Raw genomic sequence first — 144,179 nt, 5'->3', positions numbered from 1 at the left:
TGAAAAACTGAAAGAAAAAGAGTGGGAAGTGGGAGACCAAAAGATAGAGTGGACAGCATTAGCAGAGGAGGAAAGGGCTCGAGCTCCAGGTTCAGGGCTCGGGGATAAAGTTAAACTGTTACCAGGTTTACTAGTACAGGTACTACCACGTTTATTAACTACTAAAAAGGAAGATTGGGGTGCAATCACAGCCTGTAAACAAAAGCAAGATGAAGACACAAGCGATTATTATGCACGATTTGAAAAATGTTTTGGTATAAACAGTGGTATAAAAGCAAGCAGTGACTCATATCCACATTTGTTTGTGACTAAATTGGTGGAAAATGCATTACCTCCAGTGAAGAATAGAATATTGAAATTCGAGAGTACCTGGCAAAGTAACACTCCGTCACAAATGCTACAAATGTTACAGTATCATCACAATAGAATTAGGGATGAACAAGAACACGAGCATAGACGCATGAAAGATACTAAAATGAAAATGCTAGTTTCTCAGACAGTACCAGCGGATGGTCACAAAAAGGGTGCGACACATTCAGGAGAATCTGCAGTTCCTGTAAAAGGAACCTGCAATTACTGTAAACAACCAGGCCATTATGTACACGATTGTCAAGTCCTGAAACGTAATATAGCCTCAGGTATTGCAAAAGAGAGACCACGATTAGTTAGACAAGATCAGAATGAACAAGGAGCTATGCAGCATGGACAGTCCATGCCAGTTCAGCAACAGTCTATGCCAGCCGCACAACAGCCCATACAGTTTGTGCCAGCTGCACCACCGTTGCCTGCTGCTGCCACACAAGTAACTTCACGACAAATGTATCAGACCGCACAGTACGAATATCCTGAGTATCAACGTTATGCATGAACCAGCCTAGAGAGGGAAGTTGACTTACCCCTTATCGAGATTCCAGTGGATCAAGAAGGACCTTATGTCCATAGTGAATTATTAGGTCATGACAGAAAATTTTTACTCGATACAGGGGCAAGTCGAACGACCATAAAAAGTAGTGAAGTTCCAGGGGCACCCCTCTCAGGCTCTCAAAATGTTTCCCTTGGTTTTTCAGGAAAGCCTATTGTTAATGAAGTAACACAGCCACTTCCGCTTACGATTGGTCCCTTGACACGAACTACTGATTTATTGCTTACCAAATCATGTCCAGAAAACTTGTTAGGTATAAAGACATTGAAAGCCCTAGGGGCTATTATTTGTTGTTCTCCAGAAGGAGTAAGATTATTTTTACGTGATTTTAAAGGTCACTATGTATCCAGAGACATGGATTCCCGTTTACAGAACTTACCAGCGCATCTATGGGCACAAGGCCCTACTGATGTTGGTTGCATGAACATTACACCATATCGAGTCACACTGAAGGCAGGAGTAGTATTGCCACGAATGCGACAATACAAGTTACCACCGGATGCTGTAGCGGCTTTACTGAAAATCATTGACGAGCTAGTTGCGCAAGGAGTGGTTGTAGAAACCAACTCCAATGTGTGCAATTCACCGATAATTCCGATTCTTAAACGAACTGATCCTATGGCCCCGCCAGTATATCGATTAGTTATTGATTTGCGTGAATTAAACAAATGCATTGTGCCACAATTCCCTGTGGTCCCCGATATCTCATCATTACTGACAGCTATTGATTCTCAAGCTACATTCTTTACCGTAATTGATCTCAAGAATGCCTTTTTCAGCGTCCCAATAGATCCGGAAAGCCAATATTTATTCGGATTTAGTTTGAATGGACGAAGCTTTAAATTCACACGCGCTCCTCAAGGATTTACAGAAAGTCCCAGCATCTATAGCCAAGCACTGAAACGAGAACTTGACAGTATACACATGCCCGTTAACACCGCATTGCTTCAATACGTCGATGATCTGCTGATCACCGCACGAAGCGAACCCGAATGTGAAAAAGCATCACTGACAGTTTTACATTTTCTAGCCGATAAAGGACACAAGGCGTCCCCTTCTAAGCTGCAATTCTGTGTCCAGCGAGTTATTTATCTTGGTCACTCGCTGTCCAAGGAGGGAAGGCAGCTTACACCTGACCGCATTCAGTTAATTGCAAACATGCCAATACCACAGACACAAAAGGAAGTGCGGGCTTTCATAGGCCTCACTTCATACTGTAGGCAGTGGATCCCTCAATATGCATTTCTAGCGAAGCCACTCATTCAGTTGACAACACAGGAGGCAGCCACATCGACTGTCCTCCCTTGGACTCAGGAACACACACTAGCTTTTGAAAGCTTGAAGAAAGCTCTATGTCAAGCACCTGTTCTAGCGACACCATGTTACAGCAAACATTTTACACTTTTTGTTACAGAACGTGCAGGTACTGCCTTGTCAGTACTCACTCAGGAACAAGCAGGAGCATGTAAGCCATGTGCTTATTTCTCCAGTACATTAGACCCCGTAGCTCAGGCTTTGCCTGCGTGTCTGAAATCAGTAGCAGCAACAGCTTTAGCAATCAGACAAAGCGATGCCATAGTGTTAGGGCATCCATTGACAGTACAAGTACCACATGCAGTAGAGGTTCTTGTGAACCGAACGCAAACACAACACTTGACCATAGCAAGACTCACTGGTTACGAGCTGACATTGTTTCAACCACACATAGAAATCAGACGTTGCAATACACTGAATCCTGCTACACTTTTACCAGTAATTGGAACCGACCCACTAGCTCATGATTGTGTTGAAGTTATTGAAATAAAGACAAAACCCAGACAAGACTTAACAGACGTTCCATTGTTAGATCCAGACCTGACGTTGTATGTAGATGGTTCGTGCATGAGAACAAGTACAGGAAATTTAGTTGCTGCATACGCAGTCACTACAGACACCGAAGTCATTGAAACAAACTGTATAGATACTTTGTCAGCCCAAGCAGCAGAACTTGTTGCTCTAACACAAGCCTGTATTCAAGCCACAGACAAGAAAGTCAACATATATACTGATTCACGTTATGCATTTGGAGTCGTACATGACTTCGGAGTGCTTTGGCGGGAGAGGGGTTATTTAACTTCTCATGGAACCCATATTCAACACGGGTCCCTCATTCATGCTTTGTTAGACGCAATTCATTTACCGACTGCAATATCGATTATGAAATGCAAAGCACACACGAAGGTTACTAATATCATTTCTCAAGGCAATGATTTAGCTGACAGAACAGCTAAGCAGACTGCTCAGACTCGTACATCCGACATGACAAAGCCAATAGTTCAGACACCAACACAGTGTATGACAATTAAGGATCCCGCACTGGACGTAATTGACATACAGACACATGCCACAGAGGGAGAAATAAAGAAGTGGACTGAACTAGGAGGGATCCAGACAGATCAAGGATGGATGACGAAGGAGAAATCTGTGTGGTTTCTCCCTGATTCCATGGTTCAAGCCATTATAGCTACAGTTCACAGTCCAGCACATTTAGGAGAAAAGGCTATGTTAGACAGCATTCAGCACATTTGGTTTAACAAACATTTACGAGCAGCAGCTAAGCAGAAAGTCCGTACCTGTATGATATGTTGTCAGTTTAATCCAGGAAAGAGTGTCCCCGTAGAGCAGGGTGGATTTCAGCCTCCTGATCATCCTTTTGAAGTCCTCCAGATGGATTATATTCAGATGGAACGTTGTCGAGGATTCAAATATGTTCTCGTAGTTGTCTGCGCTCTCTCCCGTTGGACAGAGGCGTACCCTGTATCAGATTACACTGCCCCGACTACTGCCAAACAGCTAGTTCGAGAATTCTTCCCACGGTACGGTTTACCACGTGTTGTATATTCAGATAACGGCCAACCCTTCTCATCTGAATTAATGAAACATGTTTCACTTCTGCTGGGATATCAGTGGAAGTTCCATTGTGTTCGACACCCCGAGGCAGCAGGTCTCGTGGAACGACATAATCAACTTTTGAAAATCAGATTGTCTAAAATATGTCAGGAAAAAGGTGTCGACTGGATAGTAGCCTTACCAGTTGCACTATTTTACATGAGAATGGTAGCACACTCACGAACAGGGCTATCCCCTTATGAGGTGATCTTTGGCAGACCACCGAATATGTGGGGGACGCCTATACCACGTAAAATAACTGATGTTGACTGTAATATGCTGACAGATTACCTGGCTTCCTTGATGTCTGCACTACAATCTTGTCGTTCACAGGTGGTCGCAGCCTTTCCTGACAACACTGAGGTGAAACCCCATGACGTGGTTCCCGGTGATTTTGTCCTCGTCAGGAATTTCGATAGGAAAAGCCAATTGGACCCCAGGTGGAAGCTTCCTAAGCTGGTCCTGCTGACAACAAGAACAGCCGTGAAGATCGAAGGGAGAAAGGGCTGGGTTCATTCCAGCCACATCAAAAAATTCCATGGACTTCCTCCTGATCTGAACAGTTCTCCCCGTGTGTCTTCCCCCATTGACTCAAAGCTACCTTTGGCTGAGGCCAGTAGCACCGAACTCTATAAGCAAAAACTTAGGTCCAGGCCTAAACTGTCGGACGATTTGATTGTTTAAGTCCTCTCCAAGGTGAAGCGGTTGAATCTGTCCCGACATGTATCCCTTAGGTCTGAATCATGTAGAGTCCAGAATCATAATGAAAAGACATGCATACTGTAAATTACTGCGTAGCCACTGTATTGTGACTTTATTAATTTTGTTTTTCTTAAGTTTTATAATAGTTACTGCAAGTATATTATTGCATATGTATTATCCTGTTTCTAGACGTGCTATTAATATAACTGATGAACATTCTTTTAGTGACCTACCCCCACATGAGTTGTCCTACAGACTTGCGCTGCGTAATAACACTTTCATTAGTATGTTACATCATTCCCATCAGACTAGTAATGCCACTAATTGTTGGGTGTGTGGTCGACTCCCTCCCTATCAGAACAACAAAGGAGTTCTGCCTTTCTTTCCACATCCGTTCACATATAATGGTACTTGTGGAGCATGGTTTAGTTTATTGAATTCCATAGATTCAAACACAGCAGTTTATGAACACCATTGGATATGGGGAAATCTGAATATAGTGTTATACAAAGTCTGTCACCCTGACAAGGAGGGTCACCCCAGTAGAACAGGAACTGACCTAGAAAACGAAGTGTATAGATTAGGTAATTTCACACCTAATCTCATGATTCTGAATGTAAAATCCGAAGTTGAGCTAATTTTGCCCACTATGTCCGTATTCCCAGTTAAAGGTGAATTATGTGTAAGAAAAGTTGGTTCCATACCTATGGGCCATAGCAAATGTGTTACTACAGTAGAATATAGTGACCAAGGAAAATCTTCATTTAGAGCTTCCCGCCATTCCTACTTTATATGTGGTCAGACGGCATATATGCGTCTACCTCTAGATTGGGATGGTACCTGTTACATTGCATTCCTTTTGCCACCTGTTTTCTTAGCTCCTCCTGATTATTATCGAAATACTCGTTTAGCACACAATAGAGAGCGAAGAGATCTCCCAGTTGTCGATTATACTGAGACGGCATGGGACAAGTATGTAGATTTTAATAAAGGTATTTTTCCATATATAGGTACAATTTCAAATAGTAAGTTGATACGTAGACTAACAAAGACTCTAGAAGCCGTAGTGAATGAGACTATAGCTGCCCTAGGCAATCTGACAGAGGAACAATCAGTGATGAGGATCGTTGTCCTTCAAAATCGGCTTGTCCTTGACGTCATCCTGGCCGATAGGGGCGGAGCTTGTAGGGTCATCGGATCCAGCTGCTGCGTATTCATACCAGAAAATTCGCCATCTGTATATAAAGCTATAACACGCCTTCATAAGATTGTGAGCCAGATACACGAGGATCCAGGCACTTGGACTTGGTCCGGGTGGTTTTGGAGTCTGATATCAGCCTGGGGATGGAGAGTTCTATCCTTCCTAGGTATTGGCCTTCTTATACTATTCAGTTGCTGCCTATGTCTGCAATGTGGACCAGCGATTTGTGGTCTGTGTGCCACATCGTGTATTCCACATCAAGGTTTTCGCTCAAGATCCCGGAAGAAGAAAGAAGAAGAAATGATGCTCCATGAGCAGATCGATGGATTAATGAAGATTGATGTTTCTTGACGGGCAAGTAAGGGGACAAGGAGGGAATGTGGAAAAGTGGATTTCCCTGATCAGTTATGTCCCCTATCTTGGACCCCAACGGTTCTATATGCATGTTGCAAGTACATGTATGTTCTCTCCAGTTCCAGTTTCGAAGACGCAAACACATGTGCGTCCACCGTCAACATGTTCTCTGTCAGATCCGCCATCAATGGGCTGGATATTCGCTTCCTAAGTAGGAAAGGCCACCGATTTTATATGGTTCAGTTACTCCATTTTTACAGTTCAGGCGAAGTAGGCCCGATTCTGTCCTCAAAGCCTTTCCCTGCTCTCTGTCTCTGACAAGCGTCAGCTTGAGCTTGCCTTTGTATCCATGAACTTTGTCCTATTTCCTGTGCAGCTAACGGTGCCTGCCTCGGCCAGTTTAGCCTGTCTGCCAAGAAGCTGTATTTCACCTTCGAATTATCTACTTTGCTCTTCAGCCGATGCATTCCTGTCTAGTGATTTAGGTAAACATTTCCTTTAGCTCTCGTGCAAAGGGCTGTCCCCCTGCAAGTAATTCATGGCCCAGTTGCCATGGAAAGTTTTCTGCCTCTCGCATCACACATAGACACTTAGGCTTTTGTGCACGCACACACAGTCAGTATAGACTAGATTCTGCCCGAGAGTCCTTCCTTGTGGATAACATAGTTCTTTAAACATAGGATGTTAGATATGATTTGGGATTAGGTTGACTTGACCCCCCAGACTTTTCGTCTCCACATGTAGAGTTAATGTCAAGCCCCCTTCACCCCCTAGTTATACGTCAATTACACGTCATGCTGCTGCGCGCGCATCTATGTCAAGTATTATCTTATAGATCCACCCATATGTGATAACTTCAACCAATTATGTTTCTTTTTATTCCTTATTACGCCTAGTTTCGTTTATGTAATTACTATGTCACTTTTCTTATCAAATGTTACGCCTTCTACATTCATTTCACTGTAAATGTACTTGTTATAAAAATGCATGTCTGTCAATAAAATATCGTACTTCACTTCCTGAACCTTTACGGTGACGGAACCTGAAGGCCGCCACTCGAGTCGGCCATTTTGGAATAAAAGCCCATTCAGAAACCTCTTATACCACGGATTCTGTCTCTTATTATTCTGAGCTATTTGTTTAAAGTTCCAGTATGAAATTCAGATCGGTAAAGTAATATTTTATTTACCACACCTGAGATCTGATTGGCTGTCAGCACTTCATCCAAGAAGTGTTGGCAGCCATCTTGGGACCAATATACATGATAGCACCTCATTAAAAAGCATTGCAGTTAATAGAAGGTTTTAAGACTTTAGTTACATTATGAATCATTTGTTGATGGTACCATACTCATTTTAGGAATTGTGGTATGTTCTAAGGTGATTTCACCATGTGAAAAAGCCTTCTGCTGGGATATCATGATTGAGAGAAAAATATTTTCTCATGCTTTTCCCACAGAGGTTTGGAAGGTGATCTATAAGCTAAACTGAGAGCTTATTTTCTGTAAAATCACATTATCTTTCTCAGTCATGTGAGAATGAAGTCTGACATTCTCAGTAAAACATGTACATCCAACAAGGGCAGAGACTGTCAGTTGATTCCTTTGTGTTCTACTGCAGCTTCCCAGAGTTTTCCAAAGAACAACTAGAGCGCTAACAGTCCTACTTATGATAAACGTATGGCACACCTGAAGCCATCTTGCTTGGATTAAAGTGGTAACTCTTAAAACATTTAATTTAAAAAGGAACAAAATGAGGGGGTACATTTTTCCATAAAAAGTATGATTAGTGCTGCAGATAGAAAAATTAGGGCACATTTTGAGTGTCTTCTCAAATCCTCTTCTATTTCATTAAAAAATTCTGACATGCAGACTGAAACATGCACTTTCAATACAAGCAGCAGTTTTCCCTGGTGAGCAGTAGCTTTACTACAGTGATCTAATGAGCAAAAAGAGTGCTAACATTCTGAATTTTTGGCAAATGTGTGGAACATCTGAATGCCTTTGGAATCAAAGTAAAAAACTGAAAGTATTTCCTACTGAGGAGACTGCAGTAAATGAGGAAATTAGGAAACTTCATAACAAATAAGTCTGCCAAGATGGCCACCAAAGACAAAAGAGCCCAAATGTAGCCCAAATATCACCCAGATGTAGCCCAAGTATAGCCCAATGACAGAATGTCCCAGAGTGTTCTTAAAAACAACTAGAGCGCTTACTGTCTTCATTATGACAAAAGTATGGCACACCTGAAGCCATCTTGATTGGAATAAACTGGTAACACTTAAAACATTTAATTTAAAAAGGAATACAATGAGGGGGTTCATTTTGCCATAGAAATTATGATTAATGCTGAAGAAAGAAAATGAGGGCACATTTTGAGTGACTTCTCAAATCCTCTTCTATTTCATTAAAAAATTCTGACATGCAGACTGAAACATGCACTTTTAATACCAGGAGCAGACTTCCATGGTGAACAGTAGTTTTACTACAGTGATCTAATGAGCAACTAGAGTGCTAACATTCAGAATTTATGGCTAATGTGTGACATATCTGAATACCTTCATGATGGAATCAAAGTAAAAAACTGAAAGCATTTCCTACTGAGGAGACTGCAGTACATGAGGAAATTAGGAAACTTCATAACAAATAAATCTCCCAAGATGGCCACCGGAGACAAAAGAGCCCAAATGTAGCCCAAAATCACCCAGATGTAGCCCAAATATAGCCCAATGACAGAAGTGTGCAAAACACTTATTATTTTGTGTTTTTGCAGTGTTATATAGTGCAGACTTGTCAGGTATTGGAGTGCTTTACATGAGCATTGGTTACATCACACAAGAACAAATTCATTTTGGTTGTAGACATGGGGAGACTAAGTGATTTGACCAGAATCACAGAATGTCGAGCTGAAGCAGAAACTCCAACCTGGTTCCCCAGTTGCAAAGTCTGCAGTTCTGGAAGTAACACCACATCCTCTCCCCTAAGTGCAACATTTAATCAAGTGGTCAACTGGATAAAAAAACATAAAGGTAACAAATAATTTAAAAGTGCTTTCTCGCTATTTGAAAACTCAGAAAATATGTCCTTATTTTAGTCTTTTAGAGCACTAACCATAATTTTGATGCCAATAAGACCCTCTCATATATGTAATTTCTAAAGGAAATGCTCTAGGTATTACAGTTTTGATTACATCAAGATGACGTCAGGCGTTCCACACTTTTGTAATAAATATAGAATGTTAGCAATCTATTTGTTCATTAGGATACTGTTGAGAGGCAGAGGCCAGGGGCACGGACTCTGAAAATTGAAGGCAGGTAGGAGGGTGCAAAGGCAACAATTTAACCACACTGAGCAGGCAGGAAGTGCCGTGGCAGCACAACAGACTATGGAGGGAAGTGGAAAGGGGGGCAGGGGCAACAAACCAACAATACAGGACTTGCAAGAGAGGCTGTGGAAATGTAATAGACCATTGTGGGCAGAAGGAAGAGGCAATGGTAGTACAACCATACATGCCAACAGACCCGATTCAGCCAGGAAACCTCCAATGTTTTTAAGCTCAAATGGGCTTTATTTTATCTGTCTCCTGTCTACAATCTCCTCTTTTTCAATGTAACTCAAAGGGGAAAATCAATACCCCAGTTTTTTTTCAAAATCTCCCTCTTACCAAGTTCAAAATGTTCGCAAGTATGGTACATTGGATCATGGAAGGAAATGGGATAGGGACATGGACTTGGATAACAGAGGACAGGAGGGACATGGAGAGGTGCACCAAACTGACCCTGCAGGGCAGGCATCAGGGTTTGCAGCAGCACAATACACCACACAGGGCATGCGGGACGGGAGTGCAGCACAACAATCCATAGAAAGCAAGAGGGAGGGGACAGGACCATGCACATGGACAACAGAGAACAGAGGGGCAAGAGGCAGGACCATAATGGACAGACAGGAGACAAAGATGCAGCATAACAGACCATAAAGGGCAGGAGGGATGGATCAGGGGCATTACAATGGAACAGACGAGCCAGGAGGGAGGGAGTAGGGGTCTGCACATGTAAACAGAGGGCTGGGGGCAAGGGGGCAGGGCAGGAGCAGCAAGATAGCCATGGAGGTCAGGCAGGATGGGCACTAGAAGCAAGACACACCATGAAGAGTAACAGTGAGACTGTGATGGCATACACACAGACCATGGAGGGAAGGTGGGAGGGGTTCAGGGGCAGCTAACTGACCACACAGGGAAGGTGGGAGGGGCCATGGCAGCACAGAAGACCATGCATGGCAAGTGGGAGGGTTAGTGGCAGCACAATGGCTATGATGGGCAAGCAGGAGGGTGCAGGGGCATGCACAAAGGACGATGGAGGTTAGAAGGGAGGGTCAGGACCTGTGCACAGACAAGAAAGTTAAGGGGAAGGGGCCTCACAACAGACCGCACGGGGCAGGCAGGAGGATCAGTTGTAGCACAACAGACCAGGGAGGGTAGAAGGGTGTGGCAGTACAGTGGACCATGTGGGACAGGAGGAAGAGGATAGGGGCATGGCATGTGGACAGGCAGGGTGGAGGTGGCAGGGACAGGTTACAGTCATCTGACAATGCTAGGCAGGTGGGAGGGGAGTGGCAGCTCAACAGGACACTCAGAGTAGATAGGAGTGGCAGGTCCATGGAACATGGTGGGCAAAAAAAATGGAGCAGGGGCATACACAAAGACATCGGAGGGCAGGGGGAAGGAGAATAGGGGCAGCAAGCTAAGCACAGAGTTTAAGCAGGAGGTCAATGATGGGGCATAGAATTGGGCAATGGAGGGCAGGAGGAGTGGACTGGTACATCATACTAAATTGAGGGCAGTGGCAGCACATCAGACCATGCATGGCAGGAGGGAGGAGGCTAGTCCATGGATTCACACAACAGAAGATAGGGAGGAGGGGGATGGGGCAGCAAGCTAACTGTTCAGAGAAGGCGGGTATTAGGAACTTTATTGTTTTTAAAACGTGTGTCTGTGCGAACTACTTAAAATATGAACAAGTACGCAGCATAATCTCACTTTTATTCAGGAAGAGGAGGACGTTTGTGACTGTGACTCCGGGCTCACTTGGCAGAAACACCCCCTGACCCTCCACCCCCTATCGCAAAATTTAATGCCCGTGAAAAGGCTAGGTGAACACAGGTTTATATAGAACATAGTCCTGAGAGCACGATTGAAAATGAAACCTAGATATAGTGTATGGTATAAACTATGCACCAAAAAGTGTGATAGAAGATGAACCGGGCGTGAAATATAATATGCAATACATTGTGCGCAATGACAGATTCATTGGAGAGCGCGAGATAGCACAGGCACTAGCGCGTGCTATGCGATATGCGCCTTGGAGTGTAATATGCACAGGGCAGTGTTGTGTAACCTAACTAGTCTCTAAAGTTGTAATATAAAATATGTGCTGGGGAGTGTAACGTTGCATATGCACTGTGACAAAGATATGGATCCCAGATTGTAATATGTATGGCATAGCACTGTGCGTTATAACATAGGCATCGAGGAAGGCACGTTAGATGGGGCAATATAACCCGTGCGAAGACAAGTGTGGCATGACATATTCACGGAGTGGTGTTACAGTGCACATGGGCTAGAGAGTGCCATAGCATATGCACTAGCTAGTGGAATACAACACAGAGGTGTGTGGCACTCAGCAGGCAATGGTGGGTGTAACACAGCATTGGGCTCTGCCAGGAGCGAGCTGTGACTCTCAAGTGATGTTCGTCCCCTTTCCAGAGAGTAAAATAAAAAGTATTACACATCCGGCAGTGGATGTGTGTTTTATTAACCGTGAGGGGGGTTTCTTGCATAGTTTTGGTTGAATTTTTTGTTGAATCCCCTTTGAATGGCTTGGTGTGCATGTGTATTAAATGTGCCCATCAATAGCTACCCATGTTTGTATAAATAAACGACAAGGGTGTCTACCGGGATTAGGCACGGTAGAGCATCAGACATGTCAGAGCTTCACTAGTGGTGTAAATACATTCCACGTGGATTCATTGTATGCATAGTCGCCTTTTAATGAATATCACGCAAATCGTCATGGTGATAGGTACGTACGGTTTGGCCAGCATGTCCTAGGTGTGTCTATAAATATATTTTTTTTTTAAATAATAAAAAACAGTGGCCGGCCCTGGGGATTGGGATCAAAAATATATAATTAGGAGACAGGCCCTGGGGGATGGGGTCATCAGGGCCAATAAATTAGAATAAGAAGGGGAACCACACAGCCCCCCTTCTTAAAAAATTAAAATAAATAAAAGACTGGCATCATGCTGGAGGCCACCCCCCTCCTTGCAGCACTCTGCAAACGCACCCCCTGGCGAGTTGTAAGTTGGGGAATTAATTCCTCTTCAATACTGAGGGTCCCTGAGGGCCAACTAGCCCAACAGGCATCTCCAGTATGCACCAGGGAGCTGCGCTGCAGACAGGTGTTCTGAGGCCAAGCCCCTTTTTACACCTCTCTGCAACGCAGCTCTGTGGCGCTTACTGGTGGTACCTAGTGGTCTAGTTTGACCCTAGGGACCCTTAGGATTCAAGGAGACTTAATCTCTCAATTTAGAACAGCCACAGGGCGCGTTTACACAGTGGTGAAGGGAGGGGATGGGGCCTGAGGTGACGTGTGCAAACACGCACTATGGCACGTTTTCAATTGGGGATATAATTTTCCGTCAATACTGAGGGCCCCTGGGGGCTAACTAGCCCACCAAGTGCTTCCAGTAAGCGCCACTGAGCTGCATTGCAGAGAGGTGGTCCAGGACGTGCCACTTTTTACACCTCTCTGCAACGCAGCTCTGTGGCACTTACTGGATGTACCTAGTGGGCTAGTTGGACCCTAGGGACCCTCAGGATTCAAATGAACTTAATCTCCCAGCTAAAAACGGACACAGGGCGTGTTTACACAGTGGTGAAGTGAGGGGACGGGGCCTGAGTTAACGTGTGCAAAAACGCCCTATGGCCTGTTTTAAGAGGTAGTTTTAATCCCCCTGCCCTATTATATACTAGGGGCTTACAGAGGAGGTCATGCTAATCACAGGGGGACCCCAACGCATAATGTTCCCTAGTGTATGTAGGTGTTTTCACTGTATTCTAAGTGTCTTTTAACATAGCACTGGCTTTAGGACTGGTTAGTCAGACTCAGTTACCACCAGTATCCGTCTGAAAAAGTTGAGGGTACAGGATGATTTTGCAACAAGGCTTCTTTCTGCTCTTCTTTTTGTTCTATCTGCACGTTATCCTTCTTCCTGCACTTTTCTTCGTCTTTGAGGACTTCTGTTGCTTCTTTCTGCACTTCTTTTTTTTCTTTCTGTGCATTTTTTTTTCTTTCTTCACATGTCCTATATCTGTAGGCATAGTTAGAAATTAGCATTTAAAAACCCTTTGAAATTCACAGAAAAAACCATAGGTTTCAGGCACGTTATAGTTAGGAATTATCATTTAAAAAACCTAAGAAATTCACTGAAAAAACCATAGGTTTCAGGGGTGTTATAGTTAGCTGGACTTTTCACTTGTACAAAACCATTGAAATTCCCCCATTATAGTTAGTTCAGCTAACTATAACTCGCACGCCCGCAATGCACTGCTGATGACGTCACATATTACATCACTCATGACATGGTCAGTGACATCACTCATGACATCACTGATGACATCTCAAATGACATCACTGATGACATCACTGATGACATCATCCTTGTGATAGAGTGGCAGACCTCCTCTCACCCTAATATAACCTTTGATACACACATTCAAAAATAGAGACTAAACTTTTCAAAACAATGGACATACCAATACCAGTTACAACAACCTCTTCAGTAATTTTAAGATCCACATACACATCCACTCATTCACCAACAGTCCTATTCAGTCACTCATACATGTATTCACTCATCATATGTACTCATACACCTATACATCCTGTTACACAATGCCACTCATCCATAGAGTTACTCACACACATAGTCACTCATGCTAATAAAGAATCAAACATACATTTATTTGCTTTTACAGTTATACACACACCACCACACTTACTTCTACAGAAACTTACACATACTTAGTCTTTTAAACAATCACTTATAGAAACACATACTTATTCATACAGGAACTCTTTCAATCTCTCACTCTCACATATACTCACTTATATACACCATTAGTCACATATACTAGTTGAAAACATATGTAGTTACTCATAAAGACACTATTGAGACAGTTATTCACTCACTAACACACCCATACACACACTCATCCACCCATACAGTCCTGCACACATGCTGTCTTCAACACATACAAAGAGTGAGTCACTCATTCATGCACCTATGCACTACATAATACCCCCCACCGAACCATGCAGACACTCAGACTGATACTCAAAAAACCAACTAATAACCTATATAGACACCCATGTAGCTACTCACCAACCCATGCAACCACTTATACACAAAGTGAGAGACTGATACAGATATTTACATATTTAAACATTACTCACTAAGCCATGTATTCACTATGATACACTTAATCAGTCAGTTACACAATCAATTTTTCAAAAACAAATCATCCATTTAGACACTTATATACCCATTTATTCTTCCATCGACCTTGAGATATACATATATAAAACATATTTAATTTTCAGAAAAACACACATTCACTGGATGATGTCATCAGTGATGTCATTTGAGATGTCATCAGTGATGTCATGAGTGATGTCACTGACCATGTCATGAGTGATGTAATATGCGACGTCATCAGCAGTGCATTGCGGGCGCGCGAGTTATAGTTAGCTGAACTAACTATAACGGGGGAATTTCAATGGTTTTGTACAAGTGAAAAGTCCAGCTAACTATAACACCCCTGAAACCTATGGTTTTTTCAGTGAATATATATATATATATATATATATATATATATATATATATATATATATTACCTACTGGCGGTCGCCAGTAGGTAGTTATAGTTAGGACCACGTTTCCATAGGAAATCCGCAACATTCTATTTTGAATAACTTTGGCGCCGGTCGACGAATCCTCGCGAATTTTTTAAAATAGGTGGGGCGCTACGCTCCGCTCCTACCCTGAAAGTCTCGGGGAGATTCGTCAAGCGTGGGCTGAGATAAAAGGGGGGTCCCAAAACGCGTTTTTCCCATGCATTTTTCCATAGGACCTTTAGACAGGGCTACAGCCCGAACGGCTGAACAGAGTTACTTGAAATTTGGCAGAGAGGTAGTCTACAGGTCAAGGAAGTGCCTTTTGTAGGTTTGGTGTAAATCTCTTCAGTAGATCCTGAGAAAATAGCCTTTAAATCAATATATATATCTGTGGCAGCTTACGGTGCGCTTACCGTGCGCTTACGGTAAGCTTACCGTACGCGTACCGTGCCGTGCGCGAGCGTGATTCTGATTGGCTGTTAGATCTTAGTAAACATTCAAATCGGTCGAAACCAGGAAGCGGTGGCCGCCATTTTCTCTCTCGCACTGAGAGTGATTTTTAAAATATAAAGCCCAAAAACATGTAAAGGGGCTGTTTAGACAACTCCCACACACATAGCCATGTTGAGGGAGTCCCCAAAGATCCCCCAAGGCCAAAAACGGAATTTTTACTTTTTCAGTAATTTCGCCGATTACGCTTACCGTACGCGTACGGTAAAAATATATAAAAAAAAAAAAGTATCCACACTCTCTCCGCCCCGTGTGCAATTGGTGCCCGAAGGGCACCATTTGTGCATGGCTTATAAAATATGCGAAAAATTAAAATATTACCTTTCAAAACGAAGTGCATCATATGTTCTCCATGTGCGCACGGTGCGCGAAGCGCATCGTGCGTACATGGCCCATCTAGCGTAACGTGGGCACGCGGTGCGCGTAGCGCACCGCGTGCCCACTGTGCGTGCACGGCACTAACTGCGTAAAGTGGGCGCGCGGTGCGTGACGCGCACCGCGTGCTCACTGTGCGCGCACGGTGCGCGAAGCGCACCGTGCGCGAACGGAACGAACTGCGTTAAGTGGGCGCGCACGCCACGAATGGCGTAAAGTAACTTAGCATTTAAAAAACCGTACAAATTCACTGAAAAAACCATAGGTTTCACACATGTTATAGTTAGCTGGACATTTTACTGATAAAAAACCAATGAAATTCCTCCGTTATAGTTACTGTAGGCAACTATAACTCACGCGACCGTAATCCTCTGCTGATGACATATGTGTCTTTATGAAAAAAAATAATTTGTAATATATGTATAGCTAAAATTTAATGGAAGAAGACATGGGCAAATAAGTGTCTAAATACAGTATTAGCATCAGCAGAGGATTGCGGTCGCGTGAGTTATAGTTGCCTACAGTAACTATAACGGGGGAATTTCATTGGTTTTTTATCAGTAAAATGTCCAGCTAACTATAACATGTGTGAAACCTATGGTTTTTTCAGTGAATATATATATACATATATATATATATATATATATATATATTAACTTAAAAAACCATAGGTTTCACACATGTTATAGTTAGCTGGACATTTCCCTCGTAAAAAACCAATGAAATTCCCCCGTTATAGTTAGTGCAGGCAACTATAACTCACGCGACCGCAATCCTCAGCTGATGACGTCAGATATTACATCACTGATTACATATGTCTTTCTGAAAAATAAATATTTGTAATATATGTATAGCTAAAGATTAATGGAAGAAGACATGGGTAAATAGGTGTCTAAATACAGTGATGTAATATCTGACGTCATCAGCAGAGGATTGCAGTCGCGTGAGTTATAGTTGCCTGCACTAACTAAAACGGGGGAATTTCATTGGTGTTTTACGAGGGAAATGTCCAGCTAACTATAACATGTGTGAAACCTATGGTTTTTTAAGTGAATATATATATATATATATATATATGCCACAAAGATCGCTCCTGCTGGATTGCTCGACCCTAGAGAGGTGGCGCAAATGCCGGCGGAGCACGCCGGCTCGTAAATGTCCCCACAAAGTTCAATGTTACGCTCTCAGTCACCAGTAAATACCAGAATCCAAAATAATATCCAAAGAGGTGTTTATTCCTCACACAACGCGTTTCAACTCTATGCAGAGTCTTGATCACGTAAGGAAACAAAGTGAGTGAGCAAATGATAACGTTTTTTTGGGAGGGGTAAACAGTAACAAAGGACAACAGATTTGTGTTTCTTAGTTAGTACCGTCAACATGGCAGACATCTTGTAATGGTAATTCAAAACATAAATCATGTGTGCTGGTAAAATACCCAACTGTTATGAGCTGTATACAGTGTGTACATATGTGTCTTATTCAGTACATGAAAAGTGTACACAACAACAGCATGCTGTTGTTGTGTACACTTTTCATGTTCACCTGACCTGAACCGTAGTACAAAATAAATGAACTGATTGGCAAAGAAATTGTAGGGATATGGACTGACTCCACTGATGGAGAAGATTTGTACTACGGTTACCAGCATGCACTCACTGGAGAGAGCACGCAATTAATGGATAATGATGGCTGTGGTGGTTCCGCCATCTCCTGTTTGTCACCCCATGAGGAAGGAGCCTGCGGCTTCCCAACGCGTAGGGGACAATACTTTAAAAAGCCGTAATGTGCATCTTTTTGTTAATAAAGGGTTTGTCAACTCACCTTTCTGCGGAGTGCGTCCTTTATCCAGAGGCAACCTCGAGAAGTATATATATATATATATATATATATATATATATATATATATATATATATATATATATATATATATATATATATATATATATATATATATATATATATATATATATATATATATATATATATATATATATATATATATATCCAGGCTCCAAAGTCCCACCTTATTGCTGAACTCTTCAGGCGGGTGCTGTCATTCGCGAGGTGGGGATCGCGATTAAATGTTCCAGCTCAGTCACAAATTAATGTGAAGCACTCACGGGGCAACAGGTAGGTTGTCAGGCATTTCTTTATTGAAAGACGCGTTTCGGCGGGATGCCTCATCAGTTTCACGAAATGCTCAATATTCCCGGTCTGCTCGTTGGTATAAATATACTGTCCTCGGTTCAAGCTATTCTTGCTTGAACCGCTGCTGCAATGCGTGCACCGTCGACCATCCAGGTCGTAAGCTATACAAGCTTGAAGACGCCGAGCCATTCGACCGACGCCTGCGGCTACATCGCAGATGCACCAGCTGGCGAGGGGGACATGGTGTTTAATTCCAGGGGCCAAGAGGGCAACGCACAGAAAGATCGCTGCATTGGTGGAAGATAATGAGAGCAGCTTTGCCATTGGCCCGTGAATATCCAATGAGAACTGAGGACAGTATATTTATACCAACGAGCAGACCGGGAATATTGAGCATTTCGTGAAACTGATGAGGCATCCCGCCGAAACGCGTCTTTCAATAAAGAAATGCCTGACAACCTACCTGTTGCCCCGTGAGTGCTTCACATTAATTTGTGACTGAGCTGGAACATTTAATCGCGATCCCCACCTCGCGAATGACAGCACCCGCCTGAAGAGTTCAGCAATAAGGTGGGACTTTGGAGCCTGGATTTATTCTTGCTTGAACCGCTGCTGCAATGCGTGCACCGTCGACCATCCAGGTCGTAAGCTATACAAGCTTGAAGACGCCGAGCCATTCGACCGACGCCTGCGGCTACATCGCAGATGCACCAGCTGGCGAGGGGGACATGGTGTTTAATTCCAGGGGCCAAGAGGGCAACGCACAGAAAGATCGCTGCATTGGTGGAAGATAATGAGAGCAGCTTTGCCATTGGCCCGTGAATATCCAATGAGAACTGAGGACAGTATATTTATACCAACGAGCAGACCGGGAATATTGAGCATTTCGTGAAACTGATGAGGCATCCCGCCGAAACGCGTCTTTCAATAAAGAAATGCCTGACAACCTACCTGTTGCCCCGTGAGTGCTTCACATTAATTTGTGACTGAGCTGGAACATTTAATCGCGATCCCCACCTCGCGAATGACAGCACCCGCCTGAAGAGTTCAGCAATAAGGTGGGACTTTGGAGCCTGGATTTATTCTTGCTTGAACCGCTGCTGCAATGCGTGCACCGTCGACCATCCAGGTCGTAAGCTATACAAGCTTGAAGACGCCGAGCCATTCGACCGACGCCTGCGGCTACATCGCAGATGCACCAGCTGGCGAGGGGGACATGGTGTTTAATTCCAGGGGCCAAGAGGGCAACGCACAGAAAGATCGCTGCATTGGTGGAAGATAATGAGAGCAGCTTTGCCATTGGCCCGTGAATATCCAATGAGAACTGAGGACAGTATATTTATACCAACGAGCAGACCGGGAATATTGAGCATTTCGTGAAACTGATGAGGCATCCCGCCGAAACGCGTCTTTCAATAAAGAAATGCCTGACAACCTACCTGTTGCCCCGTGAGTGCTTCACATTAATTTGTGACTGAGCTGGAATATATATATATATATATATATATGCACTGAAAAAACCATAGGTTTCACACATGTTATAGTTAGCGGAAATTTTACTGATAAAAAACCAATGAAATTGCCCCGTTATAGTTAGTGCTGGCAACTATAACTCACGCGACCGCAATCCTCTGCTGATGCTAATACTGTATTTAGACACTTATTTGCCCATGTCTTCTTCCATACATTTTTAGCTATACATATATTACAAATATTTTTTTTTATAAAGACACATATGTCATCAGCAGAAGATTGCGGTCGCGTGAGTTATAGTTGCCAGCACTAACTATAACGGGGCAATTTCATTGGTTTTTTATCAGTAAAACTTTAGCTAACTATAACATGTGTGAAACCTATGGTTTTTTCAGTGAATTTGCAAGGTTTTTTAAATGCTAATTCCTAACTATAACGTGTGTGAAACCTATGGTTTTTTCAGTGAATTTGTACGGTTTTTTAAATGCTAAGTTACTTTACGCCATTCGAGGCGTGCGCGCCCACTTAACGCAGTTCGTTCCGTGCACGGTTTTTATTAACTTTAATAAGCCCTGTACATTTGGTGGCCTTCGGCCACCAAAAGCACAGGGGGTGGGGTCAATGTGGATAGTGTTTTTTTTATTTCAATTTTATAATTTCATGTTGCCAAAATTGAGTTTTTTTTCACAAGCAATAAGCCCTGCTCATTTGGTGGCCGTCGGCAACCAAAAGCACAGGGGGTGGGGTAAGTGTGGATAGTGGTTTTTTTTTTTTATATTTTTTTACCGTACGCTTACGGTAAGCGTACGGTAAGCGTACTCGGCGAAATTGCCGAAAAAAAATAAAACCGTTTTTGCTCTTGGGGGATGTTTGGGGACTCCCTCAACATGACTATGTGGGAGGGAGTTGTCAAAACAGCCCCGTAACATGTTTTTGGCCATCATGTTTGATAAATAACACTCAGTGCGAGAGACAAAATGGCGGACGCCGCTTCCTGGTTTCAGCCGATTCGAATGTTTACTAAGATCTAAGAGCCAATGAGAATCGCGCTCGCGCACGCCACCGTACGCTTACGGTAAGCGTACGGTAAGCGTACCGTAAGCGGGCTCAGATATATATATTGATTTAAAGGCTATTTTCTCAGAATCTACTGAACAGATTTACACCAAACCTACAAAAGGCACTTCCTTGACCTAGGGACTACCTCTCTGCCAAATTTCTAGTAATTCTGTTCAGCCGTTCGGGCTGTAGCTCGTTCTAAAGGTCCTATGGAAAAATGCATGGGAAAAACGCGTTTTGGGACCCCCCTTTTATCTCAGCCCCCGCTTGACGAATCCCCCCGAGACTTTCAGGGTAGGAGCGGAGCGTAGCGCCCCACCTATTTTGAGAAATTCGCGAGGATTCATCGACCGGCGCCAAAGTTATTCAAAATAGAATGTTGCGGATTTCCTATGGAAAAGGGGTCCTAACTATAACTACCTACTGTCGACCGCCAGTAGGTAATATATATATATATATATAGTTGCTCCAAAGGTTGCCCTCATATTGGGAGTCACTCTGACACTGATCAAGGTACAAGTCGTTTAATGGTACGAGAACCGCAGAGACATTGATTGCTTTAGCAGTTCAACAGCATACTCAAGCCTGACGCGTTTCGAAGCGTAGAGAGCTTCTTCCACAGAGGCAAAGACGTGTTGAAAGGTGCGCTCCGTGGGTCTACCTTTAACTGACTGGTCCGCCCTGGATGGGCCTCTCCCCCCACATGGAGCAAGGGTGATGGGTCATGAATACGCCCAAAGTCCCGGCCTAAATAGACCGCTCCCCGTGAAGGAGTGAGGAATGCTGGGCCATGTAGTCCCCGTTGATGTAGATCAGTCCCCGCATAATTAACTGCCGCCAATTTACAGCCCCCAGATGGGCCTTGATGTCCGTGCAGTGCTCTTAATCCGCTACAGTGTCCCCAGTGAAGATCCGATTTTCAACAGATCTTCTGGCCCCCAGCTCAGGGGTGGTGCTCTCCCGACGGCTAGGCTCGCCGCCAATGTATCGTTGCTCCAAAGGTTGCCCTCGTATTGGGAGTCACTCTGACACTGATCAAGGTACAAGTCCTTTAATAGTACGAGAACCGCAGAGACATTGATTGCTTTAGCAGTTCAACAGCATACTCAAGCCTGACGCGTTTCGAACCGTAGAGAGCTTCTTCCTCAGAGGCAAAGACGTGTTGAAAGATGCGCTCCGTGGGTCTACCTTTAACTGACTGGTCCGCCCTGGATGGGCCACTCCCCCCACATGGAGCAAGGGTGATGGGTCATGAATACGCCCAAAGTCCCGGCCTAAATAGACCGCTCCCCGTGAAGGAGTGAGGAATGCTGGGCCATGTAGTCCCCGTTGATGTAGATCAGTCCCCGCATAATTAACTGCCACCAATTTACAGCCCCCAGATGGGCCTCGATGTCCGTGCAGTGCTCTCAATCCGCCACAGTGTCCCCAGTGAAGATCCGATTTTCAACAGATCTTCTGGCCCCCAGCTCAGGGGTGGTGCTCTCCCGACGGCTAGGCTCGCCGCCAATGTATCGTTGCTCCAAAGGTTGCCCTCGTATTGGGAGTCACTCTGACACTGATCAAGGTACAAGTCCTTTAATGGTACGAGAACCGCAGAGACATTGATTGCTTTAGCAGTTCAACAGCATACTCAAGCCTGACGCGTTTCGAAGCGTAGAGAGCTTCTTCCTCAGAGGCAAAGACGTGTTGAAAGGTGCGCTCCGTGGGTCTACCTTTAACTGACTGGTCCGCCCTGGATGGGCCACTCCCCCCACATGGAGCAAGGGTGATGGGTCATGAATACGCCCAAAGTCCCGGCCTAAATAGACCGCTCCCCGTGAAGGAGTGAGGAATGCTGGGCCATGTAGTCCCCGTTGATGTAGATCAGTCCCCGCATAATTAACTGCCGCCAATTTACAGCCCCAGATGGGCCTCGATGTCCGTGCAGTGCTCTCAACACTGATCAAGGTACAAATCATCATTGATGTCATTTGAGATGTCATCAGTGATGTCATCAGTGATGTCACTGACCATGTCATGAGTGATGTAATATGTGGCGTCATCAGCAGTGCATTGCGGGGGCGCGAGTTATAGTTAGCTGAACTAACTATAACAGGGGAATTTCTAGGGTTTTGTACGAGGGAAATGTCCAGCTAACTATAACGCCCCTGAAACCTATGGTTTTTTCAGTGAATTTCTAAGGGTTTTTAAATGCTAATTCCTAACTATAACGTGCCTGAAACCTATGTTTTCTTCAGTGAATTACAAAGGTTTTTTAAATGCTAATTCCTATCTATAACTTATCTCTAAAGATATCATGAAAAGCATTCTTTTTTAAAAGTAGGGTGCACATTAGTTTTGTGGAAAAGCATCTTTGTGATTGGTTAAGAAAAAGCAGTTTCAACGTGGAGTACATATCATAGGATAAAATTTGCTCAGCTCAACCACACCTGCTACTTGCATTTGGAAGGCACTGTTGGAACTTAAAACAATCGTGAACTTTTAACCTGCACGTGTTGTTAAATGTTCAAGAAAATGTTGCAAAAAAATTATCGTTAAGTTTAAAAAAATTGATTAACTTTTAACCTGCACGTGTTGTAGAATGTTCTAGAAAGTGTGTTGATAGAATACGTTGCACTTCTGACTTCTATGTGAATATTAAAAAAACGGTTCATATGGAAAATTAAAAAGAAACCAATAGAGAAGTTTTGAAACCTAAAAGAATCAAGGAACTATTCTAATTTATTCTTTACATGTATTTATGTGTGCAGCAACAAAATTATAGAAAAAGCAGCACTAGGAAGAGGAAGAAGTATGGAGTGGGGGAAGGGGGGAGATGGGCAGAATTGCACACATGCACAATTAAGTACAACACACATATAGACTAACAATGGCCAAAATGAAACACACCAACAAGGAGCACAAGCCACACACCCCACCAACATCACACCACTAAACGAGCATAGAAGTGAAAACCACGCTGCATTCATACAGGATGTGTACAAAGGCCAGTCCTTGGTGTTGTGGGATGTCTGCGACCGTGGTCATCATGGATGAGATGCCCAGCATGTGGCACATGGTCGAGTTCACTGTGTGTTATGTTGCCAAACGGCTGCTCCTCCCTCCCATGAGCCCCCACACTTTTGTACGGTGCGCTGTTGTATCTTGAGCACTCGTACGGCACACCATTGTAATGCCTATTTGCGTATGTCCTGCTACATTCCAACTACACCATCACAGTGCGGTTTGGAGGTGGTGCATGCCACTTTACAACATCGACTGCTGCGGCTCTTGTAGCAGGCCACACCAGAACACAGAGACTCACTTACCGCACTTCCTGTACACGGACATGTCTGAGACACCCTGTTCCCCTTGCCTGCACTGACCTGTGAACCCCAGACCAGCACACGCCAGTTGTGCATGCAGGAGGATGCATGCGTAGCTACACGTCCAGGCTCACTGCCAATGCTGAGGTGACAGCATGATAGGCACGAGCCCTGCAACATCACAGTGTGCTAAAACAATGACCACAGGGACACACTTACTAAGATGTGGGGTTGGGGGGCATTGGCGGTCCTGGAGTTTTTGAGATGAGTCTTCTGGCCCTCATGGGTATCCCTGTATCTTGCTCATTGACTCTATGGCACCTGTGGGTGTTCTGGTGTGGCTCTTGGCTGTGTTCCCTTTCATGGTGCAGGTAGTTGTCCTGCTTAACACCAGCAGAAAGCAGGTGTAAAATCCCTGGTGCTAACGTGTCTTATCGCCAGAATTTGTTTCGCAGTGCAATTGGTGTGAAAGTTGTGATGTGATTTTTTTCGTGTGCAGAACAATATACGAACTGAGCAGTGTATCTCGTCAAGATCCAGCACCTGACGCACTATTCCCAATCAATATAAATACAATGAGATTTCTTAATAGATTTTGTGTGTACACTGTAAGTGCAGCCAATACCTCAGTGCAATTCAATACAGGATTTTAGTATTTAGAATAAATTGGAAAGGTGCACCTCGTGTCTTTTTGCACGAGAACGGCTAGTCTCCATTTCATTATCAGCACTTTAACGGATTTAAAGTTGAGATAAATCTAACACACTATTCAGAAGTTGGTGCAAACTGCAGATATCACCAGTATTCCAGCGATAAGTGCCCCAAAATTTAACACCATGGTGGACTCCATCAAATAACAGTAATAAGAACAAGAAAGAGTCACACAGCAGTTAAGAGAACAACCCAAAACGTTATTAATTTATTTTTCAAACTTTATTTTTTATAATCATAAACATGTAAACGATAAACTATTTTCAAACTTTATTTTTTTATTAACATATATATGAACGATAAACTAATAAACAAAATGTAACAACAATAATACAAAACAACAAGGCGGAACACTCCTGTGGAGACCATGGATGTCGACGACAGACCTGGAAAATCAGAAAGATTGTTAAAAAAAATCCAACATGGTATTCTCAACAAAATCCCACAAGAAACAAATCACAGATATTTAAAATGCATACAGCTAACAAAATGTTATAAGTTTAACTTACAAAAACTGTAAATGTTGCCGCTTTAAAATATTTACTGAATCTGAGGACATTTTTTTGCAGAAGGCACCACGCCCACAACGTTTTTCTTCAGTGGTGAGGAAATGTTTTACTTTTCCCAAGGGGCAAACAAAGACCAATGCCACCTTGATCACGTGCAAGATTTGCAAAAGAGTTCTCCCACAAGGGGATCCTAACAAGAAATACTTGTGCGGCACGGCAAGTATGATGAAACACCTAAGGACCCTTCATCCGAACAATCTTGCACGAGAAGTGTGCAAACAGATGAGAAACACTCCTATTCTGTATCTGTAAAAAAAAATCACAAATAAATGTATATTAATAACTTTCAAAATTATACTATTCCATTAATGTACAAACACATTTTATATAAATACTGACTAAGAAACTATGTCCCTGAAGCACAAGTGTGATGGTCGTTAAAACACTACATGCATAGTGCATACTACTTTGAAGCAGTTTATGCCCTAAAGCCTACCTCACTAAAACTCTACATGCTAACTGACTAAATGATTACAGTACTATAAGGAGACACACTGGGTCAGTGACAGGGTGTTTGCTAGATGAGTATGAATACGAACTAGGGAATTGAAGGTGTAAAACACAACTGTGTAGGTGATTAGAGGACTGCATCCATACCGCATAGGCATTTACAGCAGTCCATATGCTAAGGCCTGGCTCACTGCATGACTACTTGGGTACTGACTGAATGATTAGAGTACAGCAAGGAGAGTGCCTAGGTGAATTTATAAGTGCTAGGCTTTTCGCACAGGGAATGGATTAGTACTTGGTACTGAATGGGTCACTAGAGGAGTGCAAAGGCAGTGACAAGTGCTGGACTGTATGGATACTGACTAGGAACGTGAATGTGTGAAAGACAAGTGTCTAGGTGGTTAGAAGACTGCATGCATAGTGCATAGGGGTTTGAAGCAGTCCATGTGCTAAGGCCTGGCTCAGTGCGTGAATACTTAGGCACTGAGTGAATGATTAGAGTACTGCAAAGATAGTATCTTGGTGAATTTATAAGTGTTTGGGTTTTAGCACAGTGAATGGATTAGTACATGGTGCTGAATGGGTCACTAGAGGACTGCAAAAGGAGTGTCAGGGTGTTTCCTGGAAGTGTATGGATACTGACTAGGGAATTGAAGGTGTGAAAGACAATTGTGTAGGTGGTTAGAGGACTGCATGCATAGTGGATAGGGGTTTGAAGCAGTCCATATACTAAGGCCAGGGTCACTGGCTCAGTACTTGGGTACTGACTGAATGATTAGAGTACTGCAAGGAGTGTGCCTGGGTGAATTTATAAGTGGTTGGGTTTTGGCGCAGTGAATGGATAAGTACACGATGCTGAATGGGTCACTAGAGGAGTGCAACAGGAGTGACAGGGTGTTTGCTGGAAGTGAATGGATACTGACTGGGGAATTGAAGGTGTGAAAGACAAGTGTGTAGGTGGTTAGAGGACTGCATGCATAGTGGATAGGGGTTTGAAGAAGTCCATGTGCTAAGACCTGGCTCAGTGCATGAATACTTAGGCAGTGACTGAATCATTAGAGTACTGGACAGAGAGTGTCGTTGTGAATTTATAAGTGTTTGGGTTTTGGCACAGTGAATGGATTAGTACATGCTGTTGAATGGGTCTCTAGAGGACTGCAAAGGAAGTGACAGGGTATTTCCTGGAAGTGTATGGATACTGACTAGGGAATTGAAGGTGTAAAAGACAAGTATATAGTATGTTAGAACACTACATGCAGACTGCATAGACATTTGAAGCAATCTATTTGGTACTTAGAAACTGACAAAATAATCAGACTACTTCTAGGACAGTGCTTAGGTAAAACTTTTACATTTCTGCCACAGTGAACAGAATAGTATATGGTACTGCACCTTAGTGTCAAACCCTGACTCATTTTATCAATGCATAAGCAAAGACTACCTTCTAATGCTACTAAAACTTGACAACATGACAGGTTTTAAAGGGTTATCTGCTAAAAAATACACGATGTTACCAAATGCTTCTCTCACAGTGCTTCCCAAATGCACACAGACTCACAGTGTGATTCTAGACAACAGCCACTATACTTAGGGGTTTACCAAAAATCATTCACTACTGTGGAAGTGGTAAGGGAACTGCACACAATCTTCATATTTCAGGACTGCACTTTTATGTCAAAGCCTGACTCATTTAATCAAAGCATAAGCAAAGACTGGCTTCTAATGCTACTAAAACTTGACAAAATGACCGGTTTTAAAACAGTTATCTGTCAGCAAATACACAATGTTACCAAATGCTTCTCTCACAATCCTTACCCAAAAGCACCCAGACTCACAGTGTGATTTTAGACAAGCAACACTATCCTAGGAGTTTACCAAAACTCATTCACTAGTCTGGAAGAGTTAATGGTACTGCACACAATCTACATATTTAAGTACAGCACATCAGTGTCAAAGCATCACTCATTTAATCAACGCTTCGCTGTTGGGGGCGCTTGACACCTGGTGCCCTGGTACTGCGGGAGAGGCTGATCGTGGATTCCTAAGAGGGTGAGAGGCCGCGGAACGGACTACGGCTCCCAAGAGCCTGTGTATTCCTCCCTGACTGCACGCACCTGAGCCGAGGACCGCCCCAAGTTCAAATCCTTCATAACTGCCCGCGGAACCCGCTGGCGCGGGTCCCGCTTCGCTGTTGGGGGCGCTTGACACCTGGTGCCCTGGTACTGCGGGAGAGGCTGATCGTGGATTCCTAAGAGGGTGAGAGGCCGCGGAACGGACTACGGCTCCCAAGAGCCTGTGTATTCCTCCCTGACTGCACGCACCTGAGCCGAGGACCGCCCCAAGTTCAAATCCTTCATAACTGCTCGCGGAACCCGCTGGCGCGGGTCCCGCTTCGCTGTTGGGGGCGCTTGACACCTGGTGCCCTGGTACTGCGGGAGAGGCTGACCGTGGATTCCTAAGAGGGTGAGAGGCCGCGGAACGGACTACGGCTCCCAAGAGCCTGTGTATTCCTCCCTGACTGCACGCACCTGAGCCGAGGACCGCCTCTACGCCCATTGGTCCGCGTTTCTACTCTTATTGCGTTGGGAGCTGCTGCGCGGGATGCGCCGAGGGACGCCCAGGACGAAGCCCGGACAAAGGGCGGACAGTCTGAGACAGTCCGGGACAGGAGGGGGCAGGTGGGGGCAGTAGATTGGGTTACTGTTGTTGGTGTTATAATACTCAGTGATTGGGGGTGGCCTGGATGGACTACCGGTGGGTTGTTGAATCAATCTATCGGGGTGCTTGTGGACTGTACGTACTTGTCTAAACGAGATAGATTGTTACATTGTTCCCTGTCTGTGTTAGCAAAGCCTGTAGAGGGGTGTAGATCCCGGCTGAAGTTATTATGCCTAAGGCTAAGCCGGCAGTCCCGACCGCAACCATGGACAATTATTTGGTTAAGATGGTCGATAAAATTAATCAGGAACGAAGGAGATCTTTAGGACGGCCAGGGTCGCAAAGTCTTGTGCCCCTTTTGTCTGACCCGCCGTCACTAGAGTCTCCTTCTGATCTGGACCCTAACACATCTCTGTTACTCACTGAATGCATTAATGAGGGAACCTTAACGGATAACTCTAGTTCAGAAAGTGGTATTCCTGAGCCCATAAACGACCCTGAATCAGGCCTAGTTATCAGTACAACAACCCCTAGTCAGCCGGTACCCAGAAGCCAAAGACTAACCCGCACTTGCAGGAACACTAGCAAAAATACCCAGCCTAAGCGAGGAGGGAATCGCCATGTTAAGAAAAACGATCCCGCTCTGCAGAAAAAGTTACCATCCCAATCTGTGCCAATGGAGGGAGCTAAGGTCATCCTTGATAAAGAGCAGCTGGATCTTATAACTAGTGCTATAGATGCCAAGTTTGATATTCTGTTTAAACCCTTATTGACTAAACTTACTACTCTCACTGATGAAGTAGTCAGGTTGGGTGGCATCTTGGACTCTCTCACCAAGGTTAGACCTGCTGCGAACATTGCTACGAGTATCGTGGCGTCTGATGAGATTCCCCCTATTCCCCCTAACACAGTTCCATTGCTAGGTGGGAGTGGTAACTCCGATTGCAGATCAGGAAATGACACTGGAAAGTCTTCTGTAGTCCCCAAATCATCTTCTCAGCCGCTGGACTCGACTAAACCACCCTATAGCTCAGTTTCAGGGGATTCTATGGGTCGCACTGCTAACACCCCCAGACTTAGTAATCCTCAACCGGACCTGCCACCTACGTGTGCTCCTTTTGTAGCTGTCCTGATGAATGTCCCTCCTGTTAAGAGGCAAGGTGGCAACCCTGTAAACGGTGAATCTCACTCGTCACTAAAGAATAAGACTGTGGACTGGCTCCACCGACAGTGTGATTTCCCTGTAGCCCTATCTAGGGATATATTAAGTACCAGGAGAACCAATTGGGTTGGCAAATCACGCAAGACCTGTGAAGGCGACTGTATAGTCATTAACTTCCGCAACCCCCAACTTACCTCTACAGTTTTGATTAAAGCCGCATCTCTCCCTGTGAGTGATCAATGTATTTCTTTGCGGCCCCTTGGGTATTTCTATAGGGACTATGCTACTCAACCCGTTATTCAGTCCGCTGATGAGCACCAATGGTGTAGACCTAGAGCCCAGAACCTGTGCGCTGCCCCTGTTATCCCTACGTTTAATAGATTCCAACCTTTAAGTGGGCTCGACTCTAATGATTGACTGGAGCCCGCCACAGATGATGCAGGGAACGAGGACTTGAACTTGGCTAAAAAGAGCTCTAATATGGACCCTAAGTCACTAACTAGTATTACAATTGATACTGGTGTAAGCCATTTAGACCCTATTGTGGCTTGTGATCACGATAGCCTTGTCAGTGCCGGAAGGGATAGGTCTGTATTGAATGCCCCAGTCCGCTCAGCTAATTACGGCTCATGTTCTATAGCCTGCTGGAATGTCGCGGGCCTATCACACAAGGATGAATGCTTAGGCTGGTTCTATTTTATCAACCTTTTTAAAATTTTATGTCGTCAGGAAACCTGGAGTCTGGACCCCATCAACTATAATGGCTTTGTTTCATATCAATTACCTGCTGTGGCTTCCATCTCGGGAAGAGCCAAGGGTGGCCTCCTGATATTGATTTCGGTTGATGTGCCACTTACTGTCAAGAAACATGTTCTGGTGGGGGTCCATTCCCAGATATTATGGCTTTGCAAGGAGCAGGATAGAAATATCCTTTTAATTAACTTTTATAACAATGTTTTCGATAATACTAGGCAACAGGTAGCTTATGCCTTGGAGGCTGCTTTGGCTAAAATTGTAACAGGTAATAATATTGCTTTTGACTTTATATGGATGGGGGATTTTAACATTTCTGCCTGTTTATTCTCTGCCCATAGGGTCTGTGGTTTTATAAATGGTCGAGGAGATGGTGCCGCCCATTTCCCACATAACCCATACGGGGACTCATTAAACAAAATCTTGATGACATACGATATGGAGATTTTGGGGAATGGGAGGGGTGTTTTTGGTGAAGTTCTACCCACTTTTAAGGGCAGAAACGCAAACACTGTTATTGATTTCATTTGTACCTCCTCCAGCCTTAACCCACGGTGTTCAGTCCCTATGGTAGTGGATAACTTAATTAGTGACCACAATTGTTTGACCATGGAGATGGTTCTCTGGAAGGCCAACTCAGACCCTAAACCATGTACCGTTGAGAACATTGAACCCCACAGATTCAACGGAACCAGAATCAGGCGGAAGGGGGAGAAGGCAGATCTTTCGTCCAATTCAATTATTGCCAATTGTTTAGAGGAAATTGATGCTATTCTAGCAAGCAATGAGTTAACAGATATAATCCTATATAAATTTGTTGATATTAATCATTGTATCGAAGCCAAATTTACTAAGCAACACAAGGGCAATTCAAATCAGCAAAAAGGGTGGTTTGATCACGCAAGTACTGTCGCCCTTAAGAGCCTTAAGGTGGCACTGGCTGCTAAACAGAGGGATACAAACCTTATCAGGCATTTAAGGGTTACTTACCGGGCAGCAGTATCAAAAAGAAAGGCAGAACTGAAGCGTGAGGCCTGGGATAAGCTAGACCAGGCCGCTGAAACCTCTGATTCCGCTCTATTTTGGGCTACTGTCAATAGTCCTTTTCTAAGGAACGAGGATACACCTGTCCTGTCGGCAAATGTCAGTAAGGAAAGTTGGGTCTCTCACTTTTCTTTGATTTTTGATTCTGATAAACATACGGAAATTGGAGGTGGGACCTGGCCCATAATTCCCCTTGATATTTCCCCTACCGAGGTTATGAAATGTATCAACGCTAGCAAATGAGGGAAGGCTCAGGGACCGGATGGTCTGCCGGTTGATGTATATAAAAAAGAACCTGAGATCTGGGGCCCGCTACTGACCAAAGTATTTAATGCTGCCGTAAGTCTCGGTGCCCCGTCTACCTGGAAGGAATCTACTATTATTCCTATCTACAAGAAGGGGGAGAAGGGGGATGCTAAGAACTACCACCCTATATCCCTCTTAGATTCCTCCGTGAAAATTATGAGCCGGGTTCTTCTTCTTAGATTAGAAGAATGGGCAGAAACAAATAACATCCTGGCTAATTCCCAATTTGGTTTTAGGAAGGGTAGAGGCAAAGTAGAACAGTGTCTCAACCTAGAACTACTTATTGGGAAATACACTATGGCCAAGAAAGGTTCCCTCTTCCTCTGCTTTGCAGACCTCAGTAGTGCCTTCGATATGGTTAACCATAAGATTCTTTGGGAGACACTACTTGATATGGGGGCACCGGAGGGTATCGTTTATTTCCTGGCCAGGCTTTATGCTAACCTCAGCTCTAGCGTACGATATGGCCCAGGTGGGGAGTGTACCCCGAAGTTTTCTGTTAAGCGTGGTATCAGGCAGGGGTGTGTATTGGCTCCTTTGCTTTTCACACTTTTTATCAATGAGGTGGACTCTGTTTTAAGGACTGTGGGGGCCGATGCCCCAATTATACTTGATGCCCATATCCCAGTCTTACTATATGCAGACGCCGCTGTTCTCCTCTCTAGGACTCCTGTCGGCCTTCAACGGCTCATGGACAGGTTTTCCAAGTTTATTGGGGAAAGGAAGCTGGTTATCAATAAATCGAAGACATTTGTCATGGAATGTGGCCAGGGCCGTAAAAAACCCCATCCCTTCTTTATAGAGGGGCATAGGGTTCAGACGGTCGATACCTTTAACTATCTGGGTATCTCCTTCTCCAAGACAGGTAGTTGGTCCAGCGAAATTACCCACGTTAGAGCAAGAATGGCGAAATGCGCTCACGGGGTTTTTACGTTTGCCTCTAAGATAGGGGACAGGCGGATTGGGGATATGCTGAAAATCTACCAGATGAGGTGTCTTTCAACCGCCCTTTATGGGGCAGGTGTCTGGGGGTATGTTTCGGCTGGAAATGTACAAGTAGAGGAAAACCTGTTTTTAAAGCGGCTACTCTGCCTGCCGATCTCAGTATCCACGCACCTGGTGCATAGGGAACTTGGAATTCACTATCTTTTGGATTCCGTTACCCATAGACCTCTATTGCTGTGGCGTGCCATTTGGGCAAAGGAGGAGACTTCCTTGAATAGAGCCATCATCAAGGATTGTCTGTCCCTTGATAATTATTTAAAGATCCCTTGGGTAAATTATGTTTTGAACAGTTTCAAGGACATATATGGTCTCAATTTATTTGAGGACTGTTATGCTGCCAACAGTCTGACCAAAAGTGAACTGAAATCTGTTTGGTTGTCTTTAAAGTACGAGCAACGTTTGAGGGTCAGTAGCAATTTATCTACCTGTACGCTATATGATAGTTGTTGTGAGCTCTCGGGCTATCAACCTTATTTGAGCTTCGTTACTAGACCCTCCCATAGGTTCGTTCTTACTAGACTGCGCTTTGGGATTGTTCATCACTTAGTGGCGTTTCCTACTATCAAAAAACACCCTAGTGGTCCTTGCCCTTGTGATGGCACTACAGCACAAAGCACTATGCACTTTTTATTGTTCTGCCCACTATACGGTAACTATCGCTCTGATCTCCTAAAGCCTATTTTTAAGAAATTTGGCATTAGAACCGTAAAAGATGCTTTGAAACTGATATTTAATCCTCCACCCGATGTTTGCTTTTTTACTGCTACATTTCTTCTCAGAGCTATCAAGGCAAGGCCTAGTATTATTTTTTAAAATACACATTGTGTTGTTTTTTATATTGTCTGTTTTTTAACTGTATTGATGTAGTTTTTATGATCTACGATTGTTAATAGTCTATGTATTTTAATGATGTTTTATGTGTGACCTGCTTTTATGGACTTTTTGTCAAGCTCCGAATAAAGCTTTATGAAATTGAAATTGAATCAACGCATAAGCAAAGACTGGATTTTAATGCTACTAAAACTTCACAACATGACAGGTTTTAAAACAGTTATCTGTCAGCAAATACATGATGTTACCAAATGCTTCTCTCACAGTGATCCCAAATACACACTAACTCACAGTGTGATTCTAGACAAGCACCACTATCCCTAGGAGGTTGCCAAAACTCATTCACTACAGTGCATTTGGTAAGGGAACTGCACACAATCTACATATTTCACGACTGCACTTTAGTGTCAATGCCTGACTCATTTAATCAACGCATAAGCAATGACTGGCTTCGAATGCTACTAAAACTTGACAACATGACAGGTTTTAAAATAGTTATCTGTCAGCAAATACACGATGTAACCAAATGCTTCTCTCACAGTGGTTCCCAAATGCACACAGACTCACAGTGTGATTCTAGACAACAACCACTATACCTAGGAGTTTACCAAAAACATTCACTACTGTAGAAGTGGTAAGGGAACTGCACGCAATCTTCATATTTCAGGACTGCACTTTTGTGTCAAAGCCTCACTAATTTAATCGAAGCATAAGCAAAGACTGGCTTCTAATGCTACTAAAACTTGACAACATAACCGGTTTTAAAACAGTTATCTGTCAGCAAATGCATGATGTTACCAAATGCTTCTCTCACAATCCTTACCCAAATGCCACACAGACTCACAGTGTGATTTTAAACAAGCAACACTATCCTAGGAGTTTACCAAAACTCATTCACTAGTCTGGAAAAGTTAATGGTACTACACACAATCTACATATTTAAGTACAGCACATCAGTGTCAAAGCATGACTCATTTAATCAACGCATAAGCAAAGACTGGATTCTAATGCTACTAAAATTTCACAACATGACAGGTTTTAAAACAGTTATCTGTCAGCAAATACATGATGTTACCAACTGCTTCTCTCACAGTGATCCCAAATACACACTAACTCACAGTGTGATTCTAGACAAGCACCACTATCCCTAGGAGTTTACCAAGACTCATTCACTACAGTGCAAGTGGTAAGGGAACTGCACACAATCTACATATTTCCCGACTGCAATTTACTGTCAATGCCTGACTCATTTAATGAAAGCATAAGCCATAACTGTCTTCTAATGCTACTAAAACTTGAAAACATGACATGTTTTAAAACAGTTATCTGTCAGCAAATACACGATGTTACCAAACACTTCTCTCACAGTGGTTCCCAAATGCACACAGACTCACAGTGGGATTCTAGACAAGCACCACTATCCCTAGGAGTTTACCAAACATCATTCACTACTGTGAAAGTGGTAAGGGAACTGCACACAATCTTCATATTTCAGGACTGCACTTTTGTGTCAATGCCTGACTCATTTAATCAACGCATAAACAATGACTGGCTTCTAATGCTACTAAAACTTGCCAACATGACAGGTTTTAAAATAGTTATCTGTCAACAAATACACAATGTTACCAAATGCTTCTCTCACAGTGGTTCCCAAATGCACACAGACTCACAGTGTGATTCTAGACAACAACCACTATTGTGAAAGGGGTAAGGGAACTGCACACAATCGTCATATTTCAGGACTGCACTTTTGTGTCAAAGCCTGACTCATTTAATCAAAACATAAGCAAAGACTGGCTTCTAATGCTACTAAAACTTGACAACATGACCAGTTTTAAAACTGTTATCTGTCAGCAAATACACGATGTTATCAAATTCTTTCTCACAATCCTTACCCAAATGCACACAGACTCACAGTGTGATTTTAGACAATCAACACTATCCTTGGAGTTTACCAAAACTCATTCACTAGTCTAGAAGAGTTAATGGTACTGAACACAATCTACATATTTAAGTACAGCACATCAGTGTCAACGCATGACTCATTTAATCAACGCATAAGCAAAGACTGGATTCTAATGCTACTAAAACTTCACAAACTGACAGGTTTTAAAAAAGTTATCTGTCAGCAAATACATGATGTCACCAAATGCTTCTCTCACACTGATCCCAAATACACACTAACTCACACTGTGATTCTAGACAAGCACCGCTATCCCTAGGAGTTTACCAAAGCTCATTCACTACAGTGCAAGTGGTAAGGGAACTGCACACAATCTACATATTTCATGACTGCAATTTACTGTCAATACCTGACTCATTTAATGAAAGCATAAGCCATAACTGTCTTATAATGCTACTAAAACTTGACAACATGACATGTTTTAAAGCAGTTATCTGTCAGCAAATACACAATGTTACCAAACACTTCTCTCACAGTGGTTCCCAAATGCACACAGACTCACAGTGTGATTCTAGACAAACAACACTATCCCAAGCAGCTTACCAAAACTCATTCACTACTGTGAAAGTGGTAAGGGAACTGCACACAATGTTCATATTTCAGGACTGCACTTTTCTGTCAAAGCCTGACTCATTTAATCAAATCATAAGACATAACTGTCTTCTACTGCTACTAAAACTTCACAACATGACAAGTTAAAACAGTTATCTGTCAGCAAATACACAATGTTACCAAATGCTTCTCTCACAAAGGTTCCCAAATGCACACAGACTCACTGTGTGATTCTAGTCAAACAACACTATCCCTTGCACTATACCAAAACACTTTTCTTCATCTAGAAGTAGTACTACATTTTAGTATAGAAACATAACATAACTCATTTCACAAATTCATAAACAATGACTGGTTTCTAATTCTACCAAAATATAAAAACAACACAGTTATCTGTCTGCAAACACATGAAAACCACAAATGCTTATCACAAAATGGTTTCTACATGCACACACACTGTCATTAAGATTGTAGAGAAAAAAAGTACTCCCTACACTTTAGCAGGAAAACTACATTAGTCTGATTAAAATCAAAATAGTCTACATACATCCCCTCACAATTAAATAACTCATCTTTCAAGTTCTTTTGTAGATTAAGGAGTATATCAATCACTCACCATATTTTCTTTTACAGAATCTCTGCACTGTGCACCTCTCAGCAAAAGCAAAGAATGGAAAAGTTTCCCTTTCATTTTCCACACATATACATGTAAACATCAAATCACAATCCTTCGCACATAAACTCAAAAGCAAACACATTTCTATTGGTTAAACATTTCAACCCTTTCCAACTGAAATACATTTCAACCCTTCCCCCAATCTTCCTTCTGCCTGTTACCATAGAAACAGGTCATGGAACACTGCACTGAGCTCACAGGTCACAAGTTCAGCACACAATGTTCCTACACAAGACAGGAAGTGTGCTTGACTTTTCAACTTATCAGCTTATCATAAAAAATGTTCCATACAATCTGTTTTTGTTAACCAATAACAATCATACCTTTAAAAAACAGAAATATACACCCTACCTTTCAGTGTAGAAAGTTGTTATACAACCAATGATTCTTGTTGTTTTTCAAAAAACGTTGCTGTGGATCCGCGCACCCACCGCGAGAGAATCCGTGCATCCAATGCGATAGGATGCGCGCACCGTGCGTGCATTTCGCCGCTTTTTTTTTTTTTAGAAAGGGGGGCCACAGGGGGTCCTTCTGGGACCCCCTAAGCAGATCTAGAGGGTCAGAGTATTTCCACTCTGCCCCCTTTATATCTTTTACTCACTTATTCCCCTTCAATCTTCAGCCTTGCTTCTACCGAGGCAGAAAATGGCCGCCAACAGTTCCTGGTTTCAAATGTAGAGAGACGCTCGACAGCCAATTAGCATTCAGCGTGCGATCGGGAGGGTGCGCGCTCCGTTTGGGGAGGGTGCGCTTACGGTGCGGGTACGGTCCGCGGATCCTCCGCGGCCATAAATATCACTAACTTTTTTACCCTAATTTTCTCAGGAACTGCTGAACAGATTCACACCAAATATGCAAAAGGCACGAGTCCGAACTGAGGACTACCTCTTTACCAAATTTGGTGTCATTCCGTTCAGCGGTTAGGGCTGTAGCTGCGACAACAGATCCTATGGGAAATTGCATGGGGAAAACGCGTTTTGGGACCATCCTTTTCTCTCGGACCCTGCTTCACGAATCACCGCAAAACTTTCAGGGTAGGAGCGGAGCGGAGCTGGGCAAAAGTTTGGAGAATTTTGCGAAGATTCGACAATCGGCGCCAAAGATATTCCCAATAGAATGTTGCGGATTTCCTATGGAAAATAGGTCCTAACTATAACGACCGCCAGTAGATAAATATATATATATACTAAGAAAGAACTGGTACATCCTAAAAACGGATTCAGTTTTAGGAAAAGATATACCAAAGGCACCACCATTGACATTTAGAAGAGCTAGAACGTTACGTGATGACCTAGTACAAAGCCATTGTAACAAAGAGAGGATAACACCACCCTTTGGGAGAATAACTGGTTTTTATCCGTGCTTAAAATGCAGGGTTTGTAGAAACAGCAAGAAAACAACACATTATAAAGTCCCAGGTCTTAATTTTCCCAGAAAGATCAATAAACTGATGAATTGTAATACCAGTTTCACAGTTTACTGCCTGGTTTGCCCCTGTGGTTTATATTACATAGGGAGCACTATTCACCCAACCAAGGTACGCATTTTGGAACATATGAGGGCTATTCACAATAAGGATGTGTCATATCCAGTGGCGAGACACTTTGAATCCCTCCACCAGAGCAATAGGGATCTATTAAGTTTTTTCTGCCTGGATCATGTGCCACTAAATGTTAGAGGGGGTGACAGACAGTTACAACTAAGGAAACTCGAATCCAGGTATATCATTGATGTACAGACCAAAATGCCACTTGGTCTGAATAGTGGGGAGGAGTTGGCTGTCCACCTGTAGTTTGAGGTATCTATGTATGGATCTTGATTATGCTGTATTTTTATTATTATTTTGATTGAAATTGTTTTTTCAACATATGACAGAACAAAAACCCATCCAGGGTGTGATGTTTTGAAAGGCCCATTCAGGGCAGTATTGTATTGCAACAGAGAACTGTGTTTGCATGTTCAGTAATGGCCGCCAATGTGGACTGAAGCAAGTCCTATGTTGTTGTCTATGTAAATGGAGTATTTATGTCCACTGAAAAGTAGTTGCCTCTAGCAATTGACGAAGGCGATAGCTGAAACGCGTTTTGCTGTAAGCTGGTCCAATAAAGTATAATTGGACAACTGTTCCCGAGAGTGCTGGTGCTTTTGTACCCGGAGCTTTGACTGAGTGCGGTGTCCGTCGCCGCAGAGAAAGCACCCGACCGCGAGTGAAGGGGCGTGACGGAAAAGTGAGCCGGATATATATATATATATATATACATATATATATTGCTGCTCTGTATCTACCTCCGTATCCGCACTCGTGAGCGGGTGCCCGGTCTAGCGGTGGCAGACCGCTAACGTATCCAGCTCCTTACAGTTGTAAATTAAGACCAGCACTCCCGTTAGGTTAAATCCACCTAAGGATTTATTGCGAGATATCAATCAAAACAAACGCGTTTCGCCGTTAGCCTTCGTCAGTGTCGACGGGCGGCATTACCATGGATACTTTTAACACAAATCAATTTCATTGCAAGGGACAAAGGACTATTACAATACATCAAGCGCCATCTTTGAACATGTTACAATCAACTTTGAGTCTATTTATATCTCATAGACAGTTCATATATCTCTAAGCGCATAAATGAGTAGACTGGTTAAATTAATACCCCTTGTTGTCATATATGCTGTTACAATTGGCTTCTTATAAACAAGTACTGAGCATTGTACTTAAAAGCGAACTAGTTTGAATTCGCTTTCTACCGTTGATCGCTATCGCGCATGATAAACAGTTGTGTAAATATTTGCGTTCTATGTCACATAGATCTTCACAATCTCTAGCCTACAATAGGCAATTTAATAATTGTTGATCTTTGGTAATTAACCTACGCGCTTGATTTATCTTTATTGCTCATGAATGCAAATCTTTTTAATGTTGCCCTGAATGGGCACAAGCTCTATATATATTTCTTTTTATCCGGTTTTACCATATTTGTCCCAGTGTTGCTCATAATATTAATTTCGCCTATATAGCCTGTCCTGCTTTCTACTCTTCTATATGAGTCCTCATCCTTTTCTCTCATCTGGTGAAGATTACAATGCTATTACTGCTGATCATAAGTGAACTGCCAGCTCTTCCCCGCTGTTCAAACCTCCTGGATATTTCGTCTGTAAATCTATGATGTAACGAGATTCTAATCTCCTTAAACATCTCTCTCTTTCACCTCCTCTCATATTTTTCGTGACGTGATCTAAGCAGAAGTATTGTAGTAAATATCTGTTGCTCTTGTGCCGACTAGCAAAGTGTCGTGCAACTGGATAATTTGTGTCATTACTTGTTATTGCTCTCTGATGCTCCAAAATCCGCATCTTTACAGGATTGATGGTGCTGCCCACGTATCGACGATCGCATGGACAGACCAAACAGTAAACTACATATGGAGTGCTGCATGTCATAAACTTCTTGATGTCTCTCTCTCTCTTGTCATTCCATACTTTGTATCTAGTGACTCGTTTGCTTGTGGCACATGCTCTGCATTTTCCACAAGGGAAAGAGCCATGGAGGCTTTGTAAGCCTGTTTCTGCTCTACTAACTTCTAGGTGACTTTCCACCAATTGATCTTTTATAGATCTGGCTCTTCTAAAAGTTACACTGGGTTCATGATGAGACATGTTCACTGGAAATGAAACCTCTAGCACAGGCTGCGCCCGCGAGGCCGGGGCGTGCTGTGATTAACCGTGAGCTGGGGGCCAGGGCAGCTGGGCAGTTGCCTCTACAGCTCACAGCGAGGTGGGTACCACTTTATGGAAACCGTGAATTTCTTCAAGCAGCATCACATGAGCGCAATATTCGTTTTTTAAACGAGCATTTAACGATTGCAAAATGATGTGTATAGAGCGTGCGTGTGATTGCACTTATGTGCATCTGAAACTGAACAACACCCACTCATTGGCTCTTAATCTCGTCTGTTCAAATAACGCAATTGGAAATATCCAATTGGTTTAAGTTTCGATTTTGTTTGTGCCAGATTCCATGCTGTTGTTTCTTTCACTTTCTGTTGCGCATTAATGTATCAACGATCGTCTCTTTTCCCCTAAAATCATATTAAACATTGTGGAATGAGATTGATATATAAATATTGGGTTATATTAAGCATACATGTGTTATTTTGATGGGAAAGCTGTTGGAAGCAGTGCACGGTGCGTTTAAGTTTAGTCCAGCGAGGGGCTGGTCCTCAGGTGAGATCGGGTGTCCTGCTGAGGAGTGGGGGTTGTGCTCGCGAACCGCGAAATGGGGGTTTCAGAGGAAGTAGTCTACAGTGACAATGACTATCTATCTATCTATCTATCTATCTATCTATCTATCTATCTATCTATCTATCTATCTATCTATCTATCTATCTATCTATCTATCTATCTATCTACTATCTATCTATCTATCTATCTATCTATCTATCTATCTATCTATCTATCTATCTATCTATCTATCTATCTATCTATCTATCTATCTATCTATCTATCTATCTATCTATCTATCTATCTATCTATCTATCTAGCTATCTAGCTTTCTATTCACTATAGAACAATTACTCCACCACTATAGAAGTTATACAATTTTACCTTATTTAAGGTAACAGAATATTTTCAATATGTGCTTCCTCCCCCATTTGAGGAGCACGTGCTGTTACTTTCGATTGCGGGTTGCCTTGCGGGTGTGGTTTTTTGTGTTGTTGTGTTTGTATAAAATGAAACCGCATTGTGGGCTCAGAGTTTTGTGGCCCACGTCTTGATACCTCCTGATTTGCTTCACTGCAACGCCAAGTGCCTTTTTGTACGTATGTCATATGCTCCTGCCATTCTAGCGGCCGTCCGGAAGGTTGTAGGCCCATACTTGTATATATTTGAGATTGCAATAAACGGTTTCAAAAAAAAAAAAAAAATGTAAAAAAAAAAAAAAAAAAATAATATGCCTGAACTCAGAATATAGAAATGCATCTTTTAGTAAAGATGATTTTTATATTGTGTGTTTGAAAATACCATTTTTAGAAAGTGGGTATTTTCTTGCTTAGTCATCCTGTCAGCCTCTGCAGGTTTCTGGATTGACGGTCTGCCTTTGTAGTGACAGAGGCTGGGGGTGTACATTCTCTCAGACGGCAACAGGGGGGGTTTGATGTGTGTTCTCCCTTTCCTAAATGAGTCGGTCCGGACTGAATCGACCTGGTCTGCATTTAGAGTGGTGGCAGGAGATTTCCCTTGCTCCTGAATAGGCCCTGTCTGCCCTGGACAGTGCTGTCTCCACATACTGCCAGGAAGCTGCACCAGTGAGGACAGAACTGGGTTTGACTGGGCAAAGAGATTCTCTGCCACCAGAGAACAAAGGAATTTGTGCTATAAAAAAGTGGGGCCCAGACCCCAGGACTTTAGATTACTGCTGAACTAAGGAAACCTGCCAGGAAGAAGAGCAAGACAATTGTCAGGAGGAACTGCGCTTTGCTGCATGCTCTGCTGTGTTGGCCTGCTGCTTCTGTCTTGGACAAGGAAAGGACTGGATTGTACTTTATTCATATTGCTGTTAGTTTTCTCCAAGGGGTTGAAGTAGAGCTTGCCTCCTGTTGGACGTCTCAGGGAGATAAAAGACTTCAGAGAACTTGCTGGAATCAAGGAACCTGCCAAGAAGAAGAGCTGGAAGAACTGCCAGGAGGAGTACTGCCCCTTTGCTGTGTAGCTGCTTTTTTGGGTTGGCCTGCAATTGCTGCTTCTGCCTTGGGCAGTGAAAGGACTGGACTGAACTTTCTTTACTTATGCTAAGTATCTCCAAGGGCTTGAAGTAGAGCTTGCCTCCTGTTCTGAAGTCAGAGGGACTGCAAAGACTTCACCAACGTCTGGGTACTGCTTAAGGGAACCGCTGTTTCAGTTGCCACAGAGAAGGGAAAAGCAACTGACTCCGTCACCGACTCCGTAGCTGGCTCCGTGTCCTGAAGGCACCGCAGAGGGGGCACTGCCACATCTCGCACTGCAACCCTGGTGTCACCGATGCCAACCGTTGCCACTGAGCCGGTCCGCACCACCTCGCTGCCAGAGTCTCACTGACACCGTCGCTGCTCTTCAACCGGCTCTGTTGCCTGCGCCGCGATCGGTCAGCACCTCATCAAGCAATGCTCCGCTTCGCACTGCAGCTCTGGTCTCACCGACCCAGCTAGACGTCCGTCACCAAGCTGCTGCCTGCACCGCGACCTGAGGACACCGCACGGCTCACCGCTATGCATCGCATCGCAGCCGCGACGGTTGCCACATCCGGCCGCATTGGCCACAATGGAAAGGGTGCTGTTTATGAGTCTGTCGACCCTACCGCTGACCCGCTCCGATGTTGTTAGCAGGAACTGTTGGATTCTGTCGTTTTCAGTATCACAGTAGCACCGGACGGAGCTACTGACTTCAAGGAACTGCATCTTTAAAGTTATTCTTGCAAAATGCATATTTTTAACGACTGTATGTTGGATTTTTATCATTATAGTCTTGTTTTTGTATATGTAAAAATACTGGATATTTTTCTAAAAAAAAAAAAAAAAAAAAAAAAAAATGTGCTTCTATTCCCAGCGCCTTGAGACCCTCCCAGGTGAGTAGGTGCAATTTATCATCCCTGATTGATTGATTTAAACCGTAGATTGACCCCTGGGGGTGGGTGGAGTAAGGACCCTGGAAACACCGCATTTTTTTTCCTAAAAGGGTGTCATTCTGACCATGAACTAATGAATAAATAGCGTGTGGGTGTTTTTGTATCTGTTTTGCATGGCTGTCAGTAAATCCCTCTGCCTTGACGTGTAAAACGAATCTGCGCTTTTATAACCCACACCACCAGGGTGAGTTCTTTCCAGGTGCTTGAAGGATCGGTGCCGTGTGGTGTTGGAGGCTGAAGTTCAGTTGGTGTTTGACATGCTGCGCCCCGTGAACACATCCTGTACCTGTGTGCAAGAGGCAGGGATGCGAAGGGGAGGGGGGGTGGGGGACGGGGGGCTGATTTTAGAAATACAGAAATGGTCATTGATGTTATCAAGGAAGTGGCGCGTGCCAGCGCAGGTCACTGCGGGTCCCGATACAACGGGTGAAGGCACTATGAAGCACAGCAAAAGAGCGTGACCTGCCATTGAATAATAACTATTGCACAAACCAATATCAGTTCACTAGTATCATTAAACGAGTGTGGAAAAGGGTGTCCATGCCTGCCATCAATAAAGTGTACCGTGAGAATAAAACTGCGCAAGGACTACCTAGTGCAGTGGGGGATGGGGTCCCAAGGGCCAATAAATTAGAAAAAGAAAGGGGGCCACACAGCTCTCCTTCTTAAAAAAATAAAATAAATAAAAGACCGGCATCGTGCCGGAGGCCACACCCCCTCCTTGCAGCACTCTGCAAACGCGCCCCCTGTCCAGTTGTAAGTTGGGGAATTAATTCCCCTTAAAAACTGAGGGTCCCTGAGGGCCAACTAGCCCAACAGGTATCTCCAGTATGTGCCAGGGAGCTGCGTTGCAGACAGGTGTTCTGAGGCCACACCCCTTTTTACACCTCTATGCAACGCAGCTCTGTGGCGCTTACTGGAGGTACCTAGTGGGCTAGTTTGACCCTACGGACCCTTAGGATTGAAAAGGGACTTAATCTCACAACTTAGAATGGCCACAGGGCACGTTTACACAGTGGTGAAGGGAGGGGACGGGGCATGAGGTGACGTGTGCAAACACGCCCTGTGGCGCGTTTTAAGTTGGGGAAATAATTCCCTTTCAAACCTGAGGGACCCTGGGGGCCAACTAGCCCGCCAGGTGCTTCCAGTAAGCGCCACTGCTCTGCGATGCAGAGAGGTGGTGCAGGCCGTGCCCCTTTTTACACCTCTCTGCAATGGCGCTTACTGGACGTACCTAGTGGGCTATTTTGCCCCTAGAGACCCTCAGGATTCAAGGGGACTTAATCTCCCAACTTAAAACGACCACAGGGCGTGTTTACACAGTGGGGAAGGGAGGGGACGGGGCATGAGGTGACGTGTGCAAACAAGCCCTATGGCGCGTTTTAAGTTGGGGTAATAATTCCCCTTCAATCTTGAGGGCCCTTGGGGGCTAACTAGCCCACCAGGTGCTTCCAGTAAGCGCCACTGAGCTGCGTTGCAGAGATTCTGTCCAGGCTGTGCCACTTTTTACACCTCTCTTCAACACAGCTCTGTGGCGCTTACTGGAGGTACCTAGTGGGCTAGTTGGACCCTAGGGACCCTCAGGATTCAAATGAACTTAATCTCCCAACTAAAAACAGGCACAGGGCGTGTTTACACAGTGGTGAAGGGAGGGGACGGGGCCTGAGTTAACGTGTGCAAACGCCCTGTGGTGCGTATTAAGTTGGGGAAATAATTCCCCTTCAATCCTGAGGGACCCTGGGGGTCAACTAGCCCACCAGGTGCTTCCAGTAAGCGCCACTGCGCTGCGTTGCAGAGAGGTGGTCTAGGCCGTGCCCCTTTTTACATCTCTCTGCAACGCAGCTCTGTGGCGCTTACTGGAGGTACCTAGTTGTCTAGTTGGACCCTAGGGACCCTCAGGATTCAAGAGGACTTAATCTCCTAACTTAAAATGGCCACAGGGCGTGTTTACACACTGGGGAAGGGAGGGGACGGGGCCTGAGGTGACGTGTGCAAACACGCCCTGTGGCGCATTTAAAAGATGTAGTTTTAATCCCCTGCCCTATTATATACTAGGGGCTTACAGAGGAGGTCATGCTAATCACAGGGGGACCCCAATACATAGTGTCCCCTAGTGTATGTAGGTGTTTTCACTGTATTCTGAGTGTCTTTTAACATAGCACTGGCTCTAGGACTGGTTAGTCAGACTCAGTTACCACCAGTATCCGTCTGAAAAAGTTGAGGGTACAGGATGATTTTGCAACCAGGCTTCTTTCTGCTCTTCTGTTTGTTCTTTCTGCACGTTATCCTTCTTCCTGCACTTTTCTTTGTCTTTGAGGACTTCTGTTGCTTCTTTCTGCATTTCTTTTTTTCATTCTGTGCGTTTTTTCTTCTTTCTTCACACGTCCTATCTCTGTAGGCATAGTTAGAAATTAGCATTTAAAAACCTTTGAAATTCACTGAAAAAACCATAGGTTTCAGGCACGTTATAGTTAGGAATTAGCATTTAAACAACCTTAGAAATTCACTGAAAAAAACATAGGTTTCAGGGGCGTTATAGTTAGCTGGACTTTTCACTCGTACAAAACCATTGAAATTCACCGTTATTGTTAGTTCAGCTAACTATAACTCGCGCGCCCGCAATGCACTGCTGATGACGTCACATATTACATCACTCATGTCATCAGTGATGTCATTTGAGATGTCATCAGTGATGTCATCAGTGATGTCACTGACCATGTCATGAGTGATGTAATATGTGACGTCATCAGCAGTGCATTGCGGGCGCACGCGTTATAGTTAGCTGAACTAACTATAAAGGGGGAATTTCAATTGTTTTGTACGAGTGAAAAGTCCAGCTAACTATAAGGCCTTTTCAGGGTCTAAAAACAGCTGTTGCCTGAATATCTGGATCAACATGTGCAACTGTCCCAAAAAAGGTCATAATATAATTGTCATTCACACACACACACATACATACATACATAGCTGGTTAAAATAAAGCTTCTTGACTATCACTATTGGGTTTCATTTTATTTAGCACAAATACTAGTGTTCATTTTTTATGCTACTAAACTGATTTTATTTCACAATATCCTTGGGAATGCAAGCTAGTGAGGCTGGATGTGCACTTGAAAAAGATAGTGCACATTAATGGTGGAAAGGAAATGTGGAGACTAATGCATCTAGGCCCTAATTTATCAATTGCAGGGCGCAAGCCTGGGATATGTGCACATTCTATCCCAAGTTAAAACCCAGTGCAAACACCAGGCCATTTTAACTACTAAGGAGACCTGCATGTTGTGGAAGGGTTACATAAGCAGCCTGCTCTCTATGCATAGAAATGTAGTCAGTGTCCACCTGACATTTTATTCTGCGTTGGTCCCATCACCTGTGTTAATGGTGATAGATGTACCTTGTGACATTACTGATGAATTAACAAATGCTTGACTATAAAATCAATGTAGAGAACATTTGCTGGCTCCATTGACCCCTGAAGAGATTTAACAAGTTATTAGATGCATTCCGAATGGACGTGCTCTAGGAACAATTGGTCTCACTACAGAGTTTTATAAAGAGAAAGAGGACAAATTGGATCCATATAATACAACACTCTTTGAGGCAATAGTGAATAGCGGATGTCTCCCTCCTACTATACTATTATTAACTACCTGGAAATTAGAAATGCCTGGAATTTTTGTTTATCACACCGACCGCTTTCACTCCTCAATACTAATATTAAAAGTTTTGCAAAACAATTGGCCAACTTTCTTAGTGCATTTATAATAGGCCTGTAATTACCTGAGCAATCATGGTTCATACCAGTAAGAATGACAATTATATTATGTCCTTTTTTGGGACAGTTGCACATGTTGATCCAGATATTCAGGCACCAGCTGTTTTTAGACCCTGAAAAGGCCTTTGATTCAGTTGAGTAGGAGCTTATGTTTGTAGTATTGAAGAAATTGAGAGTAGGAGATTTGTTTCTGAAATTAACTACATTTTTGTACACCAAGCCTACAGCTTCAATTTGTGTTAACAAGCAAATATCCAAGCCCATGGAGATAAATAGGGGTACCTGAAAAGGATGCCCACTCTCCTCTTTGCTATATGCAGTAATAGTGGAAATGCTGGCTTTTGCAAATAGGTATAGACATGCACACAGAGGCCTGAGGTTTCCAAAATAGTTTCTCTTTGCTGATATGGCCAAAATAATGCTGTATCATGTTTAAACTTGCATGCATTCCTTTTTCGTCTGTATAGATATACTATATTTTTTGTATGTGGGTTGTTCAGATTTGACCAGAGGCACACTCCTCCTTCTGATGCTCGTGTGATGCGCAGTGCCATGACACCCGTCCATGTCCACCCCCTTAATTGTGCCGCAAACATTGCAGACAGGTAGCTTTCTGTGGTGCCTGACGCACTGCCTAATGAGCTGTGCACTTGATCTTTGATTGGCACTACTGGAGCCCACTTTTGCTGCATCAGCTTACCACCAGAAATTGGTTTCCTTGTTAACACCTGAAATGCCTTAAACGGCTTTGACAGAAGCAAGCAGAGCCCAGCAGGAGCCCCCGTCTTAGTGGCAACTTGCTGAAACGTGCTACTCGGTAAGGCGCCCAAGGAGAGTATCGTGCAGCTCCCTGAAAATAAGTAGAGGGAGCATATAAAGCATGTATAATTGGAGTTGGAGTCTCATGGCCCACAGGGTAAAGAGTGGTGGTGGTGGCACTGTTGTACTGTTTTATTCATTGCGTGCAGGAGGAGGAGGTAAGTGAATTCATTGTAAAAAGATTTTAAAGTGCTTTTAAAAATGTCTCTTTCTGATAAGGCTGCATAGGGATACTTCCCCAAAAGAACCAATGCATCAAACCCAGTGGGGTGATAGTCACTACATCTGAAATTACAGACTTTCCTGGACCTGAGTTCGTCTCGCCCTCATGTCGGGATCAGGCTAGCCATGTTGGAATAGAGCGCTCTCCCGCATTTGGAAATGTGCATTCCTCGCCAGATATTCTGGCAGTTTTGATTAAATATTTTGGGGGAAAGCACTTCAGGTCCACAGCGGTACAGGATCCCACAAAAGTGGGACAAGTGGCCTCCTCTCTAGGAGGTCCCCTGGAGATACATGATACCCAGGAAAAGGGGGCTCTGGACTTGATTCAAAATGCTAAGATGATATACCCCAACTTTCCTACCTGTTCCATCCATCTGAACTGAGCTTTGCCAGCTCTGAAGAGGGATCTGGAGCAGCTGGGGTTTAGGGGAAATAAAAGCAGTAGAGAAGTACCTGTTAACGGATTGCCCAGGAGAGTGTTGGCTGTTACGTCTGATCTGGCAAATGTGTTACCTCAAGGAGGGGACCAATGAACTATGGCCACTTCTGCAGCAAATATTGACTTTTTACTGACTGGTCCTTCTACGATTCTGGATGTTCTACTTCTAATGCAGAAAACATTGCATGGATTGTTTGAATCATCCCTCGCTATAAATGAGTCCCTGACAGCAGAGCCTGGTATACTCAAGGAGATTCTCAGCAAGCTGAAGTTAATTAACTCTTGTATGCCTACACTTGTAAAGCTGATAGTCTCCCAAGCTTCACCTCTTTGTGAGGAGGTATTGGCCCAAGGGGAGAATCAGGGAAGCTCTACGTGTATGTATCTACAAGACTAGTGTTGGTGAGAAGGTGGTATCATGGCTGAGCTGGAAATTGGCAATACGTATGTGCTGCCTACCTCAAGTCTATGGGCCTAGCCCTTAGTTTTTTCAACACAACTGGCTTTTCCCATTCTATACATAGGTACAGTATTTCATTTTCATTCTTGGGAATCAATATTGCCTTAACTTGTTGGGTTATGCTTTTGTCTGATGATCTGTTGTTTGCCTTTCAATTGGTGTTATTTCATTTGTTTGTTCTTCATCCTATTCTGATTTCTGTTTTAATAAAGAGAGTGAGTCTGTACTCATTAAGAGCTCTCTGAAGAATCTTCTTGCATGAGACAACCACTCCCAAAGGATAAAAGTCAAATCCTTTACGTCCGACCTACACCCCGTCAACAGAGGTGTCCCCCAAGGCTCAGTGCTCTCCCCTCAACTGTTCAACATATACATGGAACCCCTCACCACCATTCTCAAAAAAGTCAACATACCCTTCCATCTATGCGCAGACGACACCCATAAAGGTATGAGTATACGTTAGTCAGCTGAGGACTCCGGGACTTTATTAATACATCTTTCTTGATATTTGCACCTCCGCGTTTGTGTTTCATTTATGAATTGGCGTACGATTCACGGCGGACGTTTGTCATGTACTGAGAACACGAGTAAGGCGCCGATTGATACAATACTCTTCTAAGGTACGAAGTATGGTATCGTGGGTGGCATTATAAATACTCATTGCACAGAGTTGGTTCTAATTGGAATATTATTTTTATATAGAGTTGGGATAAGGGTTGTACCCCCAAGACCCGCCCCCTACAAGCATGTTGGCCAGATGAGGGATACGCTGAGTGAAGAAATCTGATTAAGGTCAGTTCAGACACAGATAGTGTAGTTTAAATAGGTCCAAAGAGTTGGCCACGAGAGATCTTTTATAATAGAAGTCTTCCCCTTTAAATGATCTTGAAAGAAAAAACACCAGAAGAATTTTAGACGTTTTTGATATAGAGAAAAGTGCGCTCAGATGTAGATTTATTGAGACGTGTAAAGCCTAAGATATGTATTTCACATTGATTTTTTCTTGCACTTGACTCGGTGGTTCTCCTGGTGGTGGGACTGTTTGCTTTTCAGTCGGTGGACTATGTTTGGGGATTGAGACCAGTGCATATACTGGCAAGGATAATAATGGTGTCGATATCATGTATATGTTATTAGAGTATGTTTCCTTCTATGTAGATTGCTGCTGTTTTTTGTCCTGAGGATGCCAAAAGAAATTGACTATACTTGGAAACCTCCTCCATCAACGACGTTCTAAGACTCAACAACACTCTTAGAGAAGTTCAACATTGGCTATCAACAAACCACCTTAAACTCAATCAAGACAAAACCGAAATCCTCCTCATCTCCAACAAAGAAGAAAACCCTCAAATCGTAGAGTGGCTGAAAGCAATCGATGCTCTTAACAGTAATCTCACCCTGGCTAACTCGGTAAGATCTCTAGGAATCACCCTCGACCCAAAACTGAACATGACCGAACACATTAAGATCTCCACGAAGAGTCCCTTCCTCAATCTGAAGCTTCTCAACAAAATTAAGCCCTTCATCCCACCCAAGGACCTCAAACAAGTCACCCAATCACTGGTGTTATCTAGACTTGACTATGGGAACTCAGTCCTCATCGGTACAACTCATTTCCACCTAGCGCCACTCAAAACAACTCTCAATGCTGCTGCCAGAATGGTCACCAGAGTCAAGAAATATGACCACTTATCTCCCGCACTCAGAGAACTAAATTGGCTCCAAGTCGAAATGCGTGCAAGCTTTAGAATTGCCTGCCTAATGCACAAAGTCCTGCACACAGGGAAACCGGAATACCTGGCCTCCAAACTCAAGGAAGCCGACCAGACAAGAAACCTCAGGAGCTCCAACACCCTCTTACTCATCCCTTTGAAAACACGCAAACAAAAAACTGCTGCACGATCCTTCACTGGAAATGCACCCAAAATATGGAACTCCATCCCAGCTGATATCAGGACCATCCCTTCCTTTACAAAGTTCAAAAGACTCCTAAAAGACCTCTACCTCAACTGTGCCTTTCTGGACGGAGAACCGCCGCCAAAACGCACAAGCCTGCACTCTGCAGCCACCTGACAATGTTCCAAAACAACCTACCTCTTCCTTCACTTTACAGCCCCTTGTCAATGTTCCACCACTATCTACCTGATCCCCGCTCCCCTACCCCCTCCTCGTTCCCTCTCCCTGGAAGGAGGTTTAGCCCATTACTCTGTGCACGCATCAAGGCTGTCTCAGGACCTTGCTTCCTCAACGACGCACAGCACAATGGACCTTTCAAACATTTACACTTACCTTTGTCTCTTTTATGTGATTTCTCCCCTATTTCTGCTGTAAAGCGCTCCGATACCCTCGGGTCTGGCCAGCGCTATATAAAACCTCTTAAGTAAATTAATAAACAACTGCTATGCTTTATTGCCTGGCAATTTCTCATGTTGATGATCATGTCACCAAATGGATTCTGAAGTACTCTTTCTGCAGCACTTAACTCACTACTCAATCAGGAGCTCACACACTTCTTATTTATATCAACCACCCTTATTGTGTCAACCCTTAGTCAACCTTCTTTTAGATAGTTATGTAAATTATTTCGCAATGACTAAGGGAGCTTAAATTCTCTTTGTCAACTGTGTGTTCAGGCTAAGGTTGGTAAAATATACATGAAAGAAACAGTGAGTTAAGGAAGATCACTGCTTAGCACTTGGTGCTCTCACATATCACCAGTTGCCTCCATGAATGGCAATACAAACATATAAATATGCCCATCTGAGTGTAAACGACCAACCCAAGTATCTTGAGAATCATCCATTGGTGGGGCTAAATTTGTTACATACTTTTGGTAATAGGGGGATTTAGTAAGCATGCCGTAATGTTTAGTGACTTCCATTACAGGGATGTACGCAAAAGCTATGCCTTTTTAATGTTGTTTTCAAATTCTAGGTTAGTTCTGTACTGTATACTCAGGGTGGATTTTTGGAAGACCCTTCCAGGTGCTCCAGGTAAAGAGATAGTAGAACCCCGGAAATTGAAGTGGTTCAGTAGATTTTAGCAGGCTGTAGTTGGTAATTTGTTGTTTAACATGTGTTAGGATTTTATTGTAAGTTCTACTTTGTTTGTTATGTAACAGTGCATATAATAATGGGATATTTGTATTTTGATATTGACCATGTTTTCTATATATTTGACTGAATGGTGGAGGGCATGACTTAAAAATGCAATCTGGCATCCATGTGTTACATTGCATTAAAGTTTGTCACTTGTTTTTAGTAGCATAAATGATGATTCTTTTCTTATTTGTCATATAATAAAAAGTGTTTTGTTTTATGTGTGGTTAGTAAGTTGTGGGGTCTGTTTATTTCTGCTTATTGTTTAGGTGCTACTGATGATTCTCTCACAGTTCTATATGTTCTGGCAAGTATCAATTTTAGGATTGAGTTGCAAGTAATTTGGACTGTTGCCTGTTGAGGAACGTTTGGTATAATATTTGTAGGCATTGTTCCTTTTGGCTCTTGTGGCCTCATACTCACCTCTTTCTGGTCCTGTAAAAAAATTATGAATACTTTTTCTGTAATAGTAGGGAGATGGTTATTCTTCCTGATGCCTTTCTGTCATTTCATTTTTAGTGGTGGCACTGCCAATGCATGTGTTAGAATAATATTTGATGCATTTCCAGTGTATCTTCTCACTGGTTGTGCTCTCCTTACTCTATGTATATAGTCTGTACCTTAATAAAAGCTTCTCCTTGTTGGAATTTGATGTATTTTGCTGGGTCCACCCTTTTACCTGTGGGTTTTAAAGTATACAAATATATATGAATTCATGCAAAAATATATATTGTTATATTAATTTTAACCTTTTTACATTGCAGCTGGACATTTTTGCTTACATTCTGGGTGTTGTCTTTCCTTCATTTTACTTGTAGGTTTTTAGTAGTTTCATTTAATTTTATAATTTTAATTTGTACTTGTTTAGGTTTAGGTTTGTTACATTTAAAGTATTATTTTTACTTTAACTATTTTGTGATTTAGTTCAATATGTACTTTTGAGGTGGTCATTTTTGTATTTCGGGTATTTTGGTATCCATGCCTTCTTTATTTTCATTGCTGTTTAGTGTTTATTGCTTCTTGTAGAAGAGGCACCTGCATGTTGGAGAAATAAATATGTTGCATAGTATTAGTGATTTGTTACCTTTGTCTAAAAATTGAGAATCACTTCCTTAGATCATTGGTCCATTTACCTGCTAGTACCCCGTTGGTGCCCCTATACCTGGATCTTGTGCAAAGACAGCTATCACCCAAATTAAGCTATAAACACCTTATATTCTGGCAAAGGATGTGGACAGTGGACAAACTCTTGTCATATAGGGAGCCACTTTTTGAGCTACTGAAGTCTTCATCAATAATCTCGATCCCTTGGTTTAAAACATTAAAGGAGTTACTAGGGAGACTTGGGATGGAGGGTTTTTGGACTGACCCAGGCAATCTGGTAACTATATCTTGAACGAGCCTGAAAGAAATGTTCTGGGAAGTAACATAATTGCAAGTTTTGGCAAAAGCAGAGGGCCGCTTGACTACTGAATGTTTAAACTTTAAATCGGTTCCCTGTTTTGAGGACGCACTAGATGAAATTGTCCCCCCTTTGGCTCGTAAATTATTTCTTCAGATTGCTATAAGACTATACCTATGAAACGCTTTAGTACAAAGTGGTGCAATGATGTCCCTATTGATGATCTCTGTCCTGCTTGTAATGCTAGTCCTGAATCTTTTGTGCATTTGCTATTCTTCTGCCATAATTATAAACTTCTTGAAAAAAATGGATAATACCACTCTATAAACTAGTCGGCCTCGGCTACTACCTAGAAGTGTTAGGAATTTTGAGTACTGATACAGGCAGAGCTGTGGTCTTTGGCCTGTCTAGATATTGGTAGGCACTGTTGATAAAGCGTTTTAAATGCATTCTATGATGCACTGCACTTCTTGAATTTATGTGATTTTAAATATATTACTATGGAGATGACATTTGATTTGTCTGAACATCTTGACATGTACCGTGGATTTAGCGCGAGAAAAGCACTTTATGATCTATCTTGTTTATTAATTCATGTGATTTTATATCAATTTGTATATAAGATGACCTTATTTATTTATGCCCACCCATTTGCTTCTTTCTACTCTATAATGTATGTGCTGTGTACTTTTATGATCCCTTGTGATTGAAATAAAGTAATGATGATGGTTACCTCAAAATGGTTTTGGTGTTTTATTAATTTTGTTAGCCATCAGATATTGTCTAAAGTGTCAAAAGTGTTTGTAGCATTTATAGGCTTTTGAAGTGTTGAAACTTTCTCTTCTAGAGTTGCAATTCAGCAGGGTGATCTTGTCTTGCTCTCGTTGCGCTTCAGGAAGACCTAGCATGAATTTGTTTGCCACATTTATGATACGTGCTAATTAGTGTGTTTGTTTTACATTTAATGTGTATTAATGTTATTTTGAATACTTTTTATATGTTTAGATAATTTTATTTGCAATATTGTTTGTTTTAGTTTTAATTATGTACATTTTCTTGTGTTCACAATTTTGGTTTTCATTACTGTTGGAGTGTCACATAAGTTTAAATATGAGATTTGGTATTCATTTACTTTTCTTTTGACATTGTTGCATTTTAGTTAATGACTTCCACAACATTTGATTCTATTAACTAGGGGATACCCATCAATTACCCTCTCATTACCTGGGTACCACAAACACAGTCTAAGAAAAAATTGGTAAGGAGGAAAAAATTGGGCAATATTTTTTGATCAAGGACACCTTTAATTATCCTTTCATATGTGTATCTATTCACATTTTCTTTTCATTATTATATCGCTGAGCATATAAAAACATGTATTTACAACACAACACCTCTGAAATAATAGAAAACCTAAGCTACTGTCCAACAAAAACCATTTCCAATCGTGGAGCCACCTTTCAATAGTGTGGGCTACCCAGAGGTCACATACATTGCATACAGGAAAATATATCTCCAAATGTTCGAAAGCAATGTATAACTGTTAAATCCACATAAATTTCAATTATTTTGTGGTCCCTCTGTATAACAAAACTGTCGAAGCGGTCGCGTTTCAGCCAGTCAATTTCTTTTGGCCTCCTCAGGATAAAAAACAGCAGCAATCTACATAGAAGGAAACATACTCTAATAACATATACATGATATCGACACCATTATTATCCTTGCCAGTATATGCACAGGTCTCAATCCCCAAACATAGTCCACCGACTGAAAAGCAAACAGTCCCACCACTAGGAGAACCACCGAGTCAAGTGCAGGAAAAAATCAATGTGAAATACATATCTTAGGCTTTACACGTCTCAATAAATCTACATCTGAGCGCACTTTTCTCTATATCAAAAACGTCTAAAATTCTTCTGGTGTTTTTTCTTTCAAGATCATTTAAAGGGGAAGACTTCTATTATAAAAGATCTCTCGTGGCCAACTCTTTGGACCTATTTAAACTACACTATCTGTGTCTGAACTGACCTTAATCAGATTTCTTTACTCAGCGTATCCCGCATCTGGCCAACATGCTTGTAGGGGGCGGGTCGTGGGGGTACAACCCTTATCCCAACTCTATATAAAAATAATATTCCAATTAGAACCAACTCTGTGCAATGAGTATTTATAATGCCACCCACGATACCATACTTCGTACCTTAGAAGAGTATTGTATCAATCGGCGCCTTACTCGTGTTCTCAGTACATGACAAACGTCCGCCATGAATCGTACGCTAATTCATTAATGAAACACAAACGCGGAGGTGCGAATATCAATAAAGATGTATTAATAAAGTCCCGGAGTCCTCAGCTGACTAACGTATACTCATACCTTTAATCTATCTCTTCTCTTCGGGGTCTAATTCGAAAATATCCGTGCTCTCTCTCTTGCTCCGTAAAAAGTTCCAAAGCACAGGCTCGACATTTTATTTCCTGGTGTCAACAGCGAAAAAGGACTAAACACCTCTTCTAGTGGATATGTAATGAATCGGCCATATTGGAATAAAGAATTAACACTGGCCAACTGGTTATTATTGTCCCTCTCTCCCTTAGTATAAACAACTCTATATAAATTATATTCTAGAAGCCTTATAAAAAATCACTCAAATAGCCCTAATGTGATCACGACAAAATAAAATAAAATCAAAAGTGAAAAATAATAAATAAAAAATAATTAAAGCCTTAAAAATAATTCGACAAGATCAAATAGATACTAATGTGGATGGTGAGAAATATTAAAACTAAGATCAATCAGGTACAGCCACCAAGATTATACCCAGTGTGTAAATCAACAGAGGTAGAGAACCTGTAAACATAAAGGCTCACATTCTGACATCTTATATCGATCTAAACATATATACATATATACACGTGTCTGTACATGCAGGGCATATTACAACCAAATCCAATGACCTTGGTCTCCCTACTCATCAGGCTAAGTCTTCATCTCAAGATATTTTACTGTATCAGTGCCCACATTTCATCCCTATCATTTTTACATGGGCACTCTATTGAATGAATCACATTCAATGTGATTTATTTTTTGGAACTCGGCCATGATGAGGATGAATTGAGATGGACCGTGTTGGCGGTTATGCGCCCCATGAATAAAACCATGTTGCAAAATACTTTGAATCGCCTAGAAGAAATATCACATTGCAATTGATGGTTTGAATGATAGGGATGAATGACTGTGTTCCACGACATTTGGTCATCGATATTTGTATATTTTCTGTTTACATATAGGGCTTTGATATTAGGCTTCTCATATTTTTTGGCAACATGTGGGTAAGACAATATTGTTTTCCTCAATAAAGTGCCACACAACTGTTTTTCTATGTAACTCCCGTTTTGCTCAAGTTCATATTCACATTTTTGTATGTTCATACTCTCAATGGTGCCCCAGTTACTGGTAATGTTTTATGCTGGTATTTCTTTTGAGAAGTATTATTGTCATTTTTGTGTTAACACCGCTAGTAGTATTTGTCTTCTTGCAAATAAAAGATCAATCTTAGAAGAAGAGATCCTGGATAAAGGCTTAATACAATCCCAACATCTCCTATGATAAATTCTTCAGGAAGCAAATGTTTGCCTTCATCACTTTAAAACAATGATCTATTTATACTGTACTCCAAAAATGGTAATGTGGTAGTTTAGCACTTGTTCTAGCTCTGTAAGATCAAACATCGAATCTGCAGATTTGATACATGGTTGGAGATTAAACACTTCTTCCGAAACATCTTTGCTACAATAAGTAAATTGTGTCCTATGCCTACCTCGCCGCTAACGTGGGCCAATATTTTTTAGAATGCTCATTTTGCATTCAACTTGGGCCTCCAGGATCAAAAGGTTAGTCAATCTAAACAGGAATTGGTTTTGGGAGATACTTGTACCATTATTATATATTGAGATAGGCAGCTCAATCCCTCTAAAAACAAAATGAGCAAAGTTGAGGAACTATTTGGAAGCTCAAGAATCTTTGCAACACTGTCAGCTTTATGATCCTTTTTATTGTATACTTTGAGATTTTTATTTATAAGGAGGTGTTGGGATAGCCTGGGAACCGCCTTGAATGCCTCCGAGATCCTGTTTCGTGATGTGCTATATCTGTTGGCATCAAAAAGATAGGAGTAAGGTTGAAATATGTGTAAGGAAATTGTCAGCTGCAGAGGAACAACATAAGTCTGATATTGCGCAAGGTCGGGATAGCAATGAAAGTTACAGGATATTGTTGGTAGCTAGAGCGGAATTACAGAAGCTGGTGACAAGGAGGGCGATGTCCGAATATCAATCATCTAGGGCCAAACGCTATGAAACGAGTGAACAGGCAGGCAGAATTCTTGCTTTACAAATTAAGCAGGGGAAAGTAAAAAGTATTATCTCCAAGATAGAAGAAAATGGTATAGAATATTCAGATGCCAAAGAAATCCTTCAGGTTTTCAAGAATTTTTATCAAAACCTTTACACTGAGGAGAAGCTAGATGACTCCCAGAGCGAAGAGGTTGTTGTCAATGGCCCCCGCTTATGGGACTCATTAAGGGAAGAGATAGAGGGGGATATTAATGGGAGTGAAATCGCGGCTGCCTTGCATGAGTCAGCTACGGGCAAGGCAGCGGGCCCTGACGGGATCCCCTTGGAGGTTTATAAATGTCTGGAAGCAGAGATCACCCCGCTTCTCATTGATATTTTTAATGGTATAATCGGCACAGGAGTGGTCCCAGAGTCATGGAGGGAAACAAATATAGTTGTATTTCATAAAAAGGGGAAACCTAGCGAGAAACCGGGATCTTACCGTCCCATCTCATTTATTAATAAAGATACGAAATTATATTCCAAAATCTGGGCTAAGAGGCTGGGCAGGATCATAGGCGATCTTGTCTCCCCATGGCAGCATGGATTTGTACCTGGGCGAGGTACTACGGACCATATTAGGAGGGCAATAGCTCTATTTGATGCTCAGGCTGCGGTGGGGGGAGAGATGGCCATGATCCTGCTCGACGCCGAGAAAGCTTTTAATCGTGTGGCTTGGAATTTTCTTTGGCAGATTTTAATTGGAAGAGGTTTTGGTGAGAAATGCATCAAAGCACTTAGAGCAATGTATGTCGATCCAGTGGCGCGGATTGTGGTTATGGGTGAGTGCTCGGATAAAATCTATATAAATAGAGGTACGCGTCAAGGGTGCCCCTGTTCCCCAATCCTCTTCGCCCTTTATATCGATCCACTCATTCGGAAGATATTAGAGAGCCCTATGATAAGTCCTGTGGTGTGTAATGGCTATGAAAATAAGATTATGGCGTATGCAGATGATTTGGCAGTGATTACTACTAATCCTCAACAGGCACTCGTGGTTCTGGTCCACTTGGCTAAAATGTACGGTCGTCAATCTGGGTATCTGTTAAATGAATCTAAAACGCAAATTATATGTACTAAAAATATTGTTAAATCAGACCCCAGATTCATGGACTCTGCAAGCTATTTGGGGGTTAGAATTAATGCGTCAGTTGATAAGATTGTAGTGGAGAATTTTATTCCATTAGGCAAATCTATAGAAACCGATTTGAAAAGAATTGATGTTCTACATTTATCATTGATCGGGAGGGTCAATGTCCTCAAAATGACAATGTTCCCTAAGATTCTATATATGTTTCGCGCTATACCTCTCTTAGTTGAGGAGAAAGTTATTAAAAATCTGGAATCAATTTTTATAAGGTTTATATGGCAGTATGGGTAAATTAGACGTTCTACGAATTTACTGTCACTTCCGAGGGAAAGGGGTGAGTTGACCCTACCTAATCTAAGGCTTTATCATTGGTCATGTTTGTTAACTTAAATGTCCATTCTCTTTCAGTCAACGCCATATCATAACTCAGCGGATAGAGATATTCAGATGCCACCGTCTATTTATGAGCTACTAGTTGGAAAAAAAGCATTAGGTCTCTTGATGTGTGAAGTTGATCGTAGATACTACAAAAGGGCTCGTTTTAAGATCTTGGAAGGAGTATGGGGGGTCTGGAGGGCTATATCCAGGCTTTGCAAAATCCCTAAGATGCGTATCTCCACCTCTGTAATTCTAGCTTATTTTGGGAAATGGGTTTAGATAGAAATCTTCGGGTTTGGAAGGAGCAGGGAATCAAGACGCTAGGGGATATAGTGGGCGAAGATGGGATAAAGGGCTTCGATGTTCTCCAGCGCAGAGCCGGTATCCCCTCAAGTCATTGGCTCTCTTATGTTCAACTGGCGAGCACATTCAAGGCTTTAAGACCAAGGTTGCCACTTATGTTAGAATTCCCCTTGATTGATATGCTGGTAAAAGGGGGTCTGAGAATTAAAACTATTTGTATGTCCTTATTGGGTGAAATTAAAGATGATGTTGAGAAAATGGAGAATACTCTCCCGCTAAAACTAGGGAATCCTGATGTTGATTTGGATATGGCTCTTTATTTGAACAAAAAACTATTTCGCTCTACGAACTTGAGGGCTCAGCACTACAAGACTTTGTTTGATCTTTATTATACCCCCGCAAAGCTTTTTGCATGGGGGGGTCAGGGATGATGACAGATGTCCTAGATATAATATGGGACATGCAGATCTGTTGCATATGTTTTTTAACTGTGGTTCGCTATCAGTCATCCAGGGAGAGATAGTAAAATTTTGGGGGGAATTATTAGGTCAGAGGATCGATTTATCTCCTTCTCTGATGCTACTGGGCATAGACAATAGGTTAAATCTTGGAAAAGCTGAGGAAGCCCTGGTTTTCATTTCTGTAGCCGTGCTTCGGATCTTAATCTCCTCAGGTTGGAAGGATACAAACGCTCCCTCTTTTCAGATATGGCTATCCAGATTTTTGGGCATACATAATATAGAGATATCTCTGTATGCTCATAAAGGGAAGAAAACTTGGGATTTTGGTAAAACTATTTGGTCTCCCATCTCTGACTGGATTGCGGCGAGACCGGGAGAGTGAGAATATATAGCACTGTGAATTGTATATCTATTTTGCATCTTTGACTTATTCTTTCTTCGATGGTTACGTTTTGTAAAGATGAAGAATATCTGTAATGCTGTTATTATTTGCTTTTGTTTGTTCTACCTAATTATATCCAACTGCACAAATAAAAAAAAATAAAAAAAAAGGGATAGCCTGGGAATGAAGGATAATCCGGAGGAATTAATTGATGATTTGCCCTGGCATGTCACAGGGGCGGTACCCGAAACTACTCAAATACCTGTGTTTTCTTTACAACCTCCACACAAAGTCAGGCAATCTTGAGAGGTACAACAGGAATTCCCTCCTTCCTTTTTGCCTACTGGAATTAGGATGAGCACACAGTCGAAACAACATGACTGGAACCCGTTAAGAGAGAGGAGCGTGGTTCTCACAGGTATGCGCTTGATTACTTGGGCAGTGCGGGAAGCAGGAGGTGGCCTATACAGGATGGGTTGGGATTGTTGAAATTAATTCTGCCTAGCCTCTTTGTCCTTATCTGCCTGATTTCCGTCAGTACAACTGCTGCATATTGAATGGACAGCACTGCATGAGCTTAATATTACTCGATTAGTATGCCGCGATGCCTGACTATTAATCCACATATTGCACAGTGTTGGCGAAGGTATAATAGAGTATGGTGCTTTGCATTACCAGGATACGGATAGAGAAATTTAGCCCCTGTTTATTAGCCGGTGAGGAAAACTGGATGCACTCTTCTATTAAGACTGCTAAAAAATCCCCAGTTAAAGTGGTGAAACCATGTGCTCATAAGTTGAGCCTTTCTTATGATTTTTACTTTTGTTATAAATACTTTCTTTTTTGATTCACTGGGTGATGTAGGTTATTGTTTGGGTATTGGAAAGGCACATCCCCTGCACTAAACCTGAACCCTAGCTTAGAGGAAACATCCCCTAGAACACTTACTGTGACATTTCTTCTGCCTCCGAGGGGTGAGGACCATTCCAGTGGACCAGATCTCCAGGCACCTACAGAGGAGAAGGGGAAAAAAAAGAAATGTTACAACTGTATCATGCTATACAAAGCCTGTGAAATAAAAAAACTCTCCAACTAACGTTTGTGGTCTGAGTCATAATTCCCACTTGTGCAACATGTGGTGGAGAATGTGGGCAATACACCTTAGACCCATAATGGATCCTGTTTTATATCAACTAGTACAAGGGCAGAATAAATTAGAAGGTGCCTTAGAGTGACAAATGTCACCTGCTAAATTGTAGCGTGAAATCTTTAATGATGCCATTTGGTCAAAGGTGGAAAGCCTACATAAGGTGTCTGAAGATTAGTTCAAGCTTACCCTCAGTATAACTGGGAACAGAGGCTCGACCCCCATGGGATACAACGTTGCTCTACAGAAGTACGCCATAGGAGATGATATGACGCATTCCTATTGAACATAGAAAGGGCTGCTAGAGCCTGTGCTTAACCTTGAGAAAAGTAGCTTTCTTTCTGCCCCCCCACCCTAACTGGGGAAGCACAGGCAGCATAGCAAATTGTGAATGCCCAATGGAATACCTCTTATGAGGATATTAAGACTGTCATATTAGGTCACCTTGGCATAGATGCGAAACATATCAAGTACGGTTTCGAAAAGAGAAGGGTTCACCATGAGATATCCTAAAAACACTTATTTACAAATTGAAAATGACTGCAGTTAATTGATTGAGACCCATTGAGTGAAGATAAAATGATGAATCAGATCCATTTGGAACAGTACCTGGAAGCTTTACCTTTGCCTACCCAAAAGTGGCTACAGCAACACTTCGGCATCACAGTGGAGCGAGCCGTGGAAATGGTCACCACTTTTTTGCATGCTCAGCCTCAGTTCTGCTCCTGGGAAGTTCACTAGAGTAACTGCAATCTCCCCACATCCAGGACCGGGAGAAACGAGCAAAGCAAAAACCAAAGGAAATGATGGACGGAGTGTTGAACATTGCAAGCACTCACCCCCAGTCAACTGATCTGGGTTTAATCCATCACCGTTCTTTAGCCCACTCTGCCACCCCAGTTCAGACATGGCCATATGCAAATCAGTCTGACCCTGTGCCTCATGGGAACAGTCCAGCCCGAACTGCCAAGCCATGTCTTCCCTGGACCGGAAACAAGCTTCCTAGGACTGGTTTCTGGCATTTCAGCTGTCTTCAGCCAGCAGTTCGGGCTGGACTGTTCCCATGGGAGTGAGTGCTTGGAATGTTCAACACTCCGTCCATCATTTCCTTTGGTTTTTGCTTTGTTCGCCATAAGTTGGCAGGGTATGCTCAGACGTGAGTCTCTTGCTCACTTTGCCACTGGATTCAAGCAAGCCTGGCTGAAGACGGCTGAAATGCCAGAAACTGGTCCTAGGAAGCTTGTTTCCGGTCCAGGGAAGACATGGCTTGGCAGTTCGGGCTGGACTGTTCCCATGAGGCACAGGGTCAGACTGATTTGCATATGGCCATGTCTGAAGTGGGGTGGCGGAGTGGGCTAAAGAACGGTGATGGATTAAACCCAGATCAGTTGACTGGGGGTGAGTGCTTGCAATGTTCAACACTCCGTTCATCATTTCCTTTGGTTTTTGCTTTGTTCGCCATAAGTTGGCAGGGTATGCTCAGACGTGAGTCCCTTGCTCACTTTGACACTGGATTCAAGCAAGCCTGGCTGAAGACGGCTGAAATGCCAGAAACCGGTCCTAGGAAGCTTGTTTCTGGTCCAGGGAAGACATGGCTTGGCAGTTCGGGCTGGACTGTTCCCATGAGGCACAGGGTCAGACTGATTTGCATATGGCCATGTCTGAAGTGGGGTGGCGGAGTGGGCTAAAGAACGGTGATGGATTAAACCCAGATCTATTGACTGGGGGTGAGTGCTTGCAATGTTCAACACTCCGTCCATCATTTCCTTTGGTTTTTGCAGTGATAGCAGTGTCCCAGAGTAATTGGGTCTCTCCCATCGTACTAGTACCAAACCCCGATGGTACCATAAGATTCTGCATAGACTTCAGAGCACTAAATCGAGTCTCAAAATTTGACACATGTCCCCTCCCCAGAATCGATAAAGTGATAGAAAAGTTAGGTGAGTCCAAATATATCACCACTGTTGATCTCAAAAAGGGGAACTGGTAGGTACCCCTTAAAAAGGAGGATCAAGAAAAAAAGAATTCTCTACTCCCTCAGGCCCCCGCTACCTTCCAACGGTTAATGAATATGGTCCTTCAAAACATCACCTGTATTCCTTGGCCTATATTGATGATATTGTCATCTTTAGCAACACATGGGACCAACATCTCATTCACTGCCAAAAGGTCCTACAGATGCTAAAAAACGCCAACCTGCATATCGATGTAAAGAGGTGGAAGGTAGGGTATAGGAAAGTAAAGTACCTAGGGAATATCTTGGGAAACGGTCTCATCGAACCCCAAGATGAAAAGGTGCAAGCCATCACAGAAACACCTTTTTCCGGAGCCAAACGAGAAGTCAGTGCATTTTTAGGACTTCTTGGCTATGATAGAAGAATTATTCGCTGGTACTGACATTGCAGGATGCTTGACCGTCCTTTTTGAAGAAAAGGGAAACCAACAAGGACTTTCTGTACCTTACTGCGAAGGTCAAAGAGGCCTTCAACCAACGTAAACAGGTCCTCACTTCGAGCCCAGTGCTGACTTCCCCAAACTTCAATAAGACTTTCATCCTGCAGACAGATGTTTCTGAAGTAGGAATAGGAGCAGTCCTGGTCCAAAACAATGATGAAGGGCTCGAGGTCTGCATACAGTTTATCTCCCAGAAGCTTTTTCCCCAAGAACAATGGTACCCCGTAATCGAGAAAGAGTGTCTGGCTATAAAACGGGCCAGAGAAAAACAATGGTACTACCTAGAATGTAAACCCTTCGTGCTCTTTCCCAACCATGCCCTCTTGACCTGGATGAGTCGTAACAAGGAAAAGAAACCTGCAAGTGTTGAGGTGGTTCATCTCCTGTAACCCTTCAGGTTTGAGGTGCAACATCGGAAGAGACGGGAACACAATAATGCAACGTTTTGTCTCAGTTTACCCCTTTTCCAGAGTGGGAAAATCCGGGAAGGGGATGTTTCAGTATAGCTTGGGTACAGAGAGCAATCAGGAGGACTTAATTGACGATTTGCCTTGGCACGTCACAGGGGCGGTCCCCGAAACCGCTCATTCACCTGTATTTTATTTACCACCTCCAAATAAACAAAGGCAGGCAATCTCAAAAGGGAAAACAGGAAGTCCTTCTGTCCTTTTTGCCTACCGGATTTGGGAGGAGCACACAGGTGAAACAACGAGACTGGACCCCTTTAAGAGGAAGGTAGAGGAATGGCAGGAGGAGTTCTCCGTGAGAGATTTGGAGTTCACCGCATCAATACCGCTGGATTAGAGGGACATCACAAAGAACATTAAAGCAGAGGTACTAGACCCGAGGGGTGCTGCTGTGAAGGATGTCGGAGCTAGGCCACTGAAGTCATGGAGGCTAAGGAGGGTAAGGGGCCCATGTAGAAACCCGGAGGCAACCGGCAGGTACATGCTCCTTTACATGGCCAGCACGGGAAGAGGGAGGGTCCAATACGGGGTGGGCTGGGTATGTGGAAATTTGGCAGAGATCGCTGTTAGCATTTAGCTGAAGCCATCTTGTTTCCGGCAGCCATTTTGTCAATCATGTGCTTTTTCCTTCTTCACTGTTGCTTGCCCTTGTGCTTTCCTCAAAGAACTGGCTATACTTAGCCTCTGCTACTCTGCACATGTGCAGAAGAATCTGCAGCTGCCCATGCACCTGCTCTAGTCTGTAACTGTCAGGTTGTTTTTACCAAAGTCTGCAACTGCTGGCTCCTCCTTTACTGTTGACTGTGCATTCTTTGCATGACCATTTATGTATGCAACTCTCCTATGTGTGCTTGTACCGCCTTCTTTTGAGCTCCTGTGTGGGTATAATAGACCCATGGTTCTTCTACTCCTTGTGCTACTTCATACACTACCGAAGGGTGTTGTGTGAATGTAGTTCTACCTCATGAGATTAATAAAATATATTTTTACTATTTCAGCTTCTGTGCCAACTTCTATTTTCTGGTCTGAGGACTTGTGTGCAGAGAAGGGAGAACCCCTAGCACTGGTAGGCCTTGATGAGGTCCACCTCTACAAATTGGCGCGCAACGTGGGGCTCATCGGTGACTCGGATACCCAAAGGAGCAGTCTTGACGGAGGATTGGAATCTCGCTACGGGTGATCACTACATGAGGACACCCGTGTCTTCGCAGCTGTGGCGCTTCTTCCACTTCTCCTGATATTGACCCTCCAGGCAGTGCCGGTCCTCGACTGAGATTCCTTCTGGTGTTCGCCGTGCAGAGATCATTTGGTCGATTCAGAACTTGGCAGTTGGGAGCTGATGGTTTGTGCTTGGTAAGGTCGTCGACATTTGTTTGTTAGTATTTGGCCAAAAACTTGACTTTTTTGGATATATATGCCTTGCAACTTATATAGGCAGGTAATGAGAAAATTTTGAAAAACTTGAACGGCACACTTCGAGTTAAGTGCTACTTTGGGTATAATATTGTATATACTACAATATTCTTGGCATGCCTGTTTCATGCACACTTCGTAGAATGTGTTGCTATCTTGGAGGTACCAATATGGATCTTGAACGGAATCACCCGGCTCCCCCAGAGGGGACACCAAATAGGGATATGTATATTAAAAATGGTATTTCTTCTATAATTTACAGCACGTTATGGAATAAATATACTAGTAAGGATCCTGAGTTGCGATGGTCTATAAATGGGTCATTTGATCTTAAAAAGATTCAGTATGTGGAGCAATGCATGTTTAAATGTAAAAGTAGACAGGATATGTTTGATTGTGTACGAATGTGGGAGAAAGAAGCACGTGAACTTGTGAGAAGAAAGCAAGCTTTGGTAGAAAAAGAACAACGTAAAAATATTATGCGAAAGCGCTGGAACTGAAAAATAAAGAAATGAAGGAGATAAAAGAGAGAGAGGATAGGGAGCGTCGTTTGGAGGTAAATGGCCAATACTCTGTTCGGTGCCCCCTTTAACCTCTAAACCACAGGACGATTCCATTTTGTTAGATCGCTACCCGCCTCCATACACTTTTCCCTCTACCCCTACTATTGATTCTGATGATGATATTTCTCCTATAGATCAGGATCAGTTAGGATCTAATGCTCAGCTTCAGACTCGCTCAATTCTACCGGCTGATTGTGCAGCCGCTCTTAGATTAGCTGCTCGCAAAGCAGCTTGTGATGACATTTCTGCTTCAGATCTTGTAGCTGATGTACAACAATTGCAGGATAGGGAACAGTTATATTTTGTAGAAACATTTACCACAGAAGTGATTGCACGGTTTGGAAAGCATTCCACAGAGTTAGAGCCTGTTGATATAGCAAACGATTGTAAACAATTGCGTGACTGTCTTTTTGTCCCTTGTCAGGTGGCAGACTTAATTAGATGCTTGGTTAAACTGCGAGCTGAGGCATTCCGTTTGTGGGAGGACAAAAAGGCAGCCGCTGGAGCTGAACAAACAAATCAGCCCTCCCTGCCGCAGGATGGCAACCCAGGGACAGATAAGGCTATTGTAGTTCATGGGAAACCAATGCGTGAAGCTGCGCCTTTGTATGTCCCTCCTAAGGGTACGGGAAAGGATGACGATAAAACTTCCGATGATGCGAAGGGATATTTCATTTATAATTGGGTCTATACTCCTTGGAGTAGAGCAGATGTTATGGCTCTTAAGACTGCTTTGCCAGACCCGCGGAAAAATCCGGCAGCTTTTAACGAAGAAGTTGAAGGAGCTATTGGTTCTTGTATTATGACTTTGCCTGACATTGATATGTTTTTTGGGCTTATCCTACCCCTGATATGTGGAGATCTATTCGTAAAGTAGATGATCAGGCAGCTTTTGGAGATGTTTGGAGGGAATTAGAGAGGACAGATAGAGAACGGGAACCAGCACAGAAACCGCAACAACTGATTTGAGACCTTCCAAGAGCTATAATTGTTAAATTGAATACTCTCATTCCTCCTAAAAAGATAGATTGGACTATGTTAGCATCCTGTAAACAAAAGACAGATGAATCGGTCTCTGACTTCTTTACACGTTTTGAGGAGACATTCCACGACTTTAGTAGCCAGTCATTGACAGATGACATGGGCAGGCATCTGTTTGTCGATAAATTTGTCGCGAACATGCTGCCAGGAATAGCTAGTCGCCTAAAGGCCAGCGAGAATTCATGGACTACATCTTCGCCAGTCTCTCTTTTGACTATGGCTCAGTGTTATGAACGTCAGGAATTGGAAGCTAAGGGCAACGAGAATAAAAAGACTAAAGATTTAAAAACAAATGTTATGTTAGCTCAGGTTTACGGGCCATCCTATAGAGGTGGTGGCAGAGGCGGACGTGCGATGTACCGCCCCGGCGCACCCTCTTTTCCCCGAGTTACTTTGTCTTCTGATCAGTGCGCTTATTGTAAGAAGATTGGACATTGGGTTGGTGACTGTCCACAATTGCGTACTCAGCAGTATCAGCGTGGTCGAGGACAAATGAGAGGTCATCCAGGGAATTCAGGATATAGGGGAGGTATGGATAGTCGCACTAGGTTTGAAGCTGTTGAGCATACTCAGAATTCTTCTAAAACTTTTGATAGGCGTAATCAATATCAAATGTCTGCTTGTCCGACTGCTGATTTAAAAGATTCTGCTTATGCATAGGAATGCCTAGGATGGGGTAAGAAATCAGTTGAAGTCCCAGTAGGTCAGGAGGGTCCTTATGTTACTGCATACGTTTTAGGTTCCACCGATTGGTTTTAGGTTGACACAGGAGCTACTCATAGAGCTCTGTCTAAACAATTGGTTGCAAGGGCTCCCCTGTCTGGCTTAACAATCACATCAATAGGCTTCGATGGGACTCCTTCCCTTAGCCCACTCTCACAACCACTTGCATTTCATGTTGATACATTTTCTGCTCCATATCCATTTTTGCTTTCCTCTAACACGCCGGACAATATTGTGGGTCTTGATATGCTCAAGCATTTCCGGGCTACGATACGTGAGAAGTCCTATCTCATTAGAGAAGATATTGCCTTGGCATCACTCCCTAATACTTTGTGGGGGCGACATCAGATACCGATGTGGGACAAATGGTTATCCCACCAGTCCATATTCAAGTGAGGGAAGGTGCTTCATTGCTTCATTGCCTCAATACAAAATTTCTCGAGAAGGCAAAGAAGCATTAATACGTATTGTTCAAGACCTGATTGCAGTAGGGGTTGTGGAAGAAGTCCCTTACAAAATTTGCAATAGTCCTATCCTTCCCATTTTGAAGAAAGATACTGATACTAAAATGTACAGGTTTATCATTGATTTGCGAGAGGTTAATGAGATTGTAGTGCCCCAATACCCGGTAGTTTCTGACATCACGACACTCCTTACCATGGTTCCTCCAACTGCAACTACATTTTCTGTGATTGATCTGAAGAATGCTTTCTTCTCGATTCCTATTCATCCTGATAGCCAATATTTGTTCGGTTTCACTTTGAATAATCGATCCTTCAGATTCTGTAGAGCTCCCCAGGGGTATACAGAGAGTCCTAGTATTTACAGCCAAGCTTTAAAAAGACAGCTTGATATTTTAACTGTACCAAAAGGGGTGGCTCTCATACAATATGTCGATGATATCTTGTTGGCAGTGGATACCTCTGAACAGTGTGAAGAAGGAACACTGTTATTGCTTTCATTTCTTGCACCACACCATTACAAGGTTTCTCGAAAGAAATTGCAAAATTGTAGACAGTAGGTTACCTATTTAGATCACCTCCTGTCTAAGGAGGGATGGGCACTCACACCAGACCGAATTCAAGTTATTTTAGACACGCCTGTGCCTCGCACCCAGAAAGATGTTCGTGCATTTATTGGTCTTACTTCATTTTGTAGGCAATGGATCTTGGGCTTTTCACACATTGTAAAACCTTTGTTGGCCCTCTTGACTAAAGGCACTCCAATCCCCCTTCCATGGACTACTGAATGTCAGAATGCTTTTCAGCAGTTGCGTCAAGCTTTATGTTCTGCACCAGTATTAGGCACTCCAGACTACACTAAGGCTTTTACACTCTATGTACACAAGAGGGACGGTTGTGCACTCTCAGTTCTAGTACAGACACATGGTGATAAGCAGCGTCCTTGTGCATATTTTTCAGCTGTTCTTGATCCAGTCGCTCGTGCATTGCCTGGGTGTTTTCGCTCTGTTGCAGCGGCAGCTGTGTCCATACGTCAGAGTGAAGGGATAGTCCTGTCACATAGATTGCTTGTGCTAGTACCCCAAGCAGTTGATGCCCTTTTGAACCAAACTAAAACGCAGCATTTAACCGGTGCTCGTATGAACTGACACTTTTGGCCCCTCACTCTGAAAAGATGTTCAATCCTTAACCCGGCTACTCTGTTGCCATATCCTGCTACTCAATCCCAGCCACAAGAGTTTCATGATTGTATATTCCTTACTGAGGAACAGACAAAGGGTCGTGTTGACCTACAAGTCACACCCCTTTCAAAGGTCGATGGAGAATTATGGTTTGATGGGTCCTGTTTACGATTACCAGATGGTATGACCTCAGCTGCATATGCAATTACAAAGCTTCACACAGTAGTTGAGACAGCTCGTATTCTACAGAAGTCAGCCCAGGCAGCTGAGCTGATCGCGCTAACAAGAGCGTGTGAACTTAGTACTGATTTGTCTGTTAATATTTATACAGATAGCCGCTATGCTTTTGGAGTGGCTCAAGACTTTGGGCTACTCTGGAAGGAAAGAGGCTTCCTCACATCACACAGAACGCAAATAGTGCATGGAGAATTAGTGCATAATCTCCTGACTGCCTTGACATATCCGAAGAAGATTGCGATTGTTAAGTGTAATGCACATAAGAAAGTCACAGATAAAATAGGGCAAGGTAATGCCTTTGCAGACAGCACAGCCCGCAAAACTGCAATGCAGTCAAGCACTACATCAGTGTATGTAGTGAAGTCACAGGCTGAACGTTGGCATTAAACCAGGCAGGAAGTGCTTGATATGCAGCGATCTGCCTCTACAGAAGAACTTGAGCAATGGTCTAAGGAGGGAACATTGGGTGATGAGGGCTGTTGGAGGAATAGAGACATGACTAAATGGAGACTGCCCACAACCTATTTACATCCTATGATTCATATGGCACATAGGCCAGCACATGTTGGAGCATCCTCAATAACGAAGTTGCTTACGCAAGTGTGGGATCATCCAAAAATTGCTCGCAAGGCTAAAAAGATAGTGCAGTCCTGCTTTATTTGTCTCCAGTACAATCCTGGAAAAGGGACACAAACTCCAACAGGAGGGTTTGCCACACCAACTGCGCCATTTGAGGTTTTGCAGATGGATTACATCCAGCTTAAATGCTTTAATAATTTAAAGTATGTTCTAGTAGTGGTATGTGCTTTTAGTAAGTAATGGAAGCATACCCTACAAAAGATAATACAGCTCTTACTACAGCGAAGGTGCTTCTAAAGGAATTCTTCCCTAGATTTGGTGTTTGCAAACTTTTGTGGAGTGATAACGGGCCCCATTTTATTGGGCAAGTTGTTGAGTATGTCTTGAAAGGATTGGGGATTAAGCAGAAGTTTCATGCTGCCTTCCACCCACAATCAGCAGGACTAGTGGAACGATATAATGCTACTCTTAAGCTTAAACTAGCTAAAATCCAGGCTTCCACATCTCTGAAGTGGCCTGATGCACTACCCTTGGCATTACAGTCCATTAGATCGGTACCGCATAGACGATCTGGCCTCACACCGTATGAGGTGGTATTCGGTAGGCCTATTAATATTTGGGGGATTCCTAAGCCACGTCCCATACATGATGTACCTTGTGTTATGATGAACGATTATCTATCACAGTTGACTGATAGTCTGCTTTCTATTCATCAACAGGTTGGAGAAGATCTTCCTGGGCCCGGTGATGGTCAAGGTCTTCCAGAGATCGAGCAGCTTGGAGCCTAGGTGGCGCGGCCCGGAGCAAGTCCTCCTCGCTACAAGAACTGCAGTCCGAGTGACCAATCGAAAGAACTGGGTGCACTCCACGCACTGCAAAAAGGTGCCATCTGCCTTGGTGGAACCTGCTGCACTTGCTGACCATCGAGACATCCTGGACACAGAGAGAGGCCCAGCCATATCACCTGAGGAATATGAGGAAGTCTTCCCGGACCACACGATCCCTGGTGCAGCTCGATATCAGCTACGACCCCAGAGAGAAACTGCATTACTGAAAGAGACTGGTTGAGCAACCGTCCTGGGTTAGTGAAAAACTGAGCTGCAAAGGGGGGGGGGTCTATTAGTGAAACCTGTCTCAAACTCAGAGAAGAAACCAACGGCTGCCCAGGAATTTAGAGCTCCAACGGTTTTGTTATTTCAACAACAAGATGACTGTGCCTGTGGAGAAAGCATCAACTGCTGCGAGGATTTGCGACAAGAGGATTATGTGTGTTGTTGGGTTCATGGTCACTATGATCACTATGGCAGTGATAACTTGGGTTGTAGAGGAAGTGGCTCCTGCTCGACAAATACTGATTGTCAGTACTCCAGCACCTATTGAACACCACTATTTTACTCTCCCTTATCATGAGCAAAAACATAGACAGTCTTATCTGAACAACACATTCATTCAGATGTTACACCACATGCACAATACTACGAACATTATTGACTGTTGGGTGTGTGGAATGATGCCAGCTCATCAGAAAAAGGGAGGAACACCTTTCATTCCTCTTCCCTTTTCCCACAACAGCTCTTGTTAAGCCTGGTTTGCACTTCTATTGGCTTCTCAAGTGGCTAATATTACTGATATGAGTGTAGGGAGATTAAACTACTACCTTAATAAAGCATTTTATCCTGATGAAGAAGGTGATCCTCAAGCTAAAGGGACTAAATGGGAGATGGAGGAGTACCGACAAGGAAATGCTTCTGCACATTATGTTTACCCAAATACTCGAACTGCTAAGGGTAATGGACCATTTGTTATAGCTGTCACTAGAGCCCGAGCTGATTTATGTGTGAGTAGTGTGGGGAAAATTCCAGTGGGAAGAAGCAAATGTACTCAGGTTTTGACTATTGATGGTACCAGTAACAGCAATTTTTCATCTTCACATAATACATACTTTATTTGCGGAAACAAGGTATACTACCATCTACCTTTTGGATGGTCTGTTACGTATCCTTTTTGCTACCTCCTGTGTTTCTGGCACCTGCATCATATCACAAGGACTATCGACTGTTTAATTACATTTCTAAGAACAAATACAAAAGAACAATAAGTAAGGATGAGGTAGATCAGACTGACACCGCACTGCAGCAATATGTTGACTTTAATTTGGGGCTCTTCTTTTTTGTTGGTGCTGCCTTGCACAGCAGGTAAATCAGACGATTAACTCGTGTTGTGGAAGCTGTGACCAAACAGACAGCTATGGCACTTGGAAACATCACAGAGGAACTACAGATTGCGGGGATTGTGGTGCTCCAAAACCGTATGGTCCTGGACGTGGTTCTGGCTGATCGAGGTGGTGCATGTCGCATCATAGGAAGTAGTTGTTGCCTGTACATTCCAGATCATGCCCCTTCAGTTTTTGATGCAATATCAAAGTTACACAGAGTAGCTGCTGAGATTCACCCTGATACTGGCACATGGACTTTGGCCAGTTGGTTTTGGACATTGGTCTCTACCTGGGGCTGGAAACTATTAGCAGTGCTTTGCATATTACTTGCAATTCTAGTGACATGCTGCCTATGTATACAATGTGGTCCAATGCTTTGCTCCATTTGTATCACTGCTTGTACACCTACCAGACGTGATGTTAGGCAAATGAATGCCAAGCATGTACTAGATAAAGAGATTGAAGAAATGATGAGAATCGACATACATGATGTATACCTAGACTCTTCTAGATTATAGATGTCTTCAGCTAATGCTAAAAGGGTTGCCTGTGGAAATTTGGCAGAGATCGCTGTTAGCATTTAGCTGAAGCCATCTTTTTTCCGGCAGCCATTTTGTCAACCATGTGCTTTTTCCTTCTTCACTGTTGCTTGCCCTTGTGCTTTGCTCAAAGAACTGGCTATGCTTAGCCTCTGCTACTCTGCACATGTGCAGAAGAGTCTGTAGCTGCCCATGCACCTGCTCTAGTCTGTAACTGTCAGGTTGTTTTTACCATAGTCAGCAACTGCTGGCTCCTCCTTTACTGTTGACTGTGCATTCTTTGCATGACCATTTATGTATGTAACTCTCCTATGTGTGCTTATACCGCCTTCTTTTGAGCTCCTGTGTGGGTATAAAAGACCCATGGTTTTTCTACTCCTTGTGCTACTTCATACACTACCGAAGGGTGTTGTGTGAATGTAGTTCCACCTCATGAAGTTAATAAAATTTCTTTTTACTATTTCAGCTTCTGTGCCAACTTCTATTTTCTGGTCTGAGGACTTTTGTGCAGAGAAGGGCGAACCCCTAGCACTGGTAGGCCTTGCTGAGGTCCACCTCTACAGGATCTCTGACCTTCAATCTGCCTAGCCTGTTTGTCCTTACCTGCCTGATTTCCTTCAGTCCAACTGGTGCATATTGAAGGAATAGCACTGCACGAGCTAAATTGTACTCACTTGGTATGCCGCTAGGCCTGACTATTAACCCCCATATTGCACGCTGTTGGTGAAGGTATAGTAGAGTATGGTGTTTTGCATTTCCAGGATATGAATAGAGTACGTTTTCCCTCGTCTACTACCCAGTGAAGAAAACCAGACCGACTCTTCCATTCGGGCCACTAAACATTCTCCAGTTAAAGTGGAAAAACCATATGCTCATAAGTTGAACCTCTCGTGATTTTTACTTTCGTTATATATACTTTCTTTTTTTGATACTCTGGGTGATAGTGGTTGTTGCATGGTTAATGGAAAGGCACATACCCCACACTAAACCCAAACCCTAGGTTGGAGGGAACATCCCTCAGAACACTTACCTGTGGCATTTCTTCTTCCTCCGAGGGGCGATGACCATGCCGGTGTACCAGACCTCCAGGCACCTACAGAAGAAAAGAGGGGACAAAAAAATGAACGTTAGAACTGTATCATGCTATACAAATACCATGAAATAAAAAAACTCTCTAACTAATATTTGTGGTCTGAGTCAGAAGTCCTGCTTGCACAACACAAGGTTGCTATTTTTTTAAGTTTTATAAAAACTTTATTGATCAGTTATGTAGCACTGCTATTTTTGTTTGTATGGTGCAGTTTTGTTTGTGTTGCAAATTGATCTTGTTAGTTCTAATATATGCTGGAATAATATTTTTCAATAGAAAAGTGCAAAAAGTTAGTGACTGTCTGCCTGTTTGGGAGTAAAAAAGGCATGATGTATGGGTCTAGAACAGGGGTCTCCAAACTTTTGTGTAGTGAGAGCTCCTTTTGGTCAGTGAAAATCGTCGTAAGCTACTAAATCCCAAGCAACTCGCGCATTTTTCCGAGAGACCTCCCCCGCCCATTTCTTCAGAGCCCATACTGTGGTTTGAACACAATAACACTGAAAGAAAAGACTCTGTATGTGTGCTGTTGGTAAACCGCTAGTTTACGACCTTTCAATTAATAGCTTCAAAATCCGGACCTATCAATAGCTGTCACTGAAATAATCATTGTAATGCAGCTCAATTAACAAACAAACAGGAACAGAAATCTTACCTTCACTGTGGAACTGTATGATGTCCTCTAATGCTGTGTAATTGGGTAGCCTGGCGGGGGTGGGTGCGAAGAAGTCATTATAGAAGTGAAGTAGTCACAGTGTGTGGCAGTCAGCCTGTGCAAAGCTTTGCTGAATCACAATTGATGATGGAGTCTTCTACTGCAGCTTTGACAAGATCGCTGTGTTTTTCAATTGCCAGATAAGCTGAACTTCAGATCTGTTTGGATTGGAAGGTAACGATTTTGTCCTCCACTCTTATTGCTCCCTTTACTTTGTAGGAGTATCAGTAACCCAGGACTGCTGTACAAATTGCTTTGTTCTTATTGAACTATAAATAACTTTGAAAGATGCTGGAGATTCTTCTCTTTAGCTCTTTTTTTATCTTGATATCAATACACCAGGCCTCCAGTAAACACTGCTTTTTTCTTATCTTGTGCAGCAAATAAATGTTACATTTAGAAAGGTGCTGAAGATTCTTCTCTCCAACTACTTTTTTCTTGGTGTCTGAAACCCATGCCTGAGCTACACATTGCTTTGTTCTTATCTTGTTCAACTACTGTTACTAACAAAAGGAATTTTGAAAGATGCTGAAGATTCCTCTCTATAGCTATCTTTTTTCCTTGATCTCAATAAACCAGGCCTCCAGCAAACACTGCTTTGCTCTTGTGCAGCAAATAAAAAGTTGGAAAGGTGCTGAAGATTCTTCTCTCCAGCAACTTTTTCTTGTGTTTGTAAAACAGGCCTGCAGTACAAGTTACTTTGTTTTTGTTCAATTAATAAATAATAAAAACTGGGGGCTGAAGATTCTTCTCTGCAGCAACTTTAATCTTGGTGTTCATAATGAAACAGATACCTAGGTTTGGGATTTCACCAGGAACTGTCTTTGAACAGGTATTGATTGCAAATGCATTCAAATTATTTCAGTGAGAGACTTGACACTGCATGGTGTCCACTAATCTCTTGTAATCTGGGGTGTAGCTTGAGAGGGCAACTCTTATGGAGTCATTTAAATGTTCGTCAGTTAGACGTGTGCAAAACTTAGATTTTATGAAGTTCATATCCGAAAATGCTGATTCACAAAGATAGGTAGAGCCAAATAGGGAAAAAAGTTTCAATGCAGCTGTGTGGATGTTCTTAAACTTTTCAGCATCCACAAGACTCCAGAAATTATTGTCAGATTTCCTTGATTTCAATTCAATGTCATTTTGAAGTGTGACAATCTCCATTTCCATTGTGGCAGAGTCAAGGTTCAAAAGCACACTAATTTTCTCTGAAATGTCACTAACATCCACTTCCATGAAGGGGTTTGAAGTGAACATCACACAGGGCTCCAGTTGGTCAAAATCACTAAATCTGTCACTGAACTCTTGATTAAGCCTCATGAGGAGGCTACTGTATTTTTCTATTTCCAGGACCTCAGGCTCAGCTTTGTTTTCTGAAAGGATTTGGAGCATAGAGGGAAAGTGCTGCATCTTTCTTTTCTGCACATGCTGTATCAAAAGGTTAAGTTTTGATTTAAAACTTTTCACAGAACTTACCATGTTGGTTATTGTCTTGTTTTTGCCTTGCAACTCGTAGTTCAATGCATTTAATTTTTCTGTCACATCTGTCAAAAAAGCTAAATTGAGCAACCATTGAGTGTTTGATAACAGTGTGGTATCTTCATTTCTAGACCCCATAAAAGCTTTGACTTCTGGCAATAGCGAAAGGAATCTTCGCAGTATTTTTCACCTGCTAAGCCATCGGATTTGAGTGTGCAGTAAAAGGTCACCATACTCGGCTGATAGTTCTTCAAGGAACAATTTGAAGGTTCGGTGCTGCATGGCCTTTGCACGAATTGAATTAATAATTTTAACAACAGGAGTCATGATATGATCAAACCCCATTACCTTGGCACATATTGCCTGTTGATGTATAATGCAATGGTAGTTCAATAACGGAGGGAAATCTGGATCTGCTTTACAATTGGCAATGAAGCCAGAATGACGCCCTATCATTGCGGGTGCACCATCAGTGGTTATCGCCACTAACTTTTTCAATGGGACATTTTGTTTCACAAAATATTTTTTCACCTCATTGTGAATGTCCGATCCTCTGGTTGGGGTTTTCAAAGGCAACAATGTTAAAAATTCCTCTTTATCAGTAAAATCTTCAAAAACCATTCTAATGAACATTGCCAACTGTGCAATATCGCTTGCATTAACAGATTCATCACATTGAAGAGAAAAATATTTGCATGTCTTTAAATCGCACTCTAACTGCTCTATCATTTTGGTCGATAATGCAGATACCCTTCTTGCCATAGTGTTTGACCCTAACTGCACATCTAAAATGGCAGACATAATTTCAGGGCTATTTTTAAAGTCTTTGAATAAGGAGTTGGCCATTAGAAGCATTGCTTCCTTCACAACGGCTCCATCTGAAAATGTTGCTTTGTGCTTAATCAAGTGATGAGTAACTACAAAGGATGCTTCAGTAGCCACAGCGGATTCTTCGTGGGCTTCGTAAAAAAAGATTGCTGTGTCTGCAATGCAGATTTCAGTTTGTTTACTTTTTGTGACCTCAGGCTGCTTCCTTTAGGGAACTTCCTCCCAAAATGCATGTGCTTGGTTGAAAAATGCCTCTCAACATTGCCCTTTTTTCCCACTGCAACTTTTGCTCCACAGATTAAACATACACAGTTGTCCTTAATTTGTGTAAATAAAAATTCGTTCTCCCACTCTTGATGGAAGTAGTAAGTCTTGCTCTTTGCCCTTTTGGAGGGACCTGGCTCTTCGTCCATGTCCATGACTAGCTGTTAAGGCTGTAAACAAGAGTAAAAATGTTGAGTATGTGTACCCTTCCTATGCTAATAATACTGCAACACAATGCCTCCCCTTTCTTCATCATCACACATGACAGCACCTTGAAATGCATAAGGTGAATGTGCACTGTACAAAATCTATGAGGCCACACAAAGCCTTAAATGGCCTCATAGATATGGAGGCAAGGCAGTGCAAATCGATGTGCTGCGTTATTCTATACCTACCGAGTCTACCCCAGCGAGGCGTTCCGTGAGTGGACCATGGGTGCCCCTTCCTGTATATAAAAACGAATCTGTCTGCAACACAGGCACCTTTGCACCATGGCACTCGGGGTGCCTGTGTTGGCACTAGGGGGCAGCAGTTTGTGTGCCAGTGCAGGGAAAGAATAGGAATGCATCATTTTATGTTAAAATTTAAATGCAGTGCATTCACTGCCACAACAGTGAGACAAAAAACTAAAGCACAAGCCACAACAGTGACACAACAAAAGCACAAGCCGTGCAAACGGAGGCCAATGCTTGTCGGAATGGGACAGGAAAGAGGCCCTGGCACCAAATTAGAAGTAGCCCCATAAGCCGGGACTGGTGGCTCAGTGCACTAAAGCAGCCACTGCAGGGGCCTGTGTCCGACCTCATGGTCACAGTTTTAAATCCCAGCGGGTCCACTCAGCCTTTCATTCATTTGAGGTTGATAAAATGAGTACCATTGAGTTGGGTAACAATATACATCTGTTATTCAGTGCCAGGACACCGTCGGGTAGTCGTGTGCTTTACAAATAGACCTGTTATGTTATGTTGTTAAAATGGGGCAGGGCGGCAGGCAAATCAAATAGTCCCAGCCAGAGAATACTTCTCCACTACAAACACTATACTACAAGTACCTGCAGATACAAAAGAAACTCTGAGTAACTTGGAGACAGAAGGCAATATGATAAAATGATGGTAAAACCTTTGAGCTGATCAAACAAAGCTACCATATCTGAAAAGAAGAGATTAGCTCCCTTGCACTGATCATACATGACAGCAAGTTGACTAGCTTTTGTTTTTGCAATTACAACATGCCTCTGAGCATGACTGAAGTCCCTCCCAAGCCACACCACACCAATGACCCAGTCATGGAAGTGTCATAATAAACGCGGGACTACAAATACTTGCATGCTAAGTGCTTTAGGCAGGATACTAAGTGGCTGGAGGCCAGCTGGCACCTGAGCGCTGGAAGAAGCATACTAACAAGTGCAGTGAAGGGCAGGGCCTCTTTAACATGTTCTGGTATTTGAGACCACGTATAATCAAATATCACAAGCCAAGAGGCCCCACAAAGTGCAGCATGCCAACCACATATATGTGTATTTTAAAACCATTTCTTTTGTGATATCAATCATGAGCGTTTGGCATTACAGTTGCTACTTTGTGCAAACACATCGCTTTGTGGGTAAAGAGACAATGTCTGGGCATCACATTCAATCTGTGCCTTAAACGATAAACTTGAGCAAAGTGAAATTACACAGCAAATCACTCGCGTTGAGTGCAGAGATCACGCGCCTGTTTTTGTCAGTTACATTGCATAAAATGGAATACTTCTCTGGATGTTTTTAATATGCCAGCCTCACGTGCGTCTTGTTCAAAAGTGTCAAGACGCCATGTGCATTACTGTCCTAAACAGCAGGTTTTGGGGATTCTGGCCACGATCATGTCTTGGCCAGACAGACTTATTTAGACTTGCCTGAGACTGAATTTTGCAGTTTTCAAGTCCTTTCCCGAAGGATTTTGTGCCTAATAGAAAGTGTTCAGTACCTACATGGGGTGTATGTGAGTGAGGACGTACACACATACATTTGTCAACAGTCAAAGCACGTGCACGCACCAATTAAGGTACATAGGCGCTTTTGCTTACAATTTTGTATTTACCGGTCCACCGAATGCCACTTAGATTGGTAAATATTTAATTTTTTTTGTTGAAAGAGCAAATTTAAAAACAAATAAGAACTGCGTAATGGAGGAGAGAACGCGAGGGAGCAAGTTGGCGCATGGAGATGAAAGCCATTGTTGTCACTGCTGTCAGCCAACTGTCAACCCCTGCTGGACCCAAGAGACCCTTAGCCAGCCAGAGAAAAACTCACCTAACTATGGATGGGAGAAGCTTATCTGTACCTTCGAAAGCCCCCGCAGTCCCTCGGCTACACCCACCGGTGTTCAGCCAGGTTTAAAAAAACAAGGAAACACACTTGCAAGTATTTTCAACTTCGGAGAACCCTGGCAACATCTTATTCTGGAAAGAACCATGCAACCACCTTAATTGCAAAATGCACAATGGACAGTGCGGTACCAGTGTAAAAGGCAGGGGGCGCGTAAACACGAGTCACGAGACTCTGCGTGCGCCCTGCCATGAGACTCGGGAGAGGAACAACAACATCCTCTTCAGCCCGCCCCTACCCCAGCTAAGCTCAAGCCAATCGGAGCGGCTGCTTTGGGTGAGGGCGGGCAAAGGACACTGAAAGAGGTCTAAATAGCCCAAATAACACTAATGGGCTACTAAATTGAGCAGCACTCAGTGCGAGCTACTCCAAGGGTCTTGGCGAGCTACCAGTAGCTCGCGATCGACCGGTTGGAGACCCCTGGTATACAATGTGGTCCAATGCTTTGCTCCATTTGTATCACTGCTTGTACACCTACCAGACGTGATGTTAGGCAAATGAATGCAAGCGTGTACTAGATAAAGAGATTGATGAAATGATGAGAATCGACATACATGATGTATACCTAGACTCTTCTAGATTGTAGATGTCTTCAGCTAACGCTAAAAGGGTTGCCTGTGGAAATTTGGCAGAGATCGCTGTTAGCATTTAGCTGAAGCCATCTTTTTTCCGGCAGCCATTTTGTCAACCATGTGCTTTTTCCTTCTTCACTGTTGCTTGCCCTTGTGCTTTGCTCAAAGAACTGGCTATGCTTAGCCTCTGCTACTCTTCACATGTGCAGAAGAGTCTGAAGCTGCCCATGCACCTGCTCTAGTCTGTAACTGTCAGGTTGTTTTTACCATAGTCAGCAACTGCTGGCTCCTCCTTTACTGTTGACTGTGCATTCTTTGCATGACCATTTCTGTATGTAACTCTCCTATGTGTGCTTGTACCGCCTTCTTTTGAGCTCCTGTGTGGGTATAAAAGACCCATGGTTCTTCTACTCCTTGTGCTACTTCATACACTACCGAAGGGTGTTGTGTGAATGTAGTTCCACCTCATGAGGTTAATAAAATATCCTTTTACTATTTCAGCTTCTGTGCCAACTTTTATTTTCTGGTCTGAGGACTTTTGTGCAGAGAAGGGCGAACCCCTAGCACTGGTAGACCTTGCTGAGGTCCACCTCTACAGGGTCTCTGACCTTCAGTCTGCCTAGCCTGTTTGTCCTTACCTGCCTGATTTCCTTCAGTCCAACTGGTGCATATTGAAGGAACAGCACTGCACGAGCTAAATTGTACTCACTTGGTATCCCGCTAGGCCTGACTATTAACCCCCATATTGCACGCTGTTGATGAAGGTATAGTAGAGTATGGTGTTTTGCATTTCCAGGATATGAATAGAGTACGTTTTCCCTCGTCTACTACCCAGTGAAGAAAACCAGACCGACTCTTCCATTCGGGCCACAAAACATTCTCCAGTTAAAGTGGAAAAACCATATGCTCATAAGTTGAACCTCTCGTGATTTTTACTTTTGTTATATATACTTTCTTTTTTTGATACTCTGGGTGATAGTGGTTGTTGCATGGTTAATGGAAAGGCACATGCACCACACTAAACCCAAACCCTAGGTTGGAGGGAACATCCCTCAGAACACTTACCTGTGGCATTTCTTCTTCTTCCGAGGGGCGATGACCATGCCGGTGTACCAGACCTCCAGGCACCTACAGAAGAAAAGAGAAAAAAATGAACGTTAGAACTGTATCATGCTATTGAAATAAAAAAAAACTCTCTAACTAATATTTGTGGTCTGAGTCAGAAGTCCTGCTTGTACAACACAAGGTTGCTATTTTTTTAAGTTTTAGAAAAACTTTATTGATCAGTTATGTAGCACTGCTATTTTTGTTTGTATGGTGCAGTTTTGTTTGTGTTGCAAGTTGATCTTGTTAGTTCTAATATATGCTGGAATAATATTTTTCAATAGAAAAGTGTGAAAAGTTAGAGACTGTCCACCTGTTTGGGAGTAAAAAAGGCATGATGTATGGGTCTAGATTAGAACCTTTTCTCTTTATTTGGATTCCATTCGTACACTGCTGGAATTCCTAGAGCTTTGGAACTAGTGCCCTCAATGTGATACTCCAAGACACTTCTTAAGGATCAAATTGGACTTAGATACTGCCAGGCCACTTAGGAATCCACACTACACAAGAATATGAATAATAATACATTTTATTGTTCATTGTTACTATACTATATAATCTTAGGATGTCTGAGAGGCATATTTCTCTTTTTTGTTAATAACAAGCTAGATTAACGTCAGTGAGAAATGTGTTCTTGTAAACAAAAGTGTTGTGGTTAAACTCCTTCTTCCTGCTTATATGTGCAAGCCAGTGAGATCAAGGAAACAAAAACCGACAAAGATCCCAGTAAAACACAACTGACTGTGCCCCAGGGCCAAACAACTGCGAAGGCCGCCCTGGACTACAAGTTCTGACCACAGGAAAATAAATAGCAAAGATGACTGGACATCTGGTGAGAATTCACCAGCATTTTGCTAAGACATTCTACTAATCTGTGTACATAGACTGCGGGGTGCAGCGTGTTGAGTGTGGACAAGCAGTAGCTATTAAACTAAAATCTAAGAAATTGATGTGTAGGTGCTAAGAAAATATTGTCTTGAACTAAAACCGGCAGGTCATGAGTGAGGAGCCCATCTACCCTGAGGTGCTTCAGAAAACCTGGGCCTGAGTCTGGAACATGTTTCGACTCAGCTAAGGGAATGTCTGGAAACAATGTACATTACAGTGACTTTAACTGTTTATGTGCCCTCCCTATTTTAGGCCAATGGTCCACGCTGGTAACAAAATAATAGAAATATACTGCTACTTACTAGTCGTTGCACTCGTGATTGCTTTCAGCACTGGCCACTTCCGAGAACAAAGTGATGTGAGCAGTATTCATTTTCCCTGCAATGTCTGCATCCATGAGTAGCAGAAGGGAAAGTGGTTTATAAATATTACCAAAAATCGAGATGGCACTATAGGGTCATACTACACCGTGGTATCAGTTAAGGGTTTTTATGTGACATGTGAGGTAAGTGGATTTATACAATTCTGTAGTTGCAGCTTTAATGAATGATTCTGAATGTACTACGTTTTCCATATATTTTGCCACATAATTAAAAAACTGCACAGACTAAAAAAAGTTGCTCCTAGCTTCAATTCTTAAAATGAATACTACCAGAGAATGTGCCACACAATTACACTGTTGTCACATAATTTAGATAACCTTGCTGCATAATTTGGATCTCCATGCCACATAATTCTAGTAGCCCTGCCAATGTTATAGATCTGCAACGTGTTTTGGAAGCTGTCATTATGATGATTACCATATTTCATGGTTCCCTATGATATATGGATTTTTATACCATGGCATTGTCTGCAATAAAAGCACTATGCTACCCTTTCCAGCGCTGATGAACATGAATGTTTGTTTGTTGATTGAAAATATTTTTCCAATATATCTTCCAAAAACACATTTCGGTTAGATTTTAATTTTCACATTATAGCCAGGCTTTCTTTGTGTACTGATGCCTAAGTTTCAGAAACGTTAGACAGTGATTCTGTCAGTACTGTGAAAAGCTCAAAAGGACCCAGTGCTATTTGCCTGTGCAAAGTTCAATAATCACGTAGCCACAAAGAACAAGGGCTAACATGGCCACATGTACAAAGTCATTTTGGCGTTGAATAACCTACCATTTTCATAATCACATAGGGGCATATCAGCAAGCAGGCGATAAAAAATTATCTCCGCTTTTGCATCCATTTTCGGATGAAAAGCGGCGATAATTTTATTGCCTGATTAGGAAGGTCACGCTATTGCGCGAAACCTTGCCTTATCGCCATTTTCCTTAACAGCCATCTTTGCATCTCTAATGAGATGCAAAGTGGGCGTTCCTCCCCAGGATAACGGGAGAAATGTCGCTAAGCGACATTTCTCCTATTATCAAGCCTCACGCAAAGCAGCATAGCGACAAGAAAAGTAGCGATAACCTCTGTTATCGCTACTTTCCTTACGCCTGCTTTGAAACTGACTTACCCATGATATCCTATGGAAGGTGGATATCATGGCTAAGTATGTGAGGCCCTATCAGCAAGCTATCGACAAAAGTTGTGTGATTATCGCTGGATTTACAGCGATAATCGAACATTTGGCAGCTTGTGCTCTGAATTTTATTGCTTTGGAGATAAGCGTTGCTAATAGCACGCTATCTCCGTGATAAAATTCAGAGTTGTCCGGCGATAATTATCCTTCTCGCTAAGAACGCTGAGCGATAATTATCGCCGGCCCTTGCTGATATGCCCAATAGTTTGCAACTTTAAAATGGCTTTTTCAAATGTATTAAATCCATTTTGCGATCTATTAAGAGGTTCCTGAATCACAAATGGTTTAAGAAAGGCATAACTTTTGCAGTTTGAAAGGGGCATGTTCACATGATCCCTTCCAAATTGCGATTCTGTAGGCAATGTTTCAGTGGTTTGCATCTACAATATCAAATCCCTTCAAAGTCCAACACTTTGCCTGGTTTTACATACACTCGAATGGGGATAGTAAATGTAACCCTTCCAAATTCCAACACTTTCCCTACTGTTATTTAAATTGGCGTGGGAATAGTAAATTTAACACCTCCAACACCTTTTTTGCTTACATTCGAGAACACATAGAGTGAGAATAGTAAATCTAAACCCTCCAAAGTCCAACATTTTGCTTAGATTGGAGTGCAAATGGTAAATTTAACCCTCTTAAGTTCAACACGTTCCCTGATTTTGTTTACATGGCAGTGAGAATTGTGAATATAACCCCTCCAGAGACCAACACTTTCCCTACTGTTGTTTAGATTGGAGAGGATATAGTAAATCTAACTCCTCCGAAGTCCAACACTTTCCCTGCTTTTGCTGACATTGGAGTGGGCATACTGCATTTAAATAGGGGTGGGCGGAATTTGCGAAAGTGACTTTCGCAAATTATCGCGAAAATGTTAAAAATCTCCGCAAACACGCAGAAATATCGTGAAGATGCGGAAGTTTTTTTCCCGCCCGTTCGCGGTATTTTCTGCGTGGTCGCCGCTCGCCAACTTACCCATGCGGTTGCTCGCGGGCGCGGCCATCTTGTTTTCTCTCTTCTCGCGGTGCATGATCGCGAGAAGAAAGATGTGATCGCGCGACCAATGACATTACTACGGGCGCGAACTGTGGCGAGACAGCGCAAATGGCTACCAACAATCCAACATCTCGTGGAGAACGCGACCGGATCGGGAAAACTTGTCGGCGAACGCGGGGATTCAGGTAAGGCGATCGCGCGCACGCAAGAATGTATTATTTTACAGCGCGAGCAAGAAACAAATTATCGCTAAGCTGCGGAATGCGGAAATTTTGACATTTTCCTGCTCTCCGCGGAACGCAAAAATGTCAAATTATCGCAATTTCCGCGAACGGAACAGAACGGAAATTTAGCCCAGGCCTACATTTAACTCCTCCAATGTCCAACACATATTTACTTTTTCTTAAATTGTAGTTAGAATAGTTAATCTAACTATTTTGAAGTCCAACACTTTTGCTAGTGTTATTTTATTAAAATTTTTTTTAAATATTTTTTATTTAATGTGCATTTTACTTTTAGTACTTTTCATAAAAAACTTCATTTTTTACAATTATTTGGTTTTTAATTATTTGTGATATGTTGTTAATATATGTTTGTTATTTCAATGTTTTCAATTTATTATTAATATTATGGCTAGTAGTAAGATGCTCATAGATAACAGAAATCACAAATTTATAGCTAGGGCATAGTCTGGCTGCACCCAAGGTGGCCAGCTATCGAGCCTCCACGACGTTCCCAGCGCCTGCAGCTAATCTCAGATCCCCTGGGAAATGGCGAGCTTTGAAAATGCCATCAGGCCCAGAGGGCAAAGCATGGAACAATCTCTCTGTAGCACCCCCCACCCCATGGAGCACCCCTCACACACCACGGAGCGCTCTCTCTATTTAGCACAGTTGCCCTGACTCCCTGATCGAAGCCTGCTACACAATGGACATCCCCAAGGAGTGTGCCACTAATTTGGAGTCAAAGCGCAAGCCTGCATGGTGGATGGAAGGTGGGGAGGGAAGGACCCCGCACCTGCCAGCACTGTGATGCCCATTGCCTGAATTGCATAGAGGGTATATGCTGCGGACTGTTCTTTGCCTCCTGCAGACCTGGCCAATGCTTTGAAGAGGCTTTTGCGGGTGCTGGCTGCCTTTCACAGTGACACCCAATAGAGTGTACTGGGCCCTGTGTGCTGCAACTGGCTGCAACTAATCATGCTTTGACTCAGCTCCCTATGGTAGGGTCCATGAGGCCAGCAGACTGCTGGTGGTATAAAGGGGACACTGCGCCCTGCAGAATGGAACATGACTTGTCTGCCTTTTCTGTGCCCAACACCTCTCTGGTTCCTCTGGAACTTTCATAGTGAGTGACATCCATGGGAGAGGTCTGGATTATTTGCCTTCTGTGTGGAGGACTGTTAGGTCTGTACTAGTGATACTGCTGTTCCCACTGGCATTTGTTCAACCCATGGCATTGACAATTCTCTCCCCTGAAGCAGTGGGGATCGGACGGTGGGTTGGAGACAAAAATCAGGGAGGGGCTCTGCTGCCCAGTTGGAGATTCTGCTGGCTGTCTGGGGCCAACTGACAGAATCCTATCCTACACCTGACCCACAAATCATTGGGGCATGTGGGGTGGTCACCCTCTGCTTCACCTGTCCTCTGTGACTTCTCTGTGTATACCCATGTCATAGGTAGCAGGCTCCACCTGTCCCAGTCCTTTGTTCTTTGAAACCTTCTCTGATGTCCAAAGGGTAGATTTTGCGCCAACTTCTCTTCTAAGGCATGGTGTCTGGAAAACCAAAGCCCAAGAAGCCTGACATGGTGGATATAGCTTTGGAGACTTTAATGTGAGACATTATGGACATTAAGTACACAATGGATATCATGTACTGAGACACTAAATATATGGCAACTGATCTTCAATCCCTTGGGACAGACTTTGGGGCTCTTCATACACGCCTCAATGACACAGGTAGTAAGATGGATGTTCTAGACAATTACCTTATGGTCCTATAAAATAACCCTGATGTTAGTAGAGAACAATGCATTTACAAAATAAGCTGACAGAAGTAGAGGACTGCAGTTGAAGAAATAACGTCCACTTCCTTGGTGTTACAGAAGAGCTGGAGGCAAAGGACATTGATCACTTCCTGTCTGCATTTATCTCAGACCTCACTGGCCTCACTTTTGTACCCCCACTGAAATTCCAAACAGCACACAGAATCAGGTCCAGGGGAGACGCACAGTGGAACACACTGGGGAGATTACTGCAAATTTCCTTCAGTATCAACAGGCTCAGCAGGCTATGTCTGTGGCCATGCGGCACAATGGCCCCTTCCTCTACAGGGTGCTTGACCATCTATGTTGTGACTGACTTCTCTCAGGACACTGTGATAAGGTGGAAGAAATTCCTAGCAACTCTCCGAAAGCCAGCCACCATGCTCCTGAACATTGATGGGAAACATAAGGTGTTGAGGATCCAGATGACTTACAACAGTTTTTGTCCTTATTGCCTGGAGTGGACAAGGACATCTCATGACCAGACTCTGTGAATCGACTTGCAGTGGAGCCCATCGCAACTCACAGACTCCATAGGTGTTTCTCCTGAAAAACAGAGACTGGTCACTATGCAAAAATGTTGGGAGGGCAGGGCATCCTGAGATGAATTGAGTGATGCAGCTTCAAGGGGCATCGATAAATCTTGGTCACCCATCCAGCCCTGATCATTGATTCCCTCCGATTCCTTACCGATAACTCTAACCTTTAACAGGGACTCTTCTAGGTAAGACCCACCTGATATCTCATTTGATGACTGTTGCAGGAAAAGAGTATCAGAATGCTGCATCGGGGTGGCCTATAATTGTGCCTATGCTTGTTGGGTACTTGGGCTGACATGTCCTACCATTCCTAGCTACTTAGACTGCTGTGTGGTTTGCTGAGTCTCATACTGCCTGGATGGGATGGATCTCTTTGAGGGGCCTGGGTTGGATTCCTTGTAGTGTTCTTGTGGGTGTGGAGGGTGCGGGGAGGCGTTGGGCTGGAGGACACACTCACCTGTTTAAAGTGGTGTAAAGTAGTAGATATGTCCTTTTCTCTTGTAGTACCTATTGCTAGGAACCACCGATACGCTACATTTGTTTCATTACACCACGGTTCCACAGATAGCTGACACTCACCTGGGGTTGCTATTTCTCTCCCCTGCATCTTCTCTGCATCTTGTGCGTCATTGGCGTTATACCCACCCGCTCTGTGCTCTCCTTCCTATCGCTGGTCTGCCGCTAGCCTGTTCGGCCCCCCTCATCGCCATCCCCTACCCATGTCTTCCTCACCTAGATCTAAATGCCTTCATATTGTGTCCCATACGTCAACAGCCTCACCCACTATATCAAGAGGAAGAAGGTCCTGACATACATTGCCTCGAAATTCCCTGTTGTGCTCTGCTGCAAGAAACACACCTATCTACTGTTGAATATAGCTAATTAAAAAGAGACTGGGTGGGCTGAGTTATCAGTAATAGCTTCCAACCCGCTGCTATGGCCATTACCAATTCCTTTAGAATCCCATCTTCTCGGAAGACATGCAGAGTTGCTTTCCTGTTCCACAAATCTGTTCCCATTACTGTTTTAAGGCCTTAGACTGACCCCCTGGGTCGCTATGTCTTTATAAAGTTTAAAATGCAAGACAAGACTTTGAAATTGGGATCTTCCTCCTCCAAGACCAAAAATTGTCATATAGGGGGTTCCTTTTGCTCATGTGGTCCGCTGTGGAGGCCCACAAGTATAAAGTTCAAAGAGCAGGTCCCTATATTTTAATTTTCTCCATTATGGCCCACTTGGGCTGGAGGCATTTATTATGATTGCCAAAAAAGCAGGACAGAAAATTAACTTTATGAAGTGACTATGTTCTATGTATGTGGTGATACATGAGATTGTGAAACAGTATCGACTTATCAAGAAGTGATTACCAGTGAGAAATAGCGATTGGACATTATTCTATGATATGTTTCATTTATGTACTCTATTGCTATTAATTCATTAACTTGGCCATTTCAAGATGGCCCTGAATTTTCACTGATTTGTTCCATGCCTTTCGGTTGACTCAAGCACTTTATATTGTCTGTTTCACAGTTGTCATGCATCCTGTAAGAAAGGCGCGGTGTCACTGAAACGCGTAGGGTGGCCTGCAGCTTATTAAACATTTTGTTTGCACTTTCCACATCTAGGTGTGCATGCCTTTTTTCTGAATGCTGAATAAAGTATTTTTATATTGATGGGCTTGACCCCGTGTACTCGCTGCCGCCTTCGAGGAAGATGGAGTTTTGTGAGCTTACTAGTGAAGGGATATAGATGTAAACACACACACACGCACACGCACACACACACACACACACACACCCATTAGTGAATGACTCATGTACCATAATGGACATGCAGGACTGATCTGTGCATGATAATATATGACGCTCCATGTGAAATACAGGTGTTCTGTTGTTGTGATTTAGGGCCTCATTAGGATGGTGGTTGGACTTACATCTGACCGCCATCCATTCGGAAATGGGACTACCCATCTACATTTCAGCGGTCCCACCAGCCAAATTAGGATGTGACTGCCACTACAGCGGTCACAATTTCTTTATTTTAAATTGCAGCGGGTGCTGTGGTCTGAAGCCCACACTGCGGTACAAAAAATGAACATTACACATATCCCTGCACTACGTGGCAGACACCATGCGATGCCTTCCACATGGTGCAAGGATATGTAGGGGTGCCCCCTAAACCGAAAACTGAGGGCCAGGGGTGAAGGCCCCCAATGTCCCTTTCCGCCAGCCTTTTCATGGTGGGGAAACAGCCATGAAATGAATGGCGGAGAGAGACATCATAATCCCTATGGCTGTGCCTGGCAGGCACCGCCAACAATGTAGGGATCTGACAGGCTACTTGAGCCTGTCAGATCCGTGGCAGTCGGTCTCTCCGACCACCACCCATCCGCCCAGCATCCTAATATTACGGGTAGAAAACAATATTGCTATGGCGGTGGGACTGCCACCGACTGGCTGTCGGTGGCAGTCCCACCATCATCGTAATCAATCCCTAAGTCTTCTTGATAACTTTAATGATGTTGTATTTTATGGATTTGTATTGGAACTTGGAATTTGTATCTGGGCTGAGTTCTGGGAGTATCATGCCATTATGCTGTTGTTCAGTTAAGAAAGTTGGCTTATAATTATTATGTTGTGAAGAGGTCACTGTTTATTGTGGTTATGTCTTCCTGTATATGTATTTGGCATTAATTGGGGCAGTGTTATGTCGTCGTTCCTTTAAAACTGCTAGTCTGTGAAGATCAGGTGTCTATTCGCCTCTGTTTTTTTGTTTTTCTTTGTTTCTGATGTAATTTGTTTGTTTTTCTGGAGGTGCAATTGTAACAAATTGCACCAGCAGTACTACCACTATCTTTATAAGATGGCTTTCTAATTCAAATGATAACGGATGAGATTGTTCTAATAAGGATGATCACTGCAAATTGCAATAGGTTATGTATTGCGTGGCTACATCTATTTTTAGTAGCCGTAACTTCTGGCTTCCTTCACCATTTCGTGGTAATAACCGGGATTGTGCTACCTCTTGCATGTCACATGATCAGCAGTTGTATTTTCTGGTAATTTAAATCGGTAGCCATGCACTGTTTTATTTTTAGGTGGCGGAGTTGTTGGTAAGAATTTGTGACCTAATGCTCATGGTTATGCTGGTTGAAATACATTTTGCTAACATGGAGAACGAACAAGAGGACCACTATTCAAAATTAGATAATTATTGCAATCTCAATGGGGTTATTTTTTCAGGCCTTCTATTAATAAATGGTACATTTGATTTTCACTAAATTACTGGAATTGTGCACATGTATCTACTATAAAATTGACATTTGTGCATGTTTTGTTTTGCAGATTTGGCTCAAATGGCATATACATCTGAAATCATGATTTGACATGATTAGGCATGTAACAGCAGTAACTTTGAATCCATACAGTAACATTTTCTACTGCTATTGTTTTGAAGCCGATGGTTGTTGTGGCAGAGTGACATCAATATGGTGTCAATTTTCTATTTCTATTATTAAAAATGGTTCTGTGTGGGTTCATAATTATTTCTCCATCTCCTCTGTTTAGGAATGGTGTTTTCCCATCTAATAAAATTCAGCTACCCCTTCTTGGTGTGATTTTCTGAATCTATTTAAGGGTGAGTAAATCATATTCTGTTTACTTTAAAAAATGCTCACTTTCCACAGGATGCTATGAGATCAATAGGCATAATCACACCTAGACCCATTATTTACTATGTGTAGAACCAGCTGTTTGAGATTTTGTTATGATATCATCATAGTATTGAGATGCAGAATCATTTTTCATCTGTGAAATATACTGCTTTCTTATTCTGCTTAATCATTTGAATAGATCACTGACAAAAAATCAAAATCGACAATATCGAGTAACACAAATTACAAAAATATAATGTCTTTATCCTTATAATTGTAAGTACCAAAATATAGAGAATACAATATTGTTTCTCACAAAAATCATTTCTTAATATATATATATATATAGTTTAGAGTAGTATATCTTGAACATTCTAATATATACTATTAATATAATGTTAACTACAGTAGGGAAAGGGTTGGACTTTGAAGAGATTAAATTTACTATTCCGAGTTCAGTCCGTGCAACAGTAGGGAAAGTGCTGAACTTCGGAGGGGTAAGAGTGACTATTCCCACCACAGCCTGTGCAACTGTAGGGAAAGCTTTGGACTTCGGAGGGGTAAGATTTACTATGCCAACTCCAGTCTGTGCAACATTTGGGAAAGCATTGGACTATGGTGGAAGTGTTACATTTACTATTCACACTCCTGTCTAAGTAACAGAAGGTAAACTACTTCACTTCAAACACATTGTGTATTTGAATAACCCTTTTAATTTAGAAAAATTATAAGAAATCTACATTTAAATATTATTACTTAACTATATATTATCTACTGGCGGTCGCCAGTAGATAGTTATAGTTAGGACCGTGTTTCCATAGGAAATCTGCTACATTCTATTTGGAATAACTTTGGCGCCGGTTGACGAATCCTCGCGAAATTTTCAAAATAGGTGGGGCGCTCCGCTCTGCTCCTACCCTGAAAGTCTCGGGGGGATTCGTCAAGCGGGGGCTGAGAAAAAAGGGGGGTCCCAAAATGCATTTTTCCCATGCAATTTTCCATAGGGACCTTTAGTCCAAGGTACAGCCCGAACGGCTGAACAGAATTACTTGAAATTTGGCAGAGAGGTAGTCCTCAGCTCAGGGATGTGCCTTTTGCATATATGGTGTCAATCTGTTCAGTAGTTCGTGAGAAAATCAAAAGTAAAATCACATACATATCTGGGCGGAGCCTAACGACACATCTCATCGTGAGATCTGATTGGCTGTCAGTACTTCATCCAAGAAGTGTTGGCAGCCATCTTGGGACCAATATACATGATAGCACCTCATTAAAAAGCATTGCAGTTAATAGAAGGTTTTAGGACTTTAGTTACATTATAAATCATTTGTTGATGGTACCATACTCATTTTAGGAATTGTGGTGTGTTCTAAGGTGATTTTACCATGTGAAAAAGCCTTCTGCTGTGATATCATGAACCATGTTTGAGAGAAAACTATTTTCCCATGCTTTTCCCACAGAGGTTTGGAAGGTGATCTATAAGCTAAACTGAGAGCATATGTTCTGTAAATTCACATTATCTTTCTCAGTCATGTAAGAATGAAGTCTGACATTCTCAGTAAAACATGTACATCCAACAAGGGCAGAGACTGTCAGTTGATTCCTTTGTGTTCTACTCCAGCTTCCCAGAGTGTTCTAAAGAACAACTAGAGCGCTAACAGTCCTACTTATGATAAACGTATGGCACACCTGAAGCCATCTTGATTGGAATAAAGTGGTAACACTTAAAACATTTAATTTACAAAGGAACAAAATGAGGGGGTTCATTTTGCCATATAAATTATGATTGGTGCTGCAGAAAGAAAAACTAGGGCACATTTTGACTTCTGAAATCCTCTTTTATTTCATAAAACAATTCTGACATGCAGACTAAAACATGCACTTTGAATACCAGCAGCAGACTTGCCTGGTGAGCAGTAGCTTTACTACAGTGATCTAATGAGCAACTCGAGTGCTAACATTCAGAATTTATGGAAAATGTGTGACACATCTGAATGTCTTCTTGATGGAATCAAAGTAAAAAACTGAAAGTATTTCCTACTGAGGAGACTGTAGTAAATGAGGAAATTAGGAAACTTCATAACAAATAAATCTCCCAAGATGGCCACCAGAGACAAAAGAGCCCAAATGTAGCCCAAATATCACCCAGATGAAGCCCAAGTATAGCCCAATGACATAATGTCCCAGAGTGTTCTTAAGAACAACTAGAGCGCTTACTGTCTTACTTATGACAAAAGTATGGCACGCCTGAAGCCATCTTGATTGGAATAAACTGGTAACACTTAAAACATTTAATTTAAAAAGGAACACAATGAGGGGGTTCATTTTGCCATAGAAATTATGATTAGTGCTGAAGAAAGAAAAATTAGGGCACATTTTGAGTGACTTCTCAAATCCTCTTCTATTTCATTAAAAAATTCTGATATGCAGACTGAAACATGCACTTCTAATACTAGCAGCAGACTTCTGTGGTGAGCAGTAGCTTTACTACAGTGATCTAATGAGCAACTAGAGTGCTAACATTCAGAATTGATGGCAAATGTGTGACATATCTGAATACCTTCTTGATGGAATCAAAGTAAAAAACTGAAAGCATTTCCTACTGAGGAGACTGCAGTAAATGAGGAAATTAGGAAACTTCATAACAAATAAATCTCCTAAAATGGCCACCAGAGACAAAAGAGCCCAAATGTAGCCCAAATGTAGCCCAAATATCACCCAGATGTAGCCCAAATGTAGTCCAATGACAGAAGTGTGCGCAAAACACTTATTTTTTGTGTATTTGCAGTTTTATATAGTGCAGACTTGTCGGGTATTGGAGTGCTTTACATGAGCATCGGTTACATCACACAAGATCAAATTCATTTTGGTTGTAGACATGGGGAGATTAAGTGATTTGACCGGAATCACAGAATGTTGAGCTGAAGCAGATACTCCAACCTGGTTCCCCAGTTGCAAAGTCTGCAGCTCTGGAAGTAACACCACACCCTCTCTCCTTGGATGCAACATTTAATCAAGTGGTCAACTGGATACAAAAACTAAGATTACAAACAATTTAAAAGTTCTTTGTTGCTATTTGAAAACTCAGAAAATATGACCTCATTTTAGTTTTTTAGAGCACTAACCATAATTTTGATGCAAATAAGACCCTCGCATATATGTAATTTCTAAAGGAAATGCTCTAGGCATTACAGTTTTGATTACATCAAGATGACATCAGGCGTTCCACACTTTTGTAATAAATATAGAATGTTAGCAATCTAGTTGTTCATTGGGATATTGTTGAGAGGCAGAGGTCAGGGGTACCGACTCTGAAAATTGAAGGCAGGTAGGAGAGTGCAGAGGCAACAATTTGACCACACTAGGCAGGCAGGAAGGGCAGTGGCAGCACAACAGACTATGGAGGGCAGTGGAAAGGGGGGCAGGGGCAACAAACCAACAATACAGGACTGGCAAGAGAGGATGTGGCAATATAATAGACCATTGTGGGCAGAAGGAAGAGATAGCGGTCATGCAACCATACATGCCAACAGAACCGTTTCAGCCAGGAAACGTCCAATGTTTTTAAGCTCAAATGGGCTTTAGTTAATCTGTTTCCTGTCTACAATCTTCTCTTTTTCAATGTAACTCAAAGGGGAAAATCAATACCCCAGTTTTATTTCAAAATCTCCCTCTTACCAAGTTCAAAATGTTCGCAAGTATGGTACATTGGATCATGGTAGGCAGGAGGAATTGGGGTAGGGACATGGACTCGGATAACAGAGGACAGGAGGGACATTGAGAGGTGCATCAAACTGACCCTACAGGGCAGGCATCAGGGTTTGCAGCAGCACAATACACCACACAGGGCATGCGGGACGGGAGTGCAGCACAACAATCCATAGAAAGCAATAAGGAGGGGACAGGACCATGCACCTGGACAACAGACAACAGAGGGGAAAGAGGCAATGGTAGCTAGCTGACCATAATGGACAGACAGGATAGAAAGCTGCAGCATAACAGACCATAAAGGGCAGGAGGGACATATCAGGGGCATTACAATGGAACCGACAAGCCAGGAGGGAGGGAATAGGGGTCTGCACATGGAAACAGAGGGCTGGGGGCAAGGGGGCAGGGCAGGAGCAGCAAGATGACCATGGAGGTCAGGCAGGATGGGCACTAGAAACAAGACACACCATGGAGAGCAACAGTGAGACTATGATGGCATACACACAGACCATGGAGGGAAGGTGGGAGGGGGTCAGGAGCAGCTAGCTGACCACACAGGGAAGGTGGGAGGGGCCATGGCAGCACAGAAGACCATGCATGGCAAGCGGGAGGGTAAGTGGCAGCACAATGGCTATGATGGGCAAGAAGGAGGGTGCAGGGGCATGCACAAAGGACCATGGAGGATAGAAAGGAGGGTCAGGACATGGGCACAGACAAGAGAGTTCAGGGGAAGGGGCCTCACAACAGACCGTGCGGGGCAGGCAGGAGGAGCAGTTGCAGCACAAGAGACCAGGGAGGGCAGAAGGGTGTGGCAGTAAAATGGACAATGGAGGACAGGAGGTAGGGGATAGGTGACTGGCATGTGGACAGGCAGGGTGGAGGTGGCAGGGACAGGTTACAGTCATCTGACAATGCTAGGCAGGTGGGAAGGGAGCTCAACAGAACACTCAGAGTAGAGAGGAGTGGCAGGTCCATGGAACATGGTGGTCAAAAAGGATGGAGCAGGGGCATGCACAAAGACATCAGAGGGCAGGGGGAAGGAGAATAGGGGCAGCAAGCTAAGCACAGAGGCTAAGCAGGAGGTAAATGATGGGCCATAGAATTGGGCAATGGAGGGCAGGAGGAGTGGACTGGTACATCATGCTAAATGGAGGGCAGTGGCAGCACATCAGACCATGCATGGCAGGAGGGAGGAGGCTAGTCCATGGATTCAGACAACAGAGGATAGGGAGGAGGTGGATGGGGCAGCAAGCTAACTGTTCATAGAAGGTGGCTATTAGGAACTTTATTGTTTTTAAAATGTGTGTCTGTGCGAACTACTTAAAATATGAACAAGTATGCAGCATAATCTCACTTTTATTCAGGAAGAAGAGGACGTTTGGGACTGTGACTCCGGGCTCACTTGGCAGAAACATCCCCTGACCCTCCACCCCCCATCGCAAAATGTAATGCCAGTGAAAAGGGTAGGTGGACGCAGTGTTATATAGAACATAGTCCTGAGAGCACGATTGAAAATGAAAACTAGATATAGTATATGGTATAAACTATGCACCAAAAAGTGTGATATAAGATGAACCGGGCCTTGAAATATAATATGCAATACATTGTGCGCAATGACAGATTCATTGGAGAGCGCGAGATAGCACAGGCACCAGCGCTTGCTATGTGATATGCGCCTTGGAGTGTAATATGCACAGGACAGTGTTGTATAACCTAAGTAGTCTCTAAAGTTGTAATATAAAATATGTGCTGGGTAGTGTAACATTGCATATGCACTGTGACAAAGATATGGATCCCAGATTATAATATGTATGGCATAGCGCTCTGCTTTTAACATAGGCATCGAGGAAGGCACGTTAGATGGGGCAATATATCCCGTGCGAAGGCAAGTGTGGCATGACATATTCACGGGGTGGTGTTACAGTGCACATGGGCTAGAGAGTGTCATAGCATACGCACTAGCTGGTGGAATACAACACAGAGGTGTGTGGCACTCGGCGGGCACTGGTGGGTGTAACACAGCATTGGGCTCAGCCAGGAGCACGCTGTGACTCTCAAGTGAGGTTTGTCTCCTTTCCAGAGAGTAAAATAAAAAGTATTACACATCCGGCGGTGGATGTGTGTTTTATTAACCGTGAGGGGGTTTCTTGCATAGTTTGGTCGAATTTTTGTTGAATCCCCTTTGAATGGCTTGGTGTGCATGTGTATTAAATGTGCCCGTCAATAGCTACCCATGTTTGTATAAATAAACGACAAGGGTGTCTACTTGGAGAGTACCCACCAGCGGGGGCGCCGGGATTAGGCACGGTAGGGTGTCAGACATGTAAGAGCTTCACAAGCTGTGTGAATACATTCTACGTGGATTCATTGTATGCATAGTCGCCTTTTAATGAATATCACGCAAATCATCATGGTGATAGGTACATACGGTTTGTCCAGCATGTCCTAGGTGTTTCTATAAATATATATTTTTTTAAAATATTAAAAATCAAAGGCCGGCCCCGGGGGATGGGGTCACCGGGGCCACAAGTGGCCTGAGGAGGGGGGCAACACAGCCCCCCTCCTAAAGAATAAAAAAAATAAATAGGCCATGACCCGGGGGTTGGGGTCCCCCGGGGCCGATTAAGGCCTTGGGAGGGCCAAATAAATTTTTTTCAACAAAAAAAATTAGGGTGCAGGCCCCGTGGGATGGGGTCCCCAGGGCTAATAAATTAGAAAAAGAAAGGGGGCCACACAGCCCTCCTTCTAAAAAAAAAAAAAGCCCGGCATCGTGCCGGAGGCCACGCCCCCTCCTTGCAGCACTTTGCAAACACGCCCCCTGGCCAGTTGTAAGTTGAGGAATTAATTCCCCTTCAATACTGAGGGTCCCTGAGGGCCAACTAGCCCAACAGGTATCTCCAGTATGCGCCAGGGAGCTGCGTTGCAGACAGGTGTTCTGAGGCCACGCCCCTTTTTACACCTCCATGCAACGCAGCTCTGTGACGCTTACTGGAGGTACCTAGTGGGCTAGTTTGACCCTAGGGACCCTTAGGATTCAAGGGGACTTAATCTCTCAACTCAGAACGGCCACAGGGCGTGTTTACATAGTGGTGAAGGGAGGGGACGGTGAGGTTCTGGACTTTTAAGAGTCCAGAGGTGTCAGGGAAACAACACCCAAAGACCCCTGAGTTCCTTCCTGTCTTGGTGCACAAATAAACAGAGACGCGGGCTTCTCTATGGTGGCGTCAGAGACCAAGATTTATTTACTGCAGGGACACAGAAGTCATAGGAACCACACTAAGGCAGAATCTACGAGACTGTTCGAATTGTAAAAAGTGGGTTGCTCCTTAAATACACAAAATATGTCTTCAGGCAACATTACACGAATATCTTTCATGCCCAACCCGGTATCCCAAACAGACAATAAGCATACACCAAACAATAATTAGTCGTATGTTTTCAGTATTCGATCAAGTCTCTTTGTCAGTTTTCCATTCTTTGACCGATCCTCCCCATCATAAAAATCGTATCCTCCCCATAGTAAAAGTCCAGAGGGAGAGGAGCAGAGCCAGTTGTAAGAGATTGAAAAGTAGGATAAGAGGTGTTTATGGACCATAAACGGGCATGGCTACTGTCTTCTGCCTCTTAATCAGAACAATGGACACGAGAACCAGTATAGCAGGGCTGGCCTCAGGCAGGGGAGGCAGCTTGATTCTGCCTAGTCACGCAGCGTCAGCTTCCTCGGGCTCGAGCTTACGTGTCCTTAACAAGGTGATTCTGCCGGGGTCATTGCTCGTTCATTGACTATGTGAGGGCAAGAAACAAAATGGGTGCCGTATCTAAAATGGATGCCATGACTTTACAACAGAATGCCCTATTTCTCAGTGAATTCATGCTCGTAGCGCAGCGAAAACACTGTCATGCATTAAATGGATCATTTACGGTTCATTGATACCAAAATCGTGTCAGTACTACGATACCGAATACACGGGTTCGGATCGCTACAGAACCTCAGACCGTCCTTTTGCCCTTACATAGGCAATAACTTACTCTATGTCAGAGTCCATCTCTACGTTCATCAGGTCACTGATATGTTGCTGGAGCATTATTCTATCTCGTGGCGTATCTACAAAAACAGGTGGTCTTCTTACGCATGTTGAAACACAAAGGCCACATAAGGCAGGACCACACTGAACAATGAGACAGCATGAGAATAAAAATACCAAGGCAACACCGGTGACTATCAGAACCTTCCATCCCCACGCAGATAACAGATTCCAGAACCATCCCATTAGTGACCAGTCACCTTCCTCTACATGAATAGAGTCAGAGATTTTGTGTAACTTAGAAATGGCCTTATATACCGTTGGCGCATTATCTGGGATAAAAACACAGCAACTGGATTGGATCATCTTACATACCCCACCTCGATCTGCAAGTAATACATCAAGGACCATACGATTCTGTAACGTCATGAGGCGATCCGCTTGAAGCTCAGCTGTCAGGTTACTAAGGGCACCCGCAGTTTCGGTAATAGTGGATTCAACTACCCGTGTTAGTTGACGTAAGTTTCTACTGTTGGCCATAGGCCCCCAGAACGGAAGGAAACCTTTGAAGAAGTCTCCTGCTTCTTGGCCAGCAGTGTCTTCCTTATTGAAAACACCTCTCACAACTCTAGTTTTGTGATAATCCGGTGCAGCAGTGTATGTCGGAGGCAACAGTTGAGCGATATAACATGAGCCTGAAAAGTCAGCAGGCAACCATGTATATGCTCTGTCTTTGCAAACAAAATAGGTGCCCTTAGCAGCTAAGAATGCAGGGGAAGACTGTGACGGGAAAACGTATGTTTCGGTACAGTCACTCTTGCCTAGTCGAGCTTTTCGGATTCCTCCCATTTCCTTGCAAACAGACCTGACCTTGGTGGGGTACGACCCAGATCGGAGTCGAGCTCTTACGTTTGTTCTCACCCAAAGTAATGCCATACTCCGTAACATTCCAACCCATGTAAACTCGCAATTCATCCTTGGGAATAAACGGAGTGTTATTGACATCTCTAACCATGTCAGTAATTCCTTTTACCAAGGCTCTATTAGCGGAGTTATACCTAGTGGAACGCGGAGGTCGCGGGGAATTGGTCTCTAGAGCATAGACGAACATGGTCTGAAATGCCCAGAATGATCCATTATAACTAAAGGGCAGAACCAGATAAGGGATACCCTTGTCCATGGTATGTGGTATCAAGCCGCACACCCAGCAGTTCGTTGTGTTTACCACTAGTTGGTGTTGGTGCAAGAGCTGAATGAAAGTGTTATTGATAAACTCAGAGCGTCGAGCTTGCTCATGTGCAGGAAAAGGATGGAAAGAATGAAAAGAAACATCAGTCGGAGAAACAGAAACATGGGGAGATACTGTAGATGTAACAGGTGCAAAGATCAATTGAATACCAAAAATAATTCCGCCTACCAGAGTTATTAAAACAATCAGAAATTTCAGAGCACATTGCATTAGGAAACATTTGCTATTCAATATTTCATACAGTTTTGTCTTGCGAGCATTTATGACGTTAGCCCGTCGCAGTTCAGGAAGCTCCATCTTCTACAACCGTTCGCAACGGATGGTTTGTACTTGTTAAGAAATTGCCTCTGTCTACCCTGGGAGTTCCCAAAATAAACAGAAGAAACCGACCTTGTGTCTGGTTCCCTGCAAGTTAAAACAAGGCACACGTTACGACCCTATGGTAACCCAGATGGCAAGGTGAGAGAACAACACAAAAAACAAAAAAAGGACAAAAATTATAGAGCAAACTTCCTGACTGAATGGAAATGTACCGGCAACAGTTCTTTCTACCTCCACTATCTTGCCTCCCGTAGAGCAACGTTCTTCCTTGACAGATATCCATGCTCATTCTCTTCATGCTGTGACCAACTCCAACCATCTGATCCCTACAGTGGCTACCCCTGAAACACTCGACATGTCTCAATCTACGGTGTACCCCTCTTCATTGACAGTCCCGTTCCTCTCTGTTCCCTTGTTATCCGCATCTGGCTCTGCATCACCTCAGTGCACTATGGATGACGCGGTTTCCACAGTCCATCAGGAATCTGTTGGCTTGGGAGCCTCGGAGGAGGGTCGTGTCACAGGTGCGATCAGTGATTCAATGGAAAAGTTCTATTCTGTTTCAGATCACTCGCTGTCTGACGAGGAGGAGGGTGATCTCGATTTAGAATGGTCAGATTACGACAGCGAAGCTGGTGATTGGCGACCCAGTGTGACTACAGAAGCCCAGGCTACTGACACAGTCCGTAAGGCTCCTGGTATCAAGCCTCCAGGAGATCAATCTCAAATTGACCTTCAGACATCATTAAATTCCAAGGTTGGAGCCCCTGTTCTTCCAGAGGAGGTTTCTCTGTCAACAATATATCATACAATCATCCAACATAGAGAGGCAACAAAGCAAGAGAATTTACGCACTCAGTCAGTGTGTCGTAAATTACAAAACTCCCTTCGACGCGTAATCAAATCAACAGCGGAGATTAACACGAGAGTTACTGAAGCTGAAGAGAGGATTTCAGCACTCGAAGATGCTGCAGCTGTCCAAAAAGACTTGGTTACCGAGGTTAAGGAACAGCGAAAAGACATAATATGGAAGCTATCGGACCTTGAGAATCGCTCAAGAAGGAATAATCTCCGCATTCTGGGAGTTGACGAGGATATTGAAGGAGGCGATGCTCGGCAATTCATAGTTGAGCTTTTCACCGAAGCGTTCCCAGAGGTTACCCAATGGAAATGGAATCAAGAAATTCAGAGAGCACATCGCTTCCCGCTATCAAAAAGAAAGAAAACATCCTCTACTAACACTAACAGTTCTTACCCACGTGCTATTCTGGTTTGTTTCAACACTTTTCTTGCTCGCGAGTGTGTATTCGATCTAGCTCGACCCAATAAAAAAAGATCTGCCAAGGGCTGCCAGTTTTTTGCTCGGCCCGATCTTGCAGCAGAGACAGTAGAACGCCGCTGGCATCTCCGTCAGCAGATCCCTCTTTTTCAAGCGAAAGGTGCCCAAGCTTTTTTGCTCTTCCCTGCAAAATTGAAAATAATACATAAGTCAGAAACAAAATTTTTTCTTTCTGAAATAACTGCAAGAGACTATCTGGACACAATGTAGGGAAAAGGGAGCGGTAAGGGTGGTAAAAAAAAAAAAAAAAAGAAAAATCAATGTTTAGAATATTGGGGGCTGACTTATATAATCTAAAAAAAATATATATTTTTTTGCTGCATTTCTCTTCTCGTTTATTGTCTCAATGTGTTAAAAGGAAGTTAACAGACTCTTTTTTTCTTCTGTACCACTTTAACATGATTTAGATAGGACCGACTCTCTTATAATATATATCAAGTATATTGTTGTTGGCCCAGCGGAGCGTGGTGTGACGCTTACTCAACCATCACAAGGACCCTGGTCCTGAGCTCCCGTTTTTGGTTAAAGGGTAGGGGGGGGCAATGGGGTGGGAGGGGGGGTTGGAAGGTGGTTAGGGGGGGGTGGGAGGGTCACTGGGTGATATTGTGGTGGATACTTGAGGTGATTGGCCATATAAGTAAGATGCATGGCAGGGTGACTTTAATCTCCTCTAAAGTGTTAATTATGTGCTCTTTTTTGATATGTTGGTGGTATATTCTATATAATCTCTTTCAAAGTGTATATACGTTTATATGTATGATGTTCTCTTATTTTATTAGGCTCAATGGCAAACCGTAAATTGACCTGTGCAACCTGGAATATTTGTGGGTTAAATGATCCTAAGAAGCGTAGGATTTTTTATAAGCTGATGCAGGTCATGCAAGTGGATCTGATCTGCTTGCAAGAAACTCATATTTCTTGGGCCAACAGGCACTATCTTAAGTTTTTGGGCTATGATTTAGTGGTTACCACCAGACAAACCTCCACTATTAGGGGCGTTGCTATCATCTCAAAAGCTGGAGTTGCCCAACTCAAGAGAACTAAACAAGATAATACAGGTAGATGGTTAATCGCTGAATTGCTCATCAATAATTCTGTACTTTCGATCTGTTCAATATATGCCTCTAATCTGGATGATCCACAGATTTTAATGGATTTAAATGTAGAATTAGCTAATTGGCCGCACCCGTTAATCTTCTGTGGTGACTTCAATATCAATATTTCTAGTGGGCTAGATATCACTAAATCGATTATATCGGTAGGAAACCTCAGGTGTATAAAGCACTTCGTATATTAATATCTGAGCATGGTCTAGTAGATATATGGCATGTTAGTAATCCAGCACTTAACGGGTTTACTTTTTATTCAATACCCCATCAAAAATTGGTTCGTATAGATTACGTCTTTGCTTCTGCTGAAGTTTTGAAATCTATTAAGGTACGGCTCGATCCACGGACTATATCTGATCATAATCCCATTATTTTTAGTTTTTCTTGGAATCGACCTCCGCACTATATTAGATCTTGGACTTTCGACAGGAAGCTGTTGTTGGATAAACTTTATCATGAACGGATGTCAGTTTGGATTCCAGACTTTTTTTTAATCAATAGTAATTCAGCATCTGTAGGCCTGGTCTGGGACACCTTTAAAGCTGCCCTGCGCGGGGAAACTAAGAGAATTGCGTCTTATCGGTGGCAAACCGAGGAGCAAAATCTTAAAAATAGGGCTTTAGCACTTCAACAAGCTGAGCTAGACCTAAGCACTAGCATCCGTATCAGTGGCGATCTAACCATTTGTCAGAAAGCGGTCGCTCTTGCCAAGGCTAACTTTCTCGATCCTTTATATGCTGATATAGCTATTAAGTACTTTCAATTTCGTACATCAATGTATGAGTATGGTGAAGCATCAGGCAAGGTTCTGGCAAAAAGAGTACAACAAAGGGCAATAGCTAGTCATATAACAAAGGTTAAAGACCGATCTGGTACTCTACAAGACTCACCCAATGGTGTTTTAAACACCTTTGTGGATTTTTATTCTACCTTATATACTGAGGAACCAAATATTTTTCAGCAACAACAAAGTCAATTGGATCATTTTTTAAAATCCTTTGAAACCCGGAAGACTGCTTCCGAACAGAATTTAATCTTGGTCGAACCTATAAGTTGGGAAGAAATCGAAGCTGCCATAAAATCTTTGTCCTCTGGCAAGGCCGCAGGACCTGATCTCATTCATCTTGAATTTTATAAAACTTTCTCACATCTATTTAAACAACAGATGCTCGAAGTTTTTCAGCTTGCTCAGAAGGGGGTCATTCCCGAGACTTGGCGACAATCGACCATTGTATTATTCAAAAAGAAAGGAAAGGATGAACTAAATCCAGCATCTTATAGGCCTATAGCACTAATTAACACTGACAGCAAAATTTATTCCAGGGTTTTAGCATTTCGTCTCGTCCAAATTATTTCTCCATTAGTTTCCATTCGTCAACATGGTTTTATTCAGGGTAGAGATACCACTGATCATATCAAGCGTGTTATTGCACTTTTAGATTGGGCTCAGACTACAAAATCTCCCCTGGGTGTGATCCTGTTGGACGCCGAGAAGGCGTTCGACAGGGTCTCCTGGGGCTATCTCTGGGCTGTTCTTCGTTGGAAAGGGATACCGCCTGAATTCATTCTTGCCTTGCAAACATTATATATTTCCCCAATCGCTAAAATTCGTATTTCAGGAGAGGAATCGAGTTATTTTCCTATTACTCGTGGCACCAGACAAGGGTGCCCTTGTTCCCCTCTCCTTTTTGCTTTATATATTGATCCTTTTCTATCCCTGATAGAACGAGCACAAAACATTTCTCCGATTATCGTTCATGGCACTGAGTACAAAACACTGGCATATGCTGACGATATAGTAGTGTTAACAAATAATATTACTGCATCTTTTCCTGTATTGGAGATTTTAGCAGCTCAATTTGGCTCAATCTCTGGATACAAATTAAATATTACAAAAACTCAAATCTTGCAATCGTCAGCTATGCCAATAACAACTGTTTCTACTGTTTCACAAGCGACGTATTTAGGTATTCAGATATCGGCGGACGTAGGCCAAATTTCAGATTTAAATTATTCTCCCATCATCGATCAGCTTCATAATAAACTAGAACGGCTGAACCACCTCCATCTCTCCCTATTTGGGCGCTGTAACGTTCTTAAAATGTTGGTACTTCCAAAATTTTTGTATTTATTCCGGTCCATCCCGCTATTAGTTTCTAACCTCACTTTAATAAAGGCACAAAGAATCTGTCAGAGGTTCTTATGGGCATATCGTAAGCCACGACGAGCTGCCAAATGGACTTATCTCCCGCAAGAACGCGGGGGCTGGTCAGTTCCAAATCTTACTTACTATTATTGGGCGGCGATGATTCAACACTTTGCCTCTCCACTATTTGGTAAGAAGGTGGTATTACAGCCATTTCTGGCTCCTTCAATCTATTCAATTTCATTAGGTAATGCTACACAAGGGATACTAACACGTATTTTAGAACCAAGCTATTTTAAAAAAACGAGGTTTAAGGTAGCCTGGGCCTTGTTCACGATCTGGCAAAAAATTCGTCGATTATTCTCTAACTATAAAATCAACTTTTATACTCCATTGAATGCGTCCGGGCTTCCTCCAGTGATATTTCAAGACTCAATAACTGCTGTCTGGGCTTTGCAAGGCCTTACCGACATAGGCGACCTAGCTGATTCTGGCATGCTAGCATCTTTTTCTTTTTTACAACATAAATTTGAATTGCATTCTAACCAATTTTTTAAATATCTACAAATTAGAAGCTTTCTTGAGAAAAAATTGTTAGAAAATCCAGCATTGTTTGACAAGATTTTGATATTTGAACTGGTTAAAAAACAAGCCAAAATTGGCATATTGTATCAAACTCTGCTGTCCCGACTATCAGACGATCTCTCGAATTTCAATAATAAATGGGCAGTTAAATTTGGGGTACCTACTATAGATTTAAAGGTACTACTTATGCTAGCCAAGACTGTTTTTGTTTCCGGTACTCTCCGCACTCAAAGTTATATGGCTATGTTTAATCTCTATTATACCCCAGCTAAATTAGCAAGATGGGGGATCGCCTCGGGGGCCATAAGTTCGTCATGTCCAAGATGCAAATTTCCATCTGCGGATTCTCTTCACATGTTTTTTGACTGCCCTGAACTATCACTCTTCATTAATCAAATTGAAATATTCCTCACACAGATAACTCAATCTTCAATTAAAATTTCTGCTGAAATGGTGATTACAGGTTATCAATATGCCATGGATACTGCTAGATCAAGATATCTTCATTCCTTTCTGTTCATTGCAATGGCAATGTTTAGACTCTGTATTACCTCTATTTGGATAAATCCTCAACCTCCTACTTTCTTTCATTGGCAGGCCAGGATGTTGGCTTGGTTCAAGCTAGAAACTGCTGTACGTAAGTTTCAGGGAAGGAGAAGACGTTTAATTGCTGCTAAAAACTGGGCCCCATTTCAGGATTGGTTAGCAAATTAATAAGTTGTTTTCTATAATCAACTGTCATGTATTTTTTTTCTCTTTTTCTGTTGTTTATTTTTAACCTATTGTACATATTTCTGTATCTCTGTTTATGAAGTTTAAATCGCCAATACCTTTTCCACCACTGTAAAAAATGTAAAATAAAATAAAAAATAAAAAAAAAAAGGAAATGTGAAAAGAGTTTTTTTTAAATAGAAAGGTAATTATGCAATGTTATTGTTTTCTAAAAGGAGAACGTAGATTGTATCTAAATTTTCCTGGTCTCGTCTGATCTTGAAACAATTGATCTACAGGTGCAGTAATGTTCAAATCCACAGGTGACAAATGTTCACCTTGTACAACACTCTGTTCAGGGTTCGAAGGAACAGTTCCTGGTGGGGTATCAGAGTTCAGCGTTTCAGTTCGTTTGTCCGTTATGTACTCTGCATCACTGAAGGGGATGAGCCTAGGAACAGGTTCTGTCTTGGATACACCAAATCCCTGTCTAACCCAGTTGTCGTAGGGGAGTGGGAGAGGGACAAGCTTCGTATGGCTAGCGTGCACCCAATTCTTCCTTCCAGCTAGGCGTACAGCAGTTCTTGTGGCCAAGAGCACTTGAAACGGGCCCACGAATCTTGGCTGGAGGTTCCGGGTTCGTTCAAAATTCCGCACCACAACTTGATCACCGGGTTTCAACGTGTGGCCTGGACTCCCTGGTAGTTTAGGCAAGGATTCAAATACCTGTTGATGAATAAGGCTCAGTTTAGCAGTCAGGTCAAAAAGGTAATCAATCAACATTGGATATTCGATCTGTTTGAATTCCTTTGGCCTAGGAACTCCCCAAACATTAGCAGGACGACCAAACACAATCTCATATGGGCTAAGCCCTACTCGAGAGTGTACAGTCGCTCTGGTGGACAGTAAAGCTAAAGGCAGTGCGTCTGGCCAAGATAGACCAGTGGAGGCTTGAATTTTAGCAAGTTTCAGCTTCAAGGTACCATTGTACCCTTCAACCAAACCTGCTGACTGTGGGTGATTCGCACTGTGGAATTTCTGGGTGATTCCCAGACCCGCACACACACTTTTCATAACTTTCCCTACAAACTCACTTCCATTGTCCGACCATACAATCCGTGGCATACCATACCTGGGGAAGTACTCTTTGAGGAGGATTTTGGCAGTAGACATAGCAGTGTTATCCTTTAACGGATACGCCTCAATCCATCTTGAATAAGCACAGACTACCACTAGGACATATTTAAGATTATTACACCTGTCCATGTGGATAAAGTCCAACTGAATCACTTCAAAGGGACAAGAAGGGGGAGCAAAGTGACCAGCTGGGGTTGGGGTTCCCTTGCCAGGATTATGCATCAGGCATATCATGCAATTTTTCACCACTCTTTCCGCACACTTAGTAATTCCATCGTTCTTCCATACTGGAGCTAACATTTTACAGATCCCTTTCGAACTAATGTGCGCCGCTCCATGCGCCATCGTGACTACCGCAAGTACATACGCATCGGGTAACATCCAACGCTGCTGCTCAGACAAATCAACCCAACATCCACTTGAATCCATTTTACCCGTTTTCTCCTTCAATTCATTCTTCTCATTTTTAGTTGCTTCATTTTGGATCGCCTTCACACTTTCAATTGTATTCTCACACATTCCTGATTCAGCAATCCATCTTGCAGACGTTGCAACGTACATTCGACTCATCATGTTCTTGGCCGTCTCTTTGGCGACCTCATCAGCAAACGCATTCCCACGGCCAACATCATCCGTAATCTTTCGATGTGCACTGCTCTTCACAATCGCAACTTCATTCGGTAGGGTCAGAGATTCCAACAGGTCATTGACTAACTGTCCATGTTGGATCTTAGTTCCGTGAGACGTGAGAAAACCTCTTTCTTTCCACAGACGTCCAAAACTATGTGCTACGCCGAAGGCTTATTGGCTATCAGTAAACACATTCACTCTCTTTCCCTCAGCTAAAACACACGCTCTTGTTAATGCAATTAATTCTGCAGCTTGGGCAGAATTCTGACTTACTCTTGCGGTCTCAACAATCGTGCTCAAGGTCGTAACTGCATACGCGGCCGTCACATCACCATTCTGTAGTTTAAAACATGACCCATCGACGTACAAAGTGCCATCTGGATCTAGTAACGGAGTATCTTTTAAATCAATCCTACCTTTTGTCTCTTCCTCAGTTCTAAAACAACAATCATGGGGCTCAGAATCACTCGACTCTTGAGTAGTCGGCAACAGCATTGCTGGATTCAATATGTTGCATCGCTTGATCTGAATGTGACTTGCCAAAAGCGTCAGCTCATAGCCTGATAGTCTAGCACTGGTGAGGTGTTGAGTTTTCGTTCGATTCATGAGTGTATCCACAGCATGTGGAACCATGACTACTAACATGTTGTTCATGAATAGTCCAGCAGACTGTCGAATAGACACTGCAGCTGCTGCTGTAGCTCTCAAACAACTTGGCAATGCTCTGGCTACCGGATCTAATTTGGATGAGAAATATGCACAAGGTCGCTGTTTGTCACCAAATTGTTGTGTTAAAACACTCAACGCACAACCTTCTCTTTCATGGACATATAAAGTAAACGGCTTACTGTAGTCAGGAGTACCCAACACAGGAGCTGAACACAGCGCATCACGTAAATCAGAGAAGCTCTGTTGACATTCATCAGACCATGGCAAAGGGCTCGGAACACCTTCTCCAGTGAGGGCTACCAATGGTTTTGCCATGAGAGCAAAATTTGGGATCCATTGCCTGCAGTATGACGTAATACCCAAAAACGCATGCACTTCTCTCTGTGTGCTTGGTACAGTCATCTGCGAAATTGCTTTGATTCTCTCTGGGGTCAACCTTCTTCCCTCCTTTGACAAAAGATGACCTAAGTAGGTCACTTCTTGGCAACAATATTGCAGTTTAGAAGGTGAAACCTTGTGATGTAAGTCTGACAAATGACGTAATAAGGAAATTGTAGCTGTTTTGCAAGTTTCCTTGTCATCGGCAGCCACTAAAAGATCATCTACGTATTGGATCAGAGCAACACCAGGAAGAAGTACAAGAGCATCTAATTGACTTTTTAATGCTTGGCTGTAAATTGAAGGGCTCTCACAATAACCTTGTGGAGCGCGCTTGAACCTGAAACTGCGACCTCCTAAGGAGAAGCCAAAAATGTCTCTACTTTCCTCGGCTATCGGGATGCTGAAAAAGGCATTCTTCAAGTCTATCACTGTAAACCATGAGGCTGAGGCAGGAATCAACGTCAATAATGCAGTGATATCTGGTACCACAGGAAACTGTGGAATCACTATTTTGTTAACCTCTCTGAGGTCAATCACAAATCTGTAGATTGGAGGTTTGGAAGGGTCAGTGCGTTTCAAAATCGGCAGAACTGGACTAATGCAGACATTTCCTCTAGTTTCCTCTATCACATCTGTCTGTATCAAGTCTTTCACGATCAGTAAAAGTGCACGTTCACCTTCATTCGAAATCCGATACTGTGGGATTCGTGGGAATCTAACATTCGCTTTCAGACTCACCACATAAGGGGGAATTTCCAAAAGACCTACATCATTAGGACCAGTCGCCCAAAGAGTATCAGGGAGAGAATGCAGCTCCGGTGGGAGCTTATTCATTGACATGTACATTGGAGAAATGACTCTCTTACCCAACGTGAGCTGTACTCCCGAAGGAGAACAGTACAGTGTCGCATGCAGGCATTTCAACAGATCTAAACCAAGCAGATTCTTATTTCAACCGGTTGTTAGAATAAGGGGTGCTTCTAATTCGCATGGCCCAACAGAAATTGACAAAGGACTAGAAACAGGATTGTGAACAGGGGCGCCTGAGAAACCTACTGAAGTGTTCGTTAAGCCAGACAAAGGTGCGCCAGGGAGTTTCGCATGCATAATTGAACTTTTTGCCGCACCAGTATCCAACAGAAACGGTTCGACCACGCCTGATGTAACTACTGTGACATAAGGTCCACTCTGATCAACTGGAACTGATACTACTCCCTCTCTTTGCCTGTGGCTGTCCTAGTACTCGCTTCTCTGAATCTCTTCATTATGTTCATAGTAATCTTCAACATGATACTGTGGAGATCTACCCGGTTGCGTGGATTGTACATTTCGCTGATCGAAATAATTTGATGGGCGATTAGCCTGTGGAGTCATTGTACCACGTCCTCTACCTCTAGGAGCTTGCATAAACCCACCATTACCTCTCTGAGCTGGGACACCACTGGTTTGTGTATGCAGTACTGGACACTCGTTCTTATAATGACCCTCCTTTTTACAATAGGCACACTGATTCCATGCTAACTGTTGTCGGGGAAGACCATAATCAAATCTTTGGGACATCCCTTGCTGGAATTGTGGCTGTTGCTGAATCTGGGGTCGCTGCTGTGAATCTGACTGATTTGAGCGAGGCGGGTATGCCTGTTGCAAAAGAACTTTAGTTTTCAAATCTTTTGTCTTCTTTTCTGACTTTTCCTTCTCTTCTTTCTCTCTATTCTCGTAATACTGAGCAGTTGCAAGTATCTGTGCTGTCGTCGACACTGCCCATGCACTCTCAGAATCCTTTAACTTGTTACTAAGCTCAGGCAGTAAATTAAACACAAACTTGTCGACAAACAACCTCTGACCTCCCTCAGTACTCATATCTTGCCCACTATGGTCTACGAAGGTCTCTTCAAATCTAGTGAAGAAGTCAGAGACGCTTTCGTCCTTCTTCTGCTTGCATGCTGATAATTTATCCCAGTTGACCCGTAACGCTGGCATCAGTGTTTTCATCAGATTAATTATTCTGCCAGGTAAAGCAGCAATCAGAGGCTCAGGTTTAGCACCCCCAACTTGTTGCGCGTCTGCCGCTATAATAGCTGGCCAATCACCTCCTAAGGCAACTGGGTGATTCTCTTGCCGAATCTCGGGCCATATAGGCTGTGGCACTACATTGCCAAATAGCATTTCGATGTCTGCTAAATTCATGACACACGCTTAAACTGTCTGCGTTAACTCTTTATAATAACCAGCAGGATTTTTACGTGGATCCGGTAATACTGTTACTTCAGCCCGCTTCCAATGGATGTGTATCCACACTCTATGGAAATGTGCTGGAGCAGCTGCAATACCCAAGTTCGCATTAGCTTGGACTGCTTCGCGCCATATGGGTGGAACTTCCCTCATTGGATATTGACCTCGTCTTTTCCTAGTAATCGGTGAACCATCAGAACCCCTTGGAGACCGAAGAGGAGAATCATCCCTATAAGCTAAAATCAGTTCTATCGCTTCCCTTACTTCTGAACCTATCACCATTCCTGCGGCGAACTTTTGCTGAATATTTATCAAATCAGAGGGAACGGAATCTAAGTCATCATCATCCCATTCCTCACGCAAAAGAGAACACATCAAGTCAAAGGCATAACGCTGAGTTGGTTCATTCCATTGCATAAATGTATCTGACACTCTTCGTGCATCATACTTCGCAGCTTTCGACATCCACCTAAGAGCTGTCGAATCTAATATTTCTCGTTCCTGGGGACCAGGAAACTGGCTACGTCTCTGTGTAGAGTCAGAAACGAGGGTCCCAATTAAAGACCTGTAGAGAGGAGTTAAGATATTAGTTACAGAGTCGGTTATTTTCCGACGAACAGAAAGCGGAGTCAGAATGTTTACAGAGTTCGGGAACAGGGAAGCTGGAGCAGATGAAATGGTAAGGGTGGGAGTAGCAGGTAAAGTAGTTTGCGAAACGACAGGCAAAGGCGGAATAGGCAACCCAGGAAGAGGGGGTGCCGAGGGAACATTAACCACAGGAAGGACAGGAGCTTGAATCAAAGGAAGTGGAGCAACTATTCCAGGATGACCAGCAGCTGGCTGCACAACTGTGGTGCTGTATTACCCTGTGCAGACGGTGGAGGTGATCTCAACAGATAAGACAACAGAGGATCCTTTTCAGAGTCCTCTATCGGCTTAGCAGGACATGATGGCAAGACAGGGTAGCATTTATCAATCGCCAAATTATGTTTTCTATTCGCCATCTCTATTGCTTTCTCAGTCTCGTTGACATGCAACTGTCTAGCAGACTCCATTAATGTCAACCCTTTCTCTTTCTGTTCCTTCTTCATCTTCCTAATTTCTCTCTGTTTGGCTTCTTTACGCCATACGCGAAAAGAATCAAACATTGCCGGCCGGGCTTTCTTTTTAAACAACTTCATTTCTAGATTGTCTAGAATTTCAATTTCAAAGCTGCCATGCGGTGGCCAACTAAGGACACCATCTTTCCTGGTGTAACGGACCCATATTTCATTATAAGCGATAGGACCTACACCATGTTTACAATAGAGCTCATATGTAGGAGTTCCAATCGGAGGAACCGAACACGGATCCTCCAACCGGGAATCCCCGTTGCAACTTAACCAGGACAGGAAACAATTACTACTGTTAGTCATTATAAACTAAAGACAGATTCCAACCAAAATGCGCAAAGAACTTAGGCCTACCAAATGAACCAATACAAAAACAAAGATTATCTTGAGAAGAGCAACCAATGATAATCTACGAATTCAATAACAAACGTATCCAGAGAACAAAACAAGAGCAACAAAGAACAACCAAACTGAGCGCAACCCACTTAATACTTAACTGAAATGTGGAAGACGTCACCAAGGAGAACCCGTCTACGTCTCGCCGTACTAAGGTCTGCACCTCGGGTCCAAGACAGGGCGACAGTCAGGGCAGCGGTCCTCTGTAGCCGTCTAGGAACGGGAACCCTCGTGGAAGAGATCGTCGGGCCACTTTTACGACATACAGGGATCGATGAAGCGGGGTACCTCCCTCCGGAATCTTCACACGAAGCTCCTCGAAATTTTCAGGCTTTGGACCGGTACCGGATGACGTCGCCCCACGTTGGCCGCCAATTTGAGGTTCTGGACTTTTAAGAGTCCAGAGGTGTCAGGGAAACAACACCCAAAGACCCCTGAGTTCCTTCCTGTCTTGGTGCAGAAATAAACAGAGACGCAGGCTTCTCGATGGTGGCGTCAGAGACCAAGATTTATTTACTGCAGGGACACAGAAGTCATAGGAACCACACAAAGGCAGAATCTACGAGACTGTTCGAATTGTAAAAAGTGGGTTGCTCCTTAAATACACAAAATATGTCTTCAGGCAACATTACACGAATATCTTTCATGCCCAACCCGGTGTCCCAAACAGACAATAAACATACACCAAACAATAATTAGTCGTAGGTTTTCAGTATTCGATCAAGTCTCTTTGTCAGTTTTCCATTCTTTGACCGATCCTCCCCATCATAAAAATCGTATCCTCCCCATAGTAAAAGTCCAGAGGGAGAGGAGCAGAGCCAGGTGTAAGAGATAGAAAAGTAGGATAAGAGGTGTTTATGGATCATAAACGGGCATGGCTACCGTCTTCGGCCTCTTAATCAGGACAATGGACACGAGAACCAGTATAGCAGGGCTGGCCTCAGGCAGGGGAGGCAGCTTGATTCTGCCTAGTCACGCAGCGTCAGCTTCCTCGGGCTCGAGCTTCCGTGTCCTTAACAAGGTGATTCTGCCGGGGTCATTGCTCGTTCATTGACTATGTGAGGGCAAGAAACAAAAAGGGTGCCATATCTAAAATGGATGCCATGACTTTACAACAGAATGCCCTATTTCTCAGTGAATTCATGCTCGTAGCGCAGCGAAAACACTGTCATGCATTAAATGGATCATATACGGTTCATTGATACCAAAATCGTGTCAGTACTACGATACCGAATACACGGGTTCGGATCGCTACAGAACCTCAATGGGGCCTGAGGTGACGTGTGCAAACACGCCCTGTGGTGCGTTTTTAAGTTGGGGAAATAATTCCCTTTCAATCCTGAGGGACCCTGGGGTCCAACTAGCCCACCAGGTGCTTCCAGTAAGTACCACTGCTCTGCGTTGCAGAGAGGTGGTGCAGGCCGTGCCACTTTTTACACCTCTCTGCAACGCAGCTCTGTGGCGCTTACTGGAGGTACCTAGTGGTCTAGTTGGACCCTAGGGACCCTCAGGATTCAAGGGGACTTAATCTCCCAACTTAAAATGGCTACAGGGCGTGTTTACACAGTGGGGAAGGGAGGGGACGGGGCATGAGGTGACGTGTTCAAACACGCCCTGTGGTGCGTTTTAAGAGGTAGTTTTAATCCCCTGCCCTATTATATACTAGGGGCTTACAGAGGAGGTCATGTTAATCACAGGGGGACCCCAACGCATGGTGTGACCTAGTGTATGTAGGTGTTTTCACTGTATTCTGAGTGTCTTTTAACATAGCACTGGCTCTAGGACTGTTTAGTCAGACTCAGTTACCACCAGTATCCGTCTGAAAAAGTTGAGGGTACAGGATGATTTTGCAACAAGGCTTGTTTCTGCTCTTCTGTTTGTTCTTTCTGCACGTTATACTTCTTCCTGCACTTTTCTTCGTCTTTGAGGACTTCTGTTGCTTCTTTCTGCATTTTTTTTTTCTTTCTGTGCGTTTTCCTTCTATCTTCACATGTCCTATCTCTGTAGGCATAGCTAGAAATTAGCATTTAAAAAACCTTTGAAATTCACTGAAAAAACCATAGGTTTCAGGCACGTTATAGCTAGGAATTAGCATTTAAAAAACCTTAGAAATTCACTGAAAAAACCATAGGTTTCAGGGGCGTTATAGTTAGCTGGACTTTTCACTCGTACAAAACCATAGAAATTCCCCCGTTATAGTTAGTTCAGCTAACTATAACTCACGCGCCCGCAATGCACTGCTGATGACGTCACATATTACATCACTCATGACATGGTCAGTGACATCACTCATGACATCACTGATGACATCACTGATGACATCATCCTTGTGATAGAGTGGCAGACCTCCTCTCCCCCTAATATAGCCTTTGATACACACATTCAAAAATAGAAATTAAAATTTTCAAAACAATGGACATACCAATACCAGTTACAACAACCTACTCAGTACTGGTAAGATCCACATCCACATCCACTCATTCACCAACAGTCCTATACAGTCACTCATACATGTACTCACTCATCATATGTACTCTTACACCTATACATCCTGTTACACAACACCACTCATCCATAAAGTTACTCACACACATAGTCACTCATGCTAATAAAGAATAAAACATCCGTTTACCTGCATATACAGTTATACACACACCACCACACTTACTTCTACAGAAACTTACACATACTTAGTCTTTTAAACAATCCCTTATAGAAACACATACTTATTCATACAGGAACTCTTTCAATCTCTCACTCTCACATATACTCACTTATATACACCAATAGTCACATATACTAGTTTAAAACATATGTAGTTACTCATAGAGACACTATTGAGACAGTCATTCACTCACTAATACACCCATGCACACACTCATCCACCCATACAGTCCTGCACACATGCTGTCTTCAACACTTACAAACAGTGAGTCACTCATTCATGCACCTATGCACTACGTAATACCCCCCACCGAACCATACAGACATCAGACACTTATACTGATACTCAAAAACCAACTAATAACCAATATAGACACTCATGTAGCTACTCACCAACCCATGCAGCCACTTATACACAAAGTGAGAGACTGATACAGATATTTACATATTTAAACATTACTCACTAAGCCATGTATTCACTAAGATACACTTAATCAGTCAGTTATACAATCAATTTTTCAAAAACAAATCATCCATTTAGACACTTATATACCCATTTATTCTTCAATCGACCTTGAGATATACATATATAAAACATATGTAATTTACAGAAAAACATACATTCACTGGATGGTGACATCAGTGCTGTCATCAGTGATGTCATTTGAGATGTCATCAGTGATGTCATGAGTGATGTCACTGACCATGTCATGAGTGATGTAATATGTGACGTCATCAGCAGTGCATTGCGGGCGCGCGAGTTATAGTGAGCTGAACTATATATAAATATACTATATATATACTATATATATAAACAAATAAGGATGGGTTTTGCTGGGACCAGTCCGGAGTCAGGTGATGCGTAAGCCGGCAAAGCCCTAAGCCGGCAATGAATAATCCAAAATTCGTCAAAGGTAAATGACGCACTCTCAGTGGTCAGGTTTTACTTCACCAAAGTTTTATTCTTGTTAATCGCTACGCGTTTTGACACCAACAATGTGTCTTGATAACACGATAACTTTGTTTCAAGAAAATTGTGCTACTCCTTGCACATTGAGATTTTTGAATTTAGTTGTTTATAACAAGATTCGTGTCCCTCCATTTTCAATTGTGTTGCTTGTTAGATGTAGTGCATATTGGTATTTCTGAAACAGCAGTGGTAAAGCGCCTGGAGTCCTATTGCCAACAAAAACTGATTCAGAAAAGCTGGAGAGGGGAAGGCAAAACGTTTGGGGGTGACTCTGCAAAAGGGACTAAGTTCAACCAAAAATTAAAACATCAATGCAATCTGGAAACTGACACAAATAAATTAAAATGAAATATAAACATGCTCCATACACAAAAAGCCCCAGGTTACAATTACCCAAATTATAAATATTATACAATATCAATTGTCTACAGCATATAAGGTAAACATAGTAAACCACAGTATATTCACTAATCTGGACATAAACATAAGGAAAAGGAGAAAATATGCACCCAGGCCTCAACCATCATAAAATGCCTATTGCCCATCCTCCAAGGATCACAAATACTTTAAAATGATTTAGAGTTGATTATCAGTGCCCAGCATTAAAAACAGCTGCTCATTTTGGTAAAGCCTTTTAGTGTTGTTTCTGTGTTACCTCAATGTGTTCCATTACTCGAATGAAATATTGTTTACCCATTGTGGTGTAATGAGGTCATCTAGTGCCTTTTGCATCCAATCAGTATCATGAAATGCACCATACACTCAGTGGAGTAATAACGCCCTCAATAAAAGCTAATGAAATATACTCATATCTAATCTATTAGCAAGTTCCTTCAACATGAACCTTGCCTCAAAGAGGAACCAAACCTGAGGTCAAAAGATCAAATCCCCCAGATTAGGACTACATTTTGGAAGTCTGCCACCAGGAACATGGCTCTTGTAATCACAGAGGGGAGTGTCTTTGAGGTAAATCTCTATGGAAAGTGGGAAACTGCTAGAACCACAGAAAACATCTCCTGGTCAGAAATGTGGTCTTTCCAGCAGCATTTCCTTGATGTCATTTTCACTTACTTACCCTGAAGATTGAAACCAGATGCACTTTTCTCACCTTTATTAATATGTCAGAATCTCCAGGGTTATAGATTCACGGTACATAACATAAGTTGCACAACTTATTTATGTAACAGGGTGATAGACAAGCAAGGTTTGCTTTTTTAAACTAGTTATCTCAATTATATAGTGCCACAGTGTGGTACCTGAAAATCCTAAATTTTCACCATTTTACCATAATATCATGGGAAAAATTTCATGACTACAGAACTATCAAAGAACATATTATTGAAGATAAGTATATAATTTTTTCTTTGCGTCTAAGATATTGATGTTAAAAAGAGCATATTAAAATACTGTTGTATTTACACACTATATGCACGTTCCCTATTGTTTGTAAGATTAGAAAAAGAATAGCACATCCAACCCCCACTATAAGTACTTTCCACAATAGTTTTGGGATTGGAGTCAGGATTATAAATTAGGCCCTCAACATGTACACTTCTCTAAATGTTTGTATGATTGGAGTTACAACAGTAAACCGGACCCCCACTACATGCACTTTCTCAAATGTTTGTCGGGATAGAAGTAGATTAGTAAATAAAAGCCTCCCTCAGAATGGGCTTTTTTCAGTGTAGCCGGGATCCATTAAATTTGCAGCAAATCCAAAAGCACGACATGTAAAGCACACGTCGTGCTTTTGATGCATGTCTTTTCTCAATAGAGAGAGGCTGCGGGCTGATTGTGGGCATTTGTGAAAGGATTCCTGTTAATTGCAGCGCATGACGGGTGCTGTGATTAACAGGAATCCTTTCACAAATTCCCACAATCAGTCCTCTGCCTCTCTCTATTGAGAAAAGACATGCAGCAAAGGCAAGGCAAAAGATAGCTATTAGCCATTCTTGAATGTTTAGAAAATGTGTTAGCTGCGTGAGAAAGGGATTATATTCGAGTAAAATATGAGAATACACTGGACCCCCATAAAAATGAGTAAATCCACATGTCCCAACATTTACGACCTCGTGTGGCTTGACAACGTTTGTGATGATGCAATTGCGACCTTTTTTTTTTTTTTTGTCCTCATTCACCACCAATCTCGCTTTAAATACACACTCGAGCGGTCCGTACCCACACTCAGCTAGCCGAGAGGTGTAGACTTTTGGAGATTAGGAAGGCCCGTCTACCGGCACATAAACCTGCTCGCGTGTCAAGTGAAGACCCCAACTGAGATAACACTATTTATAAACTCCAGGAGCTGGATGGCCTTTGTCTAAAAACTCCCAATTCTAAACTGGGAGTGTCAAACATGGCCCATTGAGTGTTAAGGCAGCATAATCATAGGACCCCAAAAAAAAAAAACCTATGTGATCGACTCAGGGTCCCATCTTGCTTTCAATATATTCCAGAATGTTCTCTTCTTTTTGCTGCCTGTTCTCAATAGATCTAACTTGGAAGTCACCAAAACAGAAGACTGCCAGTCTAAAAAGGACGGAGGGATAGGGTCTGTCCATTTTATACAAACCTGTCTCCTAGCTAGGAGCATGACATAAAAAAGTAGCGATCTTGCAGGACCTCTAACGTTATCCTGCAAGCCAAATCTGATCAAGGGCAAAACAATTGTGACAAGGCTTCCTATTGTATCACACAAAACATTTCTAATACTGTCCCAAAAAGAGGCCAGAGCTGGACACTCTTTAAACATATGAATGTCAGAGGCTAAGGCCAGTCCACATTTCTTACAGCATACAGGTGCCTCTTTGTTGATTTTTGAGAGCCTCAATGGAGTAAAGTAAGTCCTATGAGTGGTGAACAAGTGGTTCCTTTTTAACCATGCCGGTTTTACAATTTCATATAAGATTTTAAACGAGCACTGCCACAATGTATAACAGGCTTGAGCAGGTAGAGAGCTTCCCCACAATTACTCGGCAAGTTTAAAGTCTCCATCCACTTCCTCCAAGATTGCCTGGTACCAGCAGGAAACTTCCTTTTTCCCTTGGGGTCTAGTCACAAGCTTATATTCCAGATCGTTACCTCCACCTAATAAGATTCCATGAGTTGTTTGTAAGTGTGACTAAGCCCAACTGGCCAGCTGAAGATATTTAAATTTAGAAAGACCAGCCCCAACCCTTTCCCTAAGTTGTTCCCATGTTACCAGAGTGCCATCCGAGATCAAGTCCCCCCAAACTGCCAGCCCGGCTTCCCTCAAAGGAGCTGCCAAACTGTCCCTCAGACACTCTGGGCCACCGGGGGAATCCCATAAGGGTGCCATGCTAGAAAAGTATCCAAGAGTGACTGACCTCCTCAAGTCTGCCCATGTTTTACCAAGGCACTGCAAAACGTTAGGCCTAACTTAAAAAAAAAAAATTAGCATCCCCAAATTTAAACTAAAAACCCTCCACCGGTAAATGTGCACCCTGAAGCATTGGTAAAAACATCCCTCCTGCTCCAGTGTTGACCGGCATTTTCAGTAACATGCGTGCATGAGAGAGTTGGAAGGCCCAAGCATAAAGCTGGATATCATCATAAGGTGCTGAGCTATTTATATCATGCTGTCCGTCTCGATGCAACATGGATTACATCTTTACAATCCGTGGTGTGGAATGATAGAGATAATCCACACAGACAATCAAAACAAATTCTGGGAATTAGTAAATAAAGTCACTAATTGGTATCCAAGGTCTGTATTTGGTTGCAGAATATACCTGAACTGCTTATCTTGATTAGGCCCAGGTGCAATTTTTTATTCTATTTGTGGAATTGGAGGAATTCCATCTTACTCTTTTTATGTGGAGTTCCAGCTAAATTCTGCCAATTGTGTGTCGCAGAATATTTTTCCCATTAGAGCAACATGATGACAATGGGAACAGCTCTAGGCTCCAGCGGGTGAGATTTCACATCGGCTAGTGCAATTTCTGGTCACTAGGAGGCCTTCTGGTGGTTGCAGGAGTGGTCGCGGTCAGGAGGTTGCTTCTTAAGTAGGTTTTTTACTCGAGCTGCCTCAAAATCAACTCAAATGGCTGAGTGCTCTTGCACACTGCGTGTTGTTGTTCATGCTGTTTTTTCTCTGCAGGATGCCCAATCAGTGCTAAATTGCAGCATGATCACTGCACCCTGCATTTTTGTTTGCCCCCTTGTGTAACTTCACTGAATCTTCATTTTTCTGTAGCTTTGTGGAATTCTATGTAGTGAAATTCCACCAGTTCTGCCCGCGTCTGATCTTGATAGTCTAAAAGGTTTGCCTGCAATGCAGATCGTCCCTCTAAGGATGAATTTCAATTTAATTGGTTTTCACTGAAATAAATTCAAACCACAATTGCATCTCTGAAATCAAATAAAGGTGCGGGTCTAGATAGTATCCTGGTGGTGATCACCAAGTTTAATAGTGACTAGTGGGCGAGAATATTTGTTTCAGTGTATATCCAAACCCAGTGTATTTCAGGATACGTTGGACAGGTTCTGTGGTGTTGCTACACCCATTCTATATAAAGGTGACAGAATGTTGCCATCAAATTATAGACAAGTAAGTCTGATGAATGTTTCAGAGAACGTTTTCTAAAACTGTTATTGAACCACCTAGATATACCTGTTTTGGATAACAGTCTTCCCACTGAACAGGGCTGGTTTTAGGAAGAGCCCTCTACCACCAGCCACTGTTTTGCCTTGTGAGCAATTGTCGCTAAATTTATAGAAGTGAATCAGAGGTTGTGATGTTTTTTTATTGACTTCCAGACAGTTACATACTGTGGAAAGAGAGAGGCTTTGAGAGAAAATGAGAGCTTGGAATATACTGAAACAAAATACCGTTCAAAGCCTGAGGATCCCAGGGAAGTTTAAAGACCACACAGGATTTGATCCCCAACAACAGAGCAATTAACAATAAGAAATCCCGAGGTCTACAAAAAACGTTATAAGCAAGTGTGGAAAAACCACTACTAATCAGTTATGAAAAAAAAGAGAAAAAGAGTGAAACTGAACTAGTAATTAAGCTACACGAAGTTATTTAAGGGTATATCCCTTTACAGGACGAAATCCCTCACTCACCAAAGGTGACATGCTTCATCATTTGGGATTCTCCTCCCAGAGGAAAAACCTAGTTCCTCTGGGGGCTACAACCCCCTCTACTAAGAGGGAGGAGCTCAGGGATGTTTTAGTAAGTTAAATTGGATGTTATAAATTCACAAATGAAGAGCTAGTAGTATGAATGAGGACGCAGCGCAAAACAACACCAAAACTGTGAGGAAAGTGAAGTCTAAAACTGACTAAAGGACGTCAAGAGAAAACTTTATTATAAGACGTTCTTTGCCAGGATTAAAAATACAGAGCATCAGCGGTCAAAATTATAAACCGCTATGATGAAAAAAATCAATCTGTCAACATGTTTCAGCCATAGTGCCAAACAGTGGGCCAGGCTTTCATCAGGACATTTTAATGCTGCTGCTGGAAGAATGAAATAAATGATATAACAGAAAAGGATACAGGAACACAAAAATGTTTCTTGAGGCGCCTGTTTCTTAAAGTGAATAACCTACAATCAAAGTTAGAAAACCAACATCAATGTAGTGTTCTGAAGTGCTACAAAGACTAATAAAGTTTCACATTTAAAAACAAAAACAACAATAATAACTCACCCGTAACTACTGGGTAAGTCACCACACCTCTACCTGGCAACCGCTCAGGAAAGGGGCACCGCTCTTAAAGAAACGGTAGCGAAATCGCTATCAGCAAAAACATGTCTTGTCGTGGATCAGAAAAAAGGAGAGGAGGGGGTTATATCATTTATGTTAATACCCCAGACAAGCATGTATATAACCACGCCAAACTAAAAGAAGGAGACTTGAAACAATAAGGTAGTAAGCTTGTATGTGTCACAGTATATAATAACACAGTCCAGATTCTAAAAAATCAGTATAGAGTAAGGACTCTAAGATGTATCAACATAGTAATGTACACAAAATTGGGATATAACACTCAATGGTATCTGGTCTCACACTAAATCAAAATACCACCGAAACGAATTCACTTAGATGTATATAAACAGACTTATGCCGGGTTAAAGGAAGCCTTACGAGTATAACCGGCCAATATAGTCACCATTGCAAAAAAGAGAGAGAGGGAGGAATCAAGGAGAACATCCCAGGGCTTACCTATCCGTCGGAACACCGGCGTCAAATTGAGCCTGTAGCCGGAGGTACCGGGAGAGGAGAAAACGCCGCCATATATGCTTCTCCCTCTGTGATGAACTACAAATCAAAGCCAAGACGTTAACCCTGACGTCCGAATGTCATGATGGGATATGTGCATCGCGCATGTGTGTGGAAGGGACACTATCTTCTAGCTATTGCGCATGCCAAATAAGGACCCCAGAGTGATCCGTAAAAGTTTATTAATTCTTCATTTGTTCCAGGAAAGGAAAACCGACGCCATGTATTCTTACCATAGCGTGCTTAACTTCCCTTCGTAAAGCAGGTATATATTCTATCGTTTGAATGCCCCCGTCAGTTATGAACTATGCACATGTGCATAGAAAAGACACTATCTCTTCATTATCGCGCATGACTATTGATACCCAATTCAAATCCTGTAAGAGCGATTTTATGTATTGCCAAAGCAGGTACATACTAATAATCGTTAGAAATGTAAGGACGGAAATCATATTGGAAAATAACATTGGAAAATATGTGCATAAACAAGCACTGGAGTGACAAAACAGAATTATACAATAGATGACAAGGAAACCATCAGAGTTGGTAGTTCATGAAGTAGTATATACAAAAGGTATATAGAGGCAGGCTTGTCAATTATCAACAGAGGTGCATGAACAAGGCTGTATATCTCATCAATTAAAACCTCGTAGATACAGGTTAATAATGCTACAAAGCCCGACATTGGTGTCTTATTAGACCATTTCCACAGAAGATAGTGTATTGTAAAAATGGTGCATAAGGCGTTAGCATATACACAATGAGACACAAATAGACTGTACCACTTGTTTATAATAACAACCAAGGTATATCATCGTTTAAGCCTGTGGTATCAGTCCGCAATCTATGTACCCACCACTGTTCCCGCTTAAATAAGAATGTAGCAAGATCAGTTAAATGAGGTGGAATAAAGGGTCTTTCCAAGACAGTCCACTTCAATTCACAGGACTGTGTTTAACATTCAAAAAATGGTTGGTCAACTTCGTTGAAGATTTTCCACATCGAATAGTACTCTTATGTTCGAGAATGCGTGTTTTAACCAGTTGTGTAGTCATGCCAACATATCGCAAAGCGCAAGGACATGTGATCATATATATCAGTTTATCGCTATTGCAATTAGTATGGCTTTTAAGAACCCATGGTCTTTCAGATCCAATGTCAATTTCTTTTGTTATGGAGGTATGGGGACAAGCCGCACATGAGCCACAGGGGAAATGTCCCTGTACCGGAGATAAACCCCACAACAAATTCTGTGATGCTTTAGCATGACTACGGGGCCGAGTGCGTACCAAACGATCCCTGATGTTACTACTGCGTTTGAAGGCAAATAAAGGTCGTTGAAGTGTTTCACCGCCTATATTCAAGATTTTCCAATTAGTGAGAATGCTCTTCTTAATTTTGTTGGAGAATTTACAAAAAGTGTGGACAGATGTCAACCTATTGGTAGTTTCCTTAGTGTTACTAGGTTCCAATAAGGCTGCCCGATTGTTGTTGAAAGCCCGATTTAAGGTTTTTGTGACTAGTCGTTTCGGGTACTGTCTCTCTTGTAGTTGGTCAGATAGGTTGTTAGCATGTTCTTTGTATTTAGCAGAGGATGAACAATTCCTTTTAATACGTAAAAACTGTCCAAAGGGCAGGTTATCACAAGATGCTTGGGGGTGAAAACTCCCATATGGTAGAAGGGAATTCTTTGTCATCGGTTTCTTATATAGTTCAGTGCTAAGGCCCCCTTCCGATGGTGTGATCAAGATGTCCAAAAAAGGTAAGTGTGTCTTACTGTATTCACAAGTGAATTTCAAAAAGGTGTTGCGATCATTGAGCCAAGTTTTGAATTCCATTAGAGATGTTGATGTGCCGCGCCACACTACAAACACATCATCTATATATCTTTTCCACACACAGATATGGTCTCTGTATGGATTGCTAGTATTGAAAATGTGTCCTTGCTCGAACATATGGACATACAAATTTGCTAGGCTTGGAGCAAAAATGCTCCCCATTGAAGTACCAGACACTTGGAGGAATAATTGTTCCTCAAATTGAAAAAAAATCTCTTTCATAGCCAACCTTGCACAGTTGATGATAAAAGAAACTGGCGTGATGGAATCTGGAGGGTCATTCAATAAGAGAGTCTCAATGGCGGTAAGAGTCTCATCCTGTGGAATGCATGTATATAGTGACTCCACGTCGAAAGAGACAAGTTAGTCCTTATCCACATTGAAACTGAGATTTTCAACCAATATGAGAACAACTTTCGTGTCCTTCAAATAGGTAGGCATCTTAGCAACAAAAGGTCGAAGAAAGTGATCAACAAAAGAAGACAAAGGTTCAAGAAGTCAACCTGGAACCTGAAATGATAGGACGACCAGGAGACGGTTGTTGGTTTTTATGCACCTTAGCAAGCGTATAAAAATAAGGCACGATAGGAAAGCTTCTAACTAAGAATGTTGCTTCATTAGAGGTAATCCAATTATTCACTCGTGCTTCTTCCACTAGGATTTTAATCTCTTGTTGTAACCTCTTGGTCGGATCCTCTTTCAGCAATCTATAAAATCTAGCATCTTGTAGTTGTCTTAGACACTCTGAACAGTAGGCGGAAGTGTCCATCACCACAATCGCACCCCCTTTATCTGCGGGTTTGATCGTTATTGTCATGTTTGTGGCCCCCACCGCTGCCCCCTTTTAATCCCGGATGTACAAAGTTGCCCGTTGGAATCGGGCCGCGAAGTTGTTCCGTGAGATGTGGGACATATGGCAGACTACAGTAGGAGCCGGACAACTACCGCTCCCAGCAGCCTCTGTTTTCAGGGACGCACGCTCACAGGAAGTGATGCAGCGCGAGGTCCGGTAGGCTTCGTAAGCCTGAGCCGGTGGAGAAAATGCTCGCCGATTATTCTGGAGCTCATGCCAGATGCGAGGGAAGATTCCGAGGTCGTGTCCCAGGGTGCGGTAAGGGTGTCAGTGACACCGCCAAGACTCAGTATTGCACGATAGTGCTTCCTTCGCTATACCTTTCGTTTTTTCTGACTCTGATGTCAAACTGCCAATTCAAGAGATTCCATTGCAACAAATAACTATTGTCCTGTATACTGTATGATCACCCACGTTAACAGAGGACATGTACCAGGTGGTATGAAAGCAATACCGCGATATGGATAGTTGATACTGACTTATTCTTGCCATATTATTTCGTTATACCTCCAAGCCAAAAGATACATATGATGCCAAATGATTTCAAGTGATGTGTGTGTGTATTTGTCTCGTCTTCTAGCTGGGGGTTTGTAGAGAGGCCGCTAGGCTGCAGCATAAGACCTTCTTTCCCAGTGATGCCTACAAGCACACCCTGTCGGGTGGGTAACTGCGTTCTGTCTCTAGAGATAGGTTATCCTACCGTGTTGTGAACTAGTGTTTATCTGTTGTTTGTTTATCAACAGTCCTACCAAGTGCGTAGTGTGTACCGAACTGCAGCACCCCCTAAGCTGCATGAAAATAGCTGGCCCAGAAGAGGCTTTGACAATCATTAATCGCCATTCTTCTGACAAGGCCTGATATGATTATTTTCTTTTACAGGTAGACTTGATTGTTTAAGGTTGAGAAAACTGGGGAAAAGTAGTTTGACCGGTGTGGCATAGTGTTAACCAACATTGTGTTTTCTTTACAGATCTCCCTCCCCGCTGTTCCCTTCCATTCCTTCCCCCGATTGACCCCCTTAAGCTTCCGTGCCTTTTTGGCAACTCGGAATTGAGGTTGTCAATAGGTGGACCCCATTGAGCAACAAACTGATCCTGAGAGGCCTCTGCGGGACCTGACAGAATAATCTGCCTTAATTTAATATACCTCTCCCGGTCGGTTCGTTGTTGCCATGGCCACCCTGGAAGACGTTTTTGCTACCCTGGTGACTCTTCAACAGGAGATCACTGATTCTAGAACCGAGATAGCAGCCTCTAGGGCTGAGACCGCAGCCTTGCAGGACACTGTAAACAGGTTACAGCTAAACCCTTTCGACGCCCAGGTAGGGCGTGGTGCTAGTGGTAGCATGTTTCAGTTTGGAACTTCCTCGACTCGCACGCCGTTGACGGTGGAACTACCCACTCCCATTCCATTGGCTGCCCCTGAACGTTTCCAGGGAGATGCGTCTGGAGTGCAAGTCTTTATGACCCAAATAATGTTACATTTTACATGCAAATCTAAGGCGTTCCCCACAAATCAGGCTAGAGTGGCCTTTATGATATCATACCTAACCGGAGAGGCAGCACAATGGGCTGTACCGTATGTCCGTAGGGACGACCCCTTGTTGTATGACTGGGAGGAGTTTAGGAAAGAATTCGAGACAGTGTTTGATCGCAGAGCGGCGTCTTACACAGACGATAGAGAGCTATTGGAATTAAGGTAACAAGGACCTGGTAACCTATGTTAATGCCTTCTTTCAGAGACTGGTTGCCGAAACCCAGTGTCCTGAAGAAAAGAGAAGTGCCCTGTTCTATCAAGGGTTAAAAGATGACATAAAAGATGTGATAGCCCAGATAGACCCTCAACCTTCAACGTGCACGGAGCTGATTAATTTAGCACTACGTTTAGACTACCATTTAGGAGAACGTCGAGGGGATAGAAAAAAGGTAGACCGCCAACCTATACGCTTTGATAGGAACAGAGGCGTAGGCGGGGGGTCGGGATCCTCCATAGAACCTATGGATATTGGAGCCGTTAGAGCCCCGCTAACACAAACCGAGAGAGAAAATAGACGTAAGGCAGGTCTCTGCATGTATTGTGGCAAGAAAGGACACTTCGTAAGGGAGTGTTTAGCCAAACCTAGGACAGGGTTTGGGGGATGAAGTCTACAGGGTGTACGGCTGAGGAACCACAGGGAAACTAACTCACTCAAGAAAGGTAGAACGGGAATCCTTGGGTGGTATATGTATCCCTTCCACTATGAAACAAACAGAATACTCCGCGCAACATTTCTTTCTTACGGTGAACCTCAAGACCCCCACGGGACGGCAATCTCTAGACGCCATGATTGAATCGGGAGCCACAGGTCTGTTCATGGACCTTGGTGTGGCTAAAAGCTTAGGCCTTGTGTTGTTGGCAAAAGACCACCCCGAGGAGGTTTTGGCGGTTGATGGAAAGAAATTGAGTTCCGGCCCCATTGAACACCACACTACCCTTTTAGTAATGCAGTGTGAGCCAAACCATTCGGAAACATTACGTTTCAACATACTGCATGCTCCGCAATACGGAGTAATACTGGGGCTCCCATGGTTACGACTACATAACCCTGAAATTGACTGGAGGGAAAAAAGAGTGCGGTTCAGCGGGTCATGGTGTAAGGATCATTGTATAAGAAAGGTTTGAAAATCCGAGGCTAGTATACTCTCCTCCTATAACATCGCGACCGCCGCAGAAACAGACATCCAACTTCCCTCATGGTATTCTGAGTATCAGGACGTCTTCTGTGAGAAGCAGGCAAACGTGTTACCTCCTCATCGGCATTACGATTGCCGAATAGACCTGGTACCTGGGGCATTAATACCTTGTGGACGTTTATATGCATTAACGGAGGCAGAGAACACACACCTCCGAGAATACTTGGACAAATACCTCGAAAATGGGTTTATCCGTCCCTCAAGATCCCCTGCGGCCTCGCCTCTCTTTTTTATCCCTAAAGCCAATGGTGAAAAAAGAGCATGTATAGACTTTAGGGCCTTGAATGACATAACTATAATAAAATAGATATCCCTTGCCGCTGATACCTGTCTTACTGGAACAGGTCAAAACAGCCGTCATTTATACGAGGTTAGATTTAAAGGGGGCTTATCACCTCGTTAGGGTAAGAGAGGGGGACGAATGGAAGACTGCCTTTTGTACACGTTATGGCCTGTATGAGTACACGGTGATGCCCTTCGGCCTGTGCAACGCCCCCGCCGCCTTTCAATACTTTGTGAATGATGTGTTGCGGGAGTTCTTGGACAGGTTCGTGGTAGCATATATCGATGACATCCTCATATACTCTTCCTCAGTCGAGGAACATCGGGCATATGTTTGTCAAGTGTTTGAGGCTTTAAGGAAACATTATTTATACTGTAAACTCAGTAAATGTGAGTTCCACGTGGATAAGGTGGAATTCTTGGGGGTGATGCTAACACCCACCGGTCAAGAAATGTCAGATAGAAAAATCCTAGCTGTAAAGGAATGGCCACAACCGTCCAATGTGAAGGAAGTCCAATGCTTCCTTAACTTTGCGAACTTTTACTGCCGGTTTATAAATGGGTTGTCCACAATAGTGGCTCCCGTCACTAAACTATTGCGAAAGAACGCACCATTTTGCTGGTCCATGGAAGCAGAGCGCTCTTTTCAGAGCTTAAAAGAAGCTTTTGTTACCGCTCCCATCTTGGCTCACCCTGATCCAGAAAGACCCTTTATAGTAGAGGCAGACGCTTCAGATGTAGCCATAGGAGCTCTCCTATCGCAAAGGCATAAAGACACCGGCCAACTCCATCCCGTGCCCTATATGTCCAGAAAACTAAACCCAGCTGAAATGAGGTATACAGTGGCAGAAAAAGAGCTCTTGGCCATAAAAGAAGCCTTGCCCTTCAGCGATTGGAGGCATTTGTTGTTGGGCGCCAAACATGTGGTCACGGTATATACGGACCATCGCAACTTGCAGTTCATGCGGTCCACCTGCATGTTGCCTCCTAGACAATTGCGCTGGATGTTGTTCTTCTCTGAATTTCAGTATGTGGTCACATATCGCCCAGGAACCGAAAATCGAAAGGCTGACGCATTGTCGCGACAAGAAACCCCCGCGGAAACCTCGACAGAAGCACACCAGGCGATTCTGGATCCACAGAAGGTCATCGGAACACTTCATACGGACGCCTTCCTACAAAGGGTAACCCTAGGAATAAACACCCGGTACTGGCAGAAATGGCTGAAAGAACATCCCCAGTGGAAGATCCACCAAGGCCTCCCGATGAAAGACAAACAATTGCTGGCGCCAAACCTACCTTTGCAGGAGGAGGTATGGCAAATGTGTCACTCTACGCCCAGCGCCGGCCACAATGGTAACAGAAAGACCCTCGAGAGAAACTCCCGACAATTTTGGTGGCCGACCGTCGTGGAAGACACCACGAACATGATACGACGCTGTGAAACTTGTGCTAAGGCAAAGACAGATCATGGGAAGACCCAAGGGCTCTTGCAACCCCTGCCAACGCCTTTTAAACCATGGGATACCATATCCATAGACTTTATAGTAGGTCTCCCAAAGGACCAAGGCTGTACCTCTATAGTGGTAGTGGTAGACAGCCTCACCAAGATGGGACATTTCATTGCATGTGCCAAAGAACCAACCGCAGGGCAACTAGCCAAACTACTTCTAGTTCATGTTATTAGAGTCCATGGACTACCGGCAAATGTCGTGTCGGATAGAGGCCCTCAATTTACAGCTAAGTTCTGGAAGGAGTGGTGTAAGGCGTTACACATGAAGTCATCGAAGTCCACTAGCTTCCACCCCCAATCCGATGGGCAAACAGAGCGCCTAAATCAAAACCTTAAGCAGTATTTACGATGCTATGTGGAAGACAATTCGGATACCTGGGTAGAGTGGCTCTGTTTGGCAGAAATGGCCTACAACAGCGCCAAGCATCAATCCACGCAACACACACCTTATTATAGCAACTACGGATTCCATCCCCGTTTCACCTCATTGATCCACCCAGCGGTCGTGCCTGACGTACCTGAAGTAAGCACCAGAACCCGGCTTATACAGCGTATTCTGAAGAACACGTACACAAACCTGAACAAAGCAAAACTAACTTACAAAACCATGGCAGATAAGCACCGGAGGCCTAATCCTACGTATAAAAAGGGTGATGCAGTATGGTTATCCACCAAGAACATCCGATTTAAAAAATATAGCGTTTTCAATCCAAAATATATCGGACCCTACAGGATAAAGAGAGTAATCTCACCCAGAGCCATGATGCTAGCTCTTCCGAGAACGCTAAAAATTCACCCAGTGTTTCACGTCTCACTTTTGAAGCCATCCTACACCCCGGTAAAAAAGAATCCTTCTCCTGTCTGGATTAACAACGAACCAGAGTACGAAGTCCGGGCCATCCTCGACTCCAAAATGGGGGGTCCAAACTCTGGTATCTGGTATCCTGGAAAGGGTATGGAACGGAAGACGATTCGTGGGAACCCGCCTCGGGAGTACATGCTCCTCGGTGCGTGCAGGCCTTCCATAAAAGATATACTCTCAAACCTGGCTCGTGGCAGCGGTCTCGGGGAGAGGGATGTGCTGTCATGTTCGTGGCCCCTACCGCTGCCCCCTTCAAATCCCGGATGTACAAAGTTGCCTGTTGGAATCGGGCCGCGAAGTTGTTCCGCGAGATGCGGGACATATGGCAGACTACAGTAGGAGCCGGGCAACTACCGCTCCCAGCAGCCTCTGTTTTCAGGGACACGCGCGCACAGGAAGTGACACAGCGCGAGGTCCGGGAGGCTTCGTAAGCCTGAGCCGGTGGAGAAAACGCTCGCAGATTATTCTGGAACTCATGCAAGACGCGAGGGAAGATTACGAGGTCGTGTCCCAAGGTGCGGTAAGGGTATCAGTGACACCGCCAAGACTCAGTATTGCACGATAGTGCTTCCTTCGCTATACCTTTTGTTTTTTGTGACTCTGATGTCAAACTGCCAATTCGAGAGATTCCATTGCAACAAATAACTATTGTCCAGTATACTGTATGATCACCCACGTTAACAGAGGATATTTACCAGGTGGTATGAAAGCAATACCGCGATATGGATAGTTGATACTGACTTATTCTTGCCATATTATTTCGTTATACCTCCAGGCCAAAAGATACATATGATGCCAAATGATTTCAAGTGATGTGTGTGTGTATTTGTCTCGTCTTCTAGCTGGGGGTTTGTAGAGAGGCCGCTAGGCTGCAGCATAAGACCTTCTTTCCCAGTGATGCCTACAAGCACACCCTGTGGGTGGGTAACTGCGTTCTGTATCTAGAGATGGGTTATTCTACCATGTTGTGAACTAGTGTTTATCAGTTGTTTGTTTATCAACAGTCCTACCAAGTGCGAAGTGTGTACCGAACTGCAGCACCCCCTAAGCCTCATGAAAATAGCTGGCCCAGAATAGGCTTTGACAATCATTAATCGCCATTCCTCTGACAAGGCCTGATATGATTCTTTTATTTTACAGGTAGACTTGATTGTTTAAGGTTGAGAAAACTGGGGAAAAGTAGTTTGACCGGTATGGCATAGTGTTAACCAACGTTGTGTTTTCTTTACAGATCTCCCTCCCCGCTGTTCCCTTCCTTTCCTTCCCCCGATTGACCCCCTTAAGCTTCCGTGCCTTTAAGGCAACTCGGAATTGAGGTTGTCAATTCGTGGACCCCATTGAGCAACGAACCGATCCTGAGAGGGCTCCGCGGGACCTGACAGTTATGCTGTCATCCTTGGTTAGTGATGTCAAAGTTTGTCGTTCTCCTTTATTAAAGTTCTGGGATTGTCTACTTTCATCGGAACAGATGCTGGTAACCTGAGAGGTAACTTCATTCTCAAAAGTCAGAACCTGAGGAGGAACCTGACTTGCAAGTGGATTGAATGTAGATTTGTTCCTCAAGCCAGTATTTTTATCAAGTTCTTCGTCCATGTCGATTGTGTCTTTACGGAAGAAAAAGCTCAATCGTATCTTGCGGAAAAAATGGGCTAACTCCTGTTTGATTTCAAAAATATCTCTTCGGTAGGTGGGTACAAAACCTAAACCTTTAGCAAGAAGAGCCAATTCATCAGAATTCAAAACCTTCTTACTCAGGTTTATGACAAGGTCGTGTCTGTGCTCTGTCCTGCTGAGGCCTCTGTCAAGTTCCGAGTTGAACGAGTTGATGGATTGTCTGTCCAATGGACCTGTGTTACTTGTTGTCGTCTCTTGCCTCTGGACCGGCCACGGCCAAACCCTAAAAAATGCTGATTCGTGTAAATTTGAGGCTGTGGTTGATAAGGAAAAGGGGGTCCAAATTGTGGGAAAGGAGGATAGTTAAAGGGACCCGGTGACCACCATGGTAAGGGGGGCTGAACACCACCGCGCTGTCCTCTCCAATTACTTCTACCCCTTCTAGAGTTGTCTCTAGTAGTCGTATTTCCCAAATTGGAGTTATCCGAATCACTGGACCAACCTTCACTCCCTGAAGTAGAGTAGTTCGATCCATATCTACGCCCTTGTCTGTTATATTGGGGGGGCACATAATTAGCACCGGTGTAGGGATAGACCTTTTCCATTGAGAAGCGTGCAAGATCCTTTTTAAATTTATTAATCTTAGTTGTTAATACCGAATCTTTAAACTCCTTATTGTGCTTGTTACTGTCTTCATTCTGTTTCTTAAACAGTGCGCCCGTTAGTGTAACCTTAATCTGAGATTCCAATGTCTGTATCTCTACTAATATAGTGTCGGCAACTCGTTTGGCAGTATTGATAATAAGAATTAGCCAGTCACGAGTACACCTCCAAGCTATCAAAGACCAATCATTTAGGAATATCTTGTCATCTAAAAACAATCTAGGGGCGTTGGTGACAATTAGCCTTGTTGGTGCACAGTTGCCTCTAAGGTACTCTGTCATTATGGCACCGTGTATATACACTCGTGAATGTGACTTCTTAAGTACCAACAGTTTAGTCCAATCATCTCCCTGACCTGTGGCCACACCTCGAAAGGTGTCATTAATACTAGGTGTATTCAGAAGTGACTGAGCCATAGTCTCATCAAAGGCCAAACCCAAGAGTTCAGCCATTATGATGTGTAAACAGAAAGAAAATTCTGCACTACAAGGGAAATTGAAAAGTCTCAACCTCAAAAAGGCTAGCTAATAATAAAGAAAGAAAAATGTCAAATTAGGATATTCACTAATGACAAAGGGAAAACATAAGACCCGCAGCCGTACTAGCTGCTCATGAAACCCAAAAACAGAGCAATTAACAATAAGAAATCCCGAGGTCTACATAAAACATTATAAGCAAGTGTGGAAAAACCACTACTAATCAGTTATGAAAAAAAAGAGAAAAAGAGTGAAACTGAACTAGTAATTAAGCTACACAAAGTTATTTAAGGGCATATCCCTTTACAGGACGAAATCCCTCACTCACCAAAGGTGACATGCTTTATCATTTGGGATTCTCCTCCCAGAGGAAAAACCTAGTTCCTCTGGGGGCTAAAACACCCTCTACTAAGAGGAAGGAGCTCAGGGATGTTTTAGTAAGTTAAATTGGATGTTATAAATCCACAAATGAAGAGCTAGTAGTATGAATGAGGACGCAGCGCAAAACAACACCAAAACTGTGAGGAAAGTGAAGTCTAAAACTGACTAAAGGACGTCAAGAGAAAACTTTATTATAAGACGTTCTTTGCCACGATTAAAAATACAGAGAATCAGCGGTCAAAATTATAAACCGCTATGATGAAAAAAATCAATCTGTCAACATGTTTCAGCCATAGTGCCAAACAGTGGGCCAGGCTTTCACCAGGACATTATAATGTTGCTGCTGGAAGAATGAAATAAGTGATATAACAGAAAAGGATACAGGAACACAAAAAATGTTCTTGATGCGCCTGTTTTTTAAAGTGAATAACCTACAATCAAAGTTAGAAAACCAACATCAATGTAGTGTTCTGAGGTGCTACAAAGACTAATAAAGTTTCACATTCAAAAACAAAAACAACAATAATAACTCACCCGTAACTACTGGGTAAGTCACCACACCTCTACCTACACCGATGCTAATTATGTGCCCCCCAATATAACAGACAAGGGCGTAGATATGGATCGAACTACTCTACTTCAGGGAGTGAAGGTTGGTCCAGTGATTCGGATAACTCCAATTTGGGAAATACAACTACTAGAGACAACACTAGAAGCACACATAAAAGGAGGAAAACACCTCCATTGAATATTTTGTGCAGGAAAGTGTCCCTTCCTGCACAAAAACAATCATACCTGCAACTCAGACAACCTTGCACCATGGTGCAAGGGTGCCTGCATTGGCACAAGGCAGCCAAATGTGTATTGCAGTGGAAGCAGACAGGAATTTGATGTATCTCATAGATACAGCACATTCCTTCCCATATCTTTTGATGCAGGGCAGAGCAGCTAAATGACTGTGCGCTGCCCTGCGTCAAAAACTCATAAATGACGCCCTAAATCTCTTGCTTTGGTATTACATGGCAGACTCCTGCCATTAAACGTTTTAATAAGTTGTCTTAATATAAAACTTTCCTAAAAAATATCTAAATCCTGTTGGGTAAAAATCCTTACTAGTGAAAGGAAAATGGCTATATTTCTAGTCAAAAGAATTAATTAACTTAGAACTATGGTCTGCTTATTTGGAACTGTAAATATACTTTGAGAGAGTCTACTCGTCAAGTGTGCCAAAAGTTGGATACACATTTTTTATCGGAGAAATTTTCGGTCACATTTACACTAACTACACTATGACATGCAGATCTTTTTCCTTATAGCAAATTTACTCGATCCCATGTCGCATATAGAATAACGTAAGGCACAGCTTGGCTGTAGCCTAATGTATCCAAGACTTGAATGATATTAAGGCATACTGGATAAAATGGTGTGTGTCTATGTTTTTTTAAATACTCAGTGTTCCATGTGTTCTTCTTCTTGTATGCTCTTTTATAAAGCTGCCTCTTGAAAATTTTAAAATCAGTTTTTTAAAAATGTCAGATAAGGCATGAGGCAATCACACTTTTGACTAAAATGTACTTTTCGACTGTTGTTGTTTTTATTCTAAACATTAGATTGTATCCTTTAATGGGAGGAAAATTACACATAGCACTTTATTGACTATATAAAATGTTTTTAATAATTTTTTTTTAAACTGTAACTGTATTGAATAGTACGTCTTTTAAAACCGCATGTTTCACTGTGTTAATGTGATACGTTTTTATTGTGGTAACTCCAGATGAGATAGTGATCCTTCTAAAAAATACGACCAACTAATTGGTAGGCCAAGTAGGAGCCTTGTCTTGCACATACGCTTTTCTTCTTGGGAACGTTTGTTTCTTTGTGTTAACTTACTTACCTCGTCCCTATAAACTTTAAGGGGTACCTCCCTTTCTTATTTGGATGTTTTTTGTTGTTGCAGTAGGAATGAACACAACGCCAATTTCTTTAATAAAAGGTAGCAGCTCTGCCCATGGTAATTTGTAGATTTTAACTTATGTTGTATTATATGATAATGACGAACATTATTATTATTTCATACATATTGCAGTGCACTATAATCTGTTTTATGGACACATGTCCCTAAAAACGTATCTTTGTAAGAAGCTGGCTCTGCATATGATTTGGGTGGCAACACCATGCACAGAGTCCAGGGGTTCCCCAAAAGTGCACAGGGCTCAATGTAAAACCCCAAGTGCTCTATTTGTGTTAGTGTTGTCAAGCAGCCTTAGGCCTAACACAGAGGAGTGTAAAACATTTATTGCACACACAGAATCAATAATAGACACACGACTCAAGAAGGAAATCCAGACCAATTTTATAAAATTATACTTTGTTTGAAGTTTTATTTTTTTGACCAAGCTTTCATAAGACAGTAAGTACGTTTCAAGTAATGCTATGTTTTTCAAATTTAAAAATTGACAATGCAATATGCGGAAATTTCAAGATCCCAGAGGAGGGAATCAGGTGTTTATGTTACTTACAGTTCCAGTCCTCGGGTGGTCAGACCGTCACGGAGTGCAGGGTCATTCGTGGAGGACTAGGACACCTGTACAAGGTGGATTTCTGTACCTTTGCAGAGGCGGTCGATGCCAGCAGCATTTGTCATCCTCGCGGTCTGCGAATGCAAGGGGGAGATAGGGTTCAACAGGCCATCAGCACAGTTAATGTTGCGGACACTGGCGGTCGACGGCTGTAGTTCGGAAGAGGTCCCCCATCGTTGGATCCTCATGGAAAGATCATGGTCGGGTTGGCGGCACACGTCGTGCTTTTGAACTTGATGCATGTCTTTTCTCAATAGAGAAAGGCTGCGGGCTGCTTGTGGGCATTAGTGAAAGGATTTCTGTTAATTGCAGCGCATGACGGGTGCTGTGATTAACAGGAATCCTTTCACAAATGCCTACAATCAGCCCGCAGCCTCTCTCTATTGAGAAAAGACATGCAGCAAAGACAAGGCAAAAGATAGCTATTAGCCATTCTTGAATGTTTAGAATACGTGTTAGCTGCACGAGAAAGGGATTATATTCGAGTAAAATATGAGAATGCCCTCACCTGTAGTATAGTGCACCCTGCCTTAGGGCTGTGAGGCCTGCTAGAGGGGGTGACTTACCTATGCTGCTAGGCAAATTTAGCTGGTGTCGTTTTCTCCCTCACCGCGGCATGCAAACTGCTAGGGCAGTGGCATGGTAACAGTGAGGGCTTCCCAAATGACCCTCTTCAGCTCTCAGGCCCTTGGTATCCAGGGAACACGTTACTAGAGACAGGAGGCAGAAGTACCAATTGGGAGTTTGTTTAAGGGATAGAGCACAGGCACAGGGCAAATGACTGGCAGGGACCCTGTGCACTATATTCAAAACCACATCAAAACCAGGCAAAAAGTGGGGGCTAACCATGCAAAAGAGGCACTTTCTCACACTTAGTTAAAAAATATACAAATATGTATTGTCAATACTACAATTTACATAAATGTTTTTTTTTTTAAATTAAGAATATAAGAATAACAAATAACAAATTTAAACTTTTAATTTCTGTTTAAATGCGCCCAGTTTCCTTAGAGAAAAACGGGTTGCATTTAAAAAGATTACTTTATTTAAAAGCAATCGCAGACAAGGTGGCATACTGACCTCAGCAGGCTACCAAATCTGTGATGGCTGCAATTCCTAAAGGGTCGCAGTTTCTGACCTACCTAATTAATACTCATGCAGTATGTTGAATTGTAACCCACTAGGACTCACTCATTTTTAAACTAACATATAATTACATAGCTTTGTTTCACAAATTACCACAACGGTCGCAAAAATACTGGTTGCATTTTTCGAACCAGTTCTTAGTACATCTAGCCCAAAGTCCCTTTCTGAGTTTTTGGGTCATTTTGACTTTCACAAGGATCAATCCACTTGTTGTATACGACCATTGCAATTTGCCTCAAATCGTGCCTGGATCCCTGTCAACTGCTTCCATTGGCATTTTTGGCTTTTTAGAGCTATTTCCACTTAACACTTTAAAATTCATTTCTCTGGTTCCCATTATTGGAGTTTTGTCATTGTTGTCTTATTTAACATATGAAATGTTTCTCTTTATTCTGTTTTGTGTGACTTTTTCTGCTTTGAATTAACTGCTTAACTACTTTACACATTACCTTTGAATTAAGCCTGACTGACGTGTGTCACGTTACTAGGGGTTCATTTATTTAGTTTAATTTGTTTAACATCTAGCAGGTGGTTGCCTTGTCCACCACTATTCCACTTTCCTGCAGGCATTATGCATGGGTTAGAAAAGAGTCAGAAGGAGAAATAGGGGCACTGGTGTCAGCTGAAGCACTGATAAAGAGTGAATCTCTCTTCTAAGGCAGACAGGAAAGACCACACATCATCAAGTGTGTCAATCACTTGTGTAAGTTGCAGACTGACACCCTGAACAGCATACCACAATGTCATCAGCCCCATCGGAGAGCTTTTCAGGACTCCTAATGCCACCTTTGACACTAGTGTTGGAAGAATGAAAGTAAGGAGTGAGGGGTGGGGAGAGGTGCACAGGACAAAGGAGACCTCAACCCATGTGTGGAGGGGGGACAGGAGTGAGAATACTGCTGGTGGTTGTGTTGGTAGTAACCACAGAAACAGATATTTCAGTCTGTGTTGTTTTGGGTGCCATCATGAGGGTCTGACTCAAGCTGGAGGCCTCAGATTCTGACGTTCTTATGGCCTCCATGCCAACCCCATTTCCTACATTGTCCCTGGGTCTCTCGACATTGATGGCTCCAAATTCCGACTCCCAGTGACTCTCCTGCACTTCACCTGAAGTCAAGCCAATGTCTCCCTCGCTTGCATCAGAGGAACCTGAAAGTACACATACGTACACTCACTATACAGGTCAATAGCAAAAACACATCTAAGAGCATCAAAATAAAAAGAAAATTGCAAAACAAATCTCACAAAATAAAGGGCAGACAAGGGATGATCAGAAAGGACCTGCTTGTGATTTTGGAACACCCCTGATTACTTCTCATATGTCATGGCTATTCAAACCTCTTTAAATGGTTTATATTAAATAATGCTTGTTATAAGGCAGATGGAATATCCATCCTTTTTGTGACAAAATATCCATCAGCAAAACTCCAAACCATGCACTGTAATTGGTAATGAACTAATTTCAAGTAAACCTACAATTAATTAAGCATCCATAATAGTAATCCAATCCAATCTAATCTTAAACAGCATGTCACAGCTATACAATTAGTTGTAGGGTATACTCTGGGCCCTGATTTAGAGTTTGGTGTGCAGGTTACCCTGTCATAAACGTAACGGATATTCTGTCTGCCTTATTAAAATGCTTTTGGATATAACGTATTTAGCAAAAAGTTGGACAGAATGTCTGGTATGTTGTTGCAGAGTATTCAGTCTGTCAGTCTAAATCAGGGCCTTTGTCACAAATCTGTAGAAGAAAAAACAAGGGTACCCCAATATTAGAACCTGGAGTGGAATAATGTTTATAGAAACAATGGTTCAAAACGTGGCCAAAAAATGGTACAGAGCAGACTCAGGGGTTGCGCCAAAATGGGCAACAGTGCAGCTAAGTAAGGGAAGGCAATTAATGCTGGAAGGAGCAAGGAGATGTGTGACCAGTGACACGTTACTCTAATCTGATCTTTATATATGTCTGAGACTCAAACTGCGTAGCATCAAGCTTCAGGCCAATCTAACTGAGTATAACCCAAAGGATCTCTGTCTTTTGATTATCTGATGTGTTGACTCCTGGGTGGATGTTTCTCACCCCTTACATTCCTTTATCTGGCCGCTTAATCTTCCCGGTAGCACAATATCTGGAGCTCTTTTTTCAAAATGTATTCCCATCTCCTTCTCAAAGTCTGTCCACCTTCTTGCAGTAGGCCCCTATATGAATCTGCCAGCCCCCTCCTCCACACTGTTATGCAATTCCCTTTCTTTCCCCTTCCAGTCCCTTCTTAATCAAAATGAAACTGAACAGAGTACCACAATCTTTCAGTTGCATCAGCTCACCCTTAGTATATGGTCACTATGTTCATATACTGTAAGCAGCAATAGTTGTATTTGTTTTTTATTATTGGCCGGTGAGTTTCTGTGTCCTTCTTTCTTGGTCTGGTTGCTGTTGTGATTTACATTTCTGCCAGCTAACTGGCTGTGTTCCTCTTCATCCAGAGCTCCCAGCAGTGTGTGTTAGAATGGCTGTTCCAGTCATTGCCCATGCCCTTACCACGTCCAGTCACAAGATGCAGGCTTCCCTCCCTCTCTCCATGACCTGGAGTGCCTTGTCTTCACCTTCAAAGGCCAGCTCAAAAGGATATGTCCGGCAATATCTAATGTTGTCTTTGTACAATGTGTCTGTAATGAGGTGAAAGTCTCTACTTCGCTGCAGAGTGGTTTTGAAAATATTTAGGAAGATCAGCCAGGATTCCCCCCATGACCTTGATCTCCTTCCAACATTTAGATACCATTATGATCTCTTTTTTCTCTGAGGAGTAGTGAATTGTTTTTCTCGAGGTTTCTAGCCTGTTGATCATGTTACTGGTTCCATAGGCCCACTCAGTGCGCATGGTCTATGTGCACCTCAAGGCAATCTCCACCCAGTAGATTTGAGCACAGGTCTATCACATATTTTTTAACATCAGATCTTTCTGCCTCCTCATTTAGATGACATAATTGCAAATTTTCCCACCTGGCCCAGTTTTCAAATTCTTCTACTCTCATCAGAGCTCTTTCGAGTTTTATCTCCTTCTGTCTTATCTTGTCATCTGAGTTCACTTTCTTGACTCCAATGAAGCTCTGGTCATATACAACAAGTGGATTGATCCTTATGAAAGTCTGTAAGTCAAAATGACCAAAAAAGATTCTACGTCCCAACTCTGAAATGGACCTTGGGCTAGATGTACTAAGAACTGGCCAGAAATTTGCAACCAGTATTTTTGTGTGGTGATTTGTAAAACAAACCTATGTAATTATAGGTTAGCTCACAAATGAGTGATTCCTAGTGGGTTGAAGTTTGACCTCCTGCATGAATATTAATTAGGTAGTGTTAGATTTGGGGGTCTCTAGTTGGCACAGGTATGCACTTGTGACAAATAGGGCCCCTTGCCTCTAGTCAGGGTAAGGGGGTACATTCCTAAAATAACCCCTGCTCACCCCCTTGGTAGCTTGGCATGAGCAGACAGGCTTATCTCAGAGGCAGTGTGTAAAGCATTTGTGAACACATACAGTAATCAAGTGACAACACTACAGATGGACACCACACAGGTTTTATATAAAAATAAGGATTCTTTATATAGATTTAACACAAGACCATAAACAACAAAAATCCACAATACTGTTAGTTAAATATGGTAATTTTAGCTTAGTTCTCTTTAGATCTTAAATGCGACACTTTGAGTCAATGTACCTTAAGATGCGACACGCAGGGCAACTAAAGTGTTGCAACAATGGTGATGCGATGAAAGTTTGGTGCAAAGAAATAAAGATGTTTTCTTCTTCTTGATGCGGCACGCTTCTCCGATGTTGCGAGATGTCTCGGCTCGATGCGTCAGCTGCAGCGGTGACACCCTTGTTCAGTGATGCGATGACAGTGGCTGCGACAGCGACACGCTTCTCCGTGGATGCGAGGTGCTTCTTGTGATGCGGTGCAGTGAGACAGCTCCAGTGGTGACACCCTTGTTCAGTGATGCGATGGCAGCGGCTGCGACATGCTTCTTCTTCGTTGCGAGACTCTTCTCATGATGCGGTGCAATGCGACAGCTACAGCGGCGACACCCTTGTTCAGTGATGCGACGCAGCAGCTGAGACGGCGACACGCTTCTTCGGTGTTGCAGTAGTTTTTGTTTGCAGGAGGTCCAACGCTTAAAGAGGGGCAACAGAACACAGCCCAACACTGGAGAACCCCCCAAAAAGCTAGGAGAGGCAAGAGAGCAGGTCACAAATGATTGCAGGAGAAACCTGAGGTCAGGGGACAAGAGGAATTAAAACAAACACAAGAGATGGGGGTAGACATCATCAATTTATCTTCCATCACCCTCACCGATGACATGATCTCCCTCCTCAAAAAGGGCTTAGGCTTTTGTCCTACAGATAGGGGTGATTTGTGTAAAGCAAAAGTAGATCTTTTCAAATTTGTTAGAAATCTGAAATTGAAGAAAATGTTTGTCAACAATCCTATTGTAAATAAACATGTTAAGAATATCCCAATGTGCGGTGTGTCTGACGTTTTCAGTATACAAGACCTGTATGATACTCAGTCACTACTTTCCATAACAAACCAGGAAGCAACACCGGATGATATGAGCCAACTCTTATTTGACCTCAATGTTGATACTGACTACACCATAGCCAGTGGTTTAAAAACTAAGTCTAAATGGACACTGGTTTTACCTGGAGGGAACACCATAGATACCTTCCATAGACTAGTCCTACAAGATATGATAGACATGAGGCCAAGAAAACAGCAGGCAGGAGGTATACACAAGATAACCTCACTACAGGGGAACGAACAGCACTTACACTCCTTTCCACCAACACATCCATTATCATCAGGGAGGCCGACAAGGGTGGAAATATCGTAGTGATAAACAAACAAGACTACAATGGGGAGGTACAGGGTCAACTCGATGATGAGTCATGCTACAAAGCCCTCACTAGTAACCCTACTGGCATGCTTACCCTCTTAATCAACAAGCATCTCCGAACCAGGCTTGGGGAGGGACTACTTAGTCAAGAAGAATTCATGTATCTTAAAGTGGATAGACCAAGATTTCCGGTATTATGCACACTACTGAAGGTACATAAAAAACTACCCTTCCCTCCTGGCAGACCCATCATTTCCAGTATAGGGGGCCCCACTGAGAGATTAGCTGAATATGTGGGCCTGTTCTTGCAACCTATGGTTCAAAATCTTCCTGCCTACATTAAAGACACCAAACACATCCTCAGCCTACTGACTGATCTAACCTGGAATGATGACATTATTTTAGCCTTATTGGACGTTGTCTCCCTTTACACTAATATTGACCCAAGATTAGGCATGCAAGCCATGGAATGGCATCTCGGCAAGCTACTGGCAACACAATGGCAGCATACAAGAATGCTACTGTCTATGACAGAACTGATACTGACCAACAATTGCTTTATGTTCGAGGGCCATTGGTACAAGCAAACACGGGGAGTAGCTATGGGCTCTAAATTCTCACCATCCTTTGCTAATCTCACTTTGAGGCTAAATGGTTATGGAGCGAAAAGGGCAGTCTTTTCAGTCAATATATCGTCTACTGGGGGCGATATATTGGCGATTGCTTACTACTTTGGTCAGGCACAGAACCCAAGCTACAGGAATTCTATAGCTACCTAGAGTCCAACACTCTTGGAGTTCAGTTTACCCATCAGCACAGCAGGACGAGTCTAGTCTTTTTAGACGTAGAGCTGTATATCATTGAAGGTTCAATACATAGTAAACTACACCGCAAGCCCACTGCATGCAATGCTGTGTTGCATGCTACTAGTGCACATCCTAAGCATCAGATCAGGGCAATTCCGTTTGGAGAATTCACAAGAGCAAGACGAATTTGCAGTCAGAATAAAGAATTTCCCTCCTGCATGCACATGATGAAAAATAGGTTTAAGGCTTGTGGCTAACAACAGACTACCCTAGA

This window comes from Triturus cristatus, chromosome 11, assembly GCF_964204655.1.
Source record: "Triturus cristatus chromosome 11, aTriCri1.1, whole genome shotgun sequence".
Taxonomy (NCBI): domain Eukaryota; kingdom Metazoa; phylum Chordata; class Amphibia; order Caudata; family Salamandridae; genus Triturus; species Triturus cristatus.
This window is presented reverse-complemented; position numbering follows the sequence as displayed.